The sequence below is a fragment of the Adiantum capillus-veneris genome, chromosome 3, assembly GCF_014529385.1.
Source record: "Adiantum capillus-veneris isolate H3 chromosome 3, ASM1452938v2, whole genome shotgun sequence".
Classification (NCBI taxonomy): Eukaryota; Viridiplantae; Streptophyta; class Polypodiopsida; order Polypodiales; family Pteridaceae; genus Adiantum; species Adiantum capillus-veneris.
Window position 1 is genome coordinate 40,571,447 of NC_140933.1, and position 144,179 is coordinate 40,715,625.

The 144,179-nt window shown below is 44.2% G+C and overlaps 2 protein-coding genes across 4 annotated transcripts; one reads left to right on the forward strand and one right to left on the reverse strand.

The window, feature by feature from the left end:
- Window positions 1–9,432: 9,432 nt before the first annotated feature.
- On the forward strand, window positions 9,433–16,528 carry LOC147460794 (uncharacterized). Of its 3 annotated transcripts, none has more exons than XM_086508498.1 (5): window positions 9,433–10,165; window positions 11,532–12,029; window positions 12,194–12,508; window positions 12,720–12,887; window positions 13,426–16,528. In XM_086508498.1, exons 2-5 carry the CDS (start codon window positions 11,685–11,687, stop codon window positions 16,096–16,098), a joined length of 3,501 nt encoding a protein of 1,166 aa, XP_086364624.1. In that variant the 5' UTR covers window positions 9,433–10,165; window positions 11,532–11,684; the 3' UTR covers window positions 16,099–16,528. The 3 variants fall into 3 exon arrangements, with proteins under 3 accessions (XP_086364624.1, XP_086364623.1, XP_086364622.1); XM_086508497.1 differs by lacking the exon at window positions 9,433–10,165 and adding an exon at window positions 10,910–10,967; XM_086508496.1 differs by lacking the exon at window positions 9,433–10,165 and having other exon boundaries at window positions 11,134–12,029.
- Window positions 16,529–33,011: 16,483 nt separating this feature from the next.
- LOC147460795 (uncharacterized) lies at window positions 33,012–92,427 on the reverse strand. Its single transcript, XM_086508499.1, has 6 exons — window positions 92,050–92,427; window positions 35,379–35,616; window positions 35,178–35,195; window positions 34,956–35,054; window positions 34,511–34,879; window positions 33,012–34,427 (listed from the first exon to the last, which is right to left on the reverse strand). Exons 2-5 carry the CDS (start codon window positions 35,497–35,499, stop codon window positions 34,767–34,769), a joined length of 351 nt encoding a protein of 116 aa, XP_086364625.1. The 5' UTR covers window positions 35,500–35,616; window positions 92,050–92,427; the 3' UTR covers window positions 33,012–34,427; window positions 34,511–34,766.
- Window positions 92,428–144,179: the final 51,752 nt, after the last annotated feature.

The window sequence follows — 144,179 nt, forward strand, 5'->3', positions numbered from 1 at the left end:
GTGGAGAGTATGTTTCAAAGGCCTTTCAGGACTTTTGTGAGTCAAAAGGTATAACACGTGAACTTACTGCTCCTTACAATCCTCCTCAAAATGGTGTTGCTGTGAGGATGAATAGGACCATACAAGAGAAGGTCAGAAGTATGTTGTCTAATGCACAGCTGCCAAATGGGTTTTGGGCTGAAGCTGTATCAACAGCTGTTCATCTTGTAAATAGATCTCCTAGCAAGGTTTTGCAGAAGGATTCAGTGCCAGAGATGGTATGGTCAGGCAAAATGCCCTCATACAAGCATCTCATAGTCTTTGGTTGTGAGGCATATACTCACGTTCCAAAGGAATTTAGGAACAAACTTGAGCCAAAGAGTAGAAAGTGCATCTTTCTAGGCTATGGTAATTCTGGTGAGATGGGGTACAGACTTTGGGATCCCGAATCCAGAAAGGTTGTCCGCATCAATGATGTTCACTTTAATGAATCCAAATATCATTCTAAACCAGAGAGGGTTGAGGAGATTAGAAGAGTTGTCTTCCAAGAAGATAGACCTGCACGTGCAAGACAAAATGTCAGGGCTCAAGAGGAGCAAGGACAGGATAGAGTGGAACCACAGGTTGTGGCTGAGCCTGAGCCACCTATTGTGCGTAGATGTGGACATTTCACGCGACCTCCTGATAGGTTTGTTCCATCTATGAACTATGTGATGTTGATTGGTTGCAATGAGCCTTCATGTTACAAGGAAGCAGTGCAAATGAAGGACTCCGGGAATTGGCAATTGGCCATGCAGTCAGAGATGACAGCTCTGCATAAAAACCACACATGGAAGCTAGTTAAATTACCATGGGGCAAAAAGGCTCTACCTTGTAAATGGGTTTACAGGTATAAGATCACCGCTCATGATAGTCAGCCAAAGTACAAAGCAAGGCTTGTTGCCTAGGGCTTTAAGCAAGAACAAGGCATTGACTTTGATGAAGTCTTCTCTCCGGTGGTCAAGATGACTACATTGAGATGCTTTCTTGCATTGGTTGCCATATTAGATTTGGTGTTCCACCAAATGGATGTCAAGACAGCGTTCTTGCATGGTGATTTAGATGTGGAAATTTACATGCAGCAGCCAGAAGGGTTTGTTGAGAAAGGCAAGGAAGATTGGGTATGCCAGTTGTTAAAGAGTCTTTATGGCTTAAAACAATCACCGAGGGCATGGTACCATAAATTCCACAAGTTTATGCTTTCTCAAGGCTACAAACGTAGTGAGTTCGATCACTGTCTATATACAAAGAAGGCTAAGGATGGCAGTTGGCTGATCCTTATTTTGTATGTGGATGACATGTTGATTGCTGGCAAGCACTTGGAAGAAATTTCAGCTTTGAAGTCAAAGATGGAAAAATCGTTTGACATGAAAGACATGGGTGAGGCAAGTCATATACTTGGTATGCGCATTGAGAGAGACAGATCAAAGAAGTTGATTTGGTTATCTCAAACAGAGTATATTGACAAGGTTTTGCAACGTTTCAATATGGAGAAGGGAAAGGCATTGAGTGTTCCATTGCCACCATATGTGAAACTTAGCAAACAAGATTGTCCTGTGTCTGAGGAAGAACAGGCTGAAATGGATAAGATTCCATATGCGTCTGCACTGGGTAGTTTGATGTATGCAATGATTGCTACTCGCCCAGACATTGTATTTGCAGTGGGAGTAGTAAGTCGATACATGTCAAACCCAGGCAAGAAACATTGGGAGGCAGTGAAAGGAATATTGAGATACCTGAAAGCTACAAGGAGTATGCGTATATGCTATGGGAGTCAGGAGCTAAGTGTAAAGGGTTTTATAGACTCAGATTATGCAGGTGACTTAGACAATCGAAGGTCTACGTCAGGGTATGTCTTTACATTGGCTGGTGGAGTAGTATCATGGCGTTCTAGATTACAAGATTGTGTTACTCAGTCTACTACAGAGGCTGAATATGTTGCAGCATCAGAGGCATGCAAAGAATCAATTTGGCTTAATCGACTAGTAACAGATTTGGGAATCAAAGAAGAGATGCCTGTGTTATATTGTGATAGTCAAAGTGCTATACAATTGGCTCGCAATCCAGTTTATCACTCAAAGACAAAGCATGTGGATGTGAAGTATCATTTCATCAGGGAAATGCTCGAGGATAAGCAACTTCAGCTTGTCAAAGTTCACACCACAGAAAATCCTGCTGATCTACTTACAAAAGGACTTCCCTTAGAGAGCTTTGCGCATTTTCGCAAGCAGTTAGGTGTAGGGTAGTACATCACTTCTCTACATCTCTTGTATATTAGCTTGTATAGTAGCTTCTCTCACAGTTAAAGTACCACATTGGACTTTAAGTGGGAGGTTGTTGGGGTATAAAGCCCAATGTGGTCGCCCAGGTAAGTGGGCGGGCCGCCAGGTATGTACACATATTCTTTTGTAAAAAACCTAATAAGAACTCACTATGCTCTACACATTACAGTAGAGCGAGTTCACCATATCGTTGTGCTCTTCTTCTCGCACTCTCTCTCGCGTCGCACTTCCGCTCGTACTCCTTCACAAAGTCCTTTAAGATAAGATTCAAAGTGTGAGCAGCACATGGAACCATGTAATCTCTGGATACTTTGCTTCAATTGATTTTCCAGTTGCTTTGTAATTAGATGCATTATATGTGACAATGGTTGTCACATTTTTAGGTCCCCCTGCTCTTTTGATTGAACGCTCATATACATCAACAAGATATCCACTACTTTTCTCTTTCAGGGATGTGTCGATTGCTTCAAGAAAGATGGAACCTCTTGGACAAATCAACATCACATTAATCAATGGTTGCTTCTAGCAATTTGTCCAACCATCTAGAGCGATTGTGCATCCACACTGTGGCACATAATCAAGAGTTGTGCGCTTTAAAATATCTAAATATTTTGTACGCATCTTATTATAATCAGGTACCACAAAGCTATTCTTTGTTGTGCTCATTAAAGCATCCTTGAAGATAGGATTTTGAATGAGATTAGGAATTCCACATGCAACAAATGCTTGCGTCCACTTAAGATGGAGTTCAAGCAGCCATTGTTTATCAAACGCCTAATGCAAATTAGAACCACTTGCTGCAAGTTCTCCTCTAGTCTATGCTTCACTTTGGCTTATGTTAGTAGAGCTTGGGGTAGGATTAGAGCTACAAGCCCTTGCAAAGGATGAATGACACCCTCCTTGATTATACGCGGGGGTTGAGGGAGGGTTTTGTTCATTCTCGAGTGTCATCTCCACGTCCCTAGCCATAGATGGAGCCATCATTTTGGACCACCTTTTTTTCCCCCCTCAAGATGTGCTTTCTTCACTCTGAGCGCCTACTTAAGAAATTTTTCTTCAATACCTCTTAGGGGGTTTTTGCAAGCTGTCATGTTTCCAGGAATTTTGAACACTTGTTCTTTTATCCTGTGAGCATTTTCGCTAACTTATGGCCTCAGGTCTTACACCTCAACTTTAATGTAGTCTTTCCACCACTGACCAATTCATCTACGTAGTTCCACTTTCACCATCTTCTTAAGATCTGCAAACTCAAACAACACTACTCACTAAACACACACCTAAAATCAAACTCTCATACCATTTACATTACTTTATTCGCTATCGTTTTCAAAAAAACCAAAAATATTTATTTTTTCAAGTGTGAACTTTCACTCTATACCTAATCATGATAAATAAATCGCTTAATGTATGTCAATAACTTCCAAGTGTGAGTAAACTCTACACAAAGCAAGATACTTTAAATATCCTTCTTAAATTACCTCCAAGTGTGAGTGTAACTCCACACATGGTAAGCAATCAAAACTCACTACTTATCTAAATCTCTTTTAGGTGTGAGAATATCTCTACACAAAGCAAGAAATTATTATTTAATCTACCTAAATTGTATGCAGTGTGAGTATTACTCTGCACATGACAGACAATCATTAGATAAATCTAACATAAATTAGTTACATGTGTGAACATAGTTCAACACACAACAAGCTACTCCTAAGTGTGAACATAGTTCAACACAAAGCAAATAACTGCTAACTTTAACTATCTTAAATCACTTCCAAGTGTGAGTTTCCTCTACACAAGACGAGTAATCACTAGCCACTTTACTTAATTTACCTCCCAGTGTAAGATATACTTCACATAGAGCAGATAAATTTTAAACTCAAAACTCCATAGTCTTTAAAAAAAACTACATTTAACTAATTTAACTTTTTATCCTACGCTCTAACTTTTTACTAAAAAATATATATCACTAAATTTAAAATTGTTTTTTATTAACTTGTCATATAATACTTCTATTTAAAGCGTATTATACGTACACCGTATAGCGTACAATCCAACTTAGGTGTTGTTTTGGTTCATTCTGCATATGGTCTACGTCATAAGGGTCATGGTTTTATTGCATATGCATATTGTTATTAGCTTTGTCATTATTCTGTGGATACAAAACACCTGGGACTGCTTGATCAAAACTCTTGCAGGTTGTTTTTGGCTCAGATAAGGTTGTTACTGGCCCTACAATTTGGTTTGTATACTATGGAAACTGGGAACTGTTTGTCGCAGGTGTTAAGAATGATTTTTTTTCACTTAATGGCCGTTAAGGGTGTTGCACATTTCTTTATATATACCCCGTCCATTGATGTTTTTTGCAGGCATAAAAGGATGGGTTATGGCTTTAGTTTGAATAAGAATAATAGAATTGTTACCTCGATTGAGGTATTACAATTAAGGTTGGCCCAATAGATTGTTAACAATGGTGTTTTCCTTGGTTATTATGTTTTGTACAACATATGGTGATGCGCTACTGCATTGAAATAAAGTAAGAAAAAGATAGTGGAATGTCACCTAGGATAGGAAAAATCAGGGCTACATTGGTTTTTTTGACATTTAGTGAAAATATGGAGACTAAATTGGGACTTAGACATTTGGATCAAAAGAGGTGGTGCCCTTCCAATCAAAATGATATGTATATAAAGAGCTATTTAAGGTTTTTTTTTAATAAAATTGAGTACATAATAACTCTATCTATAACTTACAAAAACATACTTGGATCTTAAAAGAGTGATACTTAAAAGACCAGAATGAGACCTCATTTTTATAACAATGTACAAAAATAATTCTAAGACTGAGTTGTTTTTGTGCTAACCTTGGGTACTTCTTTAAAGCCAGTTGTCTTTTGAGCTTGTATGTTCATTTGTGTTCATTTATTAAAATAAAACAGCTACACACACATTTTGGTAATGCAATGATCTCCAAAGTATTGTTTCCACATTGAAAGTTTTGGGTTTCTTCCTTGTGTTTAGATTCCACAAGGACTGCAACAAGTAATAAAATCACAAGGCCTACCCCTTAAGTGAGTTGGTATGCAAAGTAAAGCAAAGAAAGAGATCCACTTCCATGTTCTCTCTCTCTCTCTCTCTCTCTCTCTCTCTCTCTCTCTCTCTCTCTATATATATATATATATATATATATATAATATATATACACACACACACACACACATATTTGCTTAAAACAAATTAATCTTTCTTTTTTTTCGGGGGGGGGGGGGAGGGGGTGGTTTGTGTGGCTTAACCCTACAAATTGAGACTTTTTTTTATATATAACTATGGAGGCAAATGGTAGACTAGAATAAAGTCATCACAACTTGAAAAAAAAAAAAAACACACACACACACATATATATACATATATATGTATGTATATATATATATATATATATATACAATATATATAAATAAATAAATAAATATATATGTATGTATATATATATATATATATATATTTATAGAATTGGTATACCCAGCCAAGCCAACGAACATAGATAGCCATTTGGAACAATTGCACTACTTTTTTTTGTAATAGTCTCTTTGATCATATCCCAATGTGAGTTTGATATGCATCCCCTACAAAGCCTATAATCAATTGCACACCAAAGGTCTCTCACCCATGCAGCATGCAACAAATCTATTTGTGCACGTTGCTCGCACAAGGGCCTTCTACCCACAGTCCATTCAATCCCATATTGCGCGTACAATAAGAGTCTCTTATTGACCTCATGTAGCCGCATGTATCCTCTATCACCCTCTTGCTCTCCCCTATCTCCTACCTTGTCCCACCTATAAATTACCTCGTGTATAGTACACACAAGAAGAGGGGGGATATATGTATATATATTATCATCTTGGAAGGCCAAGTATGGCGTATGGGACCACAACAACATATCATGTACTATGTTTGGGGCTAATAAGCATTGCAGAAATGAGCGTTGCAATTGGGAGGCCACATCTTGGTTGGGAGAGAATGTATGGATGGAGAGAGAGAGAGAGAGAGAGAGAGAGAGAGAGAGAGAGAGAGAAATTCTACCCTCCCCCACTGACCCTTCCCCTCCTTTCTTTAGTGTAAATGTAGAGAGAGGTATGAAGTAAATCTCGTACTTAAAAAGCCAAAGCAATACAAAAGAATTTTTAAAAAAAAGAGGTTTGAAAAGCGATTAAATTATAAAACCTGTCTCTTGTTTAGAATTCATAAAAAAGAGGAAACACTAGATCAACAATTTCTAAGCTTTTAAAAAAACTTAAGAGTTTGTAAACTCTCCTGCACAAGACCAATATATATTACCAATTTTGCAAAAGTTTACTTGAGTTAAAAGTTTGTTCAAACTTCAACATTTCATGCTTTAGACCAAACTTTCGATCGATGAGCATTCACTTCCTATTTCAAAACTAAAGACACTTTTACAATCCATCGTTAGTCATCTAAATGAGTGCCCACTATCTTATTTCAACCACTCAACATTTTCTACGTATCAAAAAATGCTTGAAAATACAACTCAACTTTTTCCCTATTTTAGTCAGCAGAAAGAGAAAGCATCTTTATAGCCTTTGGCCTTTGGGCAAAGGCCTTTGGGCAAGCCAAAAAAAGATCAAGGCTACATTGAGAGGAGGTGAAAGCAAGAGAAGGGAAAGTGAGTGTGTGTGTGTGTGTGTGGAGTGCTCCCCCCCCCCCCCCCCCCCCAAACAATTTGTTGGGGAAGAGAGAGATCGAGCACAAACATTTTACCCAACAAGAGACCTAAAGGACCCATGAACTTTTGAGATGAGAAACCACTAATTTTAAAATATATACACACGGACGGCTGGGAAGTCTACTCTAAGCACTAAAAGCATTGGGGAGAAAAGGAAAAGAAAATGAGAGAGTGAGAAGTGGAGTGGACAACACGCACTTAGAACTTGAAAAGAGAGGAAGTTTCCAGCATCACAAGCCTACATGATCCGAGAGTCTAGGAAACCAGCACACCCAAGAAAAGAAACACAGAAAGGAGTGAGAAAGCAAGCAAAAAGTAGCAACAAAGTATTTGGAAGGGAGGGGCAAGGGGAGAGAGAGAGAGAGAGAGAGAGAGAGAGAGAGAGAGAGAGAGTCCACCAAGCAAGGACCTCCCTTCCTTGTAGGCCACAAGGCAGCATATTCCCCTTCCAACTTCCCCACTAATCCCCTTGCTTTTATTATATTATGTTGTTGTGATGATGATACCCACTCACTCTCCCACAGTTCCCTCTTCATCTATTGTACTTTTTTTTTCATAGAGAGTACTTTTTTGTGTACCTCACCTTCCCTACAGTTGGATGGCTCCGTGCTAATAGTATTGTACTATGTGTCACGGCTTGGTATATTCCCCTCTTTTCTCATCCTTTCTAACCACTTTCCTAGGCAGTTCTAATCTTCCACCTTTATAGGTTTTTAAGTGGCACACACTCCAACACTCTCTCTCTCTCTCTCTCTCTCTCTCTCTCTCTCACACACACACACACACACACACACACACACACACACAAGTGGACCTGAAAACAAAAAAAAATAGTGTCAAAGCTTTTCAAAGAAAAACTTATCTCCTCTCTCCTTCTAGCTACACGCACGCGCACACACACACATACACCTATAAACACATGTCACACCACCCTCATCTCTTAGGCTGCCTCCCCCATTATCCTTCTAAATATAATCACCTTTTGACAAACTTTACTTTTTCTTTGTTTGTGGGTGGGGTATATGATAGTTGAAACTAGCCAACTTTCTTTCCACACAAAGGCACTCAAGACTCAATTGTCTCTCAAAAAGCTGAACAACTTTGATCGTTAACAAATTTCTTTCGTTAAAGCAGCCCAATCTTGTCAAAAAAACTCCTAGCAGCACAGTGAAACATCTTTTTTTTACGGTCCAGAAAATTCCTTACAATTGACAATTTTCCAACAAGCCACTCAATTATGAAAATGGAACCATTTTTTAAAAGCATAGAAAACTCATTTACTTTTCTCTTCTTTCACATCCTATGTTGTGATACATTGGCCTCCAACACTCTTTTGCTCAGTTTTCAACATGTCATTCCAAATCTTTGTACTTTGAAATTCAAAATGACCATAAAATCACAAAATGTAGCACCCTTATCTTCTGGCATTCACAAATTTTTTGACACTTGTAGTCTATGTACATATCATAGCAGCCACTAGGCAGCTAGCCCAAAGAAATCGATCAATTGGTTTTTTTTTTCCGGTAGCAAATCGCACATTCAGCTTGTAACATACATTTGCAATATTGCATATCGATGTAGATTCTAAATCACAAGACACCACCATGACACGACCTTACTTTTTCGCGTATAGATCATGAGAAAGAAACATGGCACGCCTTAGTCGCACATCTACATAAAGATATTAGTGTTTACCGATGAATCTTGAGGTTTGTTTGTACAAGGCCAAAGAAAATTCTTTATACACAAACCGTTTCTTGTTAAGTTGAAAGTTGAGACCATAAATGCACTATTCAACTATATTTTATGTTTGTATCACCTTGAAGAAGCACAGTGGATTGAGGGGTGCCTTTCCCTTTCATGAACATTGTGGTCCATGCTAGTGGGCCATAAGGAGGGGATGACTAATGGCTCTTCGAAGTGGTCCATCCGAGGAGCAAAACCATTTGAGTGTTCAAGGGTAAGAGGCCGAGCAATGCTCTAAACATAGGTGTTCCTTTGTCCTTAAAAAATCCGACAAACTTTAACCCACAATTACGAAGTGAGACACGAGTGCAACTTTGGAGCCACATAAAATCACATAATAAGGGATTCAGCATCAACAAAGATTAAATTGCAATGAGCATTGCCTTCCTCTCTTTTCTTTGGTGATGTACTTGATACTCCTAGTGTCCTTGCTGCTAGAGCAAAGTTGTGGACAATGCAAGATCCTAGCCTAGTGACTAGTTTTAAGATGAGGTATTTGAGCCACATGTGTGCAAAGGTGCAAATGATGCTTGATCCTAAGCTACTGTTTACAAGAGGCAATTGTGGGTCTTGTGTCCTTTGGATATGGTAACTATTTGTGTGAGTCTTTTGGTTCTCTCTCTCTCTCTCTCTCTCTCTCTCTCTCTCTCTCTCTCTAAATGGTGTGGAAAAGTTCTTCAACGCAGACATAAGAAAGTAAGGTTAATGAGATAATGGCATGATTTAATTATGATGGGTTTTGACAAGTAACCATATGGCACTCGTCAAGATGGGAGTCGGCGTGAGTTTATGCGAATAGCGCATGTATCCCTTGTGATTTTAAACAAGCGCATAGATGGGACAGATATGAGTCTTTAAATAGCCAACCATTTTGCTCAAATTTTCACCACGCCAACCATTTGCCTTCACTACCCTTACCTTCTTTCTTATCTTATCTCATTACCTTAAAGGGCTCAACATTAAGGTCTCAATTGCAATATCTACATGTTGCTAAATTAACCTTAGTTAATTAACCCCTACTTGCCAAATTAACCTTAATTCCCTAACCATTAGACGATTCTAGGATATTTGCCTTACCCATCTTTTATTTCATCAACCTTAGTATATCTTCCTTTTTTCACCACCCTTCTACATTTTCCATACCCATCTTTTGCTTCCTCAACCTTAGTATCTCTTCCTTCTTTGGCTACCCTTCTATATTTGCCTTACCCATCTCTTGCTTCCTCAACCTTGTTTTAGCTTAGTACCTTTACCTATTGAGTATACTTGCCTTACCCATCTTTTGCTTCCTCAGCCTTATCCTTATTCTACCAAGGTCATTGCCTCATTTTGACCGCCTAGGTTCCCATTACATCCTCCATTGGTGCTCTCAATCACATGTAAGTTTCCCTTTGTCTCATGTTTTTGGAGGAACAAGGCCCTCAAATCATGCTTGACCTTGTAAATCAAGAAGTTTTAACCAAACACTTGCAGGTGTCTTGTATCAAATCATGATTTCCCCCCTAATTTTTGGCGTACCAAGCACTCAAATCAGCTTAAACTTCTAACTTCGGGAAGCGGTGAACAAACACTCTTAGATTTCTTGCATCCAATCACAATATGCTACATGCAAAGTTACTAATAAGTTTAAGCCATGTAATGCACAAGCTTTTGTGCAATTATCACACACTAAATGATTGTTCTAGATGCTTCTATAGTAGGTACTTGCCATCAAGCATCAAGTACTTGTATCCAAGTTTGTAAGGTTCACCTGTCTTGTGATGGCCGCATTAAGAGCATGAAGTTAAGGGGCAACCTTTAGAACATATGCACTTCTCATGAATTATAGTTTCACCTTTTAAATTACTATCTGCCAATGATAATTAAAGAGTGCACAATTCCCTACTCATCTTTTTAGGCATTTACCAAGAAAATAAAGTGTGCTTATAAAGCAATGTGTGTAGCAAGTTGCGAAGATGGAAGGGGAAGTTTTTCCGCTTGGAAGACGTCAAGGATTGCAGTGAAAGGCACAATCTTGAGGAGTTTAAGGCGTAGGGAGGACCTTTCCGGTCGCAAAAAATGCATGATTTGGGTCATTATCGAGAAAGGCGACTTGTAGGGTATTAGAATTCATGAGGGAATAAGTAGTGAAGGTAAGGGGAGAGTGGGGAGGGATGTGTGTGCAAAACAAGGAGGGTTCACGTAAGTTGTGTTGTGGGTTTGTGTGTGTATATGCAAGGGTTCACGTTAATGTGTGAGGTTTTGAATGGGAGGGAGGTAAAGAAAGAACTAATAGGAAAGGCAGATGGGTGAACCACGTGTGAGGAAGTTTCTTAGGTAGCCTCACAACATTTGAGGAAGTTACTGGGCCCACTTCATTCTATTTTTATGCCGCTTGTTAACTCCCACTTCACTACTAATTTTTACATTCTTCCTTTTAAAAATCCTAAGAGAACCGAAAGAAAATTTAATAAGATAATTGCACTATTAAAATAATTGGTAAAGCTAGTTTTTTTAAAATATGTATATATATTTATTTAAAAGCTTAATCAGAGGCGGCGTTCTTTTTTTCCTCTTAATTTTCTACTTAAAGCCTCTTTTTACCATCTCCGTTTAACTGAGATTAGTAAAACGTAGCTCCATTGCCTCTTTGCCCTGCATGCCAGGAGCGTCGTCAGCTTCCTCCTCTCTCTCTGTACTTCCTTGCTTGCATTCATTCAACCCCCCTTCCTACTCTCATTCCTTGTGCTTGCCCATCATTTGCAGGTTTATCCGTTCGACCAATTTGCAAACTCTGCCAACCCCAATTCCATCTTCTCCATCACCACCACGCTTGCGATTCGCACCCACTCGTAAACAAAGAAGCAGCACTCGCCTGCTGCCCTCGGAGCTCCCCAACGTGCTATCTGCTCCGCAACCATGTGTAACACCGGATTTTGGCGTGCTGGGGGTGGTAGAAACAGCGGTAACAGCTCCGAAAAGGCCCAAGTGACAACTAAGACGAAGGCCAACTCCAAACCATGGAGGTGGCTGAGGTGCGGAAGCGTGCAAGAGGAGGTGTTCTGGCGGTCACGCCTAAGCACGGCATTCAGGACGGCATGGGCATGCTTGATGGCAGGAATAATATTGCAAGTGGGGAGCATGCATGTTCAATGGGTTACCTTCCCAATCTTTGGTTATGTTATGGCCGTAACCGTGGTGGGCGAGTCTACAGCCGGCAAGGCCATGCGCGATGCCCTGGCTATTGTCACCGGCACTGCTCAGGTAAGGTCAAATAACTTTCTTGTTTTCTTCCGCATACGATGAGGGGCACAATAGGCTACAGACAAAATCTCTTTTTTTTTTGTCAATATAATGAATACCATTTATTCATATGCCAAGAGCACCCTAAGGTACAATGGAAACCTTATGTTTCTCTAATATGTCAGGGCATTGGAATCAGTCTCGTTGTTTTGCAACTACTGCCACCCGCGAGTTGCTTCCGGAACATTGGAGCTGGTATTGGATGCATCGCAATCACTTCTTTCCTCGTTGCACTACCTAAGAGGACCCCCACCACCAACATCTTGCACAAGCGTGTTATGCTTGCACATTGTGCGATTGTCTATGTTACCGCCGTTGTGAAACGTGAGAAGATGGACTCGGTCCTCTTTCCGCTCCAGCTTGCCGGAACTACCATTGTCGGTGCCACTTGTGGCGCGCTTGCACTCGTCCTCCCTTATCCACGTTTCGCCATTTCAGAGGTATCGAACTTGTCCCAATCCTACAAAGACAAATTTATGATGTTTATTTAGGAGTAATCATGTCAAACTGACTAGCCCATGACCTATATTTGTCCTTAACCAGTTTCCATTCAAAATCTAGCCCATGACCTATATTTTTCCTTAACCAGTTTCCATTCAAAATCATAAATTCATCAAATCTGTTATATTGACAAATTTAAGAGTTGTGCAGATTCACTCCAACACCAAGTTGGCCGCACGAATTACCTCGGAACGATTAAGAGCGCAGATTGATGCCTTCTCTGCCTCCAGTGCTAATAGGGCGTCTGCTTTGAACCTGCAAGCCAAAGCCCTGGCTAAGATTGCATCCTCTGTGCACTCCGAGATAGCAACTATCGAGGTAAGCTCTTCAAATAATTTCGTTGACAGCTAATAGGCCAAAAGTCTAACCGACAGTACTCTGCTCTTCAAGTAGGACTGCCGTTGGAAGGCGTCAGAAAGTGTGTGGAAACGAACAGAAGTTATATTGCATTGAATACTGTTGTAAGTTTGTTGCAGCTAAGACCTTTAAATCCATTCGTTGCATCTAATGATTGTTTGGCACTACCTGTTGGGTGTGAGCTTTTTTGCACCATGTGTGAGTGTACGAACACCCCTCTACCTATTGTGTGAACTCTCTTACGTGTAGAAGACATGGGATATATTCGGCACAACTGAAGGAAAACTTTCAAATTGCTGTTTTGTCGCCCAAAATTGTAGCACATGAAGCATAGGAAGGAGCGCATGCTGTAGTTTATACACAAATCACTATAGCATCATAGAGTTTTGTCTGCGTAACACTTATACTTAAAGTATGTGTCGTATTCGAACTGACGATTGGTTTTGATGTGTGTTTTTGTTGGGTGGCTTACTGTAAAGAGCTTTCTATGGTTGTGCAGGATGATATGGGGTGGGAAATCAAGCGACTTCCATATACGTCAGAGAAGCTGCAGTACGTGACCCGAGGCTTATCCTCTGTGCAAAGAAACTTGGTAGGTATGGAGCTTGCTTTGCAAGCAGAGTCGGCTTCTTCAGCTGGACTGAGTAAACAGAGAAGGCTCATCGGCCGCACTATGAAAGATTCCTTGGTCTACATAACTGATTGGGTAAGCTTAGCATTAAAGCATGCCAGTACCGACATCAAGCAGTATTCAGCTGCTAGCCATGGCCTGATTACTGAAGAGGGAAGTGAAGTATTGACCAGCTTCAACGAGGCTTTATCCTACACAAATCAGCAGGGTACTTATGCTCTTGCCACTGAAGAGCTTCGGTTCATCAACAACAATGGGGGATCATGCGACTCTGATGATGAAAACCATGATGCTCAATTGTATGGGTACAATTCACATCATGATGATGCAGACCATGATAGCAACTTCTCATGCTCTGACTCTGAAATGGTGGAGACAATGTGCAATGCAGCAAAAGAGCAGCTTGAGCACAGAGTTGCCACTGGTGATATTGGCAGGGAGGATGTTAGTGCAATTCTTGGTGATATTCCCGGCAATGATGGTCATCATTCAGCACATGTAAGTGCTAATATAATTGACCGTATGCGGGACTTAAGATGTAGTGGCCAGAATATGGGCTCCTCTTTGCTGTCCGATAGAATGGGAGCCCTTTTCAGTTTCGGAGACCAGGCGGCCGCATCGTTCTTCCTTTTCAACGTCAAAAAGTTCGTGCAGGCCACGCGGCATTTATTAGAGACCTCACATGGCCAAAGTGTTTTGCCCGGGGCTCTTGAACAGTCCAAGCTTCTTAAGGTAAAAGTAATTGGCTCAGCATCTGATACCCAAAATATACAGCTTCAGCCGACTTCTCATGCTAAAGTTCTAGTTTCCAACTCCGAATGCCCTAATTATCTTCCATCGTGCGGACTCAACCCACAGTTTGCAACTGGCCATAAGAAAACTTCACCCCAAGAAATGTTCTCTGCTCACAATGTATCCAGTCCGCAATTTCGAAAAGTCCAAAGGCTGTGTAAAAAATGCTCAGCCAACTCTTCGTCCTCAGGTTGTAAACTGACAAAACCAATTAGTCCAAATAAAGTGTTTAGCCTTGATCAACTTCTGGCAGGTTTGGAGTTCTTCAAACCTAATTCTCAACAGCTTAGAACTGCATTTAAGTTGTCTTTAGCCATGGCTCTCGGAGGGTTCTTGGGATTTTGGTTCAACAATAGCAAGGGCTACTGGGCAGACATCACCCTCGCACTGGGATACACGGGAGTTGCAAAAGGGGGTTCTTTCAAAGTTGCTGTGTTAAGGACATTGGGAACAGTATCTGGCTCCATCTATGGTCTTATGGTGGTCCTAGCCACTTTCAACTTTACTGCAATGAGGTTTGTCGCCCTTATACCATGGGTTGTGTTCACAAGCTTTCTAAGGCAGAGTAAAATTTTTGGCTATTCTGGAGCTGTATCAGCTTTCACGGGTGCCATTGTTATTCTCGCAAGAACCAATAAGGACTCGACTGATGAAGAATTCACAGTGATCCGTATAGTGGAGGCCTTCTTGGGTATGGCAAGCTTTGTGATTGTTGAACTTTTGGTAATGCCACGAAGAGCGGCATCTATGGTCAAACCTGAAATCATTTCTGGTTTTAGCAAGCTTCAAGAATTCATAACCGCAATCTGTTATGCATATTCAAGTGAAGATTGTGATGTTTGCAGTGGGTCCAAGATCATTGAGGAACTGAAAGGCAAGGAAGAAAAACTCAGGAAAGCAATGAATAGCCAGAATGCACTAGTAAAGGAGGCAGCTGAAGAGCCCCAGTTCTGGTTTGCGCCCTTTTCTGAGAAGATTTTTTTGAAGGTGATGGAAGAGCAACGGAACATATTGGAGATGTTGCATTTCTCTGTTGCAGTGTTTGAAGAGATCAAACAAGTAACCAGCGAAGCTAAGGTTCCTATGGACAAGCTGCTACAAGCTCCACTGAAATCAGCTATAACAATGATGGAGGAGAGGGTAGTGCCAACTTTGGCGTTATTGGCCCGAGCATTGGCAGTTAAAGCAGAAGAGGTACTCCCTATGAGATGCACATTACCCGTATCTGATTTATCTGCAAAGGGCACATTCAACCCAGACAAGGATCACAAATTTGTAGAGCTGGAAAGCGTGATGATGTCTGATTCAATCATGAAAAACAGCTCCTTCTCCAAACACTACCCATATGTAGATATGGCTGCATCACCAGATCGAAGAATCATAGAAGCTTTTGAGAAAGGCATGCTCCATGTAGCAAACGAGCTGGCAGTTTTGGAAGCCAATATGACCGTTTCACCAGGTTCCTCCACTAGCCAAGCAAGCACCGATGGCAGTTCAGTTACTTGTCCTCCCCAGTGTTTTGATACGTTCTCTAATACACTATTCTTATCCTTGGGCACACTTGCCTTCGCAATGAATAGAGTGCTCCACCATGTAACCCAGCTTGAGAAGGTTGTTCATGAGCTTCTTCAAGAAGAAAACCCTTGGATCCTCATTCAGTTTCCGGATACATCAAAACCCATGGGCCTTTTGAGGTCAAATCATAGCACACCCCCTCACAGTTGCAAGTTCACTCCATCATCAAGTTAAAATGGCACCTCCACCTCTACCCACACGTCACTCATGGATTTTGATGTCTTATCCCATCACAGGTAGGACATGACGATTCTTGCATACAGAGTGCACCCAAACACGTCGACACGAAAACCCAAGTGGACTAGCAAGGCTTTTGCATGCAAGATTTGAAAGCCAGCAGATACTCACCCCACAAGGCGAATAATCGGTCATGCAGCAGCAGGGTGACAATTTTCTTGTGGATTCAGAGCATTGTCATTTAAGTATTTCCTACGCCGTCATTTTTCTGGTTAAACTGAAGAGTTTTGTTATCGAAAATGCTTTATAATTTAGGCACTTACTTTTCCAAGTAATCTAGAAACAGTCAAAGTGCCAATGGTTCAGAGTGTAGCACTTTTTTCTCAGGAGAATAAATAATTTAATGACTGATGCCCTTAAATATCAATGTTTGACAGCCTCATCTACTTGCAACGGTTTCTCTGTAAGAGAGAGGCCTTTTGAAAAAGGGCCAAAAGATGTATACTGAGAGCTATGTCAATGTCCTAACGCTGTGCAAAAGATCTGCAAAGCCCTGTTTCTTTTTTTCGGTAGGCATAGAAAAGTTATGCCTTGCCTTGCCATATTTCTTGTTATTTTCAGGTGTTGACCCAGAAAGTTCGAACACTACAAAACAGCCAATCTTGCGCATCCCAGCAAATGTACAGCCACACAGGGCCGAACAGAATATGATGAGACAAGGGCCCACAAGTCTTATCTTGTCTCCATACTGAGCCGGCAGGCCGAGTGCACTAATGCAATATGCGCTCCAGAGTGCCTTTTGTGTGTGCTCCAGAGTGCCTTTTGTGTGTGCCTGCAGGCATGCACGCGTGCATGTGTGGAGAAAATGAAATGTATGGCAAATTTGTTTGAAGTATAGCAAGTCTGTAAGTGCCTGCACGCATGTGTGTGAATGCATGCAAGAGTGTGGAGAAAATAAAGCAAGTCTGTAGGTGTAGCAGCAAACATGTCAACGCATTAAATCATGTTGTGTGGAGAAAATGAAATCTATAGCAAATATGTTTGAAGTACAGAAGTCTGTAAGCGGAGCAGGAAACACGTCAAGGCGTCAAGGCATCAACTAATGTAATTGCCGCGAGTCAAAATTGTGTGGTGACTTCAGAGTGGGTAGTAAAAACTTGCTCTCTCTCTGTCCCTTAAGATCATCAAAATAGGAAACCAGGTCATCAATATCTGTAGCTCATTGGCTCCCTCTGATGTGGCCATGCACAACAAGGCATATCTGCTTTTCTACATGTAGCCTTTTTGAGTACTAGGCTGCAAACTACTTCTAATAGCAGAATTACACTGGTCATAGCCTTCCTCTCTGTCATCATCCATGGCTATGAGATGTAACATTGCAGAGAAGCTGAAGTTGAGCCCTACTTTACAGTAGCACCTTCACTTCAACTCGAACATACCCATGCGATTGACATCTCAATGTTAAAGCAGCTGTTACTTGAACTGCCACCCACTGCCTGTTGCACACCAGCTCACTTCCCATTCCACTACCTTTATTCATTTGCAGCCAGCCTGCAGGCATTCCATCCCACCACTTCCCACCCATGTGCTGCGATACCACATCACATTGGTATCAGAGCTCTTTGGTAGTGTTCGGTATCATCACTTGAGAAAAGACCCTAAAGAACCTCTCTGAGATTTATCTATCAAAGAATCTCCGTGCCCTTGCCCCAAATTTATTAGCCCCACCCACCCATCGGACGCGCTCCCGCCATCATCCCTTTATGTTAAGGGCAATTAAGCTATAAAGATCCACACAATTTTTTTTGACTCGTTTGACATTGCACGTAACCCAAGACCACTTAGGAGTGTCAATCTCTCTAATCTGTGTTTTTGAAGAGTGGCAGGTATCCCAGAAAAGAAGGGCTTGTCCAACCTCGTTCCTCTTTATCACTCATTGAGAGCGGACCTTCCACATTGCGACAGACCAATCAACGTGAGGTGGAAAAAAGCAACCTTGGTGTGAGCACAAGGCCGCCAAGGGGTGCATCCGCCAGAAGGAGTTGGGTAAGAGAAAAGCCTTCTTAAATGCAAATTGCAAGCAGTACAAGTACCAAGAAACCCCAAGTAACCCAAGTACTAGGCACCCTAAGTACCCAGCACCCAAGTACCCTAGTACTCAGCGCACGGTCATCATCAGAAGTGGGATGGATACCTTGTATGAAGGTAATGAGAGTGGAATTGGAGAAGAAATCACTACACCAAGAGGATTATTTCCGAATCCTCCATCCCTATCTCCGCCATGGATTGCACCAAACTTTATAGAGACTTTGATGAAATCTATGATGGAGATGATGCTACAACAAGAGGGTCGACGGGCGGGCCGTAGTCAAAAAGGAAAAAATGGCTCAGAGACAAGTTCTACCTATAGCTCTTGAAGAAAAGAGGGTAGCTATGGAGCAAGAGCGTGAGGTCCAGAGAGTCCAACGCACGCAAGAGTTGTCTATCAGTTCCTCTCCTCGAGGGTCAATCCTTCCAAAGATGTTGGTGAGTCAGCGTATAGCCCGAGTAGAGACAATGACTCCAACCACCCAGTCACTGAGAAGTTGACTTTCAGTAAGTATGATGGTAAAATTATGCTTTTGTAATTTATTCTTGGTTGCATCAATCTAATGTTTACTTTGTGAAAAACAATAACAGTAAAGTTTTGACAGCCGCCATGTATCTGTGAAGTGACGCCATTAATTGGTATTAAGCCTGGCAAGAAGCACAATTGGCTGAGCATCTTGAGCATGCCACGAATGGTGCACTGTTGCCTTACAATGGGCTGACTTCCAAGACAAGCTCAAGGCTCGTTTTATTTCACCATAGTACCTCGATCAGTTGAAAGAGGATTGGTGAGGCCTCAGGCAAATGGCACTTCCGTTATGTCTTTTTCTAATCGTATTTTACAGATAGATGTTCAATTGCGTAAGTCCGATGAGGATCGCAAGGAGACTTTTCTTTTTGGTTTGGACGAGTACGACGTGAAAGTCTCACGACCCACTAACTACAATGACGTTGTTAGAATCGCTCTAGAATATGAAATGAAGCATATCAAAGGTAAGCCTAAGGAGAACAAGTCCAATACTCCACAAAACCAACAGAATCAACCAAACGATAAGAAAAATGGTAAGAACAACAATAATTCTTCGGCTTCTCAATCTTCCACTACATCCAAAGCACATAACTCTTACATAACATAACAATGATAATAAAGAAAAGGCTAAAACTCAAGAAATCCCTAAATTCACACCTAATGAAAAATTTGTTAAGGAATAGCAGGAGGTTGGTTAAGTCTTGAAGAAAGAACATAGCAACGAGTATGGAAAGGAAAGAAGATGTTTTAAGTGTCACACTAAAGGTCACATGATAAGAGATTGTCCTAAGAAAGAACTTACAAAAGAACCCACATCTTCTTTTAGTGTCATAAAAGAGCAAATCAATGTGCCCCCAAGTTTCTCATGATCATCTAGATTAGTCTCTCATGAACTGTTATGGGCATGTGAATGGTCAGCACATTGTGATCGTGTTTCATTCTAGCAATATGCATGATGCCATTAGTGTTTCTCTTATGAAGAGCACACATTTAGAAGCTATTCCATTAGATCTCATTCTGGTCTCTAGATTTGCTCCAGGCCCCGGGGGATTCACCATGGAAAACTTATCTCACCACGTAAGTGCAGGGGAGGGGGTTTTTTTACAAGTTACATAAGCGTATAAGTTAGGGGTAGGTCCCCAACAATATCTCCCAAGCTTAAAAATAAGAGGGGGGGTATCATATTTATGCGTCGGGGGGGGGGAGGGTGTTTGAGAAAAGGAAAAAATGAGAGGAAGTTTTGTGTTTCAAAATTATGGCTTCCCAAAAGAGGCTTTCCTCGAAATTGTGAGTCAATAGCTACAAAGATACATGCAAGAACTAACAGTGCTTTGTATCAATTGCTTGTTTTGTGATTATAGTTTATTTGTTGAGGGATAAAAGCTATAAAGAGTTTGTATAGATACAAATTTACACGGAGAACCTAACACAAATTTATAACCATGTTTTTTGAGTAATTTAGATGGGTCAAAATTGGACGAGTAGCTAGAGTGCAGGCTAAACGAGCACATAGTTTGAAAGTCAAACTAAGATACATTGAGGATACATCTAGTTATCAACAGAAGTGGTTCATTAGTGCGTTGCCAGTCACTATTCTACACACTCTTTGACTAGTTTTACTCAGTTAGATAATGTGAGACCTAATTTTATATGCAAGATAGGGGTATGATAGTTTTTTGCATTGATTATCGTATAAGCATAGAAAGAGGGGTCATATTCCCTAATATGAGTAATATATATGGGTTTTTATCAAAGTTGTCCGCTCGCAAGTGGTGTCCCATTTTTTATTTAGAGTGAATCCCCCGGGGCTCCAGGCATGGACTCCTCACTTATGCATGAATGTCCTAAAGTAGCAGACTCAGTTTAAGACGTAGATTGATTTTTGTCTTAAGTTTGTTGTTTCTCTTCTATTTGGATGTGAGATGATTTTTAGCATGAAGTGGTTTCGTGAGTTTCATCCACAAGTTAATTGGAAAGAAAACTCTCTCTATATATCAAAGGTGCCTCTTCCATGTTTTTTTGCTTTGAGCACAGTATTCCATGTTTGTCATTGATCTCTCACTCTCATGTTTTGAAAGAAGATAAAACACACAGCCTAGTAGAATTTCTCAATACACACTTCCATAGTTCATACAAGAATCAATCATTACATGATAAGCAACCTCATTCTGTCATTCGTTCTAAGCATGATACGCATTTTTTGCATGATCATCGAGTCTTCAAGTGGCTCCAATCTGTACCGAGTATACCTTAGGATGACCGTCAAGCTAGATGGTTCCAGTCTTGTGAGCAATTGGTGATTTCATTGACTATGTTCCTAGTATGTGCTATCCATTTTGGAAAAAAAACTGCAGATGGAATCTTGTGTGGATGCCTTGAGCGACCAGACGTCTACGTACACACGTGGGGGGAGCAACCAAAGGCAAGGTCGTCGACGCATGTGGCGTAGGCGTGAGCAGCAAGGCTGCAACGTCACCCTCAGCAAGAGGCAGCAGCGCAGATGGAGGAGGGCCTGGGAGGGGGTTGAATGTTTCTTTTTTCTAATTACAGGTTACGATTAGGAGGCAGCGAGCTTACCTTGCTCAGGTGGTTAGCGTAGCAAGCACTGACCTAATTTGTCCGAGTTCAAATTTACAGGAGGGCCGTTACTTTTGCTGCTCCATGCGCGTCAGAGTAAGCCACGAAAGGAATCCAGGAAGATTCGTGTGCAATTTAATATCGAAGCTGCCAGTAAAGCTAGCCCAATTGCAGATACGTTCAATCACAAAGGATAGATCTTGGCTCTCGATCTTGGCTCTCGAGTCCAGGTCCTTAGTACCCATTCAGGAAGTATCTTTTGTTTGCGTAAACAGTCAATATGCACATGTCAAACCTCTCATTCAAGACGCTCTCTTGTATTTTTGTCACCGTCTTTGTGTGTTACATACATTCTCATAGGAAAACCATATTGCACGATGCACATGATTCACTCATGAATGAGCAAAGAAGCATGAAGATCTCTATAGGAAAGGTAAAAAGTCTGCATTCAAGGAATACACAATGTTTCAAAATTGTAGATCATCTCAATAAATTTTGCATACTCATTCCTTGGCAAGACAGTCACAGCAAAAGCATTAGCATCTCTGTCCATCAAGCACTGGTATTGCCTTTGTGGTTTGCCACAGTCGATAGTTTTCGTTAGAAAGGTCGCGTTTAGATCACATTTTGGTCAAGCACTCGTTGATGAAAGTTTGGCACTTTGTGACATATCTCATCTCCATTCCATCCACAGTCACTTAGGAAGCATAGTCCACTTTCAGTCATGAAAAAAGTAAAAGATGTGTCTATAAAATTGTGGTTGAAGTTATTTCACGGAAATCCCCCAATGGTGATTCTTGAAGAGGACGAATCCAAGATCATAGACAAAGTTGAAGACATGGAGCCAAAGCAGATTATTCTGCATTGCTTTCAGCACCTCTCAAAGAAGTAAGAACTGCGGTCCATTTTGAAGTTCAAGTATCAAGGCACCCATGCAGCTGAGTGGGTCGACGAAGATTTCTTCACGGATTCCCCGAAGTCATTGGCGTACCACACCCAAGCCATGCAGCTCGATATAAGTCCCTTACCTTGAAAAGGGAGATGTCACGTACACATCTAACCCTATGTGCATGCGGACAAGCTAACTCCTATTTCTCGGGTTTAGGAGAGCCTAGGAGGTGTTTTGGCATCCTTGTGAACCTGAACGCAAGGCCTGCATGCCCAAACACTTTAGAGTAGTTGCATACCCTCTTATTGCACATGAGCACAGCCAGTGTCTGCTAGGTGTAGGCTCTGGGGAATGTTCCCATACAGTTGCATTAATACCCAGCCTAGGTATTTATTTGCATAGGAAGCACCTCTTATAAGTGCTTTTATTAACTCATTAATAAGTGACATATTTAGAAATCGAGCAATTTTTAGTTGCATTGCCCGACCAAGCTTTAATTTCCTACATAAGTGACCCTGGGTCATTTCTCAAGAGAAGTGAGTACCCTCCAGACCTGCACTATCTCAGCATCTCTGTGCATTTGCACCAGATCAGCCCCTTAACACCAGCATTTTTAGTCTTCAGCCATAACCTCACCGCACCATCGTAGATCCAACCATCCGTACCAGCATTTTCAGTTTTCAGCCCAAGCTAGCAGATCAGCTAACGTTTTTCAATTTTCAACTTATCAGCGACAGTCGATCAGCCCATAGCCTCGTCGCAATCGCATATCCCATTCAACATCCCTATCCTTTTGCATTTTCATCCCTTAGCCTCGCACATCCAAGCACCTACAACAAGATCCCATCAGCGTCTCAGCATCTAGGACCATTGTATCAGCAAATCCATCTCTAGTGATAGCCCTTGGAGGGGGATTTGGGACCACATCTAGTGTTAAAGTCTCCATCCTCTCTCTTTCACTCACAGAACCTTCACTCACACTATCATTCTCTCCTCTCTCTCTCTAGTCTTTGCACATCTCTTAGGAAGTAAAGCGAACCTTGAGTACGCATTGAGCACTCATCGTGAGCATTCACCATCAATCACTTCCGTTGCACATTACAGTGGAAGCTACCCCTAGTCCAACGTAGCTCCCCCCAATTTTCCACAACCCACTTCTCCATTTTCGCAGATTGCAAGCCTTTCCTCTTAGCAGTGTCACGATTGTGACGTATTCTGTCTTTTGTATTACCTTCTTCAATTGATTCTTTTGCAAATACGAAGACCTATCAGATCAAAGACCCCCGTTCTCGAAAGTATGCGTCTCTTTGCCCAAGAGTCGCACCTGTTTGGCGGATAGCCATGCCTCTTCAGCGAATGACTGCATCATTACGCCGAAGGGTCACGACTTTACAACAAAAGGACACAACTATTGGCCTAGAGTCATGTCTCTTGACCTATGGTCATGTCTTTTCATCATGTCTCTTCAGTTTCTATAAAAGAACACCCTTGTAACACATTTCAATGATTCAACACACATTCCATCTCTTGAGTTTTTGTCTCTAGTTCTAGTTTGGTTTCAATTTTTATCTAAGTTCAATTATGAATAAACACATATAGTAAGAGTGTTCTTCATAGTGGTATCATAGCAAATTTTTTTCCCCGGACCCGAAGGTTGTGAGCCTCTCACCCTCGCCGCTACGCGCTAACCCTCTCTCGGAGTTGCATGGAAGCAGAAGAAAGGTAGTACACACACACAAACGAGCATGAGGTAACATGAATTTTTATGTTCCAATTCTATAACTAAAGAACCAAACACAGATGTGTGTCGGTTGCGTACCCGGTGCATTTTGGGAACCCGTCTGTTGGTGCCTCTTCGAGTGCCCTTTTCTCGGGTAGTACCGCACCCCTTCATGCGAAAGGACACAAGATGTCACGTGACACATCCAACCCTATGTGTCCGTAGACAAGCTACAGCATGATCAAGGTTCAGTCAGTCCAATCAGTCTAGATTAGAAGTGATCTGGCACTTTTGTGAGTCTATTCGTAGACCGTGCATGCCCAGTCACTTAGTGTAGATGCATATCCTCTGGTTGCACACAGCATGTTCATAAGCATTCCCATCAGAATCCATCAAAATCCTTCAGGGTAATTTTCCAGTGCTTTTAGCCTATTTTACCTATTTTTGACATTTTTCACTTATTATTTTCAAGTGACTTTTGTTGGAAAGTAGGTAGGGCAAATTGAGTAAGTTTGTACATAAGCAAACCTAGACCTAAATGGCAGAAGAGGCAGTAGGAGCTCCACCGCTCAACAGGCAACTTCTCAAGCAAGACTCCTAACCCTAGGCGATTCTACCCCCAAGCAGAGTCTCCTAGCGTTTTCCTCAAAAAGCCATCGCCAGACTTCAGCCTTGGCGTTTTCCATCAAGCATCATCGCCATCCAGTCCTTGCCCTATCGTTTTGCATCAGATCTAGATCTTCACCGCAAGAAGTCTCAACCCTAGCGTTAGTAAAAAGCCTCATCGCCATCCAGTTCTGGCCTAGCATTTTCAGCAGATACAACCTCAGCCATGCAGCGTTTTTCAGCCATGAAGCACCTGCAGATTCAGCCCTAAAAGAATAGCAGATTCAGCCCAAAGAACATCAGTTTTCAGCCCTGTAGTAGATGCAGATTTTCAGCCCTAAAGACCAGCAAAATCAGCGTTTTCCATAGCGTTTTCGGCAACAGCAGATTTCAGCCCCCATTGTTTTTGGACACCATATACTCACTTGCAGATTTCAGCCCTTAGACCGGCATAGCCTAGACTTGCATCAGTCACATGCATCCTCATTGTACCAGTTTGTGCAATCAATAGTAGACCACTCTCGGTGACGAGAGTGGGGCCTTCGGAGGAGGGTTTTACAACGTCTCTGGTGTCGTATTCTCTCCTCTCTCTATCTCTCAGTCTCAGTCACTTGCACACAGTGTCCATTCACTTTGTTTGTGTCCATTGCACTCTCTCATTAAGAACGGAAGGCTCTCCCTTCCATAAGAACAAAAGGAACCTTGAGCACAGTTCGGAGCACTCATCTTGAGCAAAATTCAAACATTCATTCCGCTGCACCTTACATTGGTATCAGAGCTTTGGCAGTGTTCTGTATCACTCAAGGAAAGATCCACAAGAATCACAATAAATTTTTTTGCTTGTTGAGGTCGCACGAACCCAAGTACGCTTGGGCGTGTCGATTCCTAATCGTGTTTTGAAGAGTGACAGGAATTTAAGGAAAGAAGGGCTTGTCCAGCCTCCCCTTGTGCCTCTTTTCAGTCATTGAGAGTGGACCGTGCACTTGGGCGGCCGGCCACTCGAAGTGAGGTGGGAAAAAGCAACCTTTATGTGAGCGCAAGGCCGCCAAGGGTGCGCCCACGGAAAAGAGTAGAACTCAGGTAAAGAGAAGATCCTTCTCAAACACAGATTGCAAGCGAAACAAAACCTCAAGACCCTCAAGAACCTCAAGACCCTCAAGAACCCAAGAACCCAAGACCCTCAAGAAGCCAAGTTCCTCGTGGACTTAAGAACCAAAGATCATAGTGCATGGTCATCACCCGAAACGAAATAAATACTTCGCATACAGGTAGTGAGCATGAGAGAGGCGACGAAGAGTTCTCCCCACCAAGAGATTTTTCCGACCCTCCCCCTTCTCCATCTCCGCTACGAGTTGTACCAACTTCCATGGAGGCGATGGTCAAGTCGATGTTGGACATGATGGCCCAACAACACGAAGCCAATCGCGAAGCGACTCACCTTGTGCTGGCACAACAAGAAGCGAATCGAATTGCACTGGCACAACAAGAAGCGACTCACGTTGCTTTGGAACGCGAGCGTGCGAACAAAATGAAAGAAATGCCATAAAACAAGAGCAGATCGCATTGCTTTAGAACGCGAGCGCGATGAACGAAATGAAAGAAAAGCACAAAGAAAGGAGGAACGGGAAGCTCAAAGAGCAGCCTTGGAGGCCGAGCGTGAAGCTCAAAGAGCGGCCTTGGAGGTCGAGCGTGAGGCTCAACGAGACCTCCGCACTCAAGAATTGGTTCGACAAGTACTTGCCTCGAAGTCCGATCCAGCCAAAGATCGTGGGAATTCCTCAAGTGGCGCAAGCCAGGAGGCGGATTCCAACAATCCATTCACAGAGAAGTTGACTTTCAGTAAGTATGATAATAAGATGGATGCTACGGTTATTCATTCTTGGTTGCATCAATTTAATGCTTATTTTGCGACAACTAAGAAGATAGGGAATAGCAAGGTATTGCCGGCAGCTATGTACCTTGCCGGTGATGCCATCAATTGGTACCACGCATGGCAAGAGGCACAGTTAGTCGCGCACCTAGAGGAAGCCGACGAATTCACACCTCTTTCCTTCAATTGGGCTGATGTCCAAGACAAGCTCAAGGCGCGGTTTATGCCACCTCACTACCTCGCACGATTGAAGGACGATTGGCGCGCTCTCAAGCAAAATGGTATGCCGGTTATGTCTTTTTCTAATCGTGTTTTGCAGCTAGGTACCCAATTACGCAAGTCGGATGATGAACGCAAAGAGGCATTCCTTTATGGATTAGACGAGTATATCAAGTACGATGTCGAGGTGCTCGATCCAATCGATCTCAACAAGGCGGTAGAGATTGCTCTCGCACAGGAAATGAAGCACCACAAGGGAAAGCCTAAGGAGAACAAGACTTCCACAAGTACCTCGCAGACTTCTCAGAACCCTCAGAACGGTAAGAACGGTAACTCTTCTAACCAATCTTCCAACGGTCTCTCAGAAAAGAATTCTTCCAATGAACCTAAGGGTAAGGCTAACACAATTGCTAAACCTAAGCTCACTCCATATGAAAAGGTAGCACAAGGAATTTTAGGAGGATACATCACGTCGGAAGAGCAAAGCACTTATTCTAAGGAAGGTCGTTATTTTCATTGTCACATTAAGAGTCACATAAGTCCTAAGCTTGAATCGAATGAATCTAAAGAATCCACAGAACCCACTTCCTCTGTCAATGCAATTACTGATAACACGAGTGTGCCCCAAGTTTCTCTTGACCCTCCCATTGATGATTCTCTCATTAAATGTTATGGTCATATGTCGGGGCAGTGTTTTGTCATATTGTTTCACCCAAGTAGTATGCATGATGTGATCAGTCCCTCTCTTGTTGAGAGAGCCCGCCTAGAAGTTAGTCAGAAATCTCTTCTCAAGGTCTCTGGCTTTGTTCCCAGTATGGACTCTCTCATCAGGCAAGAGTGTCTTGGTGTGTTGTTTGCAATTCAACAAGCTGCTTTCAGTAGAAGATTTTTTGTCTCTCCTCTCTCATGATGTGATATGATTTTGGGCATTCGATGGTTTCGTGAGCCTAACCCTCTCATTGACTGGGAGGCTAACACTTTCACTCTCTATGCCAAAAGTGACTCCCATTGTCATTCGTGGAGAGGAAGTTGTTCATTCTCCCTCTCTCATTGCTAATATGCAAGACAAGATTGGAAGGATTCAAGAGAAGGAGACTCTCTCAGTCTCTTCTTCTCCAAAGCATGACACACAGGATTTGAATGATGATTTGAATGCCAATGATTTGCATGATGATTTGGATGACAATGACAAGCATGATGATTTGCATGATCAAGATGTGATTTCTCACAAGCATGATGAGTTGCATGAAGATGATGTGATTGTTCACAAGGATGATGTGTTAGTGGATGCTTTTTCTAGCGAAGCTAACCACATTGCAGGTTCGATCAATCACGAAGGATCGATCTTGGCTCTCGAGCCTAGGTCCAAAGAACCCCTTCAGAAGGAATCGATCTTGGCTCTCGAGCTTAGGTCCAAAGAACCCTCACAGGAAGTATTATGTGTTCGCATGATTGATACGCACGCATTGTTCGAGTGTTTCATTCGTGATCGTTTCCTGTATTTTAGTCAGCGTCTTTATGTGATCCCTTTTCCTAGGCATGACATATTGTACGTTGAGCACGTTTCACTCATATATGAGCACGAATGTATGCGGATTGTTCATGAAAAGCTGAAAAGTATGTATGTAAGGAAGTCACATTCCATGTCTCTTCCTTGGCATGACACATTTGTAGAAAGAGCACATGAAAGTATGAGCACCAAGCAGGGGCATTCCCATTGTGAATTGCCATAGTTGATTGCTTTAGATCACAAGAGAAAGATTCGATCTCATGGTTTGTGTGTGTGTGTGGTGAACGGTTTGGCACTCCGTTTCTTTGTTCATCTACATTGCATGCACAGTCTTTTAGGAAGACGAGATTTTTTCCAGTCACTTTACATGGAATAGCTATGTTCATGGTTTTGTGTTGGAAATGGTTTCAGGAATTTTCAGCCATCGAGATGCTTCAAAAAGAAAGAAGCATAAAGTTGAAGCATCGAAGGAGCCACAGAAGACTTTGTGTCACTTTCGGCGCGGCCCAAAGAAGCGACCATTGCAGACCTTTATGAAGTTCAAGTACCGCACGATCCACACATCAGAGTGGACCGGCGAAGAGTCCCTTCCAAGATTCCGGACGCTATTTGCGATCTCCCTCGACGCCATACAGTCTGGTACCAGTACCTCACTTTGAGAAGGAGTGGATGTCACTTGACACATCCAACCCTATGTGTTCGTGGACAAGCTATAGCATGATCAAGGTTCAGTCAGTCTAGATTAGAAGTGATCTAGCACTTTTGTGAGTCTATTCGTAGACCGTGCATGCCCAGTCACTTAGTGTAGATGCATATCCTCTGGTTGCACACAGCATGCTCATAAGCATTCCCATCAGAATCCATCAAAATCCTTCAGGGAAATTTTCCAGTGCTTTTAGCCTATTTTACCTATTTTTGACAGTTTTTACTTATTATTTTTAAGTGACTTTTGTTGGAAAGTAGGTAGGGCAAATTGAGTAGGTCTGTATATAAGCAAACCTGACTAGCACTAAATGGCAGAAGAGGCAGCAGGTGCTCCACCGCTCAGCAGGCAACTTCTCAAGTAAGACTCCTAATCCTAGGCGATTCTACTCCCAAGCAGAGTCTCCTAGAGTTTTCCTCAAGAAGCCATCGCCAGACTTCAGCCTTGGCGTTTTCCATCAAGCATCATCGCCATCTAGTCCTTGCCCTAGCGTTTTGCATCAGATCTTCACCGCAAGAAATCTCAACCCTAGCTAGTAAAAAGCCTCATTGCCATCCAGTTTTGGCCTAGCGTTTTCAGCAGGTACAACCTCAGTGAAGCAGCATTTTTCAGCCATGAAGCACCTGCAGATTCAGCCCTAAAAGAATAGCATATCAACCCAAAGATCATCAGTTTTCAGCCCTATAGTAGATGCAGATTTTCAGCCCTAAAGACCAGCAAAATCAGCGTTTTCCATAGCGTTTTCGGCAACAACAGATGTCAGCCCATAGCGTTTTTGGACAACAGATACTCACTTGCAGATTTCAGCCCTTAGACCGGCATAGCCTAGACTTGCATCAGTCAATGCATCATCATTGAACCAGTTTGTGCAATCAATAGTAGACCACTCTCGCCGACGAGAGAGGGGCCTTCGGAGGAGGGTTTTACGTCGTCTCTCGTGTCGTATTCTCTTCTCTCTCTATCTCTCAGTCTCAGTCACTTGCACACACAATGTCCATTGCACTCTCTCATTAAGAACGGAAGGCTCTCCCTTCCATAAGAACAAAAGGAACCTTGAGCACAATTCGGAGCACTCATCTTAAGCAAAGTTCAAACATTCATTCCGCTGCACCTTACACAAGAAGGTCCAGGAAACACCCTTCTCCCGTCCTCGCACCCCTTCCCCTCCATGAGATGTACCCCTTTGTGCAAATCGATGGGCTGCTTGGCTGAAATTTTCACGCGCCCCATCGCCAGTGCTTGCATCTCTTCACGGAGAGCCATGCCCTTTTGCAAAGCGCTGGCCTAAAATTGCCGAAACGCTGGGCTGAAAACACTCACGCGATCTGCTGAAAAACGTCCCACGCTGGCACCTTTTCGCTGGCTGACTTCTTTGCTGATGTTTTAACGTCAAACCCAGCAGCGCTATATAAATTAACCCTACATCAAATCCAAGGTTTATTAAATTGGACGGCCTCCCTCATATTTAAACCCAATGTGAAAACTTTAAAAATAAAATAAACTGAAAGCAAGCAATTCCAGCCCTTCTCTCTCCTCCAGCGCTGGCACTCTGCTGCGCTCGCTCTCTGCTGCTCCTCTACGCGCCGTCGGAACCACCACCATGGCCGATGATAACACCTTCTTTCATATCTCTCGTACATAATCGAAGTTCTGGAGTAGATTTTGCCAGAAATTGTACAGGAGGTGATCATTAGACGGGAAACTCCAGATCCCGAACCAGTTTCAAACATAGCTTCAACTCCTGGAGTACTCGTTCCAGAACCTGCTCCTGCACCTGTTCGAGTTCCCTTTGAAGCATAACCATGCCATCGAGTTCCCTTTGAAGCGTAACCATGCCAAGATCTCAGGACGGAGAAGGTCAATCTCAGGATGCCCTTACTCTTATCAAGGAGCAGATGGTAGCACTTTCCACGAGCCTCGCATCACTTCACACTCGCTTGGAGCAAATGCAGACGCAAACCTCTTCCCGGAGTCATACTACTACTTCTTGGACTACAAATGATGCTTCTCCGCCATCTTCTTTTGAAGCTTTAGTGGTCGACCAGAACGAACCACTCAAACCAAAGACTTCGGAACTCAAATTTTCTCACCCAAAGCATGGTTTCTCAGACAACTAGACACAGAGTACCTTCGTGCCAGCAGCAAAAGTCTCAGCATGAATATTCCTGGAAATGTTACAGTTCTAAGCAACCTACTTCTTATTGGAATCATCAGCAACAAAAGCAGCAACATGAAGCTTACAAAGGATCTCATCTTAAAAAGAAAACAACAATATCAAGATGGGCTTACTTAATGGTACATATATTTGACCCTAGTCCAATACTCGATCGTGAATGCCGCGACGTTGGACAAGATCCCCTTCATGAGCCACGCCCTACATTTAAGTCTTTCTTGTTTGATGGTGGTAAAGTTGATGATTTATTGATCCTTTCCTTGTGCAAGAGGATTCTCCAAAGATCTAAGAGGCAACATTGGAGATCTAAGAGGCAACAACTCCCTCAACCTCCTCCTTCTCAATTGGAAGCCTTGATATCCGTAAAACAACTGAAGATTCAAAAGATTTTGATTCTTGTGTGACGACCAATAAGCACATAATCCCTTCTTTGGCCGTGAACCAAGCTGAAAAATTCGCCTCGTCACCGCCCTTGCAGGATAAAGTCTCTCTCTCTCTAAACAGATAGCAAATGCACTGGTGAATGATAATTTTGCAAACTTGAAGATTCCAGTCCTTACCTTCAGCGGTACAAAGGATAAAACAGATACAGACTCTTACAGCACGACTTCAGTCGCTGCAATTGAATCTTTGGACACAACTTGTTCTATTGATAAACCTTTACATATGGATATACCTCCAAATACTACTCTGTCTCAGTCTACGACATCCCTTCAAGAGAATTTTACTCTTCCAAACAAACCAATGGAATACCTTCCAGATTTCCAACCAGTGGTCGTCCCTCGTCAGAAAACTCAAGTGAGTTTACCAATAGTTTCACTTGATGCAGATAAAGGTTCAATCTTTTCTTGGACAAAGCTCAAAGTTACAAATGACTTTGACAAAGGCCCTAATCAAGTTACAGATATGACCAGTTTTCAGTTTGGCAAGATAGTTATGGTCAATAACAATGCCATGACGTGGGACTTAACCGTTAGAGCTTTGGATGAAGAAGCAAGCAAAAATATATTTTCCTTCTTTCGAGTTTCTATAACTACCCCTCGGTTTTATTTTAAATGGGAGAGAATGTCACGATTGTGACGTATTCTTTGTCTTTGTATTACCTTCTTCACTTGATTCTTTTGCAGATACAAAGACGTACAAGATCACAGACCCTTGTTCTCGAAAGGATGCGTCTCTTCGCCCAAGAGTCGCACCTGTTTGGCGAATAGCCATGCCTCTTCTATGAATGGTTGCATCTTTACGCCGAAGGGTCACGACTCTACAGCAGAAGGACACAACTATTGGCATAGAGTCATGTCTCTTGAACTATGGTCATGTCTTTTCATCGTGTCTCTTAAGTTTCTATATAAGAACACCCTTGTAACACATTTTAATAAATCAACACACATTCAATCTCTGGAGTCTTTGTCTCGAGTTCTAGTTTAGTTTCAGTTTTTATCTAAGTTCGGTTATGAATAAACACATATAGTAAGAGTGTTCTTCAAAGGCAGCATCAACAGTTCAAACTTTCACACACGTGCATGCACCCGGTTTTCCACGCACACAAAAGTTCACTTCACGCTTGCTACTACACGAAGGGACTTCACTCTAGTCAACAGCCAGCACAATCGATAGACCAATTTGATTGACAGCCCACCACCTTGCTCATTGGTCAACACCTATGTTGCACACAGTCTTTGGCCTATCGTTTTGGAAGACAATAACATGCAGCACTTTGTAAAGTGCTATTAAGCAGCAGTGTTCATTTTCACTATATATGTCCAAAAGTCTGGGTCCACATGCGGCTAGAAACTCCGCGACTTCGTTAATATGCACTTATTAATAAGTTTGAATAAAAAAGGCGTTGTAAGCCGTGCTTCACATGCGGTAACTACCTAGGCCAGATAATCTACAACTAAGTGGTAACACACCCCAATGCCTGCACCAAGCAAACAACAAACACTAGTGGTGCGAATGTGCAATCAAAGGGTACGCAACTACTCTAAAGAGCCTGGGCATGCACTGGTGCGAATGTACAATCAAAGGGTACGCAACTACTCTAAAGAACCTGGGCATGCACGTCTTGCGTACAGGCTCACAAAGGTGCCAGAACACTTCCTAGGCTGTCCTTAATCCTAGAAGTAGAAGTTACAGCTTGTCCACATGCACATAGGGTTAGATGTGCACGTGAAATGTAATCTATTCCAAACATTGTCAAACAGTATTCAAAATCTCAATCAAAGATCAAACTAGTTTAAAAGACCATACATGATACATATGTATGGTGTGGAGTTGGCACCTTTGTCCACATTTATAATAATACCGTAGGGAACGTGCCCTTCCCTCGCCACTTTTATCCCCTCCAGTGTTGCAAGGGGACTTATGCTCCTCCTCTGGTGTTGAAGGGCCTTTTTCATTATAAACAAATTACAATTGCGTAGGGAAGAGTTCATCACCGTTGATTTTATGCATGCTTGTTGTAATGTAGATGCCACCCCGTGCTGTATTTGAGCAATGGCCAAGTGGTGGTTGGTATTATACGCTGCAGGATGTGCTCCACCGTTGTTGTCATCTCAATAGTGATACCCAGCTCACGTGCGCTAGAACCACTTAATCGATCTAAATCCAATCCACACCAGCAACAGCAAATTGTTGGTCGTTAAACCTGGCAAACCTTATCCCCATTGGACGTAATATTTGTGAGGACCTTGATATCATCCTTCTTGATAAAAGACTGCGGATGGATGACAACATTAAGTTGGAAGGTGATCGTGAGCTTGGCTAACAAGCTATCATTTGCAATGGTGGTGGGTTAGGAGACGCCTTGATTCTGGTATGCGGAGGAGAGCGAAGCCTTCAACATGTGAAAGGTGTCATGTGCAGGAAGAGGCTTGCCTTGCTGGGCTGACTCATGAGGGATGGCTCGTTGGTGGCGAGGTTCTAAGCATACTGGAATGGCTAGGGAGCAGTCGCCTCGTAGCTGAAGACTTGGTAGTGCCATCGATCACGGAACGTGGAAGACCGCCGCAGCAAGTAGGTAGACCTCGCCGCTCGGACCGCCATGTGCCCACCCATGAAGACCATTCCTCGATGCGCACACACAATCGGACCGTGGGGAAAACGGGCATACTTCGCTCTTGCCTGATTGGATCAATAAGCAAGCCGACCGGGATGGAGTCAAGCACGAGGCGTGAGCTTACAAGGTAGGGTGGACCTATGGTGGTCTGGAGATGACAGCTTGCTGTTGACATGCCATCAGCATTCTCCTCACTTCGTCATTGCAGGCCAGCCAACGAACGGCTCTGGTGGCAGCAGGTAGTGATATTGCAGAGCCCGTTCTGGGTGGCTAGCAGTCCAGTAGCTTATGAGTAGTCGTGCAGTGCACATGTCAACCTGGCTCGCTACCTCCAGGTAGTCACCCAGGTCCAATGCTTGGATCTGCCCCAGTCACTCCGCGTGCCTGTCAATCGTCATACGAACAATACAATTTCAATCATACATCAAAACAATGTGCGAATGGCGATTGAGCTACATTCTACGTACAAAGCATCCTGCCTTTCCATAATCTCTTTCTTCCTTGCATGCACAAAGAGCTCGTATATGTATTGCAGCTAGATTATGGTAGTGGCATTTATGCAAACCTCTCCGCCACACGATCACCACATTCTTGCACTTGAGACTCCACACCCGAACCTCACTGACTGTCGGGGGCATCTATGCTGCGACCCCCTCGATCTCCTTCTCCATGTGTCCCAATTCGAGGAGTCGATGACTGGGCATCCGCGGAGCCTCCAGAAGCTCATCCAGATCTGTGATGTGACACCACCAGTGTGAGCAAAACATTCACCACCTTCATTGCCTTCTCCACCTCCACCAGGTTGTTAGTGACGTTGCTCAATGATCTATGTGTGTCTATTGCATTCACCCAGATTGCCTGATATGCAGAATCGATACCTCCAGTTCCAAATCCTACTAGCATAGACTTCACCTGTCTGAAAAGACACGTATGAACCTGCAATTTCCAAGACAGCATTGAGGGTTTCAAAGACGGCATTTGCAATCAGCCTGTTCCTGTATGCCATGATGCCTGCATTCGGCAACAAGTCGAGCATAATTAGAACCATAAACCACTCATGCCCCTTTGTTTTTCGTTGTTTTGACAACATCCCGCAAGAATATAGCATATAGTTTCAAGACACTAACACATTACCTCTGGCAACACATTTGTCTTTCCACAATGTAGGTAAGTGGAATAGTCACGTGCTTGTGCATCTGCTATTTAGCGAGCTTGGATTTTGAAATTCGACCTTGCAAACTATGTAGAACAGTCTACAATGATGAGAACCTTTCTCATGTCATCCTTGCTTTTTTGACCTCTTCAATTTCCCTGCAATCACAGATTCAACGGGACCTGATCCCCTGCTGGCATTCATCATCATCATCCTTTGCAAGGCCACTGGAATTCGAAGCCTCGAGTCCTCATCAGGAAAATTGGCAGAGTAGCGTGAGGCATAAATCCGCCACATATGCATCGACTTTCTGCGCAATCAAGCCCATCACCTCCTTTATTGTAATTAAAGCAACCGGGTCAGATACACACAGACTTCCTTCACGCCAGTCCTTCCTTTGCTTCCTCTACGCTTCTAGGGCTGCAGATTACAATCTCAAGATTACCCCCAATACCATAATTAACTACCACCAGTACAACACACAAAGAGAGAGAGAGAGAAATGAAATGAAATGAAATGTTATATTAACGTCTTCAAAAGGCCAAAATGACCTATGAGACCAATCAGTTACAAAATAGTGAATCTAATACCATGTCTGGGTACAAAAGAACTAGAAGTGGAACAAAATACTACTACTACTACTACAATCTAAAACTACGTGGGTGTAGCAGCTGATACAATAGGTACCCGGTAAACTGGATGTAACAGTGTGTGAAACAAAGATGGAAGAAATGGTGAGGATCCATCCTCATCTGCACTCTGGATGTCGAGAGAGTATGGCTCGAATCTTCTGTTGTAGTCTCCGTCGATGCTGTGTAGCTCCTCTCCTCAGTCGCGGTCGTCTGTATCTCTGTAGCTCCAATGCTCGGTCGATGAGAGTGCCAGTAGTGGTCGAATGAGTGTGGGACGAGCTCTGCAGTGGTGGCTGCTCCTCTGGCTGTCCCATATCTAGTGAAAAGAAATCTGTAATGTGTCTCTGGGACTGCCTCTCTCTAGCTCTCCCCAGTAAAGTGTCTCTATACCTGTGTAACTCAAGTAGATATAGTCCAAGACATCTCTGATCCTCATAACTCATGACCCTAGATAGAGGACCAAAACCCTCTCTGAATAAGCAGTGGAAACGCCCCAGTATCTCATAGAACACTGTGCAATGACATATGTAGTGCAACTCTGTCTCTGGCTCTCTCTGGCATAATCGGCATATCCTGCTGTCTGCTGGTATCCCTCTGAATCTACCGGTCTCAATCTCGAGCTGATGTGAGGATGTGCGTATCTGACCAATGGCACAACGCAAACCATGAGACATATGTGTGTCCATGTAGCTGGGTCGAATCACAAACCCATCTCCTGTGAGGTGGAGAAGATGCTCTCTATAGAAAGCCATCTTCGTGCTCAACTCCTGAGGCGGCTCTATCCATGTCCTCCTGGTGTCGAGCTGGATCAGGTCCTGACGAATGAGTCTAGTGATCTCCACCCGTGTAAGAGACAGCGAGGGTGCCTGAAGAGAATACTGGAAAGGGGGCAACCTGTCCATGGTGAAGCCATGCGTCTGAAACCATGAAGTCATCTGTGCATACCAGCATGAAGTGTCCCCCTGTAGAGCTAACTGTCTGGAAGACTCAAGGGCCAATCTAGCATATCTGTCTCTAGTAGTATCCCATAGGCTGTGCACAAAGGACACTGATCTGGTAAGCGCCTCAATCTCCATGGGGGGGGCAGCTAGCTCTGCTCGAATGATCGCGTGAGGTACGGAGGCCTTGGCTCTAATCAATCGGGAGATCATAGATACCAAGGGCCTCTCCATACGTCTCCAACCATCCTGGCCTACAGAAGGTCCCCATACCTGTACCCCATACATCATAGCTGAGGCTACTAAAGTATCAAAGAGCCATAACTTTGTCCGAGGTTCCTGGAACTGAACCTGCGAACACATCCTCTCCAAGCCTCCCAAGGCCGCATAAGCTCTGGTCAGTCTAGTCTTTGCTGCTCTCCCCAAAGAAAACCTCGGCCCAGTGAAGACTATCCCAAGGTAAGTGTATGCATCTGTATACTCCACAATCTCTTGACCATACGTGAAGGTCGGTGCCGATCTCCTGATCCACTGCGGTGTGGTGTTAAACACCATGACCTTGGTTTTACCAAGGTTTACAGACAATCCACTATCCTCTGCAAAACTGTGTAATGCATCCAACTGTCGCTGCATACCCTCTGGTGAGTCAGAGATCAAGACAATATCATCAGCATATAACAACAATGGGATCCACGTCCCTGCCAGCTGGGCACCTCTATCACCCTCTCTGTCAATGTAATCAGACACCTCATCAACATACATACCAAATAGAGTAGGAGACAATGGGCAACCCTGTTTCACCCCGATAGTGGAGTGAACTAAGTCAGATATCCCCTCTGGGGTGCGTACATGCCCCATCACTGATCTGTATAAAGCCATAATCCCCCAAATCAACACTGTGGGCACCCCCATCTCCTGCAGTCTGCGCATCAGTCGAGCTCTCGGTACCATGTCAAATGCTTTGCGGAAATCCACAAAGCTACAATAAATCCGTCTCCCATGTGACCTGCCCTCCTCAATGATAGCTCTGAGTGTCAGAATATGGTCAAGAGTGGAGAAACCCCTCCTGAAACCTGCCTGTCCCTTTGCCCGTACACCCTCACCCTCTGCCCAGTTACTCAACTGCTGCTCAATAATGGATGCATACAATCGTGCCAGTGTGTGTCCAACCATAATAGTGCGGTAATTTCCAGGCTCTGTAGGATCACCTGCCTTGAATATAGGCACAATAGTAGACAACCTCCAAGTCTCAGGTAATCCCTCACACATGGCACGATTGAACAACACTGCAAGAACCTCCATCAGCATATCCCTAGCATGTATAAAGTGCTCCGCTACTAGACCGTCATGATCGTAAGCCCTCCGGGTCCTCATCCTGTCAATGGCTCTCTTTACCATCTCAGTGGTAAAGAAGGTGCTCGTAGGTGGACATGGCTCTGTAGGATCTGGAAGGGGATCCTGCCCAGGAACCGTATATAACGATGCCGCATACTGGCCCCACACATCAGGAGAAGTAATCACTGGGGGAGGGGAGTGCTCATGGAAGAGTCGCCATGCCTCGCCTGAGTCTCTACTCAAGAACAACTGATACAAGTCTCGCTCCATCTGGGCCAGGTAAGCTCGTTTCTTCTTTCGCACAAGGCGCCGGAAAGCAATCCGCGACTGTCTGTAGGTGATGACTCCTAAATGAAGATCCCTCTGAAGCTGGGCTCTCATCTCTCTGCACTCCTCATCATACCAACTATTCTGGGGCATGCTCCCAGAATGTCGCCTCCGATCCGGTTGAGTGTGTGGGTATGCCTCTGATGCTGCATCATGTAGTGTCTCAGTCAATAAAGTAGTGCACTCCTCTACTGAGAGGCCTGGAGCAACTGTGCATAGACGATCCCAGATCGCCTCTGTATAAACCGAGTCAGTCTCTGGTGTAAATGTATAACGGGTGTGTGACCTGCCTCCTGATTTCTGGGCTGTACTAAACTGAAAAGATACGGACAGTGTCAAGAGAGCATGATCCACTGCTACGCCCACTGGTCTGGCTCCCACCATGAAATCCTGAATACAAGGAATAAAGCTCGGCTGTGTCATAACATAGTCCACTGTACTGGCCCCATGTCTGTGTGGAAAGCATGTGAAGCCTGCTGCTCCAGGAAACCGCTGTAAGCCATTAAGTATGGCTAGCCCATGTGTAGTCGTCATCTCCGTGAGGTATCTCCCATACTCAGTCTGCTCTCTGTCATGTGAGCATCTGTCAAACCCCAGCTCACCCATATCCAACTCTCTAAGCATCTCATCTGAGGTGTCGTAGAAGACTGTCTGACAGTTGCCCGTTCGAGCATTGAAGTCTCCTAGGAGGATGATATCACCATCCCTAGAAAACTCCCATATATCATCATCTAGAATTGAGAAAGGCGACTGCCCTCTGGATACAGCATATACTGACGTACTGGGACCCAACCCCTTCTCTCTCATCCAAGATTTGGCATGCTAGACTCTAGAACACTGGGACCCAACCCCTTCTCTCTCATCCAAGATTTGGCATGCTGTGTCAAAAAAAAAAAATCCTCTTAAAAAGAGAAGGATATCACCTTCTGGCTCAGTTACATGTATTGCATAACAGTAATAAGTACAACATCTAGATAGTCACTCTCTGGTTGCTTTGCAAACAGAATCTCGACAGAAAACATTCTTCCTCGAATAGTGAAAATGTTACAATAAAAAAGTACCTAGATAACTTCTCAGCATCAAGCGTCTTGAGGTGACTATAAGACGCAAATCTTTTTGTCACCTTACTAGGTTATTCAGCAACCCAAAGAGGAGATCAAGGTGTGTCTTTCTTTCATGTAAATGGGGAAACAACTAGAAGTGGGAGCTACTGACCTAGAGGGCCTTGGAAAAGCAGGGGAAGAAATACCCTAGGGGGAATGAAGCCTACATGGCCATGGAACAAAGCCAAAATCCGAGCTTAACATGGCTGGCACATCCTGACATGAGAAAACTGCCTCACATAGGCGGGGCACAACCACAAAACAACACTCCCTCCCTATCACCAGTCCCTTGGAGAAACTGGGACCAACTGAACGAGATGCCATAACTGTAACCACCCCTCTCATCTCCTCGAAAGAAGTTGGAGTGAGCAATCTGCAATTGTAAAGAAAGGGTTTCGTTGACGAGGATATCTGCAACAAAACTCTGAAGCCGAACAATACACGGCCGTTATACCATCCAGTCACTACTCCCGAAAGACGTCCACGAAATAAAATATTGTTCGTTGAAAGTAAATCCAGCTCCAACAAGAAACTGCTCAACTTAACCGACTCACAAGTCGCACAACCAACTTCTGTAGTAGGTACTGCTGCTGACCGCTCCAAGAGAATGCATCAAAATTGAGAGTAACGGCATAAACTACTGGTATCCAGATCATTTCCCAACTCTCAAGTGCTCCACCCTCGAGGAAAGAGTCGGAAACGTGCACCTCCGGTCACATACCAAATGCCAGAATCTCCGAGTTGCTACGGGAAGTCCAAAGAATGAGGGCTACCAAAGCTACTAAGAAAGCAATTGTTCGATGACAAAGAACCAAAGAATTGCACCAACCACCATGTAGAATGATGAACTGTAAACCATGCCTGAAGGAGCTACATCTGGTGTTCTTTTTAGTTGGCACAAGGTGCCACCCATTACACTGGTGTCAGAGCATTAGTCATTTGTTGTTTTAACAAGAAAACCGGTCCTATATGAACTTAAAACGGCAAGCTATGGAGTAAGATGAATAAGAAACGAGAACAGAAGGAGGAGTTATGCTTCTGAGAGACATAATTGTCGACACGTTCCGTTGTTGTGCTTGAGGTTGATGAACCGATTATCCAAGCTTCAGTCATTTGTTGTTTAGACAACCAAATCGGTCCTTTCGGAACAAACAAGATAGTTTTTTTGGATTCTCGCGAGTACTTTTAGTTTCTTATCGATGAACTTTGCGACATCCTTTTGAAGCATCCTCGACAAAATTTTACGATGCTGCAAAACATTCAATAGTTTCTAGGTTTTATGTTGCGGCCTGTCATGCCTCTAGTCTTTTTTCCTCAACCACCTAACAATGTAAGAGCTATTTCAATTGTAGGAGTTTTTCGTCAGATGGTTGCAACACCTAAGCTTGCACCACATTTGCCGCCACCCTTGCCACCACCTCCCCTTGTGTTTCACAATTGGAACCCATATGCATATCCCTACTATCCATCACCTGTATCCACACTTTCTCAACCTAAGGACTTCAAAGATGGTGGATCTACAATAAAACTTTTTACTTTTAGAGTGAAAGATCCAAAGACAACATTGTCCTTTCTTCAACATTTTGATAATATCTATGCACTCAAGAAATTGTCGCGTGCACATTGAACCCTATGTGCATTTGGACAAGCTGCAACTCCTATTTCTACGGTTTAGGACAACCTAGGAAGCGTTCCGGCACCCTTATGAGCCTGTATGTCCAGGCACTTTAGATTTGTTTCCTACCCTCTGATTGCACATGAGCACAACCAGTGTCTGCTAGGTGTATGCGCTAAGGAATGTTCCCATACAGATCATTAGTACCCAGCCTAGATAGTTCACTGCATCGAAGTACCTCTTATTTAATAGTGACGCAACTTATTAATAAGTGACATCTAACAATCATTTATGAAGTCATCGAAGGTCAAATCAGCCCTGCTTGACCTAGCTTCCCATCCTACAAAGGTGACCCCTTGGGTCACTATTTCCACAAGTCAGATCAACACCGCAAGGGCACAAAGCACCCTAAGTACCTCGTCAAATCCTAGTGTTTCCATGTCCCTCGGCACCCCTAGCATTTCCACCAACCCACAGCAATTGCCGATTTCACCCATGTTCCCAAACAGCCTAGTGTTACCATATACATGTGGTAGTGATGTGTGTGAACACACTTAGGACCGCCAAACAATTTTTTCCCTCACTAGGAGGTTTTTTCACCCCATGCATTGTATATACGCCCATCACTCTAGGGCTATCTTATTGCACAATACTCTCTGTTGTGCGCCTTGAGCTTCCTTTGTCTCCTCCAAGCTGTGTGTTTCACTGCAACCCTAATTCCGACAATTGGTATCAGGGCAAGTTGCATCTCCCGGGCTTAGTCGTCAGCATCTCCAACACAAGCCTGCTCATTTTCTCCTATTTCTATGAGCTTTGTTGAGCGGTCGATAAATACTTCAGAGAATTTCGTATAGCTTGGTCTGCTCAGATATCTGATTCGAGCTCATTTCTGCCTCCGTTTCCACTACATGCAGTGCTGCGCAGGCGATTTCGTCATTTTGTGCACAATTTCTGTCAGTGTTGTTTTCTGCATCACAGGTCCCTTACAGTCTTGTACGGGTTGTGCTATATAGCACGTGTTGGTCCCGCTTCATTTCTCCTCTTTTCGGGCAGTGTTCACATCAGGTGCAGGCATTCGCCATGGCTGACAACAACACATATGTGTTCAAGATGTTTGTTGCTGAGGATAGATTAGATCTCAGCTTATACCACTTAAACTTATGTACATTTCTTTAGTTTACACGAAACTTCTGTTTTGGCGTTTCTTTCTCGGACGAAACCGTTTCGAAAATTCTGAAACTCGTTTCAAACGAAACGTTTCGAATCTCCATGGCAACTATGGGGGCAGGTAGGAGGGCTGCACACAGGGGGAAAAGCTATGCGAGGGGAGAAAGGGGGGGCCAACGATGGCGGGGGGGGGGGAGGGGGGGGGTGTGCGGGCAGCAGCAGCGAGCGTCTCGTTTCTATCAAGTCACCAATCTCGGCATGACACAGTCTTAGAAAGAGCACGAGCAAGATTGTCCATCCAGCATCGGCATTTCGGTTGTGATTTGCCTCAATTGATAGGTTTAAGTCGAAAAGTCAAGATTCGATCTCACTTTTTGCGTGTGTTTGATGAATGGTTTGGCACTCAGTCAATTTGTTCATCTGCATTGCATGCACAGTCATTTAGGGAGAATAGTATTTTTCTAGTCACTCTACATGGAATGGGTATGTTTATGGTTTTGTGTTGGAAATGGTTTCAAGAATTTTCCTCCTCGGAGATTCTTGAAGAGAGAGGACCCACAACCATAGACGAAGTTGGAGCATTGAAGCCGCAACAGATCATTTTGTGTCGCTTTCGGCACAGCTCAAAGAAGCAAGTGCGACAGTACTTCATGAAGTTCAAGTATCGCACGACCCACACATCAAACTGGGCCGGCGAAGAGTTCTTCTCAGCTGTAGGCAAAACAACTCTGGCAGCGGCAACCCTACCACCAAAACATGCAACATCCTCAACATCGCCTTCATCCTCAGAACCAGGACGTACATAAATGCCCTGCACAATATTCCAAACACCCTTTCACACAAGGACATGCTGCATCATGTAAGCCCACATTGTCCCCACCCACGTTTTAAGCATTACCTTGCAATTAAACATGAAAAAGAGGGAGAATAGGACTAACTTTCATCCTTAGAAGCAAGACAGAAGCTACATTCATAACATTGAGGATTTCATGACCGAAACAAAGAACAAGAGGGTTCAAGGTTTACATGTAACATGAGCCTTGACTTTACCTTTGAAACGCCCCAACTCATACAGAAACGTTTCTGAAACGTTTCGTACATTTCATGAGTGAAGAAACACGTTTCTTGGCAACACTGCCACCCCCTGCGCACTGCACGCAGCCCGTCGCCCTTTGCCTGCCGCTCCTGCTGCCCACTGCGCTACCCATCGCCTGCCCCTCCCGCTGCCCACTGCACTGCCCATCGCCAGCCTGCCCGCTTCCTGCTCGTTGCCCGCCCATCCCCCCCCCCCCCCCCCCCCCCCCCCCCCCCCCCCCCCGCCAATTCCCTGTCCAGCCCCCAGCCCAGCCTCTCTTGCTTGTCAGGCCTCGCTAGCACCTTCGGCGTGCTTGGTCCAACAGGAGCTTCCCCCCTCGTCGAAGTTTCTTCGCCTCTTCTCCACAGCAACAGACATAGATGGAGGCTCAAGCTCCGCCAAAGAGGAACTCCAGTGAAGTCCCCTCGCCCGACCCCGCTGAGCCCACCATTCGACTTGCTCTTTCACCGACAGCGCAAGCGAGCCTAGCCGCAGAGGTGGAACGCCTACAGGCGACCTCCGTCATCTGCAAGATTCTAGGCACCAGAGCCAACTGAGGAGAGCTGCGTGATCTCCTCCAGGCTCGCCTTCTCGCAGAGGTGGGCAAGATCTTGGACGTTCAATTCCTCGAACGAGGCTACTATCAGATAGAGTTTGAGACCTCCGAGATGGCGTCCAAGGTCATCGCGATGAGCCTTTTGACCATCCGGTTCTGCAAGAGGAGGCAGACCTGCCCGTCTCCGTCTGCTTTCTTGGTTTGAGGAGGGAGTACTTACCACTTTTGTCTAGGATAGGCTCAGCGATTGGGACTGCCCTGGAGACACCTCGCACGGCAGCCTCAGTAGCTGCCAAGGCAACCGGCATTCCCTCAGTACGTGTTCTGGTTAGGGACACCCACACTGTCCCCAAGGATATCCTACTTCCTCGGGTGAGTGGGGGTTGGTTCAGATAGAGCGTGGAGTATTCGGGCCTCCCAAATCAATGTCTCGTTTGTCGAAAGATGGGCCATCTTGCGAAGGCCTGTCCACGGAGGAGACCCCGACCCACACCACAGGCTCAACCCCAGCCAGCAAGGGCTGGCCAGCAGCAGTAGGCAGATTCACCGAGTACGCAAGCAGAGCCACCCTATGAGCCTGGGGCTCAAGCGAAGGAGGGCTGGCAACAGGTTCGTGGTCGACGACGACAGGGGCCACCACGCCAGCCTGGCACTCAAAGTGGTCCTCAGGCTCCTGCCTAGCAACAGTGGGTTCCCACGGGAAACCGTTTTGACCCTCCTCAGTAGGACGAGGTCCCTACTCTTGCCTCCACCTCAGCCTCACCCTCGACATCCCCTCCTCCATCCGAGTTCCCCCCCCCCCCCCCCCCCCCCCCCCCCCTCCTCCTCCTCCCTCTGCCTCTCTATCTCGCCCTCCTACCTTTGTCGATCCCCCTTGTCCCCCCTGCTCCCTCACCCCCTCCCGCTCTAGTCTCGCAGCCGTCCCAAGGGGCAAGGCCTTCCTCGGCTGCTAGGAGATCTCTTGGTAGCGCCTTTGCCACGAGTTGCTTAGCGAGAGAGACAGAGAGACAACCTTTCTTGCGACCCCCTCTTTTCGTGCATACATCTCCATTCGCAGCAGTTCCTCGTGGTCTGACGAGCTTCGACATTCGTCGCCATTGGGATTTCTTTGCCTACAACTTTACACGGTTTCTCGACGACCCCTCACGAGACCTTGAGGCAGCCTACTTCAGAGTTCACGTTTTGTTTCTTGCAGCTAGGGGGATAGAGGCCTTGGACTCATCGGTTGGCTTCTCTTTTCCCCTATGCGGCAGGGACCAGGTTGAGTGGACTATAGACTCAGTGTTGGAGTGGCTGCAGACATTGTGACACTTCCAGACGCAACACGATGTACACACATTGTGGTTCACTTCTTTGCTGACACGCAGAGCCCACCATGCTATGTACACATACATGAGGACTCCTGGACAAAGGAGGTTGCTTTACGCACGGCTCGGTCTACTTGGGCTTGGGCTTGAGCATAACTAGAACCATAAACCACTAATGCCTCTTTGCTTTTGGTTGTTTTGACAACATCCCGCAAGAATATAGCATATAGTTTCAAGACACTAACACATTACCTCTGGCAACACATTCATCTTTCCACAATGTAGGTAAGTGGAATAGTCAAGTGCTTGTGCATCCACTATTTAGCGAGCTTGGATTTTGAAATTCGACCTTGCAAACTATGTAGAACAGTCTACAATGATGAGAACCTTTCTCCATGTCATCCTTGCTTTTTTGACCTCTTCAATTTCCCTGCAATCACAGATTCAACGGGACCTGATCCCCTGCTGGCATTCATCATCATCATCCTTTGCAAGGCCACTGGAATTCGAAGCCTCGAGTCCTCATCAGGAAAATTGGCAAAGTAGCGTGAGGCATGAATACGCCACATGTGCATCGACATTCTGCGCAATCAAGCCCATCACGTCCTTTATTGTAAATTAAAGCAACCGGGTCAGATACACACAGACTTCCTTCACGCCAGTCCTTCCTTTGCTTCCTCTATGCTTCTAGGGCTGCAGATTACAATCTCAAGATTACCCCCAATACCATAATTAACTACCACCAGTACAACACACAAAGAGAGAGAGAGAGAGAGAGAGAGAGAGAGAGAGAGAGACCTTGTACGACATAGCAGCCTACCAGCAAACTGGTTGAAACCGACATTTTCCTTGTTGCTGGTGGTGCTAAGTCACAAATTATGGTCTGCATTTCACTAGGAAGGGCACTATAAACTAGGAGTATAATCAACTCTAGAACACTGGGACCCAACCCCTTCTCTCTCATCCAAGATTTGGCATGCTGTGTCAAAAAAAAAAATTCCTCTTAAAAAGAGAAGGATATCACCTTCTGGCTCAGTTACATGTATTGCATAACAGTAATAAGTACAACATCTAGATAGTCACTCTCTGGTTGCTTTGCAAACAGAATCTCGACAGAAAACATTCTTCCTCGAATAGTGAAAATGTTACAATAAAAAAGTACCTAGATAACTTCTCAGCGTCAAGCGTCTTGAGGTGACTATAAGACGCAAATCTTTTTGTCGCCTTACTAGGTTATTCAGCAACCCAAAGAGGAGATCAAGGTGTGTCTTTCTTTCATGTAAATGGGGAAACAACTAGAAGTGGGAGCTACTGACCCAAAGGGCTTTGGAAAAGCAGGGGAAGAAATACCCTAGGGGGAATGAAGCCTACATGGCCATGGAACAAAGCCAAAATCCGAGCTTAACATGGCTGGCACATCCTGACATGAGAAAACTGCCTCACATAGGCGGGGCACAACCACAAAACAACACTCCCTCCCTATCACCAGTCCCTTGGAGAAACTGGGACCAACTGAACGAGATGCCATAACTGTAACCACCCCTCTCATCTCCTCGAAAGAAGTTGGAGTGAGCAATCTGCAATTGTAAAGAAAGGGTTTCGTTGACGAGGATATCTGCAACAAAACTCTGAAGCCGAACAATACACGGCCATTATACCATCCAGCCACTACCCCCGAAAGACGTCCACGAAATAAATATTGTTCCTTGAAAGTAAATCTAGCTCCAACAAGAAACTCCTCAACTTAACCGACTCACAAGTCGCACAACCAAGTTCTGTAGAAGGTACTGTTGCTGACCACTCCAAGAGAATGCATCAAAATTGAGAGTAAAGGCATAAACTACTGGTATCCAGATCATTTCTCAACTCTCAAGTGCTCCACCCTCGAGGAAAGAGTCGGAAACGTGCACCTCCGGAAGTCCAAAGAATGAGGGCAACCAAAGCTACTACGAAAGCAATTGTTCGATGACAAAGAACCAAAGAATCTCACCAACCACCATGTAGAATGATGAACTGTAAACCATATCTGAAGGAGCTACAGCGGGTGTTCTTTATAGTTGGCACATGGTGCCCACCCGTTACACTGGTGTTAGAGCATTAGTCATTTGTTGTTTTAACAAGAAAACCGGTCTTGTATGAACTTAAAACGGCAAGCTATGGAGTAAGATGAATAACAAACGAGAACAGAAGGAGGAGATATGCTTCTGAGAGACATACTTGTAGATAGGCAGCTCGACACATTCCATTGTTGTGCTTGAGGTCGATGAACCAAGTATCCAAGCTTCATTCATTTGTTGTTTAGACAAGCAAATTGGTCCTTTCGGAACAGACAAGATAGTTTTTATGGATTCTCGCGAGTACTTTTAGTTTCTTATCGATGAACTTTGCGACATCCTTTTGAAGCATCCTCGACAGAATTTCCGATGCTGCAAAACTTTCAATAGTTTTTGAGTTTACGTTGTGGCCTGTCATGCCTCTAGTCTTTTATCCTCAACCACCTAAGAGCTTCTTTGTGACAATCCACAACAACTTCTATTTCAATCCGAGGAGTTTTTCGTGAGATGGTTGCAACACCTAAGCTTGCACCACATTTGCCGCCACCCTTGCCACCACCTCCCCTTGTGTTTCACAATTGGAACCCATATGCATATCCCTACTATCCATCACCTGTATCTACACTTTCTCAGCCTAAGGACTTCAAAGATGGTGGATCTACAATAAAACTTTTTACTTCTAGAGTGAAAGATCGAAAGACAACATTGTCCTTTCTTCAACATTTTAATAATATCTATGCACTCAAGAAATTGTCGCGTGCACATTCAACCTTATGTGCATTTGGACAAGCTGTAACTCCTATTCTACGGTTTAGGACAACCTAGGAAGCGTTCCGGCACCCTTGTGAGCCTGTATGTCCAAGCACTTTAGATTTGTTTCCTACCCTCTGGTTGCACATGAGCACAACCAATGTCTGCTAGGTGTATGCGCTGTGGAATGTTTCCATACAGATCATTAGTACCCAGCCTAGATAGTTCACTGCATCGAAGCACTTCTTATTTAATAGTGACCCAACTTATTAATAAGTGACATCTAACAATCATTTATGAAGTCATCGGAGGTCAAATCAGCCCTGCTTGACCTAGCTTCCCAGCCTACAAAGGTGACCCCTTGGGTCACTATTTCCACAAAGCACCCTAAGTACCTCGTCAAATCCTAGTGTTTCCATGTCCCTCAGCACCGCTAGCATTTCCACCAACCCACAGCAATTGCCGATTTCACCCATGTTCCCAAACAGCCTAGTGTTACCATATACATGTGGTAGTGATGTGTGTGAACACGCTTAGGACCGCCAGACAATTTTTTCCCTCACTAGGATGTTTTTTCACCCCATGCATAGTATATACGCCCATCACTCTAGGGCTATCTTATCGCACAATACTCTCTGTTGTGCACCTTGCGCTTCCTTTGTCTCCTCCAAGCTGTGTGTTTCACTGCAACCCTAATTCCGAAAATTGGTATCATGGCAAGTTGCATCTCCCGAGCTTAGTCGCCAGCATCTCCAACACAAGCCTGCTCATTTTCTCCTATTTCTGTGAGCTTTGTTGAGCGGTCGATAAATACTTCAGAGAACTTCGTATAGCTTGGTCTGCTCAGATTTCTGATTCGAGCTCATTTCGTATAGCTTGGTCTGCTCGGATTTCTTAGTGCTGCGCAAGCGATTTCGTCATTTTGTGCACAATTTCTGTCAGTGTTGTTTCTGCATAACAGGTCCCTTACAGTCTTCTACGGGTTGTGCTATATAGCACATGTTGGTCCCGCTTCGTTTCTCCTCTTTTCGAGCAGTGTTCACATCAGGTGCAGGCATTCGCCATGGCTGACAACAACACATATGTGTTCAAGATGTTTGTTGTTGAGTATAGATTAGATCTCAGCTTATACCACTTAAACTTACGTACATTTCTTTAGTTTACACGAAACTTTTGTTTTGGAGATTCTGTCTCGGACGAAACCGTTTCGAAAATTCTGAAACTCGTTTCAAACGAAACATTTCGAAACTCCGTGGCAACTATGGGGGTCAGGTAGGATGGCTACGCACAGGGGGAAAAGCTACGCGAGGGCAGAAAGGGGGGGCCAGCGATGGTGGGGTGTTTGGGGGAGGGGGGGGGGGGGGGGGGGGGGGGTGGTGCCGGCAGCAGCAACGAGCGTCTCGTTTCTATCAAGTCACCAATCTTGACATGACACAGTCTTAGAAAGAGCACGATCAAGATTGTCCATCCAGCATCGGCATTTCGGTTGTGATTTGCCACAATTGATAGGTTTAAGTCGAAAAGTCAAGATTCGATCTCACTTTTTGCGTGTGTTTGATGAACAGTTTTGCACTCCGTCAAGTTGTTCATCTGCATTGCATGCACAGTCATTTAGGGAGAATAGTATTTTTCTAGTCACTCTACATAGAATGAGTATGTTTATGGTTTTGTGTTGGAAATGGTTTCAAGAATTTTCCTCCTCGGAGATTCTTGAACAAAGTGGACCCACGACCATAGACGAAGTTGGAGCATTGAAGCTGCAACAGTTCATTTTGTGTCGCTTTCGGCACAGCTCAAAGAAGCAAGTGCGACAGTACTTCATGAAGTTCAAGCATCGCACGACCCACACATCAAACTGGGCCGGCGAAGAGTTCTTCTCCGCTGTAGGCAATCAGCTGTAGGCAAAACAACTCTGGCAGCAGCAACCCTGCCACCAAAACCTGCAACATTTTCAACATCGCCTACATCCTCAGAACCAGGACGTACATCAATGCCCTGCACAATATTCCAAACACCCTATCACACAAGGACATGTTGCATCATGTAAGCCCATATAGGGTAATTGTCCCCATCCACGTTTTAAGCATTACCTTACAATTAGACATGAAAAAGAGGGAGAATAGGACTAACTTTCATCGTTAGAAGCAAGACAGAAGCTACATTCATAACATTGAAGATTTCATGACCGAAACAAAGAACAAGAGGCTTCAAGGTTTACATGTAACATGTGCCTTGACTTTACCTCTGAAACGCCCGAACTCATACAGAAACGTTTCGTACATTTCATGAGTGAAGAAACACATTTCTTGGCAACACTGCCGCCCCCTGCGCGCTGCTCGTCGCCCTTCGCCTGCCCCTGCCTTTGCCCAGTGCGCTGCCCGTCGCCATCCCCCTTCCGCTGCCCACTACACTGCCCATCGCCAGCCCGGCCCGCTTCCTGCCTGTTGCCCGTCCATCCCCCCCCCCCCCCCCCCTCGCCAATTCCCTGTCCGCCCCCCAACCTAGCCTCTCCTGTTTGTCAGGCCTCGCTAGCACCTTAGGCGTGCTTGGTCCAGCGACAGCTTACCCCCTCGTCGACGTTTCTCCGCCTCTTCTCCACAGCAACAGACACAGATAGAGACTCAAGCTCCGCCACAGAGGAACTCCAGTGAAGTCCCCTCGCCCGACCCCGCTAAGCCCACCATTCGACTTGCTCTTTCACCGACAGAGCAAGCGAGCCTAGCCGCACAGGTGGAACGCCTGCAAGCGACCTCCGTCATCTGCAAGATTCTGGGCACCGGAGCCAGTAGAGGAGAGCTGCGTGATCTCCTCCAGGCTCGCTTTCTCGCAGAGGTGGGCAAGATCTTGGACGTTTAATTCCTCGAACACGGCTACTATCAGATAGAGTTTGAGACCTCCGAGACGGCGTCCAAGGTCATCGCGATGAGCCTTTTGACCATCAGCTTCAGATGTTCTGGTAGAGGAGGCACACCTCCTCGTCTCCGTCTGCTTTCTTGGTTTGAGGAGGGAGTACTTACCACTTTTGACTAGGATAGGCTCAGCGATTGGACTGTCCTGGAGACACCTCGCACGGTAGCCTCAGTAGCTACCAAGGCAGCCGGCATTTCCTCAATACGTGTTCTAGTTAGGGACACCCACACTCTCCCCAAGGTTATCCTACTTCCTCGCGTGAGTGGGGGTTGGTTCAGATAGAGCGTGGAGTATTCGGGCCTCCCGAATCAGTGTCTCATTTGTCAATTGATGGGCCATCTTGCGAAGGCCTGTCCACGGAGGAGACCCCGACCCACACCACAGGCTTCGCCCTAGCCAGCAAGGACTGGCCAGCAACAGCAGGCAGATTCACCGAGTACGCAGGCAGAGCCACTCTCTGAGCCTGGGGCTCAAGCGGAGGAGGGCTGGCAGCAGGTTCGTGGTCGACGACGGCAGGGGCCACGGCGCCAACCTGGCACTCAGAGTGGTCCTCAGGACCCTGCCCAGCAGAAGAGGGTTCCCGCAGGGAACCGTTTTGACCCTCTTCAGTAGGACGAGGTCCCTGCTCCAACCACCACCTCAGCCTCACCCTCGACATCCCCTCCTCCCCCTGAGTTCCCTCTATTCCCCCCCCCTCCTCCTCCCTCTGCGTCTCTATCTCGCCCTCCTATCTTTGTCGATCCCCCTCGCCCCCCTTGCTCCCTCACCCCCTCCCGCTCTAGTCTCACAGCCGTCTCAGGGGGCAAGGCCTTCCTCGGCTGCTAGGAGATCTCTTGGCAACGCCTTTGCCACGAGTCGCTTAGCGAGAGAGGGACAACCTTTCTTGCGACCCCCTCTTCTGGTGCATATGTCTCCCTTCGCAGCAATTCCTCGTGGTCTGACGAGCTTCGACATTCGTCGCCGTTGGGATTTCTTGGCCTACGACTCTACACGGTTTCTCGGCGACCCCTCACCGGACGTTGAGGCAGCCTGCTTCATAGTTCACATTTTGTTTCTTGCAGCTATGGGGAAAGAGGCCTTGGACTCAACGGTTGGCTTGTCTTTTTTCCTATGCGGCAGGGACCAGGCTGAGTGGACTATAGACTCAGAGTTGGAGTGGCTGCAAACATAGGCCCTAGAGTTCTCTCCTCTCATGGGAGACCTAGGGGTTACAGACTTGCTTCAGACTTTTTGGCCATTGGCAAAGTTTGTTGTGACACTTCCAGACGCAACAGGATGTACAGCCATTGTGGTTCACTTCTTTGCTGACACGCAGAGCCCGCCATGCTATGTACACATACATGAGGACTCCTGGACAAAGGAGGTTGCTTTACACACGGCTCGGTCTACTTGGGCTTGGGCTAGACACTCTCTGCAGTCTTGCCTACCTCGAGGACGCTCGGATGCGGATTACTCCCCATCCAAGCCAGCCTCGAAGATAGCACGGTTAGCTGTTGCAGTAGCATCAGTTCTTTCTCACTCCCCATGAGGAATGTACAGGGATTAGATGGGCCCCAGTTTCAGCGTCAGAGGGGCCGACTGCGTCAAGAGCTTCAACGATGCCTTGTGGGAGGAGAGATTGACATTCTTATGCTACAGAAGCATCATCTGTGTGAGAGCCGCATTAGACGTTGTGGTCAGCTTTTGCATGGACGATATGAGACTTTTTGGTCAGCTGCATTTGGACCTGGTGGCATCCAAGGCGGGGTATGTATGACTATTGCGGATTCTATGCAGCAAGCCATTGTGGGCAGAGGGATTATTGTGCCAGGCAGAGCTCAGTGGATCACTATGCAGGTTCAAGGTTGTCTCGTGGGCTTCCTGAACATCTATGCGCCCAATGTGGCGAGTGCACGTGCAGACTTTTGGTCTCAGATTGTTGAGTCTCTGCCACAGGCAGAGCAATGGTGCATAGGGGGTGAATTCAACATGTTGGAGGAACCCTCTGACAGGATTGGTGGTAGCCATACTACTGTGCATGGAGTTGAGTTGGCAGCTTGGGAGAGGTTATGTATGACTGCGGGTTTCAGATGTGTGGCAGCATTCCAGCTTCATGAGGCCCCCAGATAGCTTGGCCTTCTCTCGTTCGGCCCACAGAGTGGGAGGCGTGAATCTATCTCAGATAGATCGCTTCTACGCTAGTGACCACTTCTGTGACTTGGGTGGGACAGTTGGCATTCTCGCAGGGACTTCCTTTTTGGACCATGCTCCAGTGATCCTTACCGTGACTGATAGGCAAAGGAGGGGGAGCAAGATGCTTCGCATCCCAGAGAGGGTCTTGCTGGAATCACCGCTTCGAGCAAGTGGAGGGTCTTTGGATTGAGAGCCTTGACATGCAGGATGCATTATACATGGGACACAGACAGGTTTTGTCAAGGAGCGTAGTATCCTTGACAACATCTTTACTTTTTGGGAGGCTTCTGTCCTCGCGCGGCTCCGTGGTGAGGATCTCGTGATTCTTCTTCTCGATTTTGAGAAGGCCTACGACAGAGTTGACTGGGACTTTTTGGAGGGCACTTTACGCAGGATGGGCTTTTCAGGTGCTTGGATCAGAGGGGTGTCTGCTCTGTACAAACGGGCACACAGTCAGGTACTTTTGCCAGGAGGTAGAGGTGATCGTTTCGTGCTCACACGCTCGGTCAGACAGGGCTGCCCTCTTGCCCCCCTTCCTCTTTCTGTTCTATGCTGAGGCGATGAGCAGGTTTTTGGTTTTCACAGCAGGTTGGTTTACGTGGCTTAGCACTCCCTATTCGGGGAGATGAGCTATTGGACGTTGAGTTTGCAGACGAATCAGCCTTGTACTTGGATGGCCAGGAGGCCAACCTTCAAAGGTGTGAGCAGGCTCTTGAGACCTTTTGTTGTGCATCTGGCGCACTGATCAACTAGAGAAAGATGGTGGCTTTCTCCGTTTTGGTAGTGCTCCTACGCCCGATTGGATGCCAGGCGATGGTTTCAGGTGGATTTCCCCAGGGACTGCAGTTTGGTACTTGGGCTGTCAGGTAGGTTTGGACTTGTCTCCCGAGCAGCAGATTGCTCCCCTCCTCCTGTCTATCAGGAGGAAGAAGTTGCATCGAAGCTCCGCACGACTTTCTCTGGCAGGCAGAGTTGTAGTCGCCAACCAGGTGTTGTTGGCTACTATGTGGTACATCACTTCTTGTTGGATCTTCTTGAGTTTCTTGTATCAGCCAGGTAGAGAGACTGATCAGAAACTTCCTTTGGTCTGGGCGTGACATTCAGATAGCCCGGGCCAAAGTGGCATGGCAGGTCATCGCTCTTCCTAGTTTGCAGGGAGGGTTGGGAATCATAGACCCAGCACATCAGAGCAGAGTCCTTCTTGGGAGTTCATCGTCAGAGGACTTCTTCCAAGAGAGGAGCCCTGGAAGAAGTTCTTGCTTCAGCGGCTTAGTGCTAGGGTGCCTCAGGCTGGAGGCCCTTGGCTACCCTCGACTAGATGGATTCTCACAGAGATGCACAGAGTTGGCTTGAGCAGGAGACTCAAGGACCGCTTCGCTGTGGGTCTACTCCGATCTTGGGAGCAACTGCGGAGAGGCCAGGAGTAGCGTCAACCTACTTGCACGGAGGAGCGCCCGAGACATCCCCTTGTTTGAAACCCCATGGTTAGCACTCACAGAAGCCACTTGGTTAATAGTCGGCCTCATGTTTCCTGGGGTCCCATGGCAGAGGGTCCAGCACGCACTTTAGGTGACTGGCCACAGTTTTCAGGCTTGTCAGAGGAGCTTCACGGCATTCAACTACAGGGCATGAGAGGGGTGCAGAGCATGTGTCAGGACATCTCAGAGGCTGTACCAGCTGAGTGGCTCACACCTCTCGAGTCAGCAGCACACAGATGGCTGGGGGCCTTCACGCATTGGAGGTTCTCATCTCAGTTCGGGCTTGCTCAGAGACTATGCCCTCCCTGTTTTTCGAGCTATAGGGTGAGGGACGCTTACACCGAGTTGCGGTAAAGGCCCCACAAGCAACAGTGTTGTTTTCAGAGGATCCGAGTGGTGGGCATCTGTGGGAGAACTTGTGTCATAGATCTTGACCCAACAGCTCTTGAGATTGGCCACTGGAGACTGTGGGCTTGGGACCCACTGGCACGAGTACAATGGGATCCTAGAGAGTGGCTTTGGAGGGACCCTTTCTCCTCAGCAGACCATCCAGGTGTCTCTTTCTTTCAGTACACTGTTCGATTGGGACGTCACATACTAGCAGAGCAGAGAGAGGCTCGTCCTGCTACAGCACCTCATTGGCAAGAGGAGGGTCTCACAGTTGAGTTCTTGGCAGCTTTTTGGGAGAGGTTGTGGGACTTCAGACAGTCGAGGCGAGTCACTTTATTCCAGTGGCTCGTTGCACATCGAGCTACAACAGTTGGGAGTTGGTTTGTACATAGTGGTCTCTTGGCCGCATGTGCAGCTTGTGACCATCTTGTGGAGAGTCAGCGACACTATCTCTGGGACTGTCCTTTGGCACACAAGGTGTGGCTTCGTGTTCTTCGGCTGATGCCAGCTCTTTCCACAGCTCGGCAATACACTTGGGGGGTAGCTGCTTGGTCCACTCTCCCGGGCCCGGCACTTCAGTTTGAGCTATCCTCCACCAGCAGGATGATAGTGATGCAAGGGGGTCGACCTACACTCCAACCTGCTATAGAGCTTACTCCACAGGAGTCGTGCAGTGAGAGAGAGGAGTGTTGGGAGCTCATCAGCGGCCTGACACTCTGGTTCATCTTGCGTGCCCGCTGCTTCTGCATCTTCGAGGCTCGCCCTGTACCACCAGCGGAGACTATTCGGAATCTTTGGCTAGAGTTGATCCATACTCTCAGAGGACAGTTTGAGAGACTCCAGGGTAGCTCCGACCGCATGCGGAGCGCAGAGAGGCTTTCCTTCGACTCTGGCGTTCTGGGCCTTTTTTCACCATGGTCCAAGGTGTGCTCATATAGCACTACCGTCCACTTGTGTGGCTTTTCCCTCCTCCCATCTCTTGATTTAGCCTCATTGTACCTATGCTGTTTTTTGATTGGGAGAGTCTCCCCATCATGATTGTTGTAGCCCTCTTTTGTAGAGGTGGTTGTAGCCCTATGGGGTGTTTCATTAACTAATAGAAGGATCTTTTTCTCGGAAAAAAAAAGACTGTCATGCCAAGGAAGAAACATGTAAAAGCGATTGACAAAACGGACGATTGAGAAACAATGTGAATTCCTTGAATGCAAACTTTTTTTCTTTTCGAGAGTGATCCGCATACATCCGTGCTCAGCCATGAGTGAATCACACATTCAAGCAAGAAAAGAACAGAAGATTTGTGGAAGTGTGAAGTCTAGATCATCACCATTTCAATTCCATTGCACCTGAGAGCTATGCAATGGTGGAGCTCTTTATCCACAAAGCCTCACGCTCCAAGGACATGGCAAGCTTTCAAGAATATTTTTCCTCAAAGCTACCTGTCATCCTCATTTGAAGGACTTCTTGCAAAATGGGGTAACTTGAAAATGCTAGCCACTTAGACCATAGAAGATTACAATAAAAAAAAAATTGGATATCTATCTTCTTGTATCCTTCTTTAAAACTTTAATTTTGGAGGATCGATGTAAGAGCTACACTATCGGATTACCTTCTCCACTTCAAGAATATTGCCTATCCAAGCAAGTCTCTACCATACAAGACCTTATGGACCATGCTACTATTGGTTACAAATTAATGAAGGGCCGACATGAATTTAGATCTGAAAACGATCAAGCTCCTAAAAAAAATCCTTGACCATAGCGCTCCAATCCCAAGGAGTCTCGTGGCACTTCGACCCCACCTGCACGACCTCGACTTATTACCCGCCAACGAGAGATTGCAGCAAGAAGGCATATGTTTCGAATGTTTCCAAATTGGAGACACTTCCTATGTTTGTCCACATAAAGGGGATAAACCTCCTCAACAAACTCCCGCCAAGAAGGCAAAAACCACAATGGGCATGTGCCAAATATCTATGCAATAACTACACCTGATTCTACTAAAGAATTATGTAGATCTTAAGGAAAGATCCGTGGCAACAAAGCACCTATTGAAAACCATGGATTTTAAGGGAATATGACCAATTTGCTAGAAGCATTGAAGCAAAGCTAGCTACAAGGGATATCTATATAGTTGTTCCTCTTATTGGTGCTCTTCCTATCACCATTCAAGGATACCATTGCAAAGTTAAGTTCCACATCATAAAGTTGACACCAAAATGATGCTACTATTCAAATCCACGACCGAACCATTAATCTGAACCAAGATGACAAGCTAGTCATCCTGCTAGTCCAACTTATAGAAACTAACCCACAATGATTTTGCTATTGTTTTCTGTATTAGACATTTTTTAACTCTTTTTGTTTGAAAAATATTGTTTGGATTGTTTGAACTAGAATAAATCTTCTTTGATATTGTTTGATCTTGTTTTGGTGCCGATTGTAATTGTCTAATGGTGGTTGCAATGTTGGTTTCAATATTGTTTGATAAACCTTTAAATGATGAAAATTGTGTCACAAACTTCTGACGTGTCAAGTCACTGAAGAACAAATCCAACTGTAAGGTGCAGCGGAATGAATGTTTGAACTTTGCTCAAGATGAGTGCTCCAAACATGCTCAAGGTTCCTTTTGTTCTTATGGAAGGGAGAGCCTTCCGTTCTTAATGAGAGAGTGCAATGATCACAAACAAGTGAATGGACACTGTGCGTGCAAGTGTATGAGACTGAGAGATAGAGAGAGAAGAGAAGACGACACCAAAGACGTTGTAAAACCCTCCTCGGAAGGCGCCACTCTCGTCGGCGAGAGTGGTCTACTATTGATTGCACAAACTGGTACAAACTGAATGCATGTGATTGAACAAGTCTAGGTTAGATCGATGACGACGACGGGGATGACGAAACCGATCTAAGGGCTGAAATCTAACGCTTATGTACTGCTGTCCAAAAACGCTAATAGCTGAATTCTGCGGCTGATTTGCTACTGTCCCAAAAACGTTGATGGCTGAAATGTTCTGCTGGTCTTTAGGGCTGAAAATTATTGGTCTTTAGGGCTGAAATCTGCTGGTCTTCATCTGCTGAAAATCGCCATGCACAAAGGGAGGGTGATCTGGGTTCTTGAAAAACGCTAGGTCATGAGGTCTTCGGCGGTGAAGCTTGCTGATGAAAGCGCTACTCATGAGAGGCTATGGCGATGACTGCTCGTTGAAAAACGCTGGTCTTCTTGGCGATGGGTATCTGCTGAGGAAAACACCCAGCTAATGTTGATGAAAAACGCTAGGGACTGGGACTGTCTCGCTTGGAGGGAAAAACGCCACCAAAGGAGGTTCTTGCTACGAAGTTGCCTGTTGAGCACTGGTGCTCCTGCTGCCTCTTCTGCCAATTAGTGCTAGTCTAGGTTTGCTTATATACAAAATTACTCAATTTGCCCTACCTACTTTCCAACAAAAGTCACTTAAAAATAATAAGTGAAAAATGTCAAAAATAGGGAAAATAGGCACTGGAAAATTCCCCTGAAGGATTCTGATGGATTCTAATGGGAATGCTTATGATCATGCTGTGTGCAACCGGAGGATATGCATCTACACTAAGTGACTGGGCATGCACTGCGAACAGACTCACAAAAGTGCCAGAACACTTCTAAATCTAGACTGAGTGGACTGACTGAACCCTTGTCGTGATGTAGCTTGTCCACGGACACATAGGGTTGGATGTGTCACGTGACACCAACCTTCAATCCCGGCCGAGGGGCCCTAAACCCTAAGTGAAGAAGTAGAAGCAGCAGAAGTAGAAGTAGCAAAAGAAGTTTTACCAACTTGCAAAGTCTTACCAAGTGGCCTATTTTTAACGAAGAGTTCTCACCAACTTATGGGACCCCGTCTGATGGAGCCTAAGGGACCAAAAGGCATTAAAAATTAAAGCGGGGCCAACACACACACACACACTCACAAAGCATAGAAGATGCTGACGTGGTAGATCTGTACAATTTGCCACAATTTGCGCTGGCTATGATGACATGGCAGACAATACGAATTTCCGCGTTTTCTGTTGCTGACGTGGCAATTGTACCGATTTCCATGAAATGTGTTGGCAGCTTTTTAAGCCTGTTTTTGCTTTTGAGTTTGGAAGCTTTTCATGTAACCGCTTTTCAGGGCCAAGGGCCTTTAAATATGTGCAGAGGGCTTAGTCTCTGGCACTCTTCTAGGTGAAGGTGCAGAGCATGAGTACCGGCATTGTACCGAGTTCAAGTAATATAAAGAAATACCGAAGGGGCACCAAGGTTTGGGGCCAGTTCTCTCTTGGGGTGGAGCTCCACCACTCCCCGCCTCGTGTCGTGCATCTCTTTCAGCTCAGTTGTTATTGACCGTGCTAAGAGTTTGTTCAGTCTGTTCTTTTCCATTGGCACGTGGTGCTCGTCTTGTGACAGGTTGCAATCTAGGGATCGTTTAGTTATACTCAAAACCTCTAAATGGGATAGGCTGCCGTCTCGGCATCGTTTAGTTGTATATAGAACCCTCTCAACGTAACAAGCTATGGTCTGGGGATCGTTTGGCTGTAATCGAAATTTAACTCAAGCAGACTGTGATATGAGCACTGCCCAGATGGGCTGAGTTTATGTCTTTATGTTTTGTGACTGCATCTATGTCATTTGCATAGCATTTTGTGAAGCACATGAATCTAATGCATCGAGTTCCAACTTGGATGAGATAGATAGATCTCACAAAGATGAGATGGTTGGATAGAAATTTGATTGTAGCACTATATGGTGTGATGCATACTAGAGAACCTATTGTTTGGTGTTGATCGTCATTGGCGTGTATGAATAAAGGCAATGTCTGTTCAAGAACCGAATTGACTTTTTGCAAGTGTAATCGCGGGCGATTACTCTTCGTTTAAAGAGGGGTATGTCATAAAGCGATGATGTGGCATCTCAATAGAAGAGGAGAGATAAAAAATCACCAATGACGACGTGGCTATATTGCCCTAGCACAAAATATGACGGGAAATCTGGGCTATTGGCATGGCAAATATTACAATTTTCAAGAAGTTTTTTAGCGTACACTTTTGAATGCAATAGCAATGATTTGTTTTTTATGCTTTTCAGCTAGTGGCCTTAAAGTAAGAGCCTTGGAGTTCTTGAAGGACTTGCAGTTGCAAACCAAAGAGCACTCCCCCCGATGGTTGTACTCTGTCAAGATCAATACAAAAAGAATAACTGAAAGGGGCGCCAAGGTTTTGGGGCCATTGCATCTGTGATCGGAACTCCATCACTCTGTTTCTACAGTGTGAAATCTGTCTCTCTCAGTTTCAATTGTATTGGAGTGCTAAAAGTCTATCCCAGTTTAGTCTGCTATTTCGCACGTTGGAGAGGGGGAATGGGAAACACACCCGACACACAAACAACTGCCCCTATATAGCTCAGGGTATTCACAGCACCCCTGTCCTCTCTAAAACACCTTCAAAAAAGCCAATTCACACTAGTAGGGCCTCGCTTGCACTTCGCCCAACGTACACACACTTTGCACAATCCTCAGACAGCTACCACACCGATCTTGCCCAATTCCAGCTCTTCCACATCTCAACACCTCTCTCTCTTTCTCTCTCACACACACAGGGGGCCTCGGGGGGGGCACACGCTCACACACTGGCACCCCACACCCTAGAGACGAGCAAAGAAGAAAGGGGGGAAGGGGGGAGAGACGACACCAAAACCGGCAATGATAGCTTTCCTTCAATGAAAAACACCATGTACAAAATCCGTAGTCTGCTCTAGGCCGCACCATGGCCATCACTGTTTCACACAGAGGGACACACACCTCCCTCAAAGTTCGACTCCGTCGGCACACGCCTCGACAGAAAATCCAACTCTGGCTTCGCTCCGACAGCCGCTTTTCGTCTTGGTAGCCGTCACTGGCTACCTCTCATGCAAGGCCTTCTAGAAGTGGCTGAATCCTCAAACTCAGAGCCTTGGCAAGAATTTTGTAGGCTGAGTTGAGGATGGTGATGGAGCGCCACTGTCGAATCTCATCCAAGGAGCCACCCTCCTTGGGAATGAGGTAGATCAGACCCTCACTCATGCTGTCAGGCATCACTCCTGTGTGCAAAATGTACTGAAAAGCGCTACAGAGATCTGGGCCAAGCAGGTCCCAGTACTCCAAGAAAAAAATTGGGAGTCAACCCATCCTCACATGGACAGCTACCACAGGGGAGGGCCCTAAGAGTTGTGTGCAGCTCCTCAAGCTGAAGTGGCAGCTCAAGCCTCTGACGCATCTCCTCAGTCACAAGACAAGGCATCTGTGCCCAAACTTGCTCCCTGCATGCATCCTGACGCTCTGACTGGGACTCTGCAGACAGTAACTCACGGTAAAAGTCAGTAGCAATTGCACCCATATCCTCGAGCTCAGAAGCAACTGACCCGTCTGGCCTCCTCAACTGACTGACCTTGGCTTGCGAGTGTCGAGGTCCCACTGCCTCAAAGAAAGCACCAATCACTCTGTCGCCCACCTGGGTTCACTGAGATGCCTGTCGGTGAAAAGCAAACTCGTGTCGCCTCTCCTCTGTGCTAGCAAGCTCCTGTCGAGCCTGTTGTAACTGCTCCTCCAACCAAGGGCTGTCTGGATGCTGCTCTGCATCCTCTGTAACGAAGCAATGCCCCGTCTGAGACACTACTCCTCTCGCGCTGCAACTCGGCGAGCCGAAGACTCCTGGAGAAAAAAGCGGCTAATCTGGGCTAGGCCTAAGGCCACTCTGTCAGCATGAGAATCCTGCCTATCCAAGCTCTCTGTCCAGAGAGCCTCTACCCGCTCTTCGAGTGCTGAGTCCAACAAGACCCTCTCTGGGATGCGAAGCATCATGCTCCCACTCCTTTGCATGTCTGCCACTGTGAGGATCACTGGTGCATGGTCCGAGAAGGAGGTCCCTGCCAGAATGCCCACTGTCCCTCCCAAGTCACCGAAGTGGTCACTAGTGTAGAAGCGATCTATCCGCGATAGATTCACTCCTCCCACTCTGTGGTCCGATCGAGAGAAGGCAAGGCTGTCTGGGGGCCTCACAAAACCAGAGTGCTGCCAAACATCCGAAACCCTCAGAGTCATACAAAACCTCTCCCAAGCAACCAGCTCAACTCCATGCACAGTAGCATGGCTACCACCAATCCTGTCAGAGGGGTCTTCCAACATGTTGAAGTCCCCTCCTATGCACCAGTGTTCTGCCTGCGGCAGAGACTCAACTATCTGTGACCAAAACTCTACACGAGCACTCGCCACATTGGGCGCATAGATGTTCAGGAAGCCCACTAGGCCACCCTGAACCTGCATAGTAATCCACTGAGCCCTGCTTGGCACAATAATCCCTCTGCCCACAATGGCCTGCTGCAAAGAGTCCGCAATAGTCATACATACCCCACCCTGGATGCCTCCAGGTCCAAAAGCAACTGACCAAAAAGTATCATATCGTCCACGCAAGAGCTAACCACAACGTCTAATGCGGCTCTCACATAGATGGTGCTCCTGAAGCATAAGGAGATCAATCTCTCCTCCCACAAGGCAGCGCTGAAGCTCCTGACACAGTCGGCCCCGCTGACGCTGAAACTGGGGCCCACCTAGTCCCTGCACGTTCCATGAGACGATCCTCGTGGGGAGCGAGAGAGAACAGATGCTGCCGCAGTAGCTAGACGGGCTATCTTCGAGGCTGGCTTGGATGGGGAGTAATCCGCATCCGAGCGTCCTCTAGATAGGCGTGACTGCAATGAGTGCCTGGCCCAAGCCCAAGCAGAGCGAGCCGTACGCAAAGCGACCTCCTCTGTCCAGGAGTCCTCATGAATGTATACATAGCATGGCAAGCACTGTGTATCGGCAAAGAAGTAAACCACAATGTGTCTACATCCTGTTGAGCCTGGAGGTGTCACCGCAAACTTGGCCAATGGTCACAAAGTCTGGAGCATGTCTGTAACTCCTAGCTCTCCCATGTGGTGAGAGAACTCTAGGACCTGTGTGTGCAACCATCCCAACACTGAGTCGAGAGTCCACTCTGTCTAGTCCTTGCCGCAAAGGGGAAAGGAGAAGCCAACTACTGAGTCCAAGGCCTCTGTCCCCCTAGCGGCAAGGAACAAAACATGGACCGTGAAGCAGGCTGCTTCATGGTCTGTTGAGGGGTCGCCGAGAAAACGAGTGAAGCTGTAGTCGAAGAAGTCCCATCGGTGCCAGATGTCAATGCTCGTCAGACCCCGAGGGAAAGCTGCAAGGGAAGATGTCTGTACCTACAGAGGGGGTCGCAAGAAAGGTTGTCCCTCTCTCGCTAAGCGACTCGTGGCAAAGGCACTACCAAGAGATCTCCTAGCCGCCGGAGAAGGCCCTGTCCCCTCGGTCGATTGTGGGACGGAAGCAAGAGGGGGGGGGAGAAGGAGCTGGGGGGAGCGGTGGAGAAGAGGGGCGAGAGGGAGCGGCAGAGGTAGAGGGGCGAGGGGAAGAGGCGGCGGGAGCAAGAGGCGGGGGGGGAGGATGAGGAAGAGGGGGGAAACTCTGGGGGGGGGGGGGGAGGGGCTGTCGAGGGTGAAGCTGGGGTGGGGGCTGGAGCAGAGACCTCATCCTACTCAAGAGGACCAAACCGGTTCCCCGTGGGAACCCACTGCTGTTAAGTAGGCGCCTGAGGACCACTCTGAGTACCAGGCTGACGCTGTGGCCCCTGTCGTCGTCTACCACGGGCCTGCTGCCATCCCTCCTCTGCTGGAGCCCCAGGCTCAGAGTGTGGCTATGCATGTGTGCATTGTGTCTCTGTCTGTGTTTGCTGGCCAGCCCTTGCAGGCTGGGGCTGAGGCTATGGTGTAGGTCGAGGCCTCCTCCGTGGAAAGGCTTTCGCTAGATTGCCCATTTGTCGACAAATGAAGCACTGGTTCGGGAGGCCCGAATACTCCACACTCTGTTTAAACCAACCCCCACTCACCCGATGCAGAAGAATAACCTTCAGGAGCGTGTGAGTGTCTCTGACCAAAACGCGAACTGAGGAATGCCAGCCGCCTTGGCAGCTACTGAGGCTGCCGTGCGAGGTGTCTCCACGACAGGCCCAATGGCTGAGCCGATCCTGGACAAAAGTGGTAAGTACTCCCTCTGCAAACCCGGAAAGCAAACAGAGATGGGGATGTCTGCCTCCTCTACTAAAACATCCGAAGCAAGGTCGAAACCATGTCTCCACTGTCGAAAGTGGGCACGTGCTGCTCGGATGGTCAGTGGACTCATGGCGATGACCTTGGACGCCATCTCGGAGGTCTCAAACTGGATCTGATAGTAACCTCATCCGAGTATCTGTACGTTCAAGATCTTGCCCACCTCTGCGAGAAAGCGGGCCTAGAGAAGGTCACGCAGCTCTCCTCTGCTAGATCGGCGGGTGCCGAGAATCTTGCAGATGACAGAAGTCGCCTGCAATAGCTCTACCTCTGCGGCAAGGCTCGCTTGCTCTGTCGGCGAAAGAGCAAGTCGAATGGTGGGCTCAGCGGGGTCGGGCAAGGGGGCTTCGGACGAGTCCCTCTGCGGCGGAGCTGGAGCCTCCATCAGTGTCTACTACTGTGGCGAAAAAACGAGCGGTGGAGAGAAACTGCAGACGAGCGCCGAGCACTGCCCAAAAGGACAATGCTGCAAAAGCCAATATGCAGGAGGCTTCGGGGAACCCAAGAACCCAAGACCCCCAAGAACCCAAGAACCCAAGTTCCTCGTGAACTTAAGAACCCAAGACCACAAGAACCCACGACTTCAGAATGGTCATCACTCGAAGCGGAATGGATACTTCGGTTGGAGGTGACTTGGAAGCCAAAGAAAGACAAGCCAAATTGGATCGTGAGAACAAAGAAAGTCAAGCCAAATTTGACCGCGAGAACAAAGCCATCAAAGAAAAGAGCGACCAACACATGAAAGAGTTCTTCCGACTCTTTTCTCAAGTTCAGGCACAGATGCAAGAGATTCGGGAAAAGGAGACTCTCTCAGTCTCTTCTTCTCCAAAGCATGACACATAGCATTTGCATGATTATGAGAAGCATGATGAATTGAATGACAATGAGTTGCATGATGATTTGAATGACAATGATTTGAATGATAATGATGAGCATGATGATTTGGATGACAATGACAAGCATGATGATTTGCATGATCAAGATGTGATTTCTCACAAGCATGATGATTTGCATGATCAAGATGTGATTTCTCACAAGCATGATGATTTGCATGAAGAAGATGCGGTTGTTCACAAGATGGATGAGTTAGTGAATGCTTTTTCTAGCGAAGCTAACCTCGTTGTAGATTCGATCAATACGAAGAACCGATCTTGGCTTTCGAGTCGAGGTCCAAAGAAACCCCACAGGACGATTCGATCATTCAGGAAGAACCGATCTTGGCTCTCGAGCCTACGTCCAAAGAACCCGCACAGGAAGTATTATGTGTTCGCATGATTGATACACACGCATTGTTCGAATGTTTCATTCGTGATCGTTTCCTGTATTTTAGTAAGCATCTTTATGTGATCCCTTTTCCTAGGCATGACATATCGTATGTTGAGCACGTTTCTCTCATGGATGAGCACGAATGTATGCGGATTTTTCATGAAAACCTAAAAGGTATGTATGTAAGGAAGTCACATTCCATGTCTCTTCCTTGGCATAACACAGTACCAGAAAGAGCACATGAAAGTATGAGCACCAAGCATGGGCATTTTCATTGCGAATTGCCACAGTTGATTGCTCTAGATCCAAAGAGAAAGATTCGATCTCATTGTTTGCATGTGTTTGATGAACGGGTTGTCACTCCGTTTCTATGTTCATCTACATTGCATACACAGTCTTCAGAGAAGACAAGATTTTTTCCACTCACTTTACCTATTCATGTTTTTGTGTTGAAAGTGGTTTCAGGAATTTTCAGCCATAGAGATTCTTGAAGAAGAAAGAAGAAGAAAGAAGCAGGACTCTCGACGAAGTTGAAGCATCGAAGGAAACTCAGAAGACTTGGTCGCTTTCGGCGCGGCCCAAAGAAGCAAGCGTTGCAGACCTTTATGAAGTTCAAGTACCGCACGACCCACACATCAGAGTGGGCCGGCGAAGAGTTCCTTCCAAGATTCCGGATGCTATTGGCGATCTCCCTCGACGCCATACAGTTCGGTACCAGTACCTCACTTTGAAAAGGAGGGGATGTCACGTGACACATCCAACCCTATGTATCCGTGGACAAGCTACAGCACGACAAGGGTTCAATCAGTCCAATCAATCTAGATTTAGAGGTGATCTGGCACTTTTGTGAGTCTATTCGTAGACCGTGCATGCCCAGACACTTAGCGTAGATGCATATCCTCTGGTTGCACACAGCATGATCATCAATATTCCCATCAAATTCCATCGGGGGAATTTTCCAATGCATTTATCCTATTTTCCCTATTTTTGACATTTTTCACTTATTAATTTAAGTGACTTTCCAACAAAAGTAGGTAGGGCAATTTTGCTAAGAAAATATATAAGCAAACCAAAGCTAGCACTCTTTGGCACATGAGCAAGGAGCACAACAGGCCCCCAGGCAGCAGGTACTCCCTCTCTCTCAGCAAGAACCCCTCAGCACCCTCAAGCCCTTGGCGTTTTCCAACCTCCATCAGCACTAGCGTTTTTGGTCATCGCCATCACCTCCCCCCTAGCCTGGCGTTTTCAGCTTAACTTCATCGCCAACATCCCCACAGAGCTAGCGTTTTCACTAACGCTACAAGCCAAGCCAGCGTTTGTCATTTTCAGCCTCATTGGCGTTTTCAGCCATTAGGAAAACTGCAAATTCAGCCCTAAGCACTTGCAGAAGAACCCCATTTTCAGCCCTCAAAAACGCAGCCAAAACAGCGTTTTCAGCAGCCCCGAATCAATCCCAGATTTTCGGCCATAGCGTTTTTATGGACAGTAGATAGAAGACCGCAAATTTCAGCCCTTGAGTCGTCGTCGCCATCCCCGTCGTCTAAACCCACTTTGTATCAATGGCCTTTTTGCCAAGAGGCAAATACATAAAGTCTTTGTTCGTGATCATAGGACTCTCCATAAAGAACGGAAGGCTCTCCCTTCCATAAGAATTATAAGGAACCTTGAGCAAATATGAATCAATCATCTTGAGAAAATACAACATTCATTCCGCTGCACCTTACATTGGTATCAGAGCTTTGGCAGTGTTTCGTATCACTCAAGGAAAGAACCACAAGAATCACAAGAATGTTTTTTGCTTGTTGCGGTCGCACGAACCCAAGTTCGCTTGGGCATGTCGATTCCTAATCGTGTTTTTGAAGAGTAACAGGAATCCCAAGAAAGAAGGGCTTGTCCAGCCCCCCCCTTGTGTCTCTTTTCACTCATTGAGAGCGGAACGTGAACTTCGCAGCCGGCCAATCGACGTGAGGTGGAAAAAAGCAACCTTGGTGTGAGCGCAAGACCGCCAAGGGGTGCGCCCGCACAAAGGAGTAGAACTCGGGTGAAGAGAAGATCCTTCTCAAACACGGTTTGCAAGCGAAAGAAAACCTCAAGACCCTCAAGAACCCAAGTTCCTCGTGGACTTAAGGACCAAAGATCATAGTGCATGGTCGTCACCCGAAGCGGAATGGATACTTCGCATACAGGTGATGAGCACGAGAGAGGCGACGAAGAATTTTCCCCACCAGGAGATTTTTTCGACCCTCCCCCTTCGCCATCTACGCCACCAAGTGTACCAAACTCTATGGAGGCAATGGTCAAGCAGATGATGGACATGATGAATAAACAAGAAGCAAATCGCCTTGCTTTAGAACGTGAGCGCGACGAACGCAAAGAAAGAAAACAACAAAGAAAGGAGGAAGCGGCAGCACGAAGCACGCTTGGAGGCCGAGCATGCCGCTCAACGCGCGGTCTTGGAGATCCAGCATGAGGCTCAACGAGAACTACGCACTCAAGAATTGATTCGACAAACACTTGCTTCGAAGTCCGAACCACCCAAAGATCGTGGGAGTTCATCAAGTGGTGCAAGCCACGATGCGGATTCCAACCATCCAGTCACAGAGAAGTTGACTTTCAGTAAGTATGATGATAAGATGGATGCTACGGTTATTCATTCTTGGTTGCATCAATTTAATGCTCATTTTGCGACAACTAAGAAGACAGGAAAGAGCAAAGTTTTGACGGCAGCCATGTCCCTTGTCGGCGATGCCATCAATTGGTACCACGCATGGCAAGAGGCACAGTTAGCCGCGCACCTAGAGGAAGCCGACGAATTCACGTCCCTGTCCTTCAGTTGGGCTGATTTCCAAGACAAGCTCAAGGCGCCGTTTATACCTCGCACGATTGAAGGACGATTGGCACGCTCTCAAGCAAAATGGTATGCCAGTTATGTCTTTCTCTAATAGTGTTTTGCAGCTCGGCAATCAATTACGCAAATCGGATTCGGAGCGCAAGGAGGCATTTCTTTACAGATGGGACGAGTATATCAAGTATGATGTGGAAGTACTTGATCCAATTGATCTCAACAAAGCGGTAGCAATTGCTGTCACAAACGGGAGCACATAACAATATAAAATATACTCAGATAAATAGAATTTATCTCTTATTATTGAAGCCAAAGGATATAGAGAGAAATAGATAGAGAGAGAGAGAGAGTGAGAAGATCGACACAGTACTGGGGACCAGAAGATGGGCTGGTCCCCCCCCTTAAAGAGAATTCTTTATTAGGGAGAATCTTTTTACAAGCACAAGAACCGGAGAAAACCCCTCCGTTCTAAATCTCTGACTCGATGGTCGTTCCTTCCCGTAAGGAAAATCCGAGAGACGAGCTCTCAATCCTTTTTCCGTCTGTACTCGGAGTTGAGACTCCGCAGACAATTTCCGAATTCCGTTTCCGGAATTCCCAAGCGTAGGCCGAAGCCTTCTCGCTTCTCCTTCGCGATGAAGTACCTGCAAACACACACGCAAACACACGACAACAATTCGTATGGCGAATTCCACAATAGGTACCTATCGCTCTTGCGCGAGAAAAGCGACTTCCGTGCTTCTTAGTCTCGCGATCTCTCGCGTCTTCTGGCGACAGAGTCTTCTCTTGTTGGCGCTGGCAACCTCCCTTCGGTGAGGGCATGTGGTGCTTTTATAGCTCCTTCCCCACAGCACGAATAGCTGCTCGCGGAAAGATCGCGGCCGCTTTTTTTTTTTTTTTTTTCTGCTCTACCCGAAATAGGGAGAGAGAATTCGCCGGCTGGTTTTGTTGCTTTATTTTCTAAGTGGCTGCCCACTTATTAAGTGGACGGCCGGCATATTTTTAAAATTGGTCTGAACCTGCCCTAAAAACTCAATAAAACCTTATAAGTTAAAATCAATGCTTTCACAGCACTTCCCAGGCGTCCTTGGATGCAACCACATGCACGAATGCAATGCAAACATACATTCCTCGCGGGAAAGCGTTTGCTCTTCCCGAAAAACTCGTTCAAATTTTCCGCTTTTTAAGAAAAGCTTCTCAGAACCCATCTTTATTCTTGTGCTTGCGTCTTTACGCGTATTCCTCTTTCCAGTTCGGATTTCCTCTCGACTATGGATATCCCCTTTCGATGCACCCATCACCCACCTTGTGACGCATCAGGAATACCCATCACCTAGTCCTTTCCTACCGAGCTTACGGTACAATCCCCTTCACGATGCTCTATGTCACCCATCCTATGACGCATCAGAGATGTCCATTCCAGGATGGTCGGATACTTCTTCCCGATGCTCCCTGTCACCCATCCAATGTGACGCATCAGAAGTACCCGTTCCTTGTGGCCTTACAAATATTCTCGTTCACAGTGCTATCGTCATTACTTTGAATGACGCACTAAGAATACTCTGTACTCGGATGTCTCCAGTGAGAAAAACCCTCTTACTTAAAATTCCAATAATTCATTTAGAATTATTTTTCTTGGTGTTCCAAGTGAGAAAATCCTCTCACTTATAAATCCAATAATTCATTCAGAATTATTTTTATGTAAGATAAACCCAATTTAGCAACATCCCTCTCACTTATAAACAGTTGTCCTCAACTGTAGAGGTCCAACTGAACTGCCGAGGAGAAACCGGAAAGATTCAAAATCTTGCTCAATGGTGAGTTGAGCTAGTCCTTTCTCAAAAGAGAACTTAAAAATTAAATTAAACAAAAATTCAAGAATTCAATACTTACCTTACCGCTTCATGTCCTTCCTCTAGTACCTCGAGGATATCCTTCACCATTCATCAAACTTACGAGCCATGTAAGAACTCGTCATTCGCGTCTTTCCAACACATTGGAAGTTTCCTCATCCGAGAATCTGTTAACTCAATTCCACCTTCTCAATCCCGAGAAGAATAATCCTCCTAGAAATCAATCTAGGTATCTGTCTTTGCGCATAAGTTGTTAGTCTAGTGGGTATTAAACCTCTTGTGTCCTCCCACATAGGGAATGCTCAAGTCATAGAGCATTAAGCTCGATGTCTTTCTTCCACAATTTGCGATCACCTTAAAGAAGGTTCTTGTTCCAGGCCGTCACTCAACGTAGGCGGACGGTTCCAGGCCGAAGATTCCTTGTGCACGACAGCACTTCCTTCCAATCGTTTCCTCCTGCGAGTTATTACCACCAGCAGTGATTTCCCGACGCCCATTAGCGTCTCTTCCTTACAAAATCATAAAAAATGATTCACCTTGCGAGCATCAATGACGACTTGCAAAATCTCAGGCAGATAGGATTCTAGCCATAGCATTTTCTGAACGTACGTTCAAACCCAATTCACAATAGAGCGAACCCTCTTTGATTCTCAGGGATGTTCTCCCATATGTAATTCTTAACATTTTGAAACGGTTGGCGAACTATATTCTTACGAACATAATAGTTCGAATTTATTCCAGCAGCGTGTAAATGCTACTTGACCTGCTGATGGAGAAACATATACCGCAACCAAAAGTTGCTACTGTAATGGTAAAAGCACATAGCGTACTCAATGATCAACGACCATCGGAAAACCTCTTCTCCATAGATTCCTTCTACCAAACACATCTCAAATAGAGATTCTCGTGTCAAAATATTCTTGCACGCAAAAAGGCGCTCAAGAGAGTATAACAAACTCTCGTCCAGTTCCTTGGCATAGGTCTACATCTTCGTGTGTTATCCATGTACTCAAAAGTGTACATAATTCTTAAGCTGTGTTAGAGTTTCAGTGAACCTGGGAAATTACCTTCCCTTCGTAAGATCCTTAGAGCAAAGACGCTCAACTTGACGATCCCTTGGCTCGATCTTAGAGCAAAACCCGCTCATCAAATAATCTAGGATTTCAATCCTTGGATTCCTCGAGCACGAGCCGTAGCAGTCTCTTGCTCCTTTACTCATAAAGAGTGTTCATTCACTTGTGCGAAAAGCACTACCATATCTTCCCTTACAGGGTAGGGGGTGTGGGCTTAAAGAGTATTCAAGCTTAGTGAAAGCTTTTCTTGGTTGAAAGATCTGAATGGTTCCTTCCTTTCTGCCGTCCTACCCGCAATAGCAAGTAATTTGTTTGTGAACTACCGGATACGAGATCAATAGTTGACCTTCCGGATGGTTGAGCAAACCAATTCATCTCAGAAAACAATGTTTCAAATTGATCCTACTCTCATAAATACGCGAGAGTGATTGTCCTGGTCAGACACATGCATATCTCGTGCATAAAAGCAATACGCATTTTATGAGTTCCTCAAAGATTTAACTTTGATCCAAGACCTGTCCTCTCACTTAAAGTTTGAGGGTCAAAAACTCGAGAGTTAGATTGAATTCCCTTACTCCAAACGTTCTCCGGATAGCAATGTATCCTTCGAGGAGAGGTAACAAAAATTCGTTGTTTCTGTGTTCAATGGTTCTCGTCCCACTGCAGGGATTGTATTCTATGTACATCAAGGTGTACACTTTCAGCTTTTATTGTTGACTCCATCTGCTGCAAAGTATCTTGCAGATGGGTTTACAAAATTCGGGCAAAAGTCCTTAGTTGAATTTCTTCATCTTTCCTTCCTCAAAGAGGGTCAAGAGTGGAGCTACCTTGGCAAGAGTGAACCACTACTTGCCTGGACTTGCTCGTATTTCTATTGGGCAAACCGATCCCAATCTTCTTGGATGCCTTCCTCAAAGCGTAGAGGAAAAAATCCAGCCTTGAATTGAATCCAAGTCTTGTTGCAAGTTCCTTGCAAAGCTTTGGTATACCACCAAGTACTTGCAATCCCCTTGAGGTGTTTGGTCACATGTCTCACCTTCGACGCTTCTCAGAAATTGCCGTTTGCAAAGGCAACTTCATACTATCAAATGAAAGCGGTAGCTTTCGGGGCATATTCTCTTCCGTCAAAAGTATCAAACTTGATCAGAGGGTTCTGAGGTCTAAAGACCTTCTTCATATCCTTCCCGAGATGACGGGATTTCTTGACTATGGTTCTGGATTGATGTTCATGGATATCTTCTGAATTCCGAAGGATCTCGAGCATTCCGCTCCTTGGATTCTCTAGGTTCTTGAGCATCATGCTCTTGTTGCCTTCTCAGAGAATCCCAAGTCTTGTGTCGACTTCTTGCAGAGAGAAAAAAAATTCCAACTCTGCGAGCTTTTTCCTGCAGGACTTAGGTTTCCGCCTGCTTACTTCTCTCTTGGCTTGTCATGGCTTCTTCCCGTATCTTCCCAAAGTCGTCCTCCTTTACAAAGAAAGAGAGGAGACCATGCTCTGATACCACTGTCACAAACGGGAGCGCATAACAATATAAAATATACTCAGATAAATAGAATTTATCTCTTATTATTGAAGCCAAAGGATATAGAGAGAAATAGATAGAGAGAGAGAGAGAGAGAGTGAGAAGATCGACACAGTACTGGGACCAGAAGATGGGCTGGTCCCCCCCCTTAAAGAGAATTCTTTGTTAGGGAGAATCTTTTTACAAGCACAAGAACCGGAGAAAACCCCTCCGTTCTAAATCTCTGACTCGATGGTCGTTCCTTCCCATAAGGGAAATTTGAGAGACAAGCTCTCAATCCTTTTTCCGTCTGTACTCGGAGTTGAGACTCCGCAGACAATTTCTGAATTCCGTTTCCGGAATTCCCAAGCGTAGGCCGAAGCCTTCTCGCTTCTCCTTCGCGATGAAGTACCTGCAAACACACACGCAAACACACGACAATAATTCGTATGGCGAATTCCACAATAGGTACCTGTCGCTCTTGCGCGAGAAAAGCGACTTCCGTGCTTCTTAGTCTCGCGATCTCTCGCGTCTTCTAGCAGCAGAGTCTTCTCTTGCTGGCGCTGGCAACCTCCCTTCGGTGAGGGCATGTGGTGCTTTTATAGCTCCTTCCCCACGGCACGAATAGCTGCTCGCGGAGAGATCACACCCGTTTTTTTTTTTTTTTTCTGTTCTACCCGAAATAGGGAGAGAGAATTCGCTGGCTCGTTTTGTTGCTTTATTTTCTAAGTGGCTGCCCACTTATTAAGTGGACGGCCGGCATATTTTTAAAATTGGTCTGAACCTGCCCAAAAACTCAATAAAACCTTATAAGTTAAAATCAATGCTTTCACAGCACTTCCCATGCGTCCCTGGAAGCAACCACATACACGAATGCAATGCAAACATAGATTCCTGGAGGGAAAGCGTTTGCTCTTCCCGGAAAACTCGTTCAAATTTTCCGCTTTTTAAGAAAAGCTTCTCAGAACCCATCTTTATTCTTGTGCTTGCGTCTTTACGCGTATTCCTCTTTCCAGTTCGGATTTCCTCTCGACTATGGATATCCCCTTTCCGATGCACCCGTCACCCACCTTGTGACGCATCAGGAATACCCATCACCTAGTCCTTTCCTACCGAACTTACGGTACAATCCCCTTCACGATGCTGTATGTCACCCATCCTATGACGCATCAGAGATGTCCGTTCCCGGATGGTCGGATACTTCTTCCCGATGCTCCCTGTCACCCATCCGATGTGACGCATCAGAAGTACCCGTTCCTTGTGGCCTTACAGATATTCTCGTTCACAGTGCTATCGTCATTACTTTGAATGACGCACTAGGAATACTCTGTACTCTGATGTCTCCAATGAGAAAAACCCTCTCACTTAAGATTCCAATAATTCATTTAGAATTATTTTTCCTGGTGTTCCAAGTGAGAAAATCCTCTCACTTATAAATCCAATAATTCATTCAGAATTATTTTTCTGTAAGATAAACCCAATTTAGCAACAATTGCTCTCGCACACGAGATGAAGCACAACAAAGGAAAGCCTAAGGAAAACAAGACTTCTCAAGGAACCCGTAGAATTCTCACAACACACAGAATGGTAAGAACGGTAAGAATGGTAGGAATAGTAATTCTTCTAGCCCTTCTTCCTCTAATTCCTCGGAAAAGAACTCTAACAATGAATCTAAGGATAAAGCTAAAGCACCTGCAAAACCTAAGCTAACCCCATATGAAAAAGTTGCACAAGGAATTGTAGGAGGATAGATCACGGCTGAAGAACAAGTGATTTATGCTAAAGAAGGTAGATGTTTTCAATGTCCCATCAAGGGTCACATTAAGAAGGCCTGTCCTAAGATAGTCCCACCTAAAGAACAAAAGGCACCCACAGCAACCACAAGCACTATCACAAACCAACCTGCATCTTCTCTCGACTCTGACACACACATTGATGAGTCCCTCATGAAGTGTTATGGTCATGTGAAAGGTCAGCGTTTTATCATATTGCTTGATCCAGGCAGTATGCATGATGTGATTAGTCTCCCTCTTGTAGAGAGAGCCCGCCTAGAGGTTAGTTAGAAATCTCCTCTCGAGGTTTCTGGCTTCGCTCCTGGTATGGACTCTCTCATCACGAAGGAGTGCCTTGATGAGATGTTTACCGTTCAACAAGCTTCTTTCAGTAGGAAATTTTTTTTGTCTCCTCTCTCAGGATGTGATATGATTTTGGGCATAAGATGGTTTCGTGAACTCAATCCTCTCATTGATTGGGAGGCTAACACTCTCACTTTACATGCCGAAACTGATTCCCCCCTCATCATTCGTGCTGAGAAGGGCTTGCATTCTTTGCCTCTCATCTCTCATATGCAGGTAAAGCGTGAATTACGACGAGGAGCACAAGCGGCATTTGTCTATGCTGCTCCAGTTTCCCAGAGCATTCAGGCTCCAGCTAAGTATTCAGAGTTGTTTACGAAGTTTAAACATCTCTTTTTGCAGGATGATCTTCCACCTCGTCTCCCACCCGAGTGACCGGAGGACCATCGCATCGAGCTTATGGAGGGAGCACAGCCTATCAGTAAGGCTCCCTATCGATTGAACAAGACACAGGAGGAAGAGTTAGAGCGACAACTTACCGAGTTGGTGGCTAGAGGATTCATACGCCCTAGTGTAAGTCCTTTTGCTGCTCCTATTTTGTTTGTTCGCAAGAAAGATGGTTCGTCTCGTTTGTGTGTTGATTACAGGGCATTAAACAAGATGACCATCAAGAACAATTTTCCGATGCCTCGCATTGAGTATATCCTCGATAGGCTCAATGGGGCAAAGGTTTTCAGCAAGGTCGATCTCAAAAGTGGATATCATCAGATACGGGTATCAAAGGCTACATTTTCAAGACCGCCTTTCGCACCGAGCGAGGGCAATGGGAGTATATTTTATGCCTTTTGGATTGACAGGTGCCGCGGGTACATTCAATCGTCTCATGGTAGGTCATTTCGGTGATATGGTCGGTGTATGTGTGTTCATCTTTTTAGATGATATTCTCATTTTTTCCGCATCGTGGGAACAACATGAAAGAGATGTCGAAAGAGTACTAACTCGTTTGGATGAGTGTCAGTTGTACATTGCAGCTAAGAAGTCTGAACTTTTTCTTATTGAAGTCACTTATCTGGGTTAAATCATTTTTGCATAAGGCGGCAAGCTAGATCCCGCGAAGGTGGAACAAGTTCGTAATTGGGATTTGCCCAAAACTGCATATGATGTGCGTTCTTTTCTTGGTTTATGCCAAGCATATAGTTCGCACAAAGAGAATTTTGCACGCATTGCTGCACCTATGACTGATGTTTTGAAAGGGGTAAAGACTCGACGTCAACGCGTAGACTTGCCCGAGGCAGCCATTAAGGCTTTCGCAGCTCTCAAGGTTGAGGTGACAGAAGCACCGTGTCTTATCCTTGCCTCTTGGGATAATCCCTTTGAGGTATGGACGGATGCGAGCAATGTCGCCTTAGGTGTTGTGCTTCAGTAGCATGGTCGTCCTGTAGCTTTCCTTAGCCGGAAGCTCAATAGTGCGGAAAAGAATTATTCAGTTTATGATAAAGAACTTTTGTCTGTCATTCACTCTCTTAAGCATTGGAAGCATTTTCTATATGGTAAAGAGTTTACAGTGCGCACAGATTATCAAGCCCTCAAGTGGCTCCAGTCTATGCCTAGTGCACTGTCACGTGACACATCCCAACCCTATGTGTCCGTGGACAAGCTACACCACAGCAGGGTTCAGTCAGTTCAATCAGTTTAGATTAGCAGTGATCTGGCACTTTTGTGAGTCTATTCGTAGATCGTGCATGCCCAATCACTTAGCATAGATGCATATCCTCCGGTTGCACACAGCATGATCATCGGAATTCCCATCAGAATCCATTAGCATCAGTTAGGGGAATTTTCCAATGCATTTAGCCTATTTTCCTATTTTTGGTTATTTTCACTTATTATTTTTAAGTGACTTTCCAACAAAAGTAGGTAGGGCAATTTTGCTAAGTTAATATATAAGCAAACCCAAGTTAGCACTTTCTGACAGAAGAGGCAGCAGGAGCACCTTGCTCAACAGGCAACTTCTCAGCAAGACCAACCCCCGCGACTACTCTGGCGTTTTCTCCACAGAAGACCTAGCGTTTTTGAATCAGATCAGCCTTGGCGATTTGTGCACAGCAGATCAGCCCCGGCATCATCACGACACAGCAGATCAACCTAGCGTTTTTGCATTTGCAGAACCCCGGTGACAGAAGGACCAATTTCAGCCCCTGGCGTTTTTGGATTTCAGTAGCAAATTAAGACCGGCATTATTCACCTAAAGTGTAGCAGATTCAACCCGTAAAGACCATCAGTTTTCAACCCTAAGAAACCTCATTTTTCAGCCAAGAAAACGCAGCCAAAACCCCGAAATTCAGTGATTAGAAGATCTCAGATTTCAGCCATCGTCGTCGTCGTCGTCGTCGGCATAGACCAAGTTGCATAGTCCATTGCATACGCATTGTACACCTTTGTGCAATCAAGTAGACCACTCGCCGACGAGAGTGGGGCCTTCGGAGGAGGGTTTTACAACCTCTCGGGTGTCGTATCTCTTCTCTCTCCTTCTCTCAGTCTCATTCACTTGCACGCACAATATCCACTCACTTTGTTCGTGATCATAGCACTCTCCATAAGACGGAAAGCTCTCTCTTTCCCTAAGAACTAAAAGGAACCTTGAGCAGTAAAGATCACTAATCTTGAGAAAATACAACATTCATTCCGCTGCACCTAACATTGGTATCAGAGCTTTGGAAGTGTTCTGCATTACTCAAGGAAAGAACCACAAGAATTGTTTTGCTTGTTGCGATCGCACGAAACCAAGTTTACTTGGGCGTGGCGATTCCTAATCGTGTTTTGTTGAAGAGTGACAGCAATCCCAAGAAAGAAGGGCTTGTCCAGCCTCCCCTTGTGTCTCTTTTCACTCATTGAGAGCGGACCGTGCACTTAGCGACTGGCCAATCGACGTGACGTGGGAAAAAGCAACCTTGGTGTGAGCGCAAGGCCGCCAAGGGGTGCGCCCGCAGGAAAGGGTAGAACTCGGGTGAAGAGAAGATCCTTCTCCAACGCGATTTGCAAGCGAAAGAGAACCCCAAGAACCCAAGACCCTCAAGACTCAAGAACCTCAAGAACCCAAGATTCTCACGAATCAAGGACCTCAAGAACCTCAAGACCCGCAAGAACCTAAGTTCCTCGTGAACTTAAGAACCCAAGACCCCCAAGAACCCAAGTTCCTCGTGAACACAAGAACCCACAAGAACCCACGATTGCAGAATGATCATCACTCAAAGCGGATTGGATACTTCGCTTGGAAGTGATGAGCATGAGAGAGGCGAAGAAGAATTTTCCTCACCAGGAGGTTTTTCCGACCCTTCCCCATCTACGACAAAGATTGCACTAACTCCTATGGAGGAGTTGGACCAAGCAAGAGAAGCAGACAGACAGGCCTACGAAGAAGAAATGGCAGCCATAGAGCGTCAGTTCGACTAGGAAGAAAGAGAAAGTCAAGCAAGATTTGATCGCGAGACCAAAGCAAGAATGCAAGAGATGTTGTGACTCTTTTCTCGAATACAGGCACAGATGCAACAAGATCGAAAAAAGAAGACTCTCTCAGTCTCTTCTTCTCCAAAGCATGACACACCGGATTTGCATGATTGTGTGAAGCATGATGATGATTTGAATGATAATGATTTGCATGATGATTTGGATGATAAAGACAAGCATGATGAATTGCATGAACAAGATGTGATTGTTCACAAGAATGATGTGTTAGTTGATGCTTTTCCTAGCGAAGCTAACCTCGTTGTAGATTCGATCAATCACGAAGATCCGATCTTGGCTTTCGAGTCGAGGTCCAAAGAACCCCCACAAGACGATTCGATCATTCCAAAAGAAGCGATCTTGGCTCTCGAGCCTTGGTCCAAAGAACCCTCACAGGAAGTATTATGTGTTTGCATGATTGATACGCACGCATTGTTCGAGTGTTTCATTCGTGAAGGTTTCCTGTATTTTAGTCAGCATCGTTATGTGATCCCTTTTCCTAGGCATGACATATTGTATGTTGAGCACGTTTCTCTCATGGATGAGCACGAACGTATGCGGATTGTTCATGAAAAGCTGAAAAGTTTGTATGTAAGGAAGTCGCATTCCATGTCTCTTCCTTGGCATGACACAGTTTTCGAAAGAGCACATGATAGTATGAGCACCAAGCATGGGCATTTCCATTGTGATTTGCCACAGTTGATTGATTTTGATCAAACAGAAAAGATTCGATCTCATTGTTTGCATGTGTTTGATGAACGGATTGTCATTCCATTTCTATGTTCATCTACATTGCATACACAGTCTTTAGAGAAGACAAGATTTTTTTCCTTCACTATACATGGAATGGGTATGTTCATGGTTTTGTGTTGGAGATGGTTTCAGGAATTTTCAGCCATGGAGATTCTTGAAGACGAAAGAAGCAGGTCTCTAGACGAAGTTGAAGCAAGAAAGGAGATTCAGAAGACTTTGTGTCGCTTTCGACGCGGCCCAAAGAAGCAAGCGTTGCAGACCTTTATGAAGTTCAAGTACCGCACGACCCACACATCAGAGTGGGCCGGCGAAGAGTCCCTTCCAGAATTCCGGATGCTGGTGGCGATCTCCCTCGACGCCATACAGTTCGGTACCAATACCTCACTTTGAAAAGGAGGAGATGTCATGTGACACATCCCAACCCTATGTGTCCATGGACAAGCTACACCACAACAAGGTTCAGTCAGTTCAGTCAGTTTAGATTAACAGTGATCTGGCACTTTTGTGAGTCTATTCGTAGATCGTGCATGCCCAATCACTTAGCATAGATGCATATCCTCCGGTTGCACACAGCATGATCATCGGAATTCCCATCAGAATCCATTAGCATCAGTTACGGGAATTTTCCAATGCATTTAGCCTATTTTCCTATTTTTGGTTATTTTCACTTATTATTTTTAAGTGACTTTCCAACAAAAGTAGGTAGGGCAATTAATATATAAGCAAACCCAAGTAGCACTTTCTGACAGAAGAGGCAGCAGGAGCACCTTGCTCAACAGGCAACTTCTCAGCAAGACCAACCTCCGCGACTACTCTGGCGTTTTCTCCACAGAAGACCTAGCGTCTTTGCATCAGATCAGCCTTGGCGATTTGTGCACAGCAGATCAGCCCCGACGTCATCACGACACAGCAGATCAACCTAGCGTTTTTGCATTTGCAGAACCCCGGCGACAGAAGGACCAATTTCAGCCCCTTGCGTTTTTGGATTTCAGCAGCAAATTAAGGCCGGCATTATTCACCTAAAGTGTAGCAGATTCAGCCCATAAAGACCATCAGTTTTCAACCCTAAGAAACCTCATTTTTCAGCCAAGAAAACGCAGCCAAAACAGTCATTTTCAGCCACCGAAACAGTCCCGAAATTCAGCGATTAGAAGATCTCAGATTTCAGCCGTCGTCGTCATCGTCATCGTCGTCATCGGCATCGGCATAGACCAAGTTGCATAGTCCATTGCATATGCATTGTACACCTTTGTGCAATCAAGTAGACCACTCTCGCCGACGAGAGTGGGGCCTTCGGAGGAGGGTTTTACAACCTCTCGGGTGTCATATCTCTTCTCTCTCCTTCTCTCGGTCTCATTCACTTGCACGCACAATATCCACTCACTTTGTTCGTGATCATAGCACTCTCCATAAGACGGAAAGCTCTCTCTTTCCCTAAGAACTAAAAGGAACCTTGAGCAATAAAGATCACTAATCTTGAGAAAATACAACATTCATTCCGCTGCACCTCTCATTCCAATTTGGGTAAAAACGATTAAGTGAACCTGATCAATGCACATGATTCTCTCACGGGTGGGCACAGGGGAATGAACACCACATTGGAAAAAATTGAACGATTTTTTTATTGGCCTAAAATGCGAAAAGATGTGTTTCGTTATGTCACACAGTGCACTATATGTCAAAAAGTAAAAGCTCCTCGGGGACAGCAGCAAGGCCTCTTGCTTCCGCTGCCTATTCCCGATGGACCTTTTCAAGATATTTCTATGGATTTTGTGACTAACCTACCACCAAGTTTGTATTCAAGGAACACTCAATGTTTAACAATTGTTGATCGTTTCAGCAAATTTTGCATGTTGATTCCTTATAAAGCCACAGTTACTGCACAAGATGTAGCACAATTGTTCATTAAGCATTGGTACCCCCTCTGTGGTTTGCCAAAGTCAATTGTTTCAGATAGGGATGTTAAGTTCACGTCCAATTTTCGGCACGCACTCTTTGAAAATTTTGGCACTAAGTTGAATTTTTCATCGGCTTTTCATCCACAGTCAGATGGTCAAACAGAAATTTACAATCAGTTGGCTTTTGATGTTTTAAAGTCATATGTGCATGATCAGCAGTCTCAGTGGGAACTCTATCTTCCATTGGTACAAGCTATTTTGAACGACTCTTTTTCTTCTGCTATTGGTCGAACTCCATATGAGGCAGCTTTTGGCCGTCCGTTCCAGTCACTTTTGACTCGCTCGGTCAGTCAAATGCTTGATGCCAATGCTGAAAGTCAGTCATTGGATGAGATTTTTTGAGAGTGTGAAGCTTCGGCTAAGCAAAGCTCAGGAATCTTATTCACGGCAGGCTAACAAGCATCGTCAGGAGGTCTCGATCAAGAAAGAAGATTGGGTATATCTAAGAATCGTGAAACAACGTCTTAAGCAAGTTGGAAAGAAGTGTCCAAAGTTGTCTTTTCGTATGTATGGTCCATTTCCAATCATTAAAAAGATAAATGAGGTTTCAATGAAATTGCGGTTGCCTAACTCATGGTCAATGCACAACGTTTTCCATGTTTCTTGGTTAAAAGTGTTTCACGGACTCCAAAGGACATTTCGGAAGAAGAAGAACCGGAGATCATCGATGAAGCTGAAGTCATGGAGCCAGAGCAAATGTTGTTGCATCGGTTTCGCCATGGTTCGAAGAAGCAAGTGCGACAACTATTTTTGAAGTTCAAGGATCGAGGAACCCATGAAGCGATGTGGGTAGACGAGTTCTTCAAGGATTATCCAGAGTTGTTGGCAAACTACAAGGAAGCAATGCAGCTCGGTACCAGTACCTCACTTTAAAAAGCAGGGGATGTCACGTGACACATCCAACCCTATGTGTCCATGGACAAGCTACACCTTAACAGGGTTTTCGTCAATTTCAGTCAAGTCTAGATTAGAAGTGATCTGGCACTTTTGTGAGTCTATTCGTAGACCGTGCATACCCAGTCACTTGGTATAGATGAATATCCTCTGGTTGCACACAACATGATCATCAGTATTCCCATCAAAATCCATTAGAATCAGTTAGGGGATTTTTGCAGTGCATTTAGCCTATTTTCCCTATTTTTGACATTTTTCACTTATTAATTTAAGTGACTTTCCAACAAAAGTAGGTAGGGCAATTTGGGTAAGAAAATATATAAGCAAACCAAAGCTAGCACCCTTTGGCAGATGAGCAAGGAGCACAACAAGCCTTTGGCAGCAGGTACTCCCCTCTCTCAGCAAGAACCCCTCAAGCACCCATCGCCTTGGCGTTCCACCAACCTCCATCCCTAGCGTTTTTGCATATCGCTAGCTCCTCCAATTGCCTAGCGTTTTCAGCAGAGACGCCTAGCTTCCCCAGCGTTTTCAGCCCTAGCGACAACAGTTAAAGCAGTTAAAACAGCGTTTTTGCAACAGGTAAAACAGCGTTTTTCAGCCCTAACCCTCCTGCAGATACTCAGCGTTTTTCAGCCCCGAAAACAGCAGACCAATCAGCGTTTTCAGTCCTCAAAAACAGCAGCCAAATCTGCGTTTTCAGCAGTCCCAAAATTTCAGCACATAGCGTTTTTGTACAACCGCTAAAAGTTTGCAGATTTCAGCCCTTAGGTCATTGTCGCCATCCGCGTCGTCGTCACCGACATAGCCCCGAGTTGCATCAGTTCCCATGCATCATCATTGTACCACTTTGTGCAATCAATAGTAGACCACTCTCGCCGACGAGAGTGGGGCCTTCGGAGGAGGGTTTTACAACGTCTCTGGTGTCGTATCTCTCTTCTCTCTCTCTCTCAGTCTCATACACTTGCACGCACAGTATCCACTCACTTTGTTCGTGATCATAGCACTCTACATAAAGAACGGAAGGCTCAAGAACTAAAAGGAACCTTGAGCAAATATGGATCACTCATCTTGAGAAAATACAACATCCATTCGGCTGCACCTTACATATATTCCCCGCATATCAAACACATTAATGTGCCATCCCAATTAGCTCACCTTGGAGGCCCCCCCTTGGCCTAAAAAAAAAAACTTAAAGCATGCATTTCTGTTGCTACTGTCTTGCTGAGGTCTCCCACACTAGCTTTAGCCTTCTACCATGCACCTGTCAGCATACACATCATTGCATTGCACACTTCCTAGCACAAATCAACTTTGGTTGCCCCATCATTGCCCACCCCCTTGTTGAACATTCATGTTCAACCACAAACAGGCTTATTGCACTTAAAAACTGCCACACCAAAACAAACTCTCTACACATCAGAAAACCACCTAACATATGTACAAAACCTGGCATTTGCTACCTGCTGCCTTTGTTCATGCGGGTTGCCCAACCCCCTGCTTTACCTGCCATCATCCGCCTGGATCAAACATCTGGCATTGATCCCCTTGATCCACCTGTAACATGCTCACATAGTGCCACACCAAGGCATCTAGCCAACAATCCACATAAGTTGTTCTCGCCATGCTTCCATCGCTCCAAGCATCCATAGGCATATTGTCCACTTCCAAAAAAACACCACCAAAAGCATCACCACTCTCCGAGTGTACATCATCATTCACATTGAGCATACCATGCCCTCCCTCCCAACCATATAATGTAAGATCCTCCTCAAGCAAATCTTGTACCTGCTCGACAATCCACTGCACAGCTGCGTTTATCAGCATCCCCTTCAACCACCATATGCAAATTTCCTTTGTTAGCTCGAACAAGTCCACACCCTTGGACTTTTCTTCATGCTCAAAAGGACCACTCCACTTAGCGGGCAACCCTTTCAACATAGGCACCCGATCACCATCACTTCCATACTCACCTCCATACCTGCCTCTGTCGGCACCACCATAGCAGCAGACTTTTGCTCTCCAAAAAAAACCTCCACCTGTAGAGGGACAGACCCTCGTATCACTTATATTCTGGTCAAAGCTTTCCTAGCAAGCACCTGTGTCTCTTTATCCATCTCACCTATTGGGTCATCAAACCCCCAATCATCTTCATCTTCAATGTATTCCTGGCCAAAAGAACCCGTGCAATTCATAGGCAATTGCAATTGCTCTTCCCTTTGATCAGCATCCGACGCCTCTTGCTTGCCATCTTCTTCAACCTCTTCTTCTTCCTAAGCTACAACAACTCTCTCCTTCTTGGGAAACCTTTGTATCTGCTGTACAATCAAAGCACCTTCCATAGCTCTAAGCTACCTTGATGAGCATCGTCATTAGCATGGTGCCGCATAGCACCCTCACTTGAATGTCTTTATTCCCAAGCTCCAATGCTATCACCTGCTCATCCTTTATAGTGGCAACCACCACATCCTTATGCACATAACAAGATAACTTTACCTTTACCAGCATCGACTCTTCGGATTCTGTCTCCCAGCTTGTATCTCTATCCTCCTCGCTCGTTTCCCAAAAGTTCGAGCTTGTAGCCTCATCATCTTCACCATAGCCCGATTCAATATCACCGTCGTCATCCTCTAGCTGCTCCACAAAAGCTGGACCATCGTTGTGTCCACTTTTGTCATCCAACCCCAAGCTCTTGGCACCTACCACTTGGCCACGATCTATTACCCTTTCATACAAGCACTCCACGAGAACAGGCTCCACCTCTTCGCTCTCGAAAACCAGCCCAATCTTGCTTATCCGCAGCTTCCAGACCATCAAACCAAGCGTTTGCTTTACCTTGCAACACCAACGGAACTGTCTCCAACTTTTCTTCATCACTCCACATTCGCAATGAGAGCATAAATAACTAGAAATCTGCCAGCCACTCATCCGCATCTTCTTCACCGCTGAAAATCGGGCCAACACTCTTGCCACGTTTTTGCTTATAAACACATCAACAGGGAGCAATCAATGTGCTCCTCCGTCGGGGCACCAGAAGATGGAGAGGGGGAATGGGAAACACACCCGACACACAAACAACTGCCCCAATATAGCTCAGGGTATTCATAGCACCCCTGTCCTCTCGAAAACACCTTCAAAAAAGCCAATTCACACTAGCAGGGCCCCGCCTGCACTTCGTCCAACGCACACACGCTTTGCACAATCCTCAGACAGCTACCACACCGATCTTGCCCGCTTCCAGCTCTTCCACATCTCTATACCTCTCTCTCTTTCTTTCACACACAGGGGGCCCGGGGGGGCGCACACACTCACACACACCGGCACCACACATCCTGGAGACGAGCAAAGAAGAAAGGGGGAAGGGGAGAGAGACGACGCCAAAACCGGCAATGATAGCTTTCCTTCAATGAAAAAAACCATGTACAAAATCCGTAGAGTCTGCTCTAGGCCGCACCATGGCCATCAGTGTTTCATACAGAGGGGCACACACCTCCCTCAAAGTTCGACTCCATCGGCACACGCCTCAACCAAAAATCCAACTTCGGCTTCGCTCCGACAGCAACTTTTCGTCTTGGTAGCCTTCACTAGCTACCTCTCCTACAAGGCCTTCGCTCTTTCGAGCCGCATCACGGCAATCCACAATCTTGTGCGGCTTCGACTCCTCGAGCGCACGAAAAAAAACCCTTTCTCCTCCTCTTCCTCCCACTTGAGAAAAACCCTCTGCTTCTCAAGCCAGTCGCCCCCTCTTTCTTCTTTTCCCCTTTTTTTCCTACTTTCTAAAAAAAGTACTCTTGAGCAATAGCGCCCAACGCTATTGCTCCCCATAAGCTCATAAGTCATTACAAAATGCCCATTTGGCTTGTGTAACTCACCTCAGCTTTCCACTTTTCAAATTCCATCCTCATTTCTCATTGCCATTTATTTTTATAACCAAGGAAGGGTTTTAATGCAAGCTTCCCATGCCTCGGTGCTCCACGTGCACGAGTTCGCCGAACCCCCTTTTCGCCAAGCCACACCCCGGCCAGCCCCAAACCTTGAAGAGTTTGCCGCATTTCAATCACCTCACAACCTTTAATGTCAAGTCTCAAAACTGGAAAAAGAATCGAGTTCGCCCCCCTGCCGTGATTGCTTGCCAGCTTGAACTGGGCGTATCCCGGTGCTCATGACTTCGATTAACAAGCCGCAAATTTCGGCCGGCTCCCCACCTTGCATGCAATCTTCTAGAATCTTGGCGAGCTAAAAAAAATTATGTCGGCGCGCTTACCAACGTGGCCCGGTGAGCATGTACCCGACCCCCTGCAAATATTCCACAGGCCATAACTTGCCCGTCTGAGCTCCGAATGGCAATCCAAAAAGACTAGCTTGAGCTTTACACGTGTATCCACTGATCCCATTTTTGGACACCTGTCTTTACTTGCCCTATCCGTCAGGGATCTACAAAGTCTTCTAACTTTGGACTTGCATATCTTTTACATGGAAGGTCCGTTTGACGAGCTGTCTAGACCAGCTTTTGGAGCATCTCAAATACCACATTTCAAGGTATATTCCCTGCATTTCAAACACCTTAATGTGCCATCCCAATTAGCTCACCTTGGAGGGCCCCCCTTGGCCTAAAAAAAAAAAACTTTAAGCATGCATTTCCGTTGCCACTGTCCTGCTGAGGTCTCCCCCACTAGCTTTAGCCCTGTACCATGCACCTGTCAGCATACACATCATTGCATTGCACACTTCCTAGCACAGACCAACTTTGGTTGCACCAACGTGATGCTCGAGTATGTAAAAGGCGAAGGTGCTTCATCTTGAAGAAAACACCATTCCAATGACACGGTAGGTGACAGAGGGTTATTTGACCACCACCACCTCTCTCTCTCTCTCTCTCTCTCTCTCTCTCTCTCTCTCTCTCTCTCTCTCTCTCTCTCTCTCTCTCTCTCTCTCTCTCTCTCTCTCTCTCTCTCTCTCTCTCTCTCTCTCTCTCTCTCTGCAGATGGCTTTGTAGTCAAGCCCAGTTATATGGATCTCTCTCTCTCTCTCTCTCTCTCTCTCTCTCTCTCTCTCTCTCTCTCTCTCTCTCTCTCTCTCTCTCTCTCTCTCTCTCTCTCTCTCTCTCTCTCTCTCTCTCTCTCTCTCTCTGCAGATGGCTTTGTAGTCAAGCCCAGTTATATGGATACACATTTATCACATCGGGTGTGCGGTGTGCTATTGGCCAGATTTGCACATCCTCACGCCGGCTTGAGATTGAGATTGGGAGATATAGAAGAGTTCCGCCTGAGGGCAGGGTATGTCGTGTATGCCATAGGGAGCCAGCAACAGAGCTGCATTACATATGTCATTGCTCCGCATCCTATGAGATTCGTGGGCAATTCCATTGCTTATTCAGGTAGGGTTTTGGACCACTTTCCAAAGTTATGGGATACCAGGATCAGAGATGCTTGGGTATGTTCTTGCTTGAGTTGAGAAGACATAGGGATTGCTTGTTGAGGCGATCAGAGAGACAGACTCACCGACAGGTCATGGACTATTTCAGGCCAGCCATTACCACTAGACAGCTAGACAGACACGTTCTGCAGTAGAGTTTGAATCCGACCTCCACTAGAGGCACACTGATTGACCGTGCACGCAATGGACCTAGGGAGATCCAAGCATCCACAATTACAGAGGAGGGCATAAGGAGGATTCGGATTATTTTGGTACGCCACGCAGGATACCCAGTCAGGTTTTTGACCATGGCGGACATCGAGGAGATCGGACACCGACCAATGCTGGATTTACTCTGAGTTAGAGGATTATCCCCTTCTTAGTAGCTTAAGCTTCTTGCATCCCTCATTGTTTTGCACACTTGTATTGACTAGAAAGTCTCTAGTCTTTCCCCCATTTCACTTTCACTACAACATTTTGTTTAGGACGTTAGTCTTTCTTTCAGCACAGAGACTTTGTATTAGATTCACCAGTTTGTAACTTGTTAGTCTCATAGGTCATTTTGGTCTTTTGTGGACGTTAATATATCATTTCATCTCTCTCTCTCTCTCTCTCTCTCTCTCTCTCTCTCTCTCTCTCTCTCTCTCTCTCTCTCTCTCTCTCTCTCTCTCTCTCTCTCACACACACACACACTATTAGGTGCAGCGGAATGAATGTTTGCGCTTTGCTCAAGATGAGTGCTCCGAACTGTGCTCAAGGTTCCTTTTGTTCTTATGGAAGGTAGAGCCTTCCGTTCTTAATGAGAGAGTGCTATGATCACAAACAAAAGTGAATGGACACTGTGCGTGCAAGTGAATGAGACTGAGAGATAGAGAGAAGAGAGATACGACACCAGAGACATTGTAAAACCCTCCTCCGAAGGCCCCACTCTCGTCGGCGAGAGTGGTCTACTTATGATTGCACAATCTGGTACAAATGGTAAGCATGAGACTGATGCAAGTCTAGGCTATGTCGACGATGACGACGGTGATGACGACGATGACCTAAGGGCTGAAATCTGCGGTCTTCTATCTGCTGTCCATAAAAACGCTATGGCTGAAAATCTGGGACTGTTTTGGGGTTGCTAAAAACGCTGTTTTGGCTGCGTTTTTGAAGGCTGAAAATGACGATCTTCTGCAATGTCTAGGGCTGAATCTGCTGCTGTTCATGAATGCTGAAAACGCTGCCTTGTCTACTTCACTCAAGGCTGAAAATCCAAAAACGCTGGCAGCTTTGTAGCGTTAGTGAAAACCCTGGGAATCTGGGAGTGTTGGCGATGAGGGAAACTGAAAACGCCAAGGCTAGGGGCTTGAGGCAGGCTTGCGGGGGAAATCTGCTAGAAACAGAAAACGCTAGGGCTTGGAGAAAACGCCAAGGCAAGGGAGAGGGAAATCGCCAAGGCAAGGAGTTCTTGATGGTTCTTGCTGAGAAGGTGCCTGTTGAGCGGGGAGCTCCTACTGCTTCTTCTGCCATTGAGTGCTAACTTGGGTTTGCTTATATACAAACTTAGCAAAATTGCCCTACCTACTTTTGTTGGGAAGCCACTTAAATTAATAAGTGAAAAATGTCAAAAATAGGGAAAATAGGCTAAAATCACTGGAAAATTACCCTAACTGATTCTAATGGATTCTGATGGGAATACTGATGATCATGCTATGTGCAACCAGAGGATATGCATCTACACTAAGTGACTGGGCATGCACGGTCTGTGAACAAACTCACCAAAGTGCCAGATCACTTCTAAATCTAGACTGACTTGACTGATTGAACCCTGATCATGCTGTAGCTTGTCCACGGACACATAGGGTTGGATGTGTCACGTGACACACACACACACACACACACACACAACTTAGACCGTGATGCCCCTTTGGCCACTCTCACCAGCCAGGTATCTTTCATTTTACACACATCAGCCATCAGTAGCTTCCAACATGCCACATACAATGGCCGACCACCACCCCCTCAAATGATGCCCCAAAACCAATTGTATGATGCTAAGTGCAGAGAGCTATCCAAGAGGCTAAAGTCCCAAAGAGCTTTGGAGATCACTGAGAGAGGTCAGATGCCTTGAAGGTCATCACAGGCAACAAACGTCTGGCCTTCGAGGAGGCACGGGAGCCTGAGTTATACCACCTAGTACCTACTAATTAGCCAAGACTCTGCCACATCTTGGATGGCACTCCAAGTTGCCACCTTCGCCAACTCCCATCAAGGACCCTAGCACGTCGTACGATTATGTAGAGAGACTATACCACATACTCGAGCAACGATCTATCCAAGAGCCACTAGAGCCATGCCCTGCCACTGCAATCCTCTTTACATTCGACACGGTGTGGCGGCCTTCCACCGCCTACAGCATTGCCAATCATCCGATCACATAGGCTTGCAAAGCGAGCACCTGATTTATGCAGTAGACACCATAGCCCCTTTGATAGCACCTCTCTTCAACCGAGCATTGGTTGAGGAACTACAAGAGAAGTGGACTATGTATACCATTGTGCCTAACCACAAATCTAGAGACACCCTAGATCCCAGGAATAATAGGACCATAATGATCAACATCATACTAGCCAAACTGTATGGGGCAGTACTTGAGGTAGGGCCCACCACGTACACAGAGGGCACAAGGCTACGAGACCCGGACTCTCGCGATTCAGGCACACTTTCTCTACAATGCTCACATCTTCGTGCTTCGATGCTTGATCGACGCGTGAAAGCTCAGAAGAGGATGCTATATTGTTGCCTTGTCACTTTCGCAAAGCCTTAGATATCATCCCTAGAGAGAGACTCTTCCAAGGCCTCCAAGAGATTGGTGTACCTTCTCAGATGATACGGACTATCCATGATCTGTATGCACAGGCTACATGCCGAGTATGACGCCCTAACAGCTTATCAGACCCCATTGCTAGCACCATCGATGTGAACCAAGGGTGCCCCCTATCTCCCACACTCTTTGGGCTCTACAGCGACAAGATATCAGACTATGTACTACGGGAAGGAGGGGTGGAAGCAGATCTCCGAGGTACACCAGTTCACATTATGCTTTATGCTAACAACAATGTCTTGCTTTCAAAGTCACACGAGGGCCACCTACAAGTCTTGGATGAGTTTTGCATACACAGAGGCCTCACGGTGAACCTTGGCAAGACCAAGGTCATGATCTTCCATACATCCAAAATATTCAAGGCCGTGCAATGTTCACGGCCGCAAGAGGACATGTGGAGGTAGTAGACTCATGTGTCTACACAAAAATTACTTTTGCTGGCACAACAAGAAGATTCACTATGGCATGAACCCCCAGAGACCAACTCACACGAGGTTTATGTAGCCCTAACGATGCTAGAGTGTAGGTGCCACCACCCCCACTTCCAAAAGCCCCATACCAAAGGGTGGCTTTTTGATACACTAGTCACTCCTGCCATGATGTACGTGGCCCGGGCACCAGGCCTATCAATTTTCAAACTCCCTCTGGACACGAATAGAGCGCCCACAAATTATCATGGTCTCATGTTTCTTTCATAGCAAACATTCAGTGCCACATGACATCATCCTAGCAGAGCTGGCCGCTCCCCCAATGGTGGTCGAGACCCTATTCCAAACAATAGCTTTATACAACAGATAAGAGAGCTCCCACAAGACAAACTCATGTGCAAAGCCTTTGAGGTGGATGAGGCCTCGATACACCTTTCACCTGAGGCAGAGACCCGATTATGGTACTCACGGGTATTAGAGTGGTTTGGACCCAAGGGACTAGGCAGTGATGATCTACCCCCCTTCAGACCCTCACTCACCATACATATGTCTCTCACACAATGAGAGAAACAAGATACTCAAGCACAATCTTTGGCAGCTATGCATCCGGGAGACATGGATCACACCTCAGCAACCTCTTCCCACAAAGAGACAATACTACCAAGACCACTTCTTGCCCATTCTAGTAAAGTCAACTATGCAAAAAGAGGTGGAGAGTGAGGAACATTATCCGTGCACATGTAGAGCATATCCGTATATTACAAGCAAATACAAGGCTCTTTTTTCAAGACAACCCAGCCTCCCCCGGATACTAGAGTCCACAAATTGGCACCAATTGGTCACTTGTTAGTTGAGATACCAAGGCACCGAGAGGTACAACCCCCCCTCTCCCCCCCAACCCCTCCGCCCATGAGAGATGATCGACAGACACCTCACAGATTTCTTCTAGCACCCCACTACCAGGCCACCTCCCATCACACACCGAGGGATCACCTTACAACAGGCTGAGGTGATCGGGGGTCGCAAACATCCACGTCCGCCCGGACACAAAGCACCATGACTACTTCATAGGTAGATCCAGACACGCTACTACAACAGCAACGGGCCCAGGCTTTTCCCAACCCCAGGGCCATACTATGCGGGCTCTTCACCCCATATCCACCCATGCATTATATACTACACCCAGATTTTGGCATTAGTCTCTATTTCATTCTCATGTGTACAAATTGCCATACGTATACAAGATTGCATCTCTCCCTAGTAGTAGAGCTCCATTACCATGTATCACCCCCCAGATCCCCCCAACTACCTGACAGTAACTTTTTTTACTTTGTATCTTTTGTCCTTTCATGGATACACGGAGGATATCCACACCACGTTCTAGTAGACTTAAAAACACTCTCTCTCTCTCTCTCTCTCTCTCTCATACACGGACACGCACCAAAAGCTGTTAAATACTCACTCCACTTGGAAACACTCTGGCGTATGTCAACAATCTATTACAAACAGATCACTGACTTGGCAGTCCACATTTCACTGATGATGGCACACATGTAGCTCTCCTTTTGTCACAAGAAGATGCTTTCTGCAGTATCTGTAACGGCGAGGCTCTCGCTCTACACTCTCCCGTATTCAAAAGTGGTCGGATGGGCTTTTACTGGGGTTGTGTTTGATTCAGTTCTAACGCCCTGACCAAAGGGTGTTGGACATTTCGGCGAAAGGGCAGTCACTTGAGCCTTTTTTCTTTCAGGTAAAAGCAGGAGTAAGTACGCACTACACAGACAAAGACATACAAAGGATGAACTCCGATTTTCAAGTAAACTAGATCCACAAAATGATCTCATCCTTACAAAGCTTCTCTAATGGCCACACCTTCCACATGCTCACTCACATTACACCTGCTTTGCTCCTTATTTTCTCATGCTTTCGAGACCGCTTGACATGGTTGGAACATCTTCGTTTCCAACAAATTATTTTAAGGGCTTGCCCAACCAAACATCTACTTCATCTTATGCACATGATCTTGAATCTGTCGCCTTATTGATTTGACCTTGCCACCTCTCCTTAAGATTGCAGCTTGTTCTTGAGAAAATCTCCTTGCATTTGACTGAAGCAACCAAATGCACCGAATGAGAGCTTTGAGGGCTCTCTTGCAATGGGTGGCTCTAAATTGAAGGTGATATCTGTCTAGAATGGTCAAATTAGGCACATTCAACAATAGTTAGTCATTGTTCTATTGCTATTAACAAAAAGGGCACCATCCATTGGTTATTAAATGCGCATGCTAGATACCATACTCTCAGAGGAAATTTTTGAGATAAATCTTTTCTTGCAAAGCACAGAATGCGCCATGGCCTTAATTACCATCCACTCATCATTTTAACTTTGAGAAAGGCTCACCAGTTTATGAGCAATTGGATCCTTCATATAATGCCCCCTTGCACAAACCAAGACACTGCTTATTATTAGGAATTTGATTAAGTTGAAACTAAGGAATTTAAAGCACTTGAGGTATTTGCAAAAGAATTCGATAGCCAAATTGCACTTGATGGAAACATGACACATCTCCTTGATTTAGGTGTTAAATTTATGAATTGACAAGGTGCAACAAAGCTACAACCTAGAGCACAAATGCAAGGGGCAGCTCCCTCAGGACAATCAATGCAAGGGGATGATATCTCCCATGAGGCTAATGTGTTGTCGTCCTTAGACCTAAATGAGATGGCAAAACTACTCAAGAGTATGAAGCCCTCAAATTTTGGTAGCAAAGACAGGGACCGCATACAAAGATACAATGGATTTGTTCCTTAGTAATTCAAAAGATATCCATCATCTACGTTGCAATCCAAGAGCCCCTCTCCAATGAAGGTTTTAAAAGAGAGTCAAGAAAGAAATCCCACGATTCAGTCTCTTATTAAGAATTTGTATTAAGAAGGATTGTCCCAATATGCAAGGGAAAGGCAACATGAACAAGAAAGGAAAGGGTAGTGCACATGATGCAACTTCTTTCTCTTGAATCTTCTTTCAAATATGCAGATGTGGAAGTATCACATACAAAGGAGCTTCACAAATGTTATCTGGCTACTACTATGTTATAGCCAACTTTTTGGACCACATGAAATAGTGAGAATGCATGGCCCTATCAAGGGGCATAAATTGAAAATCCTTCGTCAATGATGGTTCCTCTCATAACTTCCTTACAAAGAAGTTAGTTAATGTTAGCTCTATGGGATACCTCTCTAGTCGAGCTTTCTCCACACGAATTACTCATTGAGCTAGTCAGTGATGTCACATGCACACCGCCTATCTACATTTCATGGTTCCATTTCTTGTCTTGTGTCAAGTTCTCTCTCTTTCTCTTCATTTTCAACATGGTATTAGAGTAAGATTCATGATTTAGATCCTTAATTTAATTTAAAGTCTATCATTATTTACAAATTATTTAAAACGCTATTGGATTGGGGAGTTATCCTATTTATCTATTTGGCCAAACTTAGGAGATTCTCCATCTAACATGGACTACGGTTAGGTTGCTAATGGCTCAAGCAATGATGTCATGCCCTAATTTGAATTGGCATGCTTTTTGAAAAGCCTTAGACTTTTGAAGCATAGCATTTTCTCTTCACTTGAGCACTATCACAACTCTCCATAGCCATGAGCTTTAGAGCTTGAATCACATCAATCCTCACATGACCCTCAAGGGTGCTACCAATTGAGGGGGGAGACCTCCCTAGTGCTTTACACACCATCTCTCTCTCCTAGCACTTGTCTCATGGCAGCCTTGCACCCTCCTTGCACTTCACATTGTGTTTCCCTTGGGCACTCAATGCACGGGCTATTGTCCTCTTCTCATTGTGCCTCCAACAAGGCAATGCCTCAAGGCTCTTGTGTTGCACTCCCATGTGTTAACCCTCACGGCTCACGGACACCCCATCACCTACGACGGACGTGTATTATGTATTTGGTAGAGTCAGGTACCGGGCTTGTCGGACCAATAGGAAAAGGGTAAGAGTGATCGCCGATGAGAGGCGCACTCTAGCTGGGTCATTCAAGGGATTAGCTGGCTAAGCATGGGCGCCCAAGTGTGAATGGGGTGAGCTCATATAAAAGCCAACTAAACCTAAAATTCACTTATTCTCATTTGTGCAATAGAAGAGTACTCTTGCTCCATCTCCATCTCCATCTTCTTCTTCTTCACCTCCTTGTGTGTGTTTGTGTATGTGAGAGAGAGAGAGAGAGAGAGAGAGAGTGTGCGATCAAGCATTACGAAGGCACGACGGCGGCGAAGCGTTTGAGCGCGGCACGACTGCAGCTTCTTCTTCATTGCGGCGAGGAATCCACCACGAATGCGAGCGTAGAGCGGTGAGTGACACACCATCGCTTTCTTTGAGCTTAATAGTTAAGCTAGTTGTGTGCTTGGAGCCGTCTGTGGCTCGCACACAGTGTTAGGCAAGTCCCTTGCTTCGACAGTGCGACAAGGAGCGCACATTTTTGGCGCCGTTGCCGGGGAAATGCCCTACACTAAGCTCGGTTAAGCACTTTACGCTTTCTTGTGATGCAATTTCAATTGAAGGATTTGTGAAGAAGGAAGGTGTGGTTGTGTGGAGAAGATTTTTGTTACATTGTATTGTCTTTTTTGTTTTCTGTAAAGAAGGAGTTACAATTTTTTTGCAATGTACTGTTAGAATTAAGGTATTAGCTATGGAATGTTAGTTATGTAAGGTTCAATGTTAGTTCTGTAAGGTTAGTTTTGTAGATCTGTTAGCTACTGTAGTACTGTGTAAACTGTGTTAGAGTGTGTGTGGCAGTATCTCTATTAGCTGTAAGTAGATAAGTTAGGTGTAGGTTAAGTGTGTGTGTGTGTGTGTGTGCGCGTGCGCAGCACGGCCGCAGCGACTTAAAAATAAAATAAAATAAAATTATATATATATATATATATATATATATCTCTCTCTCTTAAAAAGAAAGATCGGGCTGGGGATCATTCCTGTCATAAAATCTAATATCTAACTAACCCAAATGATTTTCTCATATTAAATTGATCACTTAATGTGGGAGAATAAACGGGAACAAGTGTTAAGATATAGGTATGTGCTTTTAGATCTATCTCAACACGGGGCCAATGTAAAGGGGCCCAAAAGGGAGATGGTCTATCAAAGAGCAAGGCTAACCAATGGAGCATAAGACCTTAGGGTTAGCTTCATTGAAGACCTCCAATAAATGTGTGTAAAAGTCCTTTTGACCTTAAGTAAGCTAGGGCTGAGCTTGAGGTGGGAACCCGGCCCAAGCTCGAGGTGCTTGTCCTGCTTGAGGTGCTTGTCATGCTTGAGGTGTTTTTCATGCTTGAGGTGCTTGATTAAGATGCTTGAGGTGCTTGACTGGCTCCATGCTTGAGGTGCTTGACTTGCTGCATGATTAAAGTACTTGAGGTGCCTTGAGAAGCTTGCCTGAGATGCTTGTGGGAACCCCCCCTAGTTCAAGTGCTTTGTCATGCTTGGTGAGTAAGGTGCTTGATCACCTAAAAGTCAAAAGCATTCCTACAAGAGGGGGGGCGAGCCCTTTTCCTAGGGCCTAGAGAGAGAACACCCACTCACACACACAAGGGAAGCCCATCTTGAAGAGGCAACAAGGACACATGTCAGGCCCCTACCCATGTTACCTTCATGTGTTGCTTGAAGCCTATTGGCTAGGCTTCAAAGGGGTCCAATGATAAATTACATGAATTATCTAATTGTTTTAGCATTTATCAAGTCCTCTCTCTCAAAAGGGAAAGGGGGACACTTGTCCCAAGGCTACCCATGTTGCTTGTAATGGCTCCTGCTTGTGATTGGCTAGGCCTGGAGGGGTCCAATGAGCTTCAGGCATGAGCTACTAGGGGGGGTCGACCCAAGCAAGCTAGGGGGTGCCTAGGGGGTATACTCACCCACACACACTCACAAGCACTCTCATTGTGTGATATGCAAAGTGCAAGAGCTCCCTCTCCAAGCAAGTAGAGGTTGAGAGCCTACACCAACACTCTTGGCTATGGAGTGCAAATCCAACCAAGAGCCATGCTTCAATGCTTAGGCTTGCCATCTCCTTCTTCTTCATTACTATGCTATTATGTATGCTAGCAACAAGAGTATGATAAGTGAGGAACTAATTCTTTCTCCTACGAAATGTTTCTTCTTCCTCTTCCCTACCCTCATTCCCTGCTAGCTCTCTCCACCTTCGAAGGTGTTTGAGGTCTTGGGACTGAGGCTTGGGATAGTTAAAGCTTTCTTCAAGTTTATGTTATGTTTGTGGTGCATGAAGCCTTCCATCTTCATGGCATCACCTAGGTCACAAGGAACACAAAGACTGTATTGTAACAAGTCTCTCTTTATGGGAGAAATCATAATACAAATGCCTATTGGAGGGGGGACCGGCTCCACATAAATCCGGTCCTCAATTGTTGTCATGTTCTCTAAACTCTCTCTCTTGCAAAAGTATTGTCTATGCCAAGTTAACTAATTGCTATGATTATGTTGCTATCTTCAATTATGTCTACCCGCTATGCTCACAAAATCATTTCTTGAAAGTACTCTCATTAAATTCCGCTATTCTCAAATTGAATAGGCAAAGTCCATTACATTGGTATCAGAGCATTTGGTTTCTCTTTTCTTGCTTAAGAAGAGAGGTCCTTAAGTAGCCTATAAATGGTTGATGTTGTTAATTATAATAGAGTAAGTGGAACTGGGATCTAATACCGGTTTTGTTAAGCCCACTATGTGGGGGATGGTGCACACCTCGGGAGCTTTGGACTTAATAATGGAGTCTTTTTAGACTTGCCTACGGCTTTACCATTATTGAGCCATAAGAAGTCCGAAAGGAGCTAGCCCTTGGCAATTCTGCTATGTTAGACCTACTCCTCTACTCTCTATAATTAACCACTTTGAGCCGTGGGTGTAGATACTTAAGAGCCGATTTTCAAAGGCTAAGAGGAGTGGCAACTAAGGTTTTGAATTGCCAAAGCATACACTAAGTACATACATAAAATTTTGTTAACATGGCTGACAATAATCAAGAGAGTAGAATGAACATTGATAGCTTTGATTTTGCACATGAAGGTGCTAATGATGATGCTCCCATGTTTGTGAATTATCTTGTGACTAGGTTGCAACAAGCTATGGGCAACCCTACCTTGCAAGCCGAAGTTACTCAACAACTTCGTGCCTATTGAATTTCCCTTCCTCTCCAAGAGGAGAGAGAGCTTAGGAGGCCTCTTGAAGAGACCCCCAAAAGAAGACTCTCTCCCATTCGAGAGGAGGAATCCAAAGAGAAAGAAAGCAATGAAAGTCTAAGTTCTTCTGAAGATGTGGCTCCACGAAGAAGGCGGTGTAGACGATCGCCTACTCCTCCCAAGAGGAAAAGAGCAACCCATAGTCCTTCTCCTCATCACTCTCAAAGGCAAGAGAGGAAACAAAGGAAGAAAAGGGCTAGGAAGAGGTCACCCTCTTCTCCTTCTTCTTCACCTTCCTTCTCTTCCGATGAAAGTTGTGGCTATTCTCCTAGAGAATACAAGAGGGGAGGGCATCGCAAATCATTTCCTGCATGGCGAAGGTCACAAAAGCTAAAGAAGTTCAAGGAGGGAGGAAAGAGTATCTCTTTTCTCACCTACGATGGCACCTTTGGTGCTACCGACAAAGTGTTGGCCTTCATCCAGCAATTTGATGCGGCCTTTGGGGACGAGGGCTTCATAGAGTCCTCCAAGCTACGCCATGTAGCTATGCACTTCCAAAAATCAGCTCGGCAATGGTGGGCTAGCCTTCGTGGCAATGGAGAAGCCCCAAAGACATGGAAAACTCTACGAGTTTCCATCATGAAGTAATTTCTTCCAAGCGATACTAAAGATAAAGTTCTTACCGAATGGCGCGGCTTGAAGCTCCTCTCTCATGAGTCTATCAACAAGTATGTAGATAAGTTTTGGGATTTACATCTCAAAGCTACTGTCTTTCAAAAGATAGACTTTGCCGAGCAAAGACAACAATTCTGTGCGGGATTACCTGAAGAGATGGCCAAATATATCAACTCTCAACGGCCCGGTACTATTACCGAAGTAATCCACCACACCATGGTTGCTTCACGCATCAATTTCCATCAAGGGGCTAGACGTAATGTCAAGCCCATGGAAAACAAAGATAAAAATGATGCAAAGGGGAAATCCAATGCTCAAAATAATTCCCAAGGCACTTCCAACAACAACAACAACAATCGGTCCAAGGAGAAGGGAGTTTACAAAGGTAAAAACAAACTCTCTCCAGAAGAGCTTGAAGCTTTTCGCAAGGACCATAAGTGTTTCAAGTGTGGGGAGCAAGGACATGGCTATCGTTCTTGCCCCAAGAAGAATACTCGCAATGAGACTCCTAGGGCTTCCACCATCGAAGCTCCAAAAGAGGATGCTCATTGCAAAGGATCATCACTCTCCTATGCTTGGGGAAAGGTAAGAGAGCATGATGCCTTCATCTTGTTTGACCCTGGCTCTACTCTCAACTTCATATCAATAGAGTTGGCTACCAAGTTGGGCATTCAAGCTTTTGAGATGGGAGATATAGTAACAGCTGATGCAGCTTTCAAGGGACAACAAGCCTCCATTACTCCCTTGATTGGGAAGTTGAGGCTTCATGTCCAAAGCTATGTCGACAAAGAAGACTTCTTCATCTCTCCCCTCCAACATCAGGATGTTATCCTGGGGGCACCATGGTTTGATCGCATGGCTGCCAACATGAAGTTCCCTGAAAGGAGAATTTACTTCACCTACAGGGGAAAGAACATGTATATAGATGCTAGTGAGCGTGGTCGCACTATTCCACTTGTAAATCCTCTTTCTTTTGATAAATCAATGAAGAGCTCAGTTTCTGCGTACATGATTTATGTCAAAGAGTCTCTAAAAGCTAATAATGTTTCATCAAATGAAAATGATAGGAATCAAGAAGAGTTAGACTTGTCTACTTTTCTAAAAGGATTCCAAGATGTGTTCATCGATGATATCCCTATGGACCTACCTCCAAAACGAGGGGATGATGACCATCGTATTGAGCTCCTTCCAGGAAGCTCACCGCCTAACAAACCTCCTTATCGAGTCTCACAAGCTCAACAAGAGGAGATCATGAGGCAAGTACAAGAGCTGGTAGACAAAGGGATGGTGAGGCCTAGTTCCTCTCCCTTTTGTTCTCCAGTCCTTTTAGTGCAAAAGAAAGATGGTACATACCGTATGTGTGTGGACTATCGAGCATTAAACCATATCACTATCAAAAACAGATTTCCCGTACCTCGGGTAGAAGATCTGTTTGATAAGCTACAAGGCTCTACCTACTTCAGTAGGATTGACCTTAAGAGTGGCTATCATCAAATAAGGATAGTGGATGAGGATATCTTAAAGACCGCGTTTCGCACAACATTTGGTCTTTATGAATATCTAGTCATGCCTTTTGGCTTGACTAATGCACCAGCTACGTTCAATCGTTTGATGGAGAAAATTTTTAGACCATATCGAAAATTCACTGGAGTGTTCTTCGATGATATCATCATCTACTCCAAGTCTTTGGAGGAACATAAGCAACATCTCCAAGTGATTTTTCAAGCCTTGAGGGAGAACAAACTTTTTCTCAACCAAAAGAAAAGTGAATTCTTCCTTCAAGAGATTCAATATCTAGGCCATATTATCTCTCACGATGGTATTCGTATGGATCCATCAAAGTTAGAGGTAATAAAATCATGGCCTAACCCAAGGAATCTACATGAGCTAAGAAGCTTTATTGGTATGTGTGCATACTATAGACGCTTCATAGCAAAATTCTCTCAAGTAGCAGCACCACTACACGACTTAGCCAAGAAGAACGTTAAGTTTGTATAGACTGCTAAGGAGCAAAATGCTTTTGAAAAACTCAAAGAGAAGCTTACTTCCCAACCAGTCCTCGTGCTTCCGGATCTCTCAAAGCCATTTGAGGTCCAATGTGATGCTTATGGTGATTGCCTTGGAGCGGTTTTGCTTCAAGAAGGGCATGCCATAGCATATGAGAGCCGGAGGCTCAATGGTGATGAACGAGTCTTGGGCATTTATGAGAAAGAGCTTTTAGCTGTTCTACATGCCCTAAACACATGGAAGCACTACCTATTGGGGACTCCATTTATCCTACGAACCGACCACCAAAGTCTCAAGTATTTCATGACGCAAACCAAGCTTTCCGACAAACAAATGAGGTGGGCAAATTTTCTTTCGCAATTTAATTTCCATATTGCTCACATAGCTGGTAAGCACAATCAAGTTGCCGATGCACTTTCACGACGACCAAAAGTTAATGCGGTGTCTATAGCTACTCACAATGATCTATCCTCTATGATAGATGAGTATGCTACTGACCCTTACTTTAGAGACATAATGTCAGCCCTTGCTTTGGGGAAGAAAGAGGAACCATTCACCTTGCAGGATGGTTATCTTCTCCACGGCAATAGGCTATGTGTTACCCATTCCCTTCGTGAGAAGGTTATGTATGAATCCCATGCTCCTCCATATGCAGGGCATAGAGGTATTCAACCTACTCTCCGAGGAGTAGAGACGTATTTCTATTGGCCTACCATGAAAGTGGACATACAAGAGTATGTTTCAAAATGTGTAGTATGCCAAAAGACCAAGTATGATAGAGGGAAGCAACCTGGATTACTCCAGCCATTGCCTATTCCAAATTCACCATGGGAGAGTATATCCATGGATTTCTCTTTGGATTACCCAAGTCTATCCATGGGAATACAGGAATATGGACAATAGTCGACAGGTTTAGCGAGCAAGCACATTTTATTCCTGTCAAAAAGACTATTAAGGCACATCAAATGGCAACTCTCTTCATATCTCAGATTTTCAAACACCATGGATTACCCACATCCATCGTGTCAGATAGAGATCCTAGAATGACCAGTAATTTCTGGAAAGGTCTCTTTGAAAATCTAGGAACAAGATTGAATTTCTCTTCGGCCTATCACCCACAAACGGATGGCCAAAGTGAGATAGCCAATCTTACGATACTCGATCTACTCAAGACTTATGTTACCGAAGTAGATCAACGCTCACAATGGGAAAAGTATTTACCGCTAGTAGAGTATGCCTACAATAATAATGTACATACTTCTACGGGCAAAGCACCTTTCGAGATCATAGAAGGAAGACCTAAAAGTCCCTTGCTACTGAAAGTACATGGGAAGATCTTCGCTGCCGATGAGTATAGCCGTGACCTACAAGAATCTTTTCAAAAGATTAGGGAGGCTATAGCCATCTCTCAACAAAGGCAAAAAGCTGCTGCTGATAAGCACAGAAGAGCCTTAATGTTCAAAGAAAATGATTGGGTCTTACTCAAGTTTCCTAAGGCTCGATTAAGGCAAACGACGGGCAAAAATCCTACGGGCCATCAAAAGTATTATGCTAAACTAGCAAAAAGATACTATGGTCCTTTCCAAATCTTGAAGCCTATCAATGAGACGGCTTATCAACTCAAGTTGCCCAACCATTGGCTTATACACAATGCCTTTCATGTAAGCTTACTTAAGCCCTACAAAGGAGATCCACCAATTGAACCAATTATTGAAGACCCTCCCGAAGTTGAAGACCAAGAAGAGGTGCTACAACCCGAAGCTATCCTTCGGCATGAAGACAAGGTACTACGACATGGTAAGATTATCCGACGGTATCTTATTAAGTTCAAAAATTATCCTTTTGAAGATGCTAAATGGATGCAAGGAGTACAACTTAAGGATAGTATGAACCTTGTCAATGCTTACAATGCTACATTAGAGTAAGCAAATGTACAAATTTCTTTTAAATAACTCATGTTTTTGTCTTATATGACTAGTCCTCTTTTTAATTGTGCACAAATTTAACTAGTATGCATGCTTAGAATCATGTTTGTGATGACGACGTCTCTCAAACACCAAGTAGAATTTGTCACTCTACTTTGGGAGAATGAAATGGACTAAAGAGCAGACATGCTTGCGGCAGCTATGTCTCCCAAGCACCAAATGGATTAGTCATCCATCTTGGAAAGATGTCGTAGGGTAAAAAGGGATCCTTTACCCGCTAAGTACGATTGACTAATGACTAAGACTTTATCTCTTCTACCTCATAGTCGAGGACGACTATGATTTCAAGAGAGAGGTAATGTCATAAAATCTAATATCTAACTAACCCAAATGATTTTCTCATATTAAATTGATCACTTAATGTGGGAGAATAAACGGGAACAAGTGTTAAGATATAGGTATGTGCTTTTAGATCTATCTCAACACGGGGCCAATGTAAAGGGGCCCAAAAGGGAGATGGTCTATCAAAGAGCAAGGCTAACCAATGGAGCATAAGACCTTAGGGTTAGCTTCATTGAAGACCTCCAATAAATGTGTGTAAAAGTCCTTTTGACCTTAAGTAAGCTAGGGCTGAGCTTGAGGTGGGAACCCGGCCCAAGCTCGAGGTGCTTGTCCTGCTTGAGGTGCTTGTCATGCTTGAGGTGTTTTTCATGCTTGAGGTGCTTGATTAAGATGCTTGAGGTGCTTGACTGGCTCCATGCTTGAGGTGCTTGACTTGCTGCATGATTAAAGTACTTGAGGTGCCTTGAGAAGCTTGCCTGAGATGCTTGTGGGAACCCCCCCTAGTTCAAGTGCTTTGTCATGCTTGGTGAGTAAGGTGCTTGATCACCTAAAAGTCAAAAGCATTCCTACAAGAGGGGGGGCGAGCCCTTTTCCTAGGGCCTAGAGAGAGAACACCCACTCACACACACAAGGGAAGCCCATCTTGAAGAGGCAACAAGGACACATGTCAGGCCCCTACCCATGTTACCTTCATGTGTTGCTTGAAGCCTATTGGCTAGGCTTCAAAGGGGTCCAATGATAAATTACATGAATTATCTAATTGTTTTAGCATTTATCAAGTCCTCTCTCTCAAAAGGGAAAGGGGGACACTTGTCCCAAGGCTACCCATGTTGCTTGTAATGGCTCCTGCTTGTGATTGGCTAGGCCTGGAGGGGTCCAATGAGCTTCAGGCATGAGCTACAAGGGGGGGTCGACCCAAGCAAGCTAGGGGGGTGCCTAGGGGGTATACTCACCCACACACACTCACAAGCACTCTCATTGTGTGATATGCAAAGTGCAAGAGCTCCCTCTCCAAGCAAGTAGAGGTTGAGAGCCTACACCAACACTCTTGGCTATGGAGTGCAAATCCAACCAAGAGCCATGCTTCAATGCTTAGGCTTGCCATCTCCTTCTTCTTCATTACTATGCTATTATGTATGCTAGCAACAAGAGTATGATAAGTGAGGAACTAATTCTTTCTCCTACGAAATGTTTCTTCTTCCTCTTCCCTACCCTCATTCCCTGCTAGCTCTCTCCACCTTCGAAGGTGTTTGAGGTCTTGGGACTGAGGCTTGGGATAGTTAAAGCTTTCTTCAAGTTTATGTTATGTTTGTGGTGCATGAAGCCTTCCATCTTCATGGCATCACCTAGGTCACAAGGAACACAAAGACTGTATTGTAACAAGTCTCTCTTTATGGGAGAAATCATAATACAAATGCCTATTGGAGGGGGGACCGGCTCCACATAAATCCGGTCCTCAATTGTTGTCATGTTCTCTAAACTCTCTCTCTTGCAAAAGTATTGTCTATGCCAAGTTAACTAATTGCTATGATTATGTTGCTATCTTCAATTATGTCTACCCGCTATGCTCACAAAATCATTTCTTGAAAGTACTCTCATTAAATTCCGCTATTCTCAAATTGAATAGGCAAATTCTCTTACAATTCCCCAAGCTCAAGCCCAAACCCAGACCTCAGTCCTCAGTTTTAAAATATAGTTTATACACCTTTTTATATTAAAAAACTATTTTTAGGATTTCGAGGACTATAAAGACTATTTTTAGGATTTCGAGGGCTTCACGTAGCCGAATAGGGAGCTGTAAAGCACGGCACGTTCCTTTAGCCAAAACGCTCGTCTTGAGCTATTACACGCCATATTTTGTGGCTTGGTTACAAAAAATAACCAAGAATAACAAAAAACTTGGGTTATAAACACCAAAAAAAAAAACTAAGTGAGCGGCCTTCACGGGCACTCACCAACGCGTTTAGAGTGTGGAGGTCACATGTACCTACGCTCTGGACGAGTGTTAGAGCACGAGCATATTGGTAGTGCCTCCATTTACGCGGGCACCCATTATTCCTCCATCCTAGGTTTTGGACCTTCGGCCGGGACTCAAGGTAGCGCGAACTAAGATTTTCATATCGCGTCTAGTGATTCTTCCTCTGACTACGAAGTCATGGAGGGGTATCCTACACCAAACCCTGATAGTTCAAGTCAAGACATGCATGCCATGGGCCCACGGCCCAGGTCCAGCGTGTTTAGCCGCTTAAAAGAGACCCTTAGTAGAGCTACTCGCTCCGAACATGAGGTTAATGAAATAAATGAAGGGAGTGGGGAAGTAAATTCGTCATTCATGCCTAAAATAGACCCTATGCTTCTTGAGAGTGTGCATGTGAATGTTCCATCCACTGCACCTCCTGATCCTTTAGGACTATCTCCCTCTGAGATTCTACTACCCGATGGTAGTAGTCTTGCCGAAGTGCAAGAGATCGAACGCTATATGCAAGCAACAAGGGAGAGGGAAATTGAGAACCTATGAAGGCTAGAACAAAGTCGAGCCCTGAAAGCAAAGGCTCCTATGACAACAATCATGCCAGCCGAGCAACCGAGTGCTCCCAAGGTAGCAGTCACGGAGGGGCAACCGATGGGGAGCAATAATGCTTCCACCTTGAGGGAAACCTCCAGCACGCCAGGCCTAGATGGGATATTCCTAAACGAAAATTGGGAGTATGACCTACAAGCGGAAGCTTTAACTGATCGGTACACAGGACACACCTATCATGTGGGTTGGTTAGATGTTCTACAATCCACATCGGGTGCTACTAGCATAGATGAGCAACAACAGAAAGTCTGTGATGTCCTCCATAGGATTGTCGAGTTAGAAAGACAGAACACAGGGATCAACATGCTTTCAACAGGCCTAATGAGATTCTTGGATACGGGAAAGGCCAACCAACCAACCCTATCACAAAAGGAGACTCCCTCAGTGAGCCCCATTGATCCTCCATATGTTGTTTCGCCAGGAGCCTCAGTACAATCTGAGCCCACAAGTGGCAGCTTTACCTTCCCAGATCTAGCTCATCTTTCTCTTAATGACACTACGACTACCATGCACATCCCAGTGGTGAGCATGACAAGAAGTACACCATGGAGTTCATTTGTTAACACTGCGCCGATGCCTAGTAGCACAGTGCCCCCAACTATACCTACATGTATGTATCAATCATGTGCACCTATCGTACCTCAGCCTCATGTAGCTCCTACACCTCCGATTATTCCAAGAGCTTACAATCCACAATGGCATTATCCAAGCTCTTATACAAGTGGAGCCATGCCATTTAATAATAACATGACATATCAGGCACGCCCTATTCCTAGGGCCACGCCTGTAAACTTTGGACCACCGTCTGGTACACCACCATACGAAATATGGGACCCAAGAGCCGCGTGTATGCCAAGGCCAAGGCCAACTCCCATCTCACATGTGGTTCTGGGAGCACATACACCCATTATACCTGCTCAAATAAGAGATTTGGCAGCATTTGCTCAAACTATCGGTCGCTCTATTGCAGAAAACATGCGTAGTGCACCTGATAGAGAGCTTAGGAGCAAGGCAGTTCAAGTAGCTAAGCTCACACAAAAATTCAGTGGAGACGGAGATGCTAGAAAGCATAGGGAAGTCTTTGAACATGTGTGCGATTCCTTGGAAGAGCACAATGAGCTACATAAGTGTAAGGCTTTGAGTTTGACCCTAAGCGGAAAGGCTGGAGATTGGTATAGAACCTTAAGAGTAGAAGAGAAAACGATCTACTCTACTCTTACGAGACTGTTCTTAAAAGAATACATACGAGAGGGAGTACTTTGGGGTGTAGCCTCTCAGCTCCAGAAAGCCCAACGAGAAGAAGGTGAATCTGTGAGAGACTTCATTAGTCGCCTAAAGAATTTGAATTCTCGATGCAATCCAAACGAGCGATTCAACAACAACCAATTGCTGGATAGATTCATTAGGGGACTACGACATGAAAGTATCTATAATGGCCTAGTCATTAGAGGCATCACTACTTGGGAAGTATTCACCATGAATGCAATCCAATTGGAGGATAATTTAATGATTGCAGGAGAAAGAGTGTCTGCCGAGCCAAAGTCTAGTAGCTCACAAGCTTCAGGGCATGAGCCAATGAAGATAAAGCCAATCGTGAAAGAGCAAACGATATCTGAGATGACTTTGGCAGATCTCACCAAGGCCATCCAAGAAAGCCTTAGGGGTAATCGTGCTCCACAAAACACTCATATGTATCCAAGAAGGGAGCAACAATGGTGCTCAATTTGCTTGGGCCCACATACTACGAGTGAATGCCCTACTTTCAGAGTAAAGTTTAACGGGACTTGTAACGCGTGTGGTAGGTATGGCCATCAAGCGAAGGATTGCCTAATGCTTAAACGCATCATGGAAAATAGACCGCCTATAGCTTGGGCAGACTCACCTCGAGTTCCTGCATTGATGCCTACCCCACCCATGGAGCAACAATTGCCATTACAGCACATGGTCCCTAGAACCCAAAATGTGGTCCAAACCACACCGTTGCCACCTCCAGTGCTAGGACCGCAACCCCCTCATCCAAGAGTTACACCTATGAACCAAATAGGTTGCGAGTCATCTAGTACTTATGTAGATTGCGAAGAGGACATAGACTCTAGTATCACCTATGGAGTCGACATGCTTGAGGAGTGTCCCATGTACTATATGGAAGACCATTGGGGACAAATCAAACCGATATATCAAGCTACTGCGTTAGCAGCAAGAGGCCAAAACATTAATAGTTTTTCCAGGAGACCACCTCTTCAGTGCTACGAATGTGGTGGACCACATCGAGTAGTTGAGTGCCCCATTAGAATGCAAAAGAATGCTGCACTAATGCAAACAAGTCAAGGGAGTGCATTGGCAATGCCAATACTCATTTGTAATCGTTGTGGCATAGATCATTTGATCGCACAGTGTTCTAACAATCCAAACGCGCCGAAAATCACACCATTCAACATAATAGAGATTGTTGATGGGACACCACCAACTATAAACATAGCACCAGTGAATGCACTCACACGGTCGATGCTCCAAAAGCAAAATTACATCCTCGAAGAGAGAAATGCTGCATCCATTGGCCGAGCGAGAAAGAAGAAAACACGAAGAAAGAAATCCCTTAATGCGTCTAGCTCAAAACCTAGTTCAAAGACTAACATAGGGACAGGAGAGGATCCCGTGTATATGAATGACCCTGAGGATGACTTAGATTCGATAGAGACCACGGAGACCAAAACTGTTACTACAAAGGAAAAAGCTAGTGAGGAGGATCACGAGAGGGAATTACGACGAACACCAAAAGAGTATTCAAAGTTAAACCACCCAGTTGCGAACCCCCAAGATAAGCCACAAGAGACAAAAAATGAGGATTGCAAGAGAAAGATTGGAACCTATCCAAACCCAACAGTGGAAATTGAACGAGGCCAACAACTGAGGGGTTTGGTGAAAGAAACTCAAAGAACATTAGAACCTGAACCCAAACATATCCAGATGTCGGACACAGTGTTTCCCACACAAGTTTAACCTCACAAGAACTACAGGCCGTTAGCTATACCGAGTATCATTCAGGAAGAGAGTGAGGGTAGGACTCCTGAAAGTGGACACACACCTTTCCTACTAGAGAGAATGTTTGGTGAGGGAATGCCCGACCCCCTTGAGGAAGTGGAGATTCCATCTTCACCATTCTCTTGTCAGGGTCCTATGTCCCACAAGATGCCATTAAATGTTGCCAAATTGATGGATTTCATGTCTTCAGAAGTTAGAACCACCATCATGTCCAAACTATATAAAGACCCCGAGCTAGTCTAAGCTCTTCGAGCCTTCCTCAATGGAGAATTACAGGCCAGATTACCACAGTTTGCACATATGAACAAACCTGACTTGGTAATGAATGATGAGGAACATTTAGCACCACCATCTGACCTAGAGGGACATGAATCTGTAATTGAAGTACCCGTTAACAAGTTGGGGCAATACTTCGAAGGTGATGAATCTAATGCTACTCTACCAATCACTACTAAAGGATTAACTGTAAAGGGGGTCCTTGACGGTGGTGCGGGAGTCAGCATGGTGACAAAGAGTTGTTGGGAGTCTATGGGGCGACCTCACCTTGAAGCCACAAGCGTAGTGGTAAAAATGGCTAATGGATCTATTGTTACGCCTATTGGAATGCTAAAGGATCTAGGATCAAGGTCTTGGGACACAAGGTAAGGCAGACTTTCATTGTTATGGAATTTTCCAAGCATCCTATGTCATTTGAGATGATCTTAGGGCGTCCATTCATGAGGGAAGCAAAAATGGTGCATGACTGGTCCAAAAACCACGTCTACTTACAGTTCCAAGACTCTGTCATTCGAGTTGATCTTTTAAGTGGTCGAACGCATCCTCTAGGAAATAAATTCATCATTGATAATCGATCAGACACAACAATTCACTTAGCTCCATTACAGTATTGTTACACGTGTAACGAAGACACGGATATTGGGGAGAACTCTCCTTATATGGATATCCTACCTGGGATGACTGAGTCGGACAATGTGGATTGGGTCCACCTAGCAGTAACCATAGACACTTGGAGAAATAGGGGGACGACCTGGGTAACACCTGAGGGGGATGAAATGCCTGTACCCTTAAATATGCTACAAGCAATGCATATAGCTTCTGATAAGACTCATCCTAATGTAATGAAGAAAACATACAAGCGGGTCCCTAAAGCTTCTTTAGTGACCATAGCTAGTGCTAAAAAACAGAAGCCTTGTAAGAAACGTACCACTCGCTCCAAGAAAAGTAAGAAAATGTTGCGATGGATCCCTAAACGATTATTGGAAGCCCAAGGCTACTACCAAGGAAATGATCAAATCTGGGTGCCAAAACGTAGATTGTGCTCTTACCTATCACCTGACCCATGTGAGCCCAATCCCGTAGCTCCAAAACGAATCAATGATCGTGGAAAGAAAAAAATCATGGAATGCTACACACCCGCTCCAGAGCTAGTTTGGGTACCAAAGAAAGAACGATTTGTTCCACCTAGCTCAGGAAGGGGGGAGTCCCATGAAGCTTCTAGCTCCTCATGTAATGCATCCGTAGAGGTAAAAGCTTCTCCACAGCCTCCACCTACAATAGTGGACCTCCATAAAGCTACAAAGGAATCCACACCTCCCAGTGTTCAAGAATCACCTGATGAACTACTTCAAGTTCGATCTTGGGAGAGTACCTTACCACCCTTGCAACTCGACGAGGCGCCTAAGGTAATAGAAAACTACTGGCAAAAATCTCCACCTATTACCAACTGGAACAATTGGTTTCAAAGGGTGACAAGCTCATTTCAAACGGTATGATCTACCCAAGGAAGGGGGGAGTGTTTGCTGACACTCATCATTCATTTGTTTCCCTCTCAACCTTTTTCCCTGACCTCTCAATATCCCAATCTTAGGGAATGTATATATATAGCCTTATACTCACAAAAAACAAAAAAATAAAGAGCAAGAGCAATTAGCAAACGAGTATGCACAATAAAAGTCAAAACATTGACCCAGACCTACACATTTACATCCGGTACACTGAAACAGAAACCTATGTCATGAAACACCTTTGATCCTCATCACTTGAGTGATGGAGGGTAGGTAAGATTAGTACGATAGGAGTGTTTCTGTTTTAGAGTTGAGTGATTAGCAAAGTTCTCTTTTCCCATTGATGTGCCTCCTAGAGGTATTGTTTGTGTTTCATAGTGTGTATAGGAACGTGCTGCTGTGGTTAGGATTTGGACCTTCATGGAATCTTTCTCTCGTTCACACTTCAGATCAAGCGCGACCATCAACACAAACAGGTGTTTCTTATCCATTAGCATTGCCCCTTATCTTTTTGCATCTATGATTGTCTGCTTTGATTGTGATTGGTAGGATAATATCCAGCACATTTGCTTAGTAACAAACATTTAATTCAATGTAATTTTTTGTCATAATCACTTGTCTAGGTTTAAAAATCAAGCAAGGTCGACTAAGCTAGTTTGACCAAGTTAGGTGTTAGAGATCTTCTCTTAATACCATGGGCAATGCCTTCCTAATAATCAATGGTTACTTAGGTTCTCAATCCGATCTAAGCAGCATTGTGTGAAATGTACTAGGGCTTTCTAGTGGGCTTGATCCTATTGACCTTTAGCTTAAGTATTATAAAGGGAGTTTACTAGTGTGATGAGCCTGGGGAGGTGTATCAGTGTTATATGACCCCCCAAAGTTACAAAATTAAAATGCTGAAAATGAACAAAAAAAAAATCAAAGTGCCACACTGTAAAATCTTAAGCTGGAAGAGAAATCTCGGCTTGATTTGGTACTTCACTCACATGTATTGCCTATGGTACTAGAGCCCTAGAGGTTCCCAGTGTGGGCATACAAAATAAGCACACACATCAAATTGAATCACTGTGAAAAGACTTTGGGGGTTCAAAGAAAAAGTAATCAGTCACGCGATGATTTCATGAGAAATTCCTTTTATGGTAGTTTAACTACAAGGTCTTATAGATATAGCCTCTAATCAGCCCTCGAACATGAATACTTGGCTCTCGCGATTAAACAACATTGACCACACAAAATTAAGAAGCTTACCCATGGTATTAATATTCGATCTCTAGTGCCTTTCGACCGTCAAATTAGCGACCCCAAACTTGTTTAATTTTTTACCTTTACATCTGTTTATGCATTTGATTACATTGCAATTTAATGTTCATTGCTGACAAATTGTTTGAAATTCTTTTACCAATCAATTTGTCTATCTAAAACTGCATGTGCTTTTTAATCACTTATGAGAATGCAATTACTGTGCCAATGTTGTTTGATTTTGTAGTGACTGAAGAAGGCTAAGGACATTCATCTCAAATGCTCTTCCACCTCGACGAACGAGCTTCAACTCAATAGCTTCCGAGGACGGAATCTACATCAGGAAGGGGGGCATGTTAACCCTCATGGCTCACGGACACCCCATCACCTACGACGGACGTGTATTATGTATTTGGTAGAGTCAGGTACCGGACTTGTCGGACCAATAGGAAAAGGGTAAGAGTGATCGCCGATGAGAGGCGCACTCTAACTGGGACATTCAAGGGATTAGTTGGCTAAGCATGGGCGCCCAAGTGTGAATGGGGTTAGCTCATATAAAAGCCAACTAAACCTAAAATTCACTTATTCTCTCATTTGTGCAATAGAAGAGTGCTCTTGCTCCATCTCCATCTCCATCTTCTTCTTCTTCACCTCCTTGTGTGTGTGTGTGTATGTGAGAGAGAGAGAGAGAGAGAGAGAGAGAGAGAGAGAGAGAGAGAGAGTGTGATCGAGCATTACGAAGGCACGACAGCGGCGAAGCGGTTGAGCGCGGCACGACTGCAGCTTCTTCTTCATCGCGGCGAGGAATCCACCACGAAGGTGAGCGTAGAGCGGTGAGTGACACACCATCGCTTTCTTTTAGCTTACTAGTCAAGCTAGTTGTGTGCTTGGAGTCGTCTGTGGCTCGCACACATTGTTAGGCAAGTCCCTTGCTTCGACAGTGCGGCAAGGAGCGCACACCATGCTTCATGCATGCACACACACAACCAAATTGTGGATTTTTTAAATGTTTTTTATTCTCTGGTTGTATTACAAAGACCTTGAAGGTCTATTTTTAACTCAATAAGACTTTTTAAACTCTCAAGGGGACATTCTCATAATAGTCTACTCAACATGGCATTGGAACAAGACCATCCAATAATTTCAATCCAAGCTTATGGAATTGACTCTTCATTAAAGTCAATGGCCCATTCAAAGCACAACCAAAGGAATCATTGAGATCACCATTCTAAAAAACTAAGACCTCGGCGCAAGCCAAATCACCAAAGGATGAAGCTTTGGAAAAGGAAAGGAAAAAAAAAAGGATCGATGAGCAATGTACCTTGGCATCTCAAGACATGGTACTATGGGTCGGCCATCATCGATGGTTTAGGCCCTCTTTGTGTGGAGAACATGGAGCTATACGGCCTCATCATTGAGGATCTTTTACAACCTCTTTCATTTGAAGGAGATTCTAACCTTCTTAGGGCTCTCAAAGATATTGTGAAAGATCACCCAAAGATCCAAGCACAATGCAAAAGTTTAGATTGGGAACCACTTTCTCTACTTAACAATTTAAACAATATATAAAAATCAAATGAGTTGTGCAACACCACATAAACATTGTTCCATGTAGCAAACATATATGCATTAGGAGATTTTGGAAATCATTTGGAGGGCTTTCTAAGAAATTCTATTTCTTTCTCTAAAAAATATTCTTAAAATGCTCTTGCACTTATTGATTACATTCAAAAGAACAACTAGACACTCTAAAAAGTTAATATAAAATTTTGAAGATACTTGAAAACGGTCACCTTTTTATTAAATGCGAGTCTCTTTTTAATGAGGTAGGCGCCGCTCATTCAATATGGCTTTTGTTATCATTGAAATGAAAAATATCACAAAACTATAAACTAGTGTTAAAATTTGAAGTTTTTGACACTGCCAATGTGTTCAAAATGCTCGTAAACCTAAAAGTGAATGTTTACTTACCCTGTTCTAAGACCCGGAGAGGGAGAAAAAGCCAACAAAGCCCTTTTTTAGGGGGTTTTGTTGAACGACGCGCAGGGGGCATTCCAAAATTTTTTAGAATGGCCTTTGCATGCTATGAGGAAAATTGTCTCACAGCGCATAGAGACCTTTCCAAAAAAAATTGGAATGGCCTCTGCATGCCATTCGGGAGTTTTTTGCCTTTTCTCCCTCTATGGGTGTCAGAACAGAGCAAGTAGATATTCATTTTTAGGTTTTTTGGCATTCCGAATGCATTGGCGGTGTCAGAAGTATAAAACTAGTTTAAAATTTGTTAATTTTTTACATTTCAATGCTAACGAAAGCCATAATGAATGTGCGGCATCTACTCATGAAAAAGACACGCATTTAATGAAAAGGTGACCTTTTGCAAGGACTGTTGGATCATTGAATGGGTGGGTGATACATTTTTCATATTTTTGTTAATATCAACCTACTTTTCTATATAACATTGGCCCTCTTCTCATTGATGGAGCTCTTTTTCTTCTCTCTTTTAAAAGGCCCTCCAAAAGACCTTCGAAATTTCCTAATGGTGCGAGGAGACCAAAAGAGATGGGGGTGGAGCTTCCTAAAGTAGCTCAAGTCGAGTTGTAGCTCCTTATTCTTGTATTTTGATATTGAATGGTAAGTGAGTTACGTTAGTATAAGGGGGACCATTTAAAGATCAATGTGCCTTTAAGAAAGCTATGGCCCTACATACAAGGTATATAGAGTCTAACATTCTACCTAATGCCCATAAGCACTTGAAAGTGTGCAAACTTCTATAAGGGTAGACCTTTGGTTAGTAGATTAGAAGAGTTATCATGAATTGGTGTAGAGTTGTTGACAACATTAACATATGTGCCCCATGAAGAAGGGAATGAGCATTAAAGACAAATAGATTTCAATTTATTATCCAATTTCAACTTTGAGCATGTAATTACTTGGTTGAAAATGATACTAAACTCATTCCAAATAAGAAGCAAAAAAGTTTATTTTTTTCATCCCCAATCCAAGAGTTTCTTCATAAGGTAAAATTCATAATAGTTTCCTTTTTTAAAGGTATATCAAAATTTGGCTATAACATCGTAGTCATCTTCTCATGTGTGCCTCAAGCCCATGTGGAATCGTGTACAAGTGCTTTCATGCATGTATATTGCATACATGTACTTGATTGTGAATAAGACCTTAGTGGTAGTGTGAGAGCAAGGCCTAGAGAGTCCGTTTCAGCTAAAGGAATCAAACCCGTGTGAAGAGGGTCAATAAACCCTTTGGGAGGTTGGGACTTTTGAAGCTAAAGAATGCTTGTGTGAACAAGGGTTTGAACGGATTATTGCACTTCACAGGTAATGACGAGCTGCACGAGCTAGAGTAGCAAAAGCAATGTGAGCATGTGCATTGCTGCAGTGAGTGAAGCCAATAGGTTGGCGTGTAGGCTAGTTGAGGGCCACCATCGATAAGCACATGTAGGGTGCTGACGTCATCATTGACAAGCCAAGGAGTAGCTAAGGGGTTTGACAAAGAGGGTCTATAGCTATGAATGCGCATGGTAGGTAGGTTGATGGTAGAATGGGCACCGTTTGGTGGAAAAATGTCATGAATATTAATGTATAACATTTTAAAAGTATTTTCCACCTTAATTTGGCCAATAAAATCCAGGAAAAATAAAAAGAGAACAAGTGAAATTGATTAAGTGTTGATGAAACAACTCGATCAAGGCTTGGGACCAAAAGAAAAAACGTCCATAAATTAACAAGGATAATTGCTATTGAGTTATTTGAGTCATAGGTACGTGTCAAGGAAGGATGAATATATCCTTAGAAGCCTTGATCAAAGGTATATGACAAAAGAGATGAACTAGAGCAATTATAGGAGTCTAAAAATAGAAAGTAGTTGTGCTAAGTTCAAGTCATTGAAATAACTCTTTAGAGTTGAAGTATGAAGTCTAAGAAGCCTTAGGATAGAATTTTGACTTGCCACAAATTAAATCCCAAAGGGTGACTTTTATTTTTTACCAAAGTTCATCCTAATTTAATAGATCCTAAATTTGTAGGTAGGCTATCGCCTGGGTTAGCTTCATAGGCCTCCAAGGTTTGTGCAAAGGTCTTTACTAAGCTTGACTAGGCCGAGTCTTAACGTAGCCCAAGCAAGATTTTCTGAGTGATCTAAAACCCGAACAAATTTAGCGTTTTCAAAAATATTCAAAATCCGTATTTTGCATTGAGGTGCTTATGAGAATCTTACAAATTCTTCCTTTTTTTTGCCATCTTGCTTGCACAAGCTAGTTTTACGAGATTGCATCCACTCACCCACACCTCATGTCCACAAGGGTTGAACCATAGTGGATGTGCCTAAAGGCCCTCACCTTAACCACTAGGACAACACCCTTTGGACATCTTACAAATTATTCTACCACTTGATAAGTCATGCAAATTGGAGAATACCTATGGATGGAAAGTCAAAGTGATTTTTTGTGGTTCTTTAATCTTGTTGAGAACCACTAACACCAAGAGAACCATGTGACTGCATTTTGAAAGGAACACAAATAAAGTAGTCTTGCAAAAAGCAGTTAATTTATCTTGAAGATACCACAGATTCCATAAATCCAAAGGCAAAAGGACTTGGCCTACCACCATCACCTACGGAGCCCCGCCCCCCCCCCCCACACACCCAACACACGCCCAATCACCATATTTGGCCAAACCTTAGGTACTCTCTCTCTCTCTCTCTCTCTCTCTCTCTCTCTCCCTCTCTCCCACCATTTAAGGACTCCTTCATTGGCTTGGAATAGCGGCATTGCAGATTCTCTCTTTCTCCCTCAATAGCGGCATGTTAGGAGCATGTAGTTCTAAAGCTCAAAAAACCTTAGAGAATGAGTCAAATCTGTCTGCACCTTCCCCAAAGACATCGCGTTTTTGCCTCTCTCTCTCTCTCTATGTGTGTGTGCGTACGCAACATGTGCTCCTTGCACTATGAGCATCCAACTCAAAACCATAGCCCATGACGGCACCCCTCCCTCTCCCTCAATAGACCCGACATGTTAGAAGAATGTAGTCCTAAAGCTCAAAAAGCCTTAGAGAATGAGCCAAATATGTATGTGCCTTTCCCAAAGACATCGCATCTGTGTGTGTGTGTGTGTGTGTGCACACGTACACAATATGTGCTCCTCGCACTGCAACCGAGCATCCAACTCAAAACCATAGCTCATGATGACACCCCTCCCTCCCAATGCCCTAGAAATCTCTCTCTCTCTCTCTCTCTCTCTCTCTCTCTCTCTCTCTCTCCCGCGTGCGCACACAACATCCCATCAACGCCCAGAGCAAGCAGACTCTTCCCTTATGGAAGTATTGACTTTTTCAAAATCAAACAAACTCTGAAGTTAAACATGAAGCAAAAGTATTCAATTTGTCCCTTTTTTTTTCACTTTCCCTTTAAATGTACGTTGTTCAAGCAAAACCTAACTTTTCTTTTCTCTTCCTAGACCCCAAAAGATCTGCCAAGCTTCCACAGAAGCTACCTTTTATAAACAAGTGAAAGGGTCACGACGGCTTTCAAAAACAATAAGAAAGTGATAAAATTGTTTGAACTAGTATCAGTGTTTGGGAAAGGATTGCATCAGCTTAGTCTTGAGCCGATTGAAAATCGAGACTAGCTAACTGCAAACCATGGTAAATGAAAGAAAAATGGATGAAATATGTGAGAAAGTCGTCCAAACATTTTGCAAATCTCAAAATTTCTGCTAGTATTTTCGGTTTGTTTCTTTGTAAAGAGGAAACTTGATCAGTAGCTGCTTAATAAAAGAGACTTTCTTGAATGTTAACACTAATTGAAATCAAGCTATAAAATGCAAAAAATATAAAGCCATGCGAAGTTGTGAAATGAAAGGTGAAATAAAAAGAACTAATTAATATATGTGTGTGTTTAGAATTTATTAGAATTATGCAAGGTGAAGCTTCACTTTAGCATTCTAAAACAATAGAATGCAAAACAAGGTGAGGAGTCACGATGGCTTGCAAAGATGATTAGTAATTTTTTGTTTAAAGATTAATAGATCCCTCTCAATGCAGCTGAGAGAATGCTTACTTCAAAGGCAGAATAAAATCTAACCCTAAACATGAAAATTAAAATGTGGAATTCAGGTGCGAGAGAGAGGCCTTCAAACATTGACAGAGGTGGTATGGGGGATGCTTGTTTTTCTGTCAAGACAATGCAACACAGCAAAGCAGACATTCCCAAGATAATGCAATGAGAATATAATGTCATGGCATTGTACTAGCCAATGCCAACCTCCAAGGCCAATCGCCTTCTTCACAACTCCTTGTAGGCCGACTAGAACAGATTTTGTTCGATTATTGCCTATCAGGATGACCTTGGTGTGGCGCGGTAGCACAGACAGCTCCTCATCAAAGCCCTCGTCGCTCGCACCCGCTGAGCACATCACCCCTTCCTCACTTGCACCACCTCCTTGCCCATACATAGCTCTTTCCTCTAATCGCACCTCCTCCATTTCCATCTCTGTGTCCATCTCCATCATCTTTAAATCAAGTGCCCTTCTTAACAAGAGCTCCCAATATATCTCTCCAGAATGTTCAAATTAGCATTGATTAAGCCCCAAGAAGCCCCCCTGTGGCCACTAGAATTTATGTTTCAATTGGTTTGAGCTGAAATTAAGGGTCCATAATTTGTCATACAGCTGAATTGGAAAGCGCACAATACATAATTGGCTTTGTATGATGATGATGATCTTGGTAGACAAGGATAAAAAAGAAGATTGAGCTAAGCTGAGAAGCTCAAAGACATACAAATAAGGTACAAGTCTTGGATAGAGAGGTAGTCTAAAGCTTGAAAAGATTTAACTCAGCAAGAATGTAGGATTTGCGTGGGGATAAAATGCCAATATGCTTGCCTCATCTAATGGAGTTGTGCTTACCTCTAGACGGGTGCATGTTAGAGAGAGAGGGCGTGTGGATATGCGTGCGTGCGTGTGTGTGTGTCGCGAAGAGAGAGCCGAGAAGAGGGCTTCCTGTGAGAGATTGAAAGAGAGACAAGCTGCAACCACACGCGAGCTGGCAGAAGTGTCAGGTGACAGTAACATAAACCCACATGCCTTCTCCACAACTTTAATGCACTCCTCAACAGGCTTGCCCTTGTTTTTCTCCTCTATCACATCGAGTCATGTCGTCCTGCAACCCCTGCCTTCACACAAAGCTAAAAACCTACTGGCCGTCCACATGGACGCCATTCGTCAAAGGACGCCCAACCCAGCCCAACACTAAGGCCTTTCCTCAACAGGCCAAAAAACATGTAGGTGCCCAAAACGTTTCTTTCATTTCTTTTTAAAGGAATCACCAAAGATGCTTGTGTAAGACTAGATGAAAGCTAAACTAAGTGGAAAGGGAGGGGGGAGGGGGGGTGTCGCATGGGCACTAAACATGGCACGTGGATGAAAGGTAAACTTGGTGAAAAACGGAGGGGGGCATGGGAATGGCACATGGATGAGATAGAGAGAGGAAAAGAGAGATTTTCTCTATCTTCAAAGGAAAAACGGGAATTTTTTTTCGAGGGCAACTATGTTTGGAAAAATGTGTCTCAACTTGATATCGTGCTGTTTTCGGTTTTTCAAAAATGCCAGTAGAGGGCAAGGGGAAAAGGATAAATTCCATGCCAAAATAGAAAAATAGTGTAAAAACCTAAAAAATAAATTTCCTTTTCACAAATTCAAGGAAAGGGATATTGTATGTTTGAAAAAAATATTTTTTGGAAGGTGTCTTTTTTCTCTCTCTCTCTCTCTCTCTCTCTCTCTCTAAATTTTAAGGGCATTTTGGAATTTATGACAAAATATTGGGAATGCTTTGGGAAAGTCTAAGGGAAGGGTGTGTTATCTCGTCAACATAGGATACTGGTGCTGCAATTTGTAGAGGCGGTCGAGGGTAGGTGTCGGCCAAGGCGCGTGGACGAGCACATGCAAGGCGTGCTGCAAGAGATGGTGGGTAAGCACACGGGCAAGTGAGGGCGAGAGGGATGGATCCAATGCTTGCTCTCTCTCTCTCTCTCTCTCTCTCTCTCTCTCTCTCTCTCCCCCCATGCCAGCACATACAGAACGGGACGAGGGCGATGGTGATTATTAAAGCCATGTTCAGCTCAACAAAAGCAACAAACAGGGCCTTTTTGTCGAATGTCTCCAACAGCCATGTGCAGGTCCGTGGGGGTGTGAGAGCCACTGTGAGCTATGGAGATGGGGAGAAAGATGCAGAGTGCATGCCTGCTTGGGGGGTTGCTGACATGGCATGGGACTTTCGTCCTTGAATTCTTGTGTGTGTGTGTGTGGGTGTAATATTTACTAAGATTATGTAAGGTGAAAGTTCACTTTAGCACTCTAAAACAATGGAATGCAAGAAAAGTAAAGACATGATGTGAAATGAAAGGTAAGTCTCCATCATGCAGTGAAAACTATAAAAGTCCCCCTAACTCAACCCAACTAACTCAACACTAAGGGTTTCTTTTAGAAAGCCAAAAATGCAAGAAAAGTAAAGACATGATGTGAAATGAAAGGTAAGTCTCCATCATGCAGTGAAAACTATAAAAGTCCCCCTAACTCAACCCAACTAACTCAACACTAAGGGTTTCTTTTAGAAAGCCAAAAAACTCACTCTAGCAATGCATGAGATTGCATGCAGTGCTAGAGTGAGTTTTTTTAGTTCAAAGCGAATACTAAGTTGACATTCATATTGAAGTTGGCTTTTATATAAAAATAAACTCACTCTAGCACTGCGCGCCAGCGTGTAGTGCTAGAGTAGTGCTAGTGAGTTTTTTTATATAAAAAAAAAACTAAGTTGACATTCATATTGAAGTTGGCTTTTATATAAAAATAAACTCACTCTAGCGTGCAGTACTAGTGAGTGTTTTTAAAATTCAAAGCAGACACTAAGGTTGACATTCAAATTGAAGTTGTTAAATCAAAACCCCCCCATCGATGTTTGTGTGCAAATAATAAAGAGCTTCACCTTTGCTTAAACCCCAATGGCCCGAACAAGTTTTTCCTTTTGAGTTTTCGAAACATGTAAAGATAACCAACATACTCTATCCACATCGGTGTTCGTATGTCCCATCGTAATGGAGATTTTTGCAAGTTTGAACATCCATAAATTATTTATTTATTTTGAAAGCTCTCTCTCTATCTCTCTCTCTCTCCCTCTTTCTTTTTGCTCGGATACGGTTTGCTCGAAAAGTCTCGCTTGGCATTTGAAATTCCTCGGCTAGGCCACATGTCCAAAGTGGGGGTTTCTAATCACCGAGCAAAAAAAACCGAGTGAAGACAAATTGGATGTTAACCCTCACAGCACACGGACACCCATCACCTACGACGGACGTGTATTATGTATTTGGTAGAGTCAGGTACCGGGCTTGTCGGTCCAATAGGGAAAGGTAGAGTGATCGCCGATGAGAGGCGCACTTTAACTTGGACATTCAAGGGATTAGTTGGTTAAGCATGGGCGCCCAAGTGTGAATGGGGTGAGCTCCTATAAAAGCCAACTAAACCTAATTTTTACTCATTCTCTCATTTGTGCAATTGAAGAGTGCTCTTGCTCCATCTCCATCTTCTTCTTCTTCACCTCCTTGTGTGTGTGTGTGAGAGAGAGAGAGAGAGAGGGAGAGTGTGTGTGCGATCGAGCATTACGAAGGCACGACGGCGGCGAAGCGGTTGAGCGCGGCACGACTGCAGCTTCTTCTTCATCGCGGCGAGGAATCCACCACGAAGGCGAGCGTAGAGCGGTGAGTGACACACCCTTTGTTTTCTTGAGCTTGCTAGTTTAGGCTTGTTGTGTGCTTGGAGCCGTTTGTGGCTCGCACACGGTGTATTGGCAAGTCCCTTGCTTCGACAGTGCGGCAAGGAGCGCACATTTTTGGCGCCGCTGCCGGGGATATGCTTTACACTAAGCTCGGTTAGCACTTTACGCTTCCTTGTGGTGCAATTTCTATCATAGGAAAGGCGGGGAAGGGGTGTGTGGAGATTTCTGTTTTTTGCGTTTTCTGCAATTGCTGTCAAGTTTCAATTTCTGCTATTGTCTGTGTTTTTTCAATTTCTGCAATTTCTGCATTTTCAAGTTCGGCGTTTTCAATTTCTGCAATTTTCTGCAATTTCTGCGTTTTTGCTGCATTTTCTGCAATTTCTGCGTTTTTTCCGCATTTTCTGCAATTTCTGCATTTCTGCGTTTTTTTCAATTTCTGTATTTTCTGCATCAACAAAAAAAAAAAATTTAAAAAAAAAATTGAAAAAAAAAAATTTTTTTGAGAAAAAAAAAATAATTTTGAAAAAAAAAAAATTTAAAAGGAAAAAAATTCGGAAATAAAAAACGCGAGTGAGTGGGCGGCGAAATTTTTCGAAAATAAAAAACGTGACTCTTAAAACGGACGGGTTGGTTTGTATAAAAGATAGATCGGGATCATTTTCCCAAGCCCAAGCCCAGGCCCAGGCCTCAGTCCTCAGTCTTATGATATATACTAGACTCACTCTTATATATATACCCTACTCCCTCAAGAGAGAATGAGAGCATGTGGGACAAGTCCTCCACTCTCCTCCTTTCTCTTCCCACTTGCACCCTTAGACTTTCTAGTTTGGGCCTAGTTCCCTACTGGAAATTGACAGTTTTAAGGATTCCGAGGGCATAGAGTGACCAAGCGGAGGGCTGTAAAGCACGGCACGACCCTCTGACCGATACGCTCGTTTTGAGCTATCACACGGCCTATTCCACGACACGCTCTAAAAAATCTAGCAAAAAAAAAAAAACAAAAAACACGCTAAAAACTAGTCACAAGGCCTCCTAGAGCAGCTTTTTGACACCTTAGGGTATCAAAAGCACATGCACTTACGCTCTGGGCGAGTGTTAGAACACGAGCATATTGAGGGTGCCTCTGTTCATACGGACACCCATTACCCATCCACGATAAGCTCTAGACCCTCAGCGGGGACACAAGGTAGCACCACCCAAGACCCTAAAATAGCCGCTAGTGATTCCTCCTCCGACTCAGAAATCATGGAAGCATACCCTACCCAAAATATTGAGAGAGAAGGCCATGCACCTCCCGAAGCTCCACAGCCTAGTACTAGTATGTTTAGCCGTTTCATGGAAACATTAGGTAGAGCTACTCGCTCGGAACCTGATGCAGATGAAGCACGCGAAGGGGGTGGGGAAGTGGACTCTCCTTTCACATCGCACGTGGACCCCACACCCCCAAAGAGTGTCCATGTGGATATCCTGCCAACTTCTTACCAAGAAGGCCTTGTTGAGCTGCCTCCTTCAGAAGTTCCCTCTAGAGTACCGTTGGTGACAAGTAAAACCACGGGGAGCAACATTGCTTCTACCTCACAAGAAACCGTTAACACGTCGACTCTAGAAGGATGGTTCATTAATGATCATTGGACATACGACCTCCACACTGAGGTGTTGACGGATCTACACTCTGGCCACGCCTACCATGTAGGATGGATAGAGATTGTACAATCCACCTCTAGTGCCACGAGCATCGAAGATCAACAGAAAATGATCTGTAATGTTATCCATGGCATTATTCAATTAGAAAGGCAAAACCGAGGGGTAAATATACTCTCAACTGGCCCCATGAGATTTCTGGATACGAGCAAGGCTCAACAGCCTACTCTATCACAAATGGAGACTCCTCTAATGAGCCCCATGGACCCATCTTACGTCATTTCACCTGGGGTCTCTATGCAATCTAAGCCTCCGAGCGAAAACTTTAGCTTCCCTAACTTGGCTCAACCCTCTATCAAGGAAAACACAGTGCTCACTCCAGGGATAAGCCTGACAGAGAATTTACCGATGACATCTACGGTTAGCGCAGTGCCACTACCTAGTGTCGTAGTACCTAATACGGGGCCTCGACCATATGTGCCTCTAGCCCCTTATGCACACATGGCCCCCACACCTCCAATAGTACCACTTGCTTACGCTCCTCGAGTGCCGCTTCCTAGCCCTTATCCGAGTGGACCTATGCCCGGTTATGTTCCATATCCTGCATCATCCACACATATGCCAAGACCGGTACCCGTTCCTCTCCCACATATGATTCCAAGAGTACCTCCACCGGCCCTGCCTCCTCACATAGGTGACTTGGCAGCGTTTGCTCAAACCATAGGTCGATCTATCGCGGAAAATATGCGTCATGCATCTGATAGAGAGCCTAGAAGTAAGGCAGTACAAATTGCCAAACTCACGCAAAAATTCAATGGGGATGAAGATGCTAGGAAACACATTGAAGTGTTTGAACAAGTATGTGATTCCTTAGGGGAACGCAACGAACTACATAAGTGCAATGCCTTAAGCTTGACATTAAGTGGGAAGGCTGGAGATTGGTATAGGACCCTAAGGGTGGACGAGAAAACAATCTACCCTACCCTTCGAAGGTTGTTTCTAAAGGAGTACATACGAGAAGGTGTGCTTTGGGGTGTAGCATCTCAGCTACAGAAGGCCGAACGTAAGGAAGGAGAGTCAGTAAGGGACTTCATTAGTCGTCTAAAGCACTTAAACTCTCGTTGCCCTGTAAATGAGCGCTTCAACAATAACCAACTGCTTGATCGATTCATTCGAGGGTTGAGGAATGAAGGAATCTATAATGGACTAGTGATTAGAGGTATCACAACCTGGGAAGATGTCACTGCCAATGCAATCCAATTAGAGGACAACTTGATGATAGCAGGCACGAGGGTGTCTACTGACACGAGATCCACTAGCTCACAAGCCATTGAGTATGAACCCATGACTGCAAAGCCCATTGCCAATGAGCCAAAGGTATTTGAGACATTCTTGACAGACCTCACCAAGGCAATCCAAGAGTCTCTTAAGGATAATCGACCCCCTCAAAATAGTCACATGTATCCAAGAAGGGAGCAACAATGGTGTTCCATTTGCTTAGGTCCACATAGCACTAGTGAGTGCCCTACGTTTAGAGTAAAATTTAATGGAACTTGCAACGCATGTGGTAGGTATGGTCACCAAGCTAAGGATTGTTTAATGATCAAACGTATGATGGCAAATAGACCACCTGTAGCCTGGACGGATGCGCCTCGAGCTCCTGTATTGATGCCTACTCCACCTGTTGAGCAACTACCGCAACACATGGTCCCTAGATCTCAAAATGTTGTACAAGCTACACCGCTACCACCTCCTGTGCTAGGACCGCAGCCCCCGCATCCAAGAGTCGCCCCTATGAACCAAGTGGGTTGCGAGCCATCAAATGCTTATGCAGATGGTTGTGAGGAGGAAATAGACACTAGTATTGCCTACGGACTTGATACATTGGAAGAGTGTCCTATATACTACATGGAAGATTGTTGGGGACAAGTCAAGCCGGTTTATCAAGCTGCCGCTCTCGCATCCAGAGGTCAAAATATCAACACCCAGGCTAGAAGGCCACCTCTTCAATGCTACGAGTGTGGTGGACCACATCGAGTAGCGGAGTGCCCTATTAGGCTGTAAAAGAATGCTGCACAGATGCAAGTGAATCAAGGGAGCACGTCTGCAATGCCAATACTCACATGTAATCGTTGTGGCATAGATCACTTGATTGCCCAATGCCCCTATAACCCAAATGCACCTAAAATCACACCCCTGAATTTGGTCGAAATTGCTAGTGTGACATCGCCAATGCCACCCGTCGCACCCGCTTATGCGATTACACGGTCCATGCTTCAAGGGCCAGGACATATCCTCGAAGAGAGAGATACCGCGTCAGTTATCCAAGCAAAGAAAAAGAAGACACGAAGGAAGAAGTCGCAGAATACGGAAAATTCAAAGCCAAGTTCCAAAACAAACATAGGAACAGGAGATGACCCCGTGTATATGAATGACCTCGAGGATGATTCAGATTCAGTCGAGACAATGGAGACTAGAACCAATACCACAAAGGGAAAGACCGACAAAGAAAACCGTAACATGGAAGCAAATGAAAACCGAATAAGAGAAAACCATAAAGAGCCTCTGAAAACACCACAAGTGTTTCCAAATCCAATCCACGACCCCCAAGATAAATCGCAGGGGCAAAAAGGGAAAAATCGTAAAAAGAAGATTGGGACGTACCCAAACCCAGTAGATGAGATTGAGCAGGTGAAACATCTAAGAGGTTTAGTGGAGGAGACTCAAAGGAAACTAGAACCAGAACCCATGCAGGTCAAAATTCATGACACAGTGTTTCCCACGCAAGTTCATCCACCCCACATGAACCATAGACCGTTAGCCATATCTAGTATCATCCAAGAAGGGAGTGAGGACAGGACATCAGAAAGTGAGCATACACCCTTCTTGTTGGAAAGGATGTTTAACGAAGGAATACCTGATCCCATTGAGGAATATGAGATTCCATCCTCACCAGTTCCTAGTCAAGGACCTACACCCTGCAAAACGCCAATGAATGTTGCCAAACTAGTGGACTTCATGTCTTCTGAGGTCCGAACCACGATCATAGCAAAGCTGTATGGAGATCCTGAGTTATTCCTTGCACTTTGAGCATTCCTTAACGGAGAGCTACGAACGGGATTACCGCAGTTTGCGCAACCAAATAGGCCTGACTCGATTATGATTGATGAGGAAAATCATGTGCAATCACTTGACTTAGATGGACACGAGTCTGTGATCGAGGTACCCATTAACGAATTAGGGCAGTATTTTGAAGGCGGCGAGTCTAATGCGACCCTACCCATCACTACCAAGGGATTAACTATAAAGGGAATTCTTGATCGTGGTGTGGGAGTTAGCATCGTTACAAAAGATTGTTGGGAATCCATGGGAAAACCCCGCCTCAGTGTTACTAACATTGTGGTAAAGATGGCAAACGGTACCATAGCCAAACCTATGGGGATGCTCAAGGATCTTAAGATCAAAGTTCTAGGATACAAGGTACGACATACGTTCATTGTAATGGATTTCTCTAAACACCTTATGTCATATGAAATGATTTTAGGACGACCATTCATGAGGGAAGCACAAATGGTTCACGATTGGTCTAAAAATCATGTCTATTTGCAATTCCAAGACTCTGTCCTTAGAGTGGATTTGGTGACTGGTAAGGTACACCCCTTAGGGAGTAAAACCATTATTGATCATCGCTCTGACACCACAGTTCACTCGGCCCCACTACAATATTGTTACACTTGTAAGAAGGATACAGACATTGGCCAAGATTCTCCTTATATGGATATCCTACCTGGGATGACTGAGTCGGACAATGTGGATTGGGTACACCTAGCATCAACCATAGACACTTGGGGAAATAGGGGGACGACCTGGGTAACACCTGAGGGGGATGAAATGCGTATACCCTTAAATATGCTACAAGCAATGCATATCGCTTCCGACAAGACTCATCCTAAGGTAACGAAGAAAACATACAAGTGGGTCCCTAAAGCTTCTTTAGCGACCATAGCTAGTGCTAAAAAACAGAAGCCTTGTAAGAAACGTACCACTCACTCCAAGAAAAGTAGGAACATGTTGCGATGGATCCCTAAACGACTATTGGAAGCCCAAGGCTACTATCAAGGAAATGATCAAATCTGGGTGCCAAAACGTAGATTGTGCTCTTACCTATCACCTGACCCATGTGAGCCCAATCCCATAGATCCAAAACGAATCAATGATCGTGGAAAGAAAAAAATCACAGAATGCTACACACCCGCTCCCGAGCTAGTTTGGGTACCAAAGAAAGAACGATTTGTTCCACCTAGCTCAGGAAGGGGGGAGTCCCATGAAGCTTCTAGCTCCTCATGTAATACATCCATAGAGGTAAAAGCTTCTACACAGCCTCCATCTATAGTAATGAACCTCCATGAAGCTACCAAAGAATCCACACCTCCCAGTGTTCAAGAATCACCTAATGAACCACTTCAAGTTCGATCCTGGGAGCGTACCTTACCACCCTTGCAGCTTGACGAGGCACCTAGGGTAATAGAAAACTACTGGCAAAAATCCTCACCTATTACCAACTGGAACAATTGGTTTCAAAGGGTGACAAGCTCATTTCAAACGGTATGATCTACCCAAGGAAGGGGGGAGTGTTTGTTGACAGTCATCATTCATTTGTTTCCCTCTCAACCTTTTTCCCTGACCTCTCAATCTCCGATCTTAGGGAATGTATATATATAGCCTTATACTCACAAAAAAACAAAAATAGTAAAGAGCAAGAGCGCCTAGCAATGAGAGAGCACCCTATCAGATCTTACATATAAGTCCAAATTCACCGTGTCAAGTCAAGCAACACACAAAAACAACTCTTATGTTTTAAAGGCCTAACCAAATCTATCTGTCTTGTCAGAAATGGCTACTTCACCAGAGGCATGCACTTCTATTTTTGATGAAAGGTACCCCTTGTCTTTTCAACAAGTGTTCTACGTATGCTACCCTATACTTTCTTGCGAATGGGATTTGATAGAGAGCCTTGCATGTGAGAGAAATTTCGAGGAGTTAGAATGGCTGATACGTCTATGGCTAACTAGTGATCCCTACCCAGTGGTGAATGTGTCTCCAATGGCACATGCTTATTCTTTTGCACAAGATGAGTATCCACGCATCACGAGGTTCTTGATTAGCATGCTTGCACAAGAGGATGATGAAGAGGAACTAATAGAGACCGAGGAAGACTATGGCCTCACGGACAACGATTTTATTTATCTAGATGATGAGGATAGAGGCCTAGCCTTAGGGTGGCCACCCGGTTTATATAATATCCTCTTTCCTTGATTCTAAAAGGGGTGACAGATAGGTAGGTTAGGGGTCTAGATTGTGTTTTGAGTTTGTTTTTTAGGAGTTTTAATTTTTCCCACTGATGTGCCTCCTGGAGGTATTCCTTTTGTTTCCTAGTGTGTACAGGAGCGTGTTGCTATTGATAGGATTTGGACCTTCATGGAACCTTCAAATCAAGCGCGACCATCAACACAAACAGGTGTTTCTTGTCCATTAGCATTGCCCTTATCTTTTTTGCATCCATGTTTGTCTGCTTTGATTGTGATTGGTAGCATAATATTCAGCGCATTGGCTTAGTATCCAACATTTAATTCAATGCAATCTTTTGTCATAATCACTTGTCTAGGTTTAAAAATCAAGCAATCCGACTAAGCTAGTTTGACCAAGCTAGGTATTAGAAATCTTCTCTTAATACCATGGGGAATGCCTTCCTAATAAGCAATGGTTACTTAGGTTCTTAATCCGATTTAGGCAGCATTGTATGAAATGTACTAGGGCTTTCTAGTGGGCTTAACCCTATCGACCTTTAGCTTAAGTATTATAAAGGGAGTTTACTAATGTGATGAGCCTGGGGAGTGTAACAGTGTTATATGGCCCCCCAAAGTTACAAAATTAAAATGCTGAAAATGAACAAGCAAAAATCAAAGTGCCACAATGTAAAATTTTAAGCTGGAAGAGAAATCTCAGCTTGATTTGGTACTTCACTCACATGTATCGCCTATGGTACTAGAGCCCTAGAGGTTCCCAGCGTGGGCGCTTTTCCTTGAAAAGCAAAAAACCCAAGGCATACAAAATAAGCACACACATCATAATTGAATCACTGTGAAAAGACCTTGGGGGGTCAAAGAAAAAGTAATCAGTCAGGCGATGATTTCATGAGAAATTCCTTTTATGGTAGCTTAACTACAAGGTTTTCTAGATATAGCCTCTAGTCAGCCCTCGAACATGAATACTTGGCTCTCGCGATTAAACAACTTAATTGACCACAGAAAGTTAAGAAGCTTACCCATGGTATTAATATTCGATCTCTAGTGCTTTTCGACCGTCATATTAGCGACCCCAGACTTGTTTAATTTTCTACCTTTACATCTGTTTATGCATTTGATTACATTGCAATTTAATGTTCATTGCTACCAAATTGTTTGAAATTCTTTGACCAATCAATTTGTCTACCTAAATCTGCATATGTTTTTTAAGAGAATGCAATTACTGTGCCAATGTTGTTTGATTTTGCAGTGACTGAAGAAGGCTAAGGACATTCATCTCAAATGCTCTTCCACCTCGACGAACCAGCTTCAACTCAATAGCTTCCGAGGACGGAATCTACATCAGGAAGGGGGGCATGTTAACCCTCACAGCACACGGACACCCATCACCTACGACGGACGTGTATTATGTATTTGGTAGAGTCAGGTACCGGGCTTGTCGGTCCAATAGGGAAAGGTAGAGTGATCGCCGATGAGAGGCGCACTTTAACTTGGACATTCAAGGGATTAGTTGGTTAAGCATGGGCGCCCAAGTGTGAATGGGGTGAGCTCCTATAAAAGCCAACTAGACCTAATTTTTACTCATTCTCTCATTTGTGCAATTGAAGAGTGCTCTTGCTCCATCTCCATCTTCTTCTTCTTCACCTCCTTGTGTGTGTGTGTGTGAGAGAGAGAGAGAGAGAGAGAGTGTGTGTGCGATCGAGCATTACGAAGGCACGACGGCGGCAAAGCGGTTGAGCGCGGCACGACTTCAGCTTCTTCTTCATCGCGGCGAGGAATCCACCACGAAGGCGAGCGTAGAGCGGTGAGTGACACACCCTTTGTTTTCTTGAGCTTGCTAGTTTAGGCTTGTTGTGTGCTTGGAGCCGTTTGTGGCTCGCACACGGTGTATTGGCAAGTCCCTTGCTTCGACAGTGCGGCAAGGAGCGCACATTGGAGCAAATTGATACAATAGCAACAATGGTGAAAGGAAAAAATTATGCCATGCACATTACTTTCACTACACAAATCTAACACTCAATCAACAAAAAATGAGATTTTAGAACCAATATGAAAATTGAATACTTGAGGTACAAGCAATCTCTTCATACTTGAAACATATAAAATTCAATTTTATGTGGCATACCTCCTCATAAAATAGGTTGTAAAAAATTGGCAAGTTCCATTTTACTAATTACCAAAAGTTCAAGTCAAAACTTCTCGTCTCGCTGAAGTTTGTTGGCAGCTTGTGCAACATTGGCTTCTAAGCTGCCTCTTAATTCTCTAAGCCCTCCTAATTGCAAATTTAAGGATAAAATAAAGCTTTGAGAGGTGCCTTGCATGACCTCCAATATTGTGAGATCAATAGACAAAAAACGATACGATCGAGAGCCAAACACAAGTTTTTCTACATAGGAAAGGCCCAAGTCTCAGGTGCATTTTCTTGTTGGATGCAAAGATAAAGTCATGAATTAACAATTCCTTAAAAGCTTCTATAATGTGAGTGCTCTCACTGTTAAAAACACCTGGAGGCCATGACACAACTAGAGAATCATCTAATCCTAGGATATACAAGCAAGATTGAAAGAATCTTTTAGTCCTAGCTTAGAGAATGGTGATTTACAACTTCCAAAGCCTGCCAGATCTTTTGCAGCAATAGGTAAACAAGAGCAACCATCACAGGAACAAAGGTACAATAAAAATGTTTCTTCTACATGTCGACGTCTATGGCTACAATCCAATGTCCCTCCAATCTATCACACTATTGTCGTCTGTGACTTAGGATAAATATTAAACTGTAAGAGAACGTCATTAGTGCTATGGGGTATATCATGTTGGAATGAATCGAGAGTGCCGGTTTGAATCGTGACTTGTGCTGAACAGAGTTCGTGCTCATTCGTAGCCCGCCCTAGTTCGGATCCCGAGCTATGTTGAACAGAGTTCATGCTCATTTGTAGCCTATGTTCAAACATGTTTGGTGGAATGAACTCTTGACTGGTTAATCTACTAAGCAGGTTTTCCCCGCGGCTACATGGTAGGATCTGAAGGATCCCATATCCTTGAGAGTTTGATATTTAGCAAGAGCGGATTGTGTGGGCGTGTTTCTATGGGCAAGAAGTAGAAAATGGGCAAAACGTAGTAATTGTAGGCGCGAGTGAGACAAATGACAACAAAAAATAAAGCATTCACAAAAGCTTGGAATCCAACTCATTTTGACAAATGTTTTTTTTTCCAAGGGAAAACTACCAAAGTACCCCTCTAATTTGTGGAAATTCTCAAAATACCCCTCAAATTTTAGAATTTCCCAAAATACCCTTGTATCTATTTTGGCTAGATTCTTCAAGATTTTTTAATCTTTACTAGTACGGCCGGCCGCCTTCGGCGGCCTCTCTCTCTCCCCCTCTCCCCCTCACTCATATAAACCGGAACTCACCGGATGCAGCAAACTTTGACACGTGGCACTGGAAAACCAATCTCCGGCCGCCTTCGGCGACCTCTCCCTCTCCCCCTCTCCCCCTCACTCATATATACCGGAACTCACCGAATGCAGCAAACTTTGACACGTGGCACTGAAAAACCAGTCTCCTTAATATATAGTATAGATTTCTTTTTGACAATTAAGATCTTGCTTAGCATGTAATTTGTCACAAATTACCTTACAAAAGGGGCAATTATGTTCAGAAAACAATGAAGCAATTCGTCTCCAGAGCCTACATAACCAACTCAAATTCTAGTTTTAGCATCTTGTATTGATAAACAATCAGTGTTCTTCTGAAAGCTACACATCTTTTTGTCTTTGGAGAAATTTAATCTCAAAACTGGGGGTATTTTGGAAATTTTGGAACATCTAAAGAGCATTTTGGGAGTTCAGGACAAAATATGGGGGTACTTTGGGAACTTTTTAAATTTGAGGGGAAACTTAAAAGGGGCATTTTGGTAAATTTCTCTTTTTGTAAATGACCCTACCCGCACTAGTTTGCTGCTGCAACCATTCCGCGTCGGCACGGAATGGTTGCAGCAGCAGACTAGGGAGCTACAGACCAGGGCGTAGGTGTGAGAGGTGGGAGGCGAGAGGGGCAGCAACAGACCAACAGGAGACCAGGGAGCAGCAAACCAGGGCATAGGTGTGAGAGGTGGGAACTCGCACACCCCTCGCTCCCCCACCCGGCACGCACGCACACCGTCGCTCTCTCAGTGGTGGCATTCAGGTTGCCAACTCGTCGACCTCTTCATCATACCTAGCTGCGTGTGTGTGTGTGTGTGTGTGTGTGTGTGTGTGTGTGTGTGTGTGTGAGAGAGAGAGAGAGAGAGAGAGAGAGAGAGAGAGAGAGAGAGAGAGAGAGAGAGAGAGAGAGAGAGAGAGAGAGAGAGAGAGAGAGAGACCCATCAGCTTATATAAATAATAGCTGTGAAGTACTTGCAATACTCAGACGTAGCGCAAACTCTTACCCACTCTCTTTGACAAAGACTCTCTCTCTCATTCTCTCATACACACAGACAGATCCAGAGCTAGCTGCTCTCTCTCTCTCTCTCTCTCTCTCTCTCTCTCTCACACACACACACACACACACACACACACACACACACACACACACACACACACACACACACACACACACACACACACACACATCGAGATCAGAGACTAGAGATCGCCCAGGATTGTGAAGGAACGTGTGAAGGAGTTCAAGCGCGCTCAGAGTGATCGAAAGATTTGTGTCAAGCTCAGTCGAAGATCTCCTCTTTGGTGGCCATCCGCAAAATCGCTCGCTCTCTCTCTCTCTCTCTCTCTCTCTCACACACACACACACACACACACACACACACACACACACACACACACACACACACACACACACACACACACACACACACACAATGCGCAAACGCAACAATGGGCCCTTTTTTTTGTTGCCGTACATAGTTTTGTTATACTATGTCAATTATCAAGGCCCTTAAGGCCCTATGATTTTTATAAAAATGTCCCTTGAGCAGTCTATTTTGAAAAACAGTTCACCACTCCCACAGATTGTAGGAGTTGACTCCAAAATTAACAGATTCTTGTCAATATTAATTGTATCCGAACTAAATTAATTGTTCTTCTTCTTTAGCTTCTATTAACACGATACTTGGGTATTTTATCGTATCTTTTTGGTAGTGAAACATTCATTGTATTGTGAAAACGTTTGATGTAATAATAAGGCTGAAGACACCAAAAACACACTACCAACAGAGGCTACGCCAAGGTTGAGGTAGTCGTGAAGGTAGCGCATGTATCTGGCCACCCAACCACATCTTGCCATAGGTATTGAATTGAAAACACAACTTTAGATTAACGGGGAGAGCTTGCAAGCTCAAAGAGTTGGGCTACAGGCAGCTAGATGCTACATTGCCATGGTAGCTATGCATCAAGTTTAATTGAGCTTGGTCATCAACATTTTCTGCTTAAGTAAGAAAAAGAGAATTCCAAATAAAAAACATCAATACGTTTTTTGTTACTCTTAGATGTGGTCCAGTGTAGCCTTGATAGTTTTGGGAAAGAGATAATACTTTCACAATATCCACGAGGATGGATTTAAAAAGAGTAATTTTAACTCCAGTAGAAAGAATTATGTTTCAATCCTCCATAGGTGTGGTTTAGTTTAGGGAGAAGAAAGCTTAAATAATAAATTTAGTTACAATTGCAGCTCTCCAAAGTAGCAACAAGAAATCGCTTATCTCCCAGAAACAAAGATAAGCATAACCAAAAAAAGTACAAATCCAATTCATGTTTGAGCAGAGCCATGATGTCTCCCAACAACCCTAATACATAAGTTGATAGGGGAGCCACCCCGCAACACCTTGAAGAAGGACCTCTACTAAAGCAAGGACCCAAACTTCTATTCGCAGTGAAATTCCTCATCATGGAACTTGAAAAATTGTCTCTTTGCTCGGGGTTTTGTTCGCTCGGAAAAACTTGCTCGGGCTATGGTAAGACTCGTCCAAAGTATAGTACATGCTTGCTTTGTGTGAACTTAACAAGTGTGTGTGGTGTCTACACTTGCCAAGAAGAGTCCAAGAGAAGGGGGAGGTGAGTTTGTTCATGCATGGCTTTAAAGAGTGGACAAGTGTGTGATAAGCATGAGTTGCATTATGGAGTGTTCCCACCTCATTGGCCAAGTGTAAACATTCCAATTGAAGACTAGTTGCACACATGCATAGGCATTAAAGAGAGGGCTTGTTGGATTTTTGGCTCTCTTGCTCCTCTCTCTCTCTCTCTCTCTCTCTCTCTCTCTCTCTCTCTCTCATGGGAGCTCAATAGGAGACAATCATGCTCAAGCAATTGGCTATGGATGCAAATCCAAGAAAGTGAAATCTTCTTCTTCGTCATCTCTACTATTCTATGATGTTAAGGTATGCTAAAAGCTTTCCCATGAGCAAGTGTATATGGAATACCAATTCTTTTTCTTGAAAAGTGCCTCTTTCACCCTCATCCACCTCTTACCTCGAAGTTCTTTCTCCCCATTGGGGTATTTAGGGCTTGGGAAGGAGGGTTATACCATGGAATCTAGAAGAGCACCATCTTTTTGGCTCAAAGGAAATCTCCACAAGAGCATAAGTTGTGTTGTAATCAATTCTCTCTCCGAGAGAGAATTGTAATACAAAGACCTTCTGGAAGAGGGACCGCCTCCAAGCAAATCCGGTCCTCATTGATTTTTCAATCTTAATTGGGTATTCTCTTTGAATTGTGTTCATTATTTTAGTGTTTTATATATATAATTGTGTAAAGAAATCAGTCTAGTACAACCTATGGTCTCCTCTCTATCTTTCTTTTAAGGAAAACTCTCTCCTTTCATAGATAAAATTTGTTGAATCGAAAAGAAAGTGTTAGATTCTCTGACATTGGTATCATAGGTGAGGTTTCTCTTTTCTTGCCTAAGAAGAGAGGTCCTTGAGTAATCTATGAAAGGTAGGAGTTGTTCATCGCAATAGGATAAGTGGGACTAGGATTTATAATCTTAGTTGGTATGCATGTTTATAGGGTACGAGGGACACCAGCGGGATCTATGGTCTTAATCATGGAGTCTTTCAGGATTTGCCTATGAATTAACCATTATTGATCTATTAGTCACGATAAGAATTGGTGCCAACCTTGCACTGTTAAACCCACTCCACTACTCTTTGCAATTAACAATATTGTAAACCACCGGTGTAGTTACTCAAGTGCTAATTTTCAAGGGCGAAGTGGAGTAGTAGCCAAAGTTCTGGAAGTGCCAAGGAAAGAGCTAGCATACACATACAAGGAAATATTCTAAACCACGGCTGTAGTTACTCAAGTGCTAATTTTCAAGGGCGAAGTGGAGTAGTAGCCAAAGTTTTGGAAGTGCCAAGGAAAGAGCTAGCATACACATACAAGGAAATTTAATCATGGCACAACAACATCGAGAGAATGTTATTAATATTGACAACTTAGATTTGGCTCATGGTATAGTATTTGATGATGGTTGCAGAGTTGTCAACTACCTTGTTGACAAGTTACAAGAAGCAATGGGATCCCTATTTTGTAAACAGAGGTTCAAAGCCAAATTCAAGCCTTCAAGCCCACGTTCCCCTAAGTGCCCAAGAAGAGAGAATTCCTGGGAGGCCTCCTAGTGAGCCTTCCAAACGAGGAATCTCTTTGGGTAATGAAGAGGGAGGAGATACGAGAAGGACCTCCAAGGCAAACTGCTCAAGAAGAAGTTTGTTTGGAACTTTCAAGGGAGAGGTATGAAAGCGACACCTTTCCTACCTTTAGAAGAGATGCTGCACCAAGAAGAAGACGGGCACGATGGTCACCTAGTCCTCCCAAAAAGAAGAAGTCATCAAATACTCCCTCCCATGTAAATCCAAAGAAGGAAGAAACAAATCCCAGCAAGAGGAAGCAAAGAAAGATGTCACCATCTTTACCTTGTTCTTCCCCTTCCTGCTCATTATCAATATCTTTTGATATGGAGGACAGTGACTTGCCACTCAAGAGAGAGACGAGAAGGGGTAAATGAAGGAGTTATGCGCAATGGAAGAGGTCAAGTAAGTTGAAGAAATTCAAAGAGGGAGGAAAGAACATTATCTTCCTTCCCTATGATGTAGCTTATGGAGCAATTGATAAGTGTTGGCCTTTATCCAACAATTTGATGTGGCTTTTGGAGATGAGGATTTCTCAAAATCTTCAAAGCTCAAAAATGTTTCCATGCATTTTCAAAAGTCAATCTGCCAATGGTGGGCAAGCCTACATAGTTAAGGTGAAGCTCCAAAGACATGGAAAGCTTTGAGGATTGCTATTTTGAAGCAATTCCTTGGAAGTGATGCCAAAGACAAAGTCCTCAAGGAATGGGAAAGTTTGAAGATGGTCCCATATGAGTCTATTCAAAAGTATGTGGATAAGTTTTGGGAGTTACATTTCAAAGCCACTGTTTACAAAAAGATAGACTTTGCAAAACAAAAGAAACAATTTTGTGATGGCCTATTTGAGGAAATGAGTGAATATGTTAACTCACAAAGACCTAAAACTATTTTGGAGGTCATACATGAAAAACAAAAGAAACAATTTTGTGATGGCCTATTTGAGGAAATGAGTGAATATGTCAACTCACAAAGACCTAAAACTATTTTGGAGGTCATACATTATACTATGGTTGCTTTGGGGATTCATTTCCAACAAGGGAGTAAGTAGGGCTCAAAGCCAACATAAGCTAAGGAATCAACTGAGCCAAAGGGAAGAACAATGCGGCACAGAATTCTCCCAAGGTTAACAACAACAACAACAAAGGAAAGGAAACAGAAGAACTGTACAAATGTAAAAACAAACTTTCTCTTGAAGAGGTTGAGTGCTATCGTAAAAGATAAAAAGTGTTTTGTGTGGAGAGCAAGGTCATGTTTCCCTGGCATGTCCCAAGAGAAATGAACGCAAAGACCCTCTTAGAGCCACCATGGTGGAAGCTTTAAAAGAGGAAGGTTATTGCAAAGGAGAACCACTCTCTTATGCTTGAGGAAAATTAAGAGAGCATGATGCTTTCATTCTTTTTGACCCTGTCTCTACTCACAAGAGAAATGAACGTAATGACCCTCTTAGAGCCACCATGGTGGAAGCTTTAAAAGAGGAAGGTCATTGCAAAGGAGCACCACTCTCTTATGCTTGAGGAAAAGTAAGAGAGCATGATGCTTTCATTCTATTTGACCCCGTCTCTACTCACAACTTTACTTCTGTTGAGCTAGCTACTAAGCTAGGAATTCATAACTTTGAGATGGGAGATGTGACACAAGCAGATGGAGCTTTCAAAGGGCAAGAGGCCTCTATCACTCCATTGATTGAGAAGCTAAGGATCCATGTGCAAATTTATGTCAATAATGAAGAATATTTCTTCATCTCTCTGCTCAAGCATGAAGTTGTTATTCTAGGGGCACCATGGTTTGATTGCATGGCTACCACAATGAAGTTTATGAGAGAAAAGTCCTCTTTTCTTATTGAGGCAAGGATGTTATTCTTGATGTAAATAGTGCGGGAAACACTATATCACTTGTACAGACTCAAACTTTAAAAGTTTTCTTTTTTGTTACATGGTTTTAGCAAGGATTCTAAGAAATATGCATATGTTCCTAATGAAAAAAAAAGGAAAGTAAAGAGGAGTTAGGATTCTATAGTTTCCTAAATCAATTTCACAACGTGTTACTGATGAAATTTCCATTGAGCTACCTCCAAAAGGGGACAATATAATCTTTCCATAGAACTTTTACCTGGTAGTTCACCTCCTAATAACCTCCTTCTTGAGTCTAACCAGCTTAGCAAGAGGAGATTATGAGGTAAGTGAACGAGCTTGTGGAAAAAGGGATGGTCAACAAGCTTAGTTCATCTCCATTTTGTTCCGCATTCTACTAGTATAAAAGAAAGATGGTACTTACAGAATGTGTATGGACTATCGGGTGCTTAATCGGATAATCATTTCCTATTCCCATGATAGAAGGTCTATTTGATAATTTGAAAGGTCTACCTACTTTAGTAAAATATATCTCAAAACTGTCTATCACCAAATAAAGATAGTGCTTGAAGATATTCATGAGACGGCCTTTCATACAACTTTTGTGCTACATGAATTCTTGGTTCTCCCTTTTGGACTTACCAATGGACCGGCTTAGCAAGAGGAGATTATGAGGTAAGTGGCCTCCTTCTCAAGTCTCACCAGCTTAGCAAGAGGATATTATTGTGAAAAAGGGATGGTCACGCCTAGTTCATCTCCATTTTGTTCACCCTTTCTACTAGTACAAAAGAAAGATGGTACTTATAGAATATTTGTGGACTATTGGGCACTTAATCGGATAACCGTGAAGAATAGATTTACGATTCCCATGATAGAAGATCTATTGGATAAGTTGTAAGGGTCTACCTACTGTAGTAGAATATATCTCAAAAGTGGCTATCACCAAATAAGGATAGTACCTAAAGATATTCATAAGACGGCCTTTCATATAACTTTTGGCCTACATGAATTCTTGGTTCTCCCTTTTGGACATACCAATGAACCAAAAAAAATTAATCAAATGATGGAGAGGGTTTTTAGACCTCATTAAAGCTTCATGGGAGTGTTCTTTGACGATATTATTATGTATGCAAAGTCTATTGAGGAACATAAGCAACATCTTCAAGTAATATTTCAAGTTTTGAGAGACAATAAGCTTTACATAGATAAAAAGGAAAGTGAATTTTTCCTAAACGAGATTCAATATTTAGGTCATACTCTCAAGAAAATTTTGAAAATTTGGAGGTAATCAAATGATGGCCTATACCAATGAATCTACATAAGTTGAGAGGTTTATAAGAATGTGTGTATACTATAGAGGCTTCATAGAAAAATTCTCATTCATAGTAGGGCCATTGTATGATTTGATTAAAGAATGTTAAATTTGTATGGATTGCAAAAGAGATTGAATTTTTTGAAAACTTAAAGGCAAAACTTACCCATCAACCCGTGCTAATATTACCAGACCTTTCAAAGCCCTTTGAAATCTAGTGCGATGCTTGTGGACAATGCCTTGGAGCTATTTTGCTTCAAGAAGGGCATGCCATAGCATACAAAAGTAGGAGATTGGATGACCAAGAAAAGAATCTATGTATATATGAAAAAGAGCTGCTAGCTATCTTACATGCCCTAGATGGTTAGCACAACCAAGTGGCCGATGCACTTTCATGAAGGCCAAAAGTGAATGTTGTATCAATAGCCACTCGTAATGATCTATCCTTTATGATAAACGAGTAGGCTATGGATGCAAACTTCAAAGATCTAATGTCAGCCATTGCACTTGGGAAGAAAGAGGAACCATTCAATGTGCAAGATAATTATCTTCTCTATGGCAATAAGCTATGCGTTACACATAGTTTATGTGAAAAGGTGATGCACAAATCTCATGTTCCACCTTATGCGGGAAATAGAGTGATTCAAGCTACTCTCAAGGGAGTAGAAATGTACTTTTATGGGCCAATAGTGAAGGCAGACATATCAGACTATGTTGCCAAATGCATTGTATATCAAAAGATAAAGTATGTGAAGGAGCTTGGATTGCTTCAATCATTGCCTATACCTAATTCCCCACAAGAAAGTATGTCCATCGATTTCATCTTTGGATTGCTAAAATCCATACATGGGAATAAGAGAATATGGAAAATAGTAGACCGGCTTAGTAAGCAAGCACATTTCATACCGGTCAAGAAGACTATTAAAGCACACCATATGGAAACTCTCTTTATCTCACAGGTCTTAAAGTAACATGGCTTACCAATGTCTATAATATCCAATAGAGATCCAAGATTAATGATTAACAATTTTTGGAAGGGTCTCTTTGAGAATCTCGCTACTAAGTTTGAACTTCCCTTCGGCCTATCACCCACGAATGGATGGCCAAAGTGAGATAGAAAATCCAACCATCATTGATCCACTTAAAGCCTATGTTACGAAAGTAGATCAAAGAGATCAATGAGAAAAGTACTTACCCCTAGTAGAGTATGCATAGGATAACACTGTCCATACTTCTATAGGAAAGGCACCCTTCGAGGTAATTTAAAAAAGACCTAAGCTTCCATTAATACTCAAGACACTTGGGAAGATAATTATTGTTGATGAGTATAATAGAGATCTTTAAGAATCTTTTCAAAAGATCAAAGAAACTATATCCATCACATAAAAAAAATCAAAAGATAGATAAGCATAGACAAGCCTTGGCCTTCAAAGAAAATGATTGGTTATTGCTCAAGTTTCCAAAAGCACACCTAAGCCACACTATAGGCAATGGAGCGTTCTCTTAAGCTCTAGCCTCTTGTTATTCTCTTGGTGGGAGTGGTTGATGAGCTCCCTATTGTTCTTATCGCATGCTTGGCTTTATGTACAAGATTGAGCTACGACTCAACTTCAGGTAGATCATCAATCATCCCTAATGCTTGGTATGTTTTGTGGGCTTTTTGGAAATCCATTCCCCATGGAGATAGCCTAAAGAAGCTATCTTGCTGAAGGCATTTGACACTTGCCAAGACTTCAAGTTTCTGGTGCAGTGTCCATAGCTCTTGGGGGAAAATTATTGCTTTAACCTTGGTTCCATTGGCACTTGAAACTTGCGGATAAAGATGTTTACTGGGATTTCAACAAGCTCTTTGTTTGTTACGTGAGCTTTCTTGCTAGAGGAGATGTGTTAGCAGCAAGCTAACACGGACACCATTTTTCGGAGTTCTGTTTGTAAAACATTTATTATTTTGATAAATCAGGAATATTGTCACTCGTATTTTCTCGGATAAACTCTGTAATTAATGAGCCGGGGCTGCAAGCTTCCAGATTGTATCAAACAATCATTACCCAGCTTTGGTAGAACTCAGATTATTAGTTTTGACCACCCAAAAACCTTGGCTAAGGTATAAAAGCCAATTTTTGTAAGTTTTATATAAGTTTTTGGATAACAAATACACAGTGTGAGCTAACGACGCTCACTTCTCTCCTTCTCGCGCTTCCTACTCCGTCTCCGGTTGTCACATTGCGATTGCGTTTGTTGCATTGCAACCGCATGTAAGAGCTCTACGATTGACGTAAGCCATTCACAGTATTTCGTAGCTTTTGGCTTCGCCGACCCGTGGCCTAATTTCATCATAACTATAAATTTACACTCTTAAATAAAAAACTAAGCATAGGCGGGGTATTGGGGCATCATTGCTAAGCATTTAGATGCATTCTGGCTAGAAAACGACTATGTCAAAAATCCATTGCTGTTAATAATCGGGATTTTGGAACGTGACCTAAAGTGGGGTTTGAGACCATAAGCATGTATGCTTAGGTCTTATAAACTTGTCGTAGAAGTTTCGTTACATTTGGATGTCATTTGATGCTGTAACGGATGTGATTTGGTTGCTGACGAGCGATTGGCTTTTCAAGGTGATTTCAGTCACTTGAGTGTAGCTTGAGCTAGATGCGAGTTGTTAGTGGTTTTCCGAGAGATTGACAACCTCTTGTAGCCTCTATGCACTAGTCGAGTCAGCTTCGTCCAATGGTTTGATAAATTAATCATAGTTCTCGCTCATACTGCAATAAGATTGGATGGTGAGGTTATACATGCGTTCCACATTTGGCGCCGCTGTTGGGGATCGAAGAACCTAAACTAGGGAAAAACAGAGCGTCTTATGTAGTTGTCCTTTAACTTCCTTTAGGTTCACCTAGAGTTCAAAACTTTCTTTTAGAAACCGCATAGCTTACGATTGTCGTCTTTGCTGTGTAGAGATAGCTTGGAAGTAATCGTACTTGCTGAGTACCTTTAGGATTGTAGATTTAGATTAGGATTTGGAGAATGATTGAAAGGCGAGACAAGTCTTAAGATCAGTGCTCTGAAAAACATTAAAAAAAACAAGAAAACTAGTGTTTGTGGACACTTTCCACAATCCCATTGCATGAGAATCTAGGAGTAGGGTAAGTAGGATCCGAGATGGATTTCAGAACATTGCTCTCTTTGAAAGAATCAAGTGTGAGTTGTTATTGGAAGTTGCAGAATTTTAGGTCTACAGCTAGAAATAGCTCGAAAAGACTCGAATCCACTCAATCCGACTAGAGAGTAAGCCTAAAAGTTGTCTAAACCAGTTGGTAAGCTCAAAGACACTTCGAGATAAAAATTTCAAGAGTTGACCAAAACTCAGATTATTTACTTTTTCTCGATATTTTAGGCCAAATTAAGTTTTGACTCGATTCATAAACTTAAAATAGCTCATATAAAGATTGTCTTTGAAAAAATTGCAAAAAAGTGTTCATTTCAAGCTTAAAGTTAATAATCTCGATTATTAACTTTCTACTCTAAATTGACCAAGGTTCGACCAAGGTTCATACCATTGACTCATTGCATGTGTAAAAACAACTTTTGTAAAGGCCCAAGAGATTTGGATCACTAAACTGGCAAAAAACTGGATAAAAACTAAAGTTTGTACTGACTTTTTGAATCTTGAGTATAAATTGAGAAAAAATTTATCCAAACTTGTTGAAATCTGATTCATAGGCTTATGTTGATGTGATAAACATGTGTACATGCTCAGTTGACCAGAAAGATGAAAAAAATTTTCAGAAGTAAATAATCGTGATTATTTACATCTGTCCAATTTTTTAACTTTTTTAACCAAGTCAGCATACCACTAGTCTTACCATGTTGTAATAAGCCCACAAACCAAATTTGATAAGATTTGGATCAGTGGATTGAAAATTGTGACTAAAATCGCTGCGGACAGATAATTGATGATCATTTGACAAAAAATTATCCAAACTTGATGAAACTTGGCTAGTGACCTTAACTAAAGGTGCTTAACAGATCTGTGTCAAGTTGGGGGTAATCACTTGCAAAATTATAGTTGGAGTAAATAATCGTGCTTATTTACATTTGCTTCAAAACTTGATGATTTTGCAAATTTGAGTAGACCACAAGGTCAAGCACATCAAGTAGACCTTACAAATCAATTTCGGTGAAATTTGGATCGAAATCAGAGTCTGCGGACACCAAACAGTTGATAAACTTGATCAAGTTTTGTCCAAACTTGTTGGAACTTGTTTAAAAACTTTAACAAGTTGTATACTTGCGAAACCAATAAAAAAAGTGCAAAAAACAGACAAAAGTAAATAATCGCAATTATTTACTTCTGCTATCCAGAGACATCAATTTTGACTTTTGAACATATACAGTGATAGACCAACATAATATAAAGCCACAGGGCAATTTTGGGTTCAATCGGATCAAAATTGATACATGTACACTTAGTTTATAGGTTGTAGATTAGACCTTTGAATTTTTGCTAAAGTCAAATCTGAAAGTCAAATTTTGACTCTCATAGCTCGATTTGAAGTGATATACAGATACCAATCACGAGAGTAGCAAAAACTCTACTGTCTTTATAGAAGAATAGTTAACTTGAACAAATTTATACATGAATCAGGTTGCAGACGAGGAATCCGTGGCTTGATAGGAAGTTACAATTGAATCAAGTGGAATTGACGACAAGTCAATCCAAAGGTGAGCACTCTATCCAGGGCTTCATAAGTTTATATGAACCTTAGATCTGGTTGTGTACTAGGAAATTAGGGTATACTCGGAGAAACCTCCAATAGAGTATCTACCAAAGAAAGCGTGATGAAGGCAATTCTTTGCACACAATTCCTGAAGAAGTCTCAGACACTTCTTCAGATTCAACATCCGAAATGTCTTCTTACTCGATTCACTCGGAAACCAGAACGACAATGCGCTATAAGCATATACTATCTTTTTACAAGACTAACCGTCATGGAGCCCAGGTTTACTTGGACCCTAACGAGGAGTATGCTATTCGCATTGATGACCATGGTATTGAGTTCGAAGAGGTTAGGGCTAACAAACAAGGAAAAATGTATATGGATCGAAACAGAACTCAGTATTTACAAGTCGAAAACCCTGACATGATAGACAAATGGGAGTTAGAAGTAAACACCATAATCCCAGATATGTTAGCAAAAGAAGGACCACCAACTTTAGAATTTGAGGGATACGATCAAGTAGATTTGAAGCCTTTGAAACAGCTTAGTACGGATAATCCTAGGATC

Excerpts from the sequence above, each read along its gene's own strand:
- LOC147460794 (XM_086508498.1), top strand. The coding sequence starts at position 11,685 with ATGTGTAACACCGGATTTTGGCGTGCTGGGGGTGGTAGAAACAGCGGT. Across the intron at positions 12,509-12,719 it reads CACGTTTCGCCATTTCAGAG|ATTCACTCCAACACCAAGTT; the intron begins GTATCGAACTTG and ends AGAGTTGTGCAG. Across the intron at positions 12,888-13,425 it reads CCGAGATAGCAACTATCGAG|GATGATATGGGGTGGGAAAT; the intron begins GTAAGCTCTTCA and ends ATGGTTGTGCAG.
- LOC147460795 (XM_086508499.1), bottom strand. The coding sequence starts at position 35,499 with ATGCATATGTGGCGGATTTATGCCTCACGCTACTCTGCCAATTTTCCT. Across the intron at positions 34,880-34,955 it reads ATACGTGTCTTTTCAGACAG|ACACACATAGATCATTGAGC; the intron begins GTGAAGTCTATG and ends TGAATGCAATAG.